The sequence below is a fragment of the Nicotiana sylvestris genome, chromosome 1, assembly GCF_000393655.2.
Source record: "Nicotiana sylvestris chromosome 1, ASM39365v2, whole genome shotgun sequence".
In the NCBI taxonomy this organism is placed as follows: domain Eukaryota; kingdom Viridiplantae; phylum Streptophyta; class Magnoliopsida; order Solanales; family Solanaceae; genus Nicotiana; species Nicotiana sylvestris.
In genome coordinates this window covers 134,376,535-134,520,713 of record NC_091057.1, presented here as the reverse complement: position 1 = coordinate 134,520,713, position 144,179 = coordinate 134,376,535, and the positions used below count along the sequence as shown (strand labels likewise).

Here is a 144,179-nt window from a genome sequence, read left to right as displayed (position 1 = left end):
ACACATGCCATATGGCCTTCCACAACCCTACTACCCACCATCAGAGCCACTATTTTCCGCCCATAACGCCCAAACCTGTCCCCGAGCTCCACATAACCCACCTCAGTATTATCCTCCGAACAATGTCCGATCATATGTCCAACCACCAGGTCACTCCCTATGGCGAGCGCCAGCACCACATAATGCATTCTTGCCTTCACAACATTTTCGAGCACCCAACGACCCTAGAAAACAGGGGCAGGGAGGGGAACAAAGGCAAAGAAATAGTTTCACGCCAATTGGGGAGTCCTACACAAGCTTGTTTGAAAAGTTAAAGCATTCTGGCCTGATTGAGCCGCTCCTCGGCTATACTCCAGACCCATATGCAAAAGGCTTTGATCCTACTGTACGATGCATGTACCACTCTAATGTCCAAGGGCATAACATTGAAGATTGTCGTTCTTTGAAAAGGGAAATAGAAAGAATGATTCAAGAAGGGGTAATTGTAATCAATGACAGTGACAAGGAGCATGCGAATCCTCTTGGGAATTTGCGGACTGAAGTTAATGATATTGAAGTTGTTAATGGTTTTGGCAATATTGTTGGGGAACCCAGTGGTTAAGATGTCGTTCTTGGTAATTGGAAAGACGTTTCATCTCTTGGCTAGCTGGAGAGGAGTCTTGGTGGTTTATTTTGTTGTCATTTCTGTTGTCCGGGTTATTTTCAGGGTTGTAATCCAGATATTGTCTTGTGATTCAAACCCTTCTATCCTTTTATTTTGCCTAGTTTATTTTTCGTAGTAAACTCGTTTAGTGTTGTCCGGATTATTTGCAGGGTTGTAATCCAGATATTGTCTTGTGTCAAACCCTCTTATCCTTCCATTTTTGTCATAGTGGTTTGTTTAGTGTTGTCTAGGTTCGTTTTAGGTTTGTTCCTAGGTTGTACCCCAGTTGTTTTGCTTGTTTTGTTATACGAACCGTTTCACCGCTTGTCTAATGCAAATTCCGGTCTTTTGTTACCTCCAGTCATCTTCTTTGTTTAGTTCTTTTTATCCTTTTGTTTTGTCCTTGTTCAAACGCCGATTCTAGTGACATAACATGCATGCACAGTTTGGGCCTAATCTTAAGAGTTAATTATAAAGCCATTGGGGGATGATCGGGACACTTAAGGGAAATAGGAATAGCTTGAGATCCTTTGAAACCCGAGCCACGTGAAACTGGGGCAAGTAAAACATAAAGAAAACCATAAAAGCAAGTTAGCCATATTGACAAGGGGGGCGTTCATGGTAACGAAACTGAGAGTATTGCCCAACGGTGCTTTAAAAATGACAGATGAAAAGGCAAATGTATGGATATGCTTATCAAGTCCGGCACAATCAGAAGATGTGGCGAATATTTAATGGTGTTGTTTGTGCTTGGCATGTTTTGAAGATTGGAATGACGAAGGCATTTTATTCTGCCATCTAAATACTTTATCCTTCGTTAACCCTTTTGAGCCTTATTGGTTTTCTTTCGTACCCCTCGTTCGGAATCAGTAGCAAAGACTAGAAAACACAACCATGGAAGATTAAAGAAGAAGAAAAAGAAAACAACAGAAACAACAAAACAACAAATGAGAAAGGAGAAAGGAGAAATGAGAAAGAAAAAAGAAAAGAAAAGAAAATAATAAATAAGATGGGAACTACGTTTGACCTGATTCCTCAAAGAGGATACGTAGGTGCTTCACGGCTCAGTCATAGTGTAACAAAAAATCAAAAATCCCCAAGCAAGAAACTGGGGCAGAAGTCGTATTTGATGTAAAGAAATCTGGTTCCGAAGGTTGTAAATTTTGAACCCAAATTGATTCGTTTGAGCCGCTAATACCCTTTCTTTCTAGCCCTATCCAAAACCCCACGTTACGGTCCAAAGAAAGACCTTTTGATCAGTCTTCGAAAGATGCCAAGTCATGAAAATGGAAGTCGGGAATAACACTCTGATCCTCAACAGAAAAGTAATAAAATGAGAGAGTCTTATTGGTGAAAACCTTCACAGGGCACCTTGAGGCAGCTATAAGTTGGGAGAAAAACCTAAATGAGAGAGGCTTGATAGTGAAAACCCTTCGGGCACTACAAGTCAAATAAAGATTGAGAATCATACTGGAAATCACCAGACGAAGATTGTGAAAGGCGATTAATGACGGAGGATAGGTCACCTGTGCATGTCATGGCCAATAGAGTTGGTATCCACATCTGATAGGTTTTACTTTGTAGTTTTCTTGTTGGGAGTCAGCTCTTTCTTTTGCCTTTTACTCTGTTCCTTTTACCTTTGTCATTTTCTCTTCTTGAGTCTCTTTGGTCAGAACAAGTGACAAATGATTTCAAAATTTGCCATCAGCTTTCCAATTATGCAAGACGAGATCTGACTAGTACATCAAAGCGGTATAAGTCAGGAAAGAACAAGCGCAATGAGCTGGTAATAGTCAAAGTTCTTTGAGGTTCGCACGAAATACCCAAGATTGGTCCATATCAATTCAGGGACAGTGCAACAAAAAGAGGGCCGGGGGGATTGAACCGAGGGTATATTCGATGATGAGATTGACAAAAGGATGGACCAATGTCAAGAAGGATATCCCCAGCAGAAATCGAGGGTTATAAGGCCAAGGCCAGCGGAAAATCAAGAAAGAACAATGTGGAAAGCAATGGACATAATTGGGAAATTCAGATGGGACTGAAAGGTTGGGGCAATGCCAGTTCACGGACAGTACCGCAAAAGAAGATATGGGGTCTGCACCGGGAAAAGGTATTTCAGTAACACAGATGATGGAGGGAGTGGTTAATCAATGAACATGCAAGATCTTCAAGTGGAATCGGCTGTCATGAAAATACATGAGGTCAGATAAGGAGAATGGTTAAGAGGTTTGTGAATGAGGAATCTCCAAAAAGGGCAGAAGGTATCAGCCAAGCTTCAAGATGGTCAGACAACGCACAGATGGGAAAATGGTTGATAACATCCCCAGCAGGAGTATCACAACCAACCACCACATTTTAAACTGACCAAATTTTCTTTGATTTGAAGCAGGGACAGGGAATGTTACTGATGACGGAAAGATGCACCACAAGAAAGATTGTCAAAGTGGGGCAGAAAATTTTCGTTCATTTCGAAAATTTTCGGGAAGTCTAACACAAGTTTGGTGAAAAGCGGTATCCCCAGCAGTTTTTCGGGAGAAGGCAAAACAAGTTTTAAAGCGAGCAATGTCTTTCAAGGTGAAATCAAAGTTATCATGGCAAGTGAAGGAGCAGCCGCCGCAAAGTCAAGGCCACAAACCAACCACCATGTATAAACTCACAAGTTTTCTTTGTCTGAAACAGGGACGAAAGCTATGTTCATATCAAAGCTTGGAAGGTTGAAATTTTCAGGTGTAATGCCCCAACTCTGCTTACGCAAAGGCTATTGAGAAGATCACACATCACCACTAGGAAAAGCATTTCCTAGTCTGGGTCTTTCGGGTTATATTTTTGCTTTAGGAAATGCACTTCCTAAATTGAGATTTTACCACTAAGAGACGTACTTCCTAGTCTCAGTCATTTAAATTCATTCGTAGGAGACGCACTTCCTAGTTTGAATCACTGAAGTTTCACCCCTAGGAGACGCACTTCCTAGTCTGGGTCTTTCGGGTTATATTTTTGTTGTAGGAGACGCACTTCCTAAATTAAGTTCATTCGTAGGAGACGCACTTCCTAGTTTGAATCACTGAAGTTTCACCCCTAGGAGACGCACTTCCTAGTCTGGATCTTTCGGGTTATATTTTTGCTCTAGGAGACGCACTTCCTAGTTTGAGTCATTGAAGTTACACTTGTAGAAGACGTACTTCCTAAATTGAGAGTTCATTCATAGGAGACGCACTTCCTAGCTCGAGTCATTGATGTTTCACCCCTAGGAGACGCACTTCCTAGTCTGGGTCTTTCGGGTTATATTTTTGCTTTAGGAGACGCACTTCCTAAATTGAGATTTTCTCCTAGGAGACGCACTTCCTAGTCTGGTTCATTTAAGTTCATTCGTAGGAGACGCACTTCCTAGTTTGAATCATTGAAGTTGTTGTTGAGGTCAGGAGCCCCGCCTGAAGAACGGAATGGCGATTTATTTTTCAAAGTTGTTGTTGAGGTCAGGAGCCCCCCTGAAGAACGGAATGGCGATTTATTTTTCGAAGTTGTTGTTGAAGTCTCGCCCGCCTGAAGAAAGGAATGGCGATTTATTTTTCGAGGTTGTTGTTGAGGTCAGGAGCCCCCTCTGAAGAACGGAATGGCGATTTATTTTTCGAAGTTGTTATTGAGGTCAGGAGCCTCCCCCCTGAATAACGGAATGGCGATTTATTTTTCGAAGTTGTTGTTGAAGTCTCGCCCGCCTGAAGAAAGGAATGGCGATTTATTTTTTGAGGTTGTTGTTGAGGTCAGGATCCCCCCCTGAAGAACAGAATGGCGATTTATTTTTCAAAGTTGTTGTTGAGGTCAGGAGCCCCCCTGAAGAACGGAATGGCGATTTATTTTTCGAAGTTGTTGTTGAAGTCTCGCCCGCCTGAAGAAAGGAATGGCGATTTATTTTTCGAAGTTGTTATTGAGGTCAGGAGCCCCCTCTGAAGAACGGAATGGCGATTTATTTTTCGAAGTTGTTGTTGAGGTCAGGAGCCCCCCCTGAAGAACGAAATGGCGATTTATTTTTCGAAGTTGTTATTGAGGTCAGGAGCCCCCCCTGAAGAACGAAATGGCGATTTATTTTTCGAAGTTGTTGCTGAGGTCAGGAGCCCCCCCTGAAGAACGGAATGGCAATTTATTTTTCGAAGTTGTTGTTGAAGTCTCGCCCGCCTGAAGAAAGGAATGGCGATTTATTTTTCGAGGTTGTTGTTGAGGTCAGGAGCCCCCTCCTGAAGAACGGAATGATGCTTTATTTTCGAAGTTGTTATTGAGGTCAGGAGCCCCCTTGAAGAACGGAATGGCGATTTATTTTTCGAAGTTGTTGAGGTCAGGAGCCCCGCCTGGAGAATAAAGGTTTTATATTCTAAGAAGTAATTGGGGTTTGAAGTCAGTAAAGCAGCGGGAATACAACCGAAATCCCCAGCGGGAAACAACAAAAATCCCCAGCAGAGGAAGGCAGTTCAAAATTCGATGGAAAAATAATGTGAAGCTCCCGAGAAGGAACTAAGCAGTTCGAGATCGACAGTCAAGGGAGAATACAAGACAGATCAGAAGTAAGAAATACCAGAGGAGTCACCGAGACATCAAAGCAACAAGAGATACAAGAGCATGACTGAAGATTTAGATAAGATTTTGTAATTCATAGACTATAGTTTAGTCTAGCTTCTTGTTTTCTTTCAACATGATGTAATAAGGAGGTCGGCAAGCAGTAATAACAGCATGCAACAGCAGTAACATTGCAGTCCCATGGTAGGCCCAGCTACCAAAACTTCCCGAACTACATTAACATGATTCCCCTTTAGCCAGGGATATGTAGGAAACCTTTGAAGCAAAGGTTCGGTTAAATCTTTTTCAAAAAATGCTTCACACGGAGTACTCCAACGGGCAAAAATCGCTCGTATCCGCTCACTTTATATTTGCACGAAAACTCTTTGTATTTTCGGACAAAGAGGGGCAGCTGTGAGCACGTGATTTTTGCTTCACGGAAATTACTCCAAAAGAAATCGAGAAATAAAGCAAGTTGCTTTCGGGTACAATTTTGAGAATTTGCGTGACATTTTTGGTAATTATTTTGTCCGTAAATATTTACCTTGTTGTAGTTAATTGAAAAATACAAAATACATGTTGCATGTATATTTAGGATTTAATTATGCGTTTAGGAATTAATTAAACCATCATTTGGCTCTAAAAGGAAAATCACAAAAATATGCATTTTATTCTATTTGTTGTCATTGTGTGATTTTATTTTAAGGTTTTAATTTGTGTGTTAATTGTTGTAAGTGTTAATTAATATTTGTGTAGTTTTATTTTTGATTTTACAATTTAATTAGGAATTGTGTTTAAATTAAAAATTAAAGAAGGAAAAGAAAAAGAGTTCAAAAAATGAAGGAATTCAGATGTGGGCTTAAAATTGAGACCAAAAACCAGGCCCAAATCAACTCATTTGACCCACCTCAATTGCTTCACCGAGTCTTTTTCAGCTTCTTTGTCTGCTGGCTCAGCTCCTTAAGTTTTTTTCCTTGAACTGCAAGAGTATCCATAATAAACTTTTGGTTCTCCAAGAGCTTCTTCTGGTTGTCCAGAAGCTCCTTGAGAGACTCCTCTACTGAAGCTGAGACTTGTGGCTGTGCAGGAACTGACTGGGCTTCCACTGAACTTGGATAGCATAGACAGCTTAGAAGTTGTTGCATGCATCTAGTTGTTGATACTAGAGAGTGTTTGGCTCAACCTGTTAGTAGTCAATGGGTATGCTGAGGAGGATGGAACTGAGGAAGGCATGGAAGTAGATGGTCCGGAGGCAAGATCCGGTATGGCAGTGGGAGGCTGTGAAGTAGCGACTACCACTACTGGCTCTTCAGACTGGCCAGTAGATGTAGTAGCTTTGCCCTTGGATTCCTTAGATTTGGGGTTGCCTGGACCCTTAAGGCTTGACATCGAAATTTCTTTTCTCCACCTCCTGATCCTCCAAGTACAATGTGAGGAAGTTCGGGAAGGGGTAAGATCTATTACCCTCGTTGACCACTCTGGTGATCATCCTAGACATGATATTCCCGACATTGATCGGGAACCGCGCTATGATAGCCACCACTATAATCGCCCGGGATATTGGTAAGGTATTGTCGTGAGTAGTGGGGTCTAGTTTGCTGCACACAAAAGTCTCCTAACCCTTTGCCTCAAAGATCAAGGTGTTCCTCAAGATAGCAACCCCTACTGTCAACCATGCTGGAGTGGTATCCGGGAGAGCCAGAAGTGATGCCAACCACAGACGGGATGCCTCATCCATCACCACCTTCTCTAAGTACAATGTCTCATTTTCATCATTGAAGCCTAGGTAATCGTTAATCGTTTTCCCATCAAACTTGACCTTCAGGTTCCTTACCTTAGTTACTTTTGGATCCTTCTTGATGTGGGAGACATTGACATAGAATTCCTTGACTAGGTACTCATTAGCCTCCGACACCTTGCTAGTGAAGTACTCCCATCCCACTCGTTTATTGAAGTGTTGCTTCACATTAGGGTTGTGAGGAAGAAGATCATGCTCTATGAATTGACGCTCATGAATTAGGGACTTCTGAGGACACCAATCCCTGAATTTATGGCATTCCAGCTCACTGACAAATCTCTGTTGCCAAACCTCTAGGTTTCTTGTCCTTTCTATACCTCCGATTTAGGTGGCACCCCCTCTCTCTTCATCCGGTACCTCGACATCTAAATCTATGGGGTCCTGTGCCGGTGATGGAGCTATATGTGAGGCTGAAGTTGAGGACTCACTGTAAGCACGTGATTTTTGCTTCACGGACAGTCACTCCAAAAGAAAAATAGTGACAAAGGACCTCGCTGTACAATTTTCAATTTTCCGTAACGTGTGCTGCTAGTCATGTGTGGTTCTGTCCATTTTTGCTATTTTTTACATTATTAAACAAAATACAAAATGTGTATGTCATGGTAATTAGACCATAATTCGTTCAGTAAAAGAAAATTCACAAAAAATATTCTAGGGTGCGATTTAACCTATTTAAATATTTTGATAATTATGTTAGGTGTTAAATTAATGTTTGTTTGAACTTCATTATTATTTTTATTTTTAAAAAATTAGAAGAAAAAAAAAGAAAAAGAAAAAAAAAGAGAAGAAAAGAATGAAGAAAACGGTTTGGGCCAAGAAAATAAACCAAAAATAGGCCCAAACCAATTCGATCTAACCCAGTCCAAACCAGGCCTCAGGCAAACCCCCCAAACGACGTCGTATAAAGGCGTTTGATCTGAGTCGTCCGTCTAGGCCGATCTAACGGCTCAGGACCTCTTTCAGCAACCCGTTTCCAAACCCGACCTAATAACCGGTCTGACCCAACCCCTCACTTAAACCAAACGACCCCGTTTAACTACCAAACGACCCCGTCTCATTTCTCACCATCAGATCCAAGCCGTTGAGATCATCTGATCTAACGGCTCAGATCCAATCCCCTACTCCGTATATAAACCCTCTATCACTCCCGACGCCCCCTATCCGAACCCCCCCTTCATCGTCCCCAAGCTCAAACCTGAAACCCCAAACCCTAGCAAGCCGCCCTAGCTTCCCTTTCACCAGAACCCGGCGGCACGAACACCGGTGACCACCTCCTGAACACCCTAAGTCCCCCGCACTCTCCTGAACATGGATCTGCTATCCATTTGCCTCGAATCACTTTCCTTCGTCTCGAATCTTCATTTGAAGATTTGAGTCGAACCCGGACCTATGCCAAATTACCCCATCTTCATACCAGACACTCCCCTGACCCTCCTCGTGACCAAACCAAGCTTGGTTTGGTCCGAATCTACCCACAACTCCTAAAAAACCAGATCTGAAAATCCGGACCTTAGAACACATGCACCTGGGGAATCCGGCCAGTCTTAACAGGGGTTTGAGGTCTAATAGACCTTAGTCAAGGTGTTCTCATGTGAGAACACCCTGATTAAAGTTTGTTCGGCCTCAAGAGTTCGAAGTTGAGTCAGATTTGGGTCGTTTTGATTTCAAACTTTTTCGGTAAGTTTTCTTTTCTCTTTGTTTAGTTCTAATTAAGTTGTCAGCATGCTTCGTTGTGTTTGTTTGTTATTTTGTTATTTTTCATTCGGATTTCTTCCATCTCTGTCAAAGGCCTCTTATTTGGTCAATTGTTTTCTGTTTGTGTTCTGAATGTACCCCATGATAAACGTGATCGTCAATTAGATTAGTCGTCAAATGAGTTAATTCATATAGGCCCCCAGTAATTGAACAAAAGTTGTCTGATGCCCTTTAGGTCCCTGAACGTATTGTTTATATGAGCGACTGATTATTACCTGTTATAATTAGTATAGTCGACCTGATAAATGTCGTCGATTAATTTCCTACGACTGAATGTTCAAATATTCTAATATGTACAACCTCACTTGACTGAATGGACCTGTATTGTGATTTGAGTGTTGGACATTATTTATGAGTGCTAGTTTGTAACTACATTGTAAAAAACAATTAAAAGAATCAGGCTAGGGCAATACTGAAATTGAACTTTCAGAAGTTCAAAATGCCCTGATACTGCAATGGGCAGGGCAGTAATAATCAAGGGCCAACAAGGGTATTCTGGGGTGTTGAAAAGGACAAAACGATTAGTTTAAATGAGCTGACAAGTAGGGTACTAATTTAGGATTAAACTAATGCTCAATGGGGAACAAGACACAAGGGTATGGGGCTTAAAATGAATAGTAAAATGAGCCCATAACTCTTGATTAAACAAAAATCAGGCGTGGGGAACAAAGGGCTGGCACCAAAAGATGCTTAGGCATGGGCTTAAAAGAGTATGGGCAGTCTGCAAGTAGGGGGGAGGCAGCTTAGCTGCACTGGGTCATTTGGCTTATAAATAGGCCATTTGAGAACTTAAAGAGGGTTGGACTTTTAGTGTTCAGAGAAGAGAAAAACAAAAAGTGAAATTTCCAGAACACTCTAACTAAACACTGCCCAAACTGCACAAGGAACTAAGTTGATTGAGCTGTTCTGGCCAAGTCAGTCAGTCTAGCTAGGGTCATTACTGTTCCATTAAGAGAAGGCTGTGTGTTTTCTGCTGTGATTGTTACTGCACTGAGTTTTCTGTATGCTCTGGATTGAGTTTTAGCCTTCCTGATTGTTGGAACTGTACTGGATATTTGCTGAACTTTGTGGTTGTTGGGTCTTCTGTTGCTGTTACATTTGGTATCTTAGGCTTTCTGCTGGTTTATTACTCTGTGTCTGGGAGGGTTTGTTTGGTGCTCGACCACTTTGGGTTTTCCTTGCTCTGGAAATTGTTGTTGGTTGTCTATGGACTGTGCAAAGCACTTGTGATTTGTTGATTTGTTGCTGTTTGTTGTTGTATATCTGCTGTTGTTGTGCTTACTGCATACTACTCAGCTGATCATTCCCTTCTTCTTTCGCTTGGCTATACCAGGTACACGATTAGAACATTGTCAATGTAACTTGAAGGCTAAGCATGAATACAAAAGAGAAGATCTGAAGATTTTTTATGGACTGTTATGTTAAACCTCATGAAATGCATGATAGTTTGTAGTGTTGTTTGGATACTGAAGATAATTTGCATGCCTGGTAGATATCAATTGTAGGGCAATTTGACATCCAATTGGAAATGCAGGCTGGTAGATAGAAACATGCCCAATACAATAGGTTGCATCTTAGATTTAGTTTAATGGTGTAATATAATTCTGTAATGTATGCCAAGCATAACAATCGTACTCTATTAGTTAAGCTCTTTCCTTTCCGATAAATTGTTTCATATAATCGGTAAACCATGATTAAGACAAAGAACACATAGCTTGCAATCTCAACCTCGCGAAGGTCGAGCTCAGGTCGAAACGGACCCAGCAGGCCCGCAACGAACAAACCAGGGCCCAGGTCTGGCCCATCTCGCATGGGCTGTATTTGGGGCCTGTGCTTATTTAATCGGCTGACTGTGCATGCAGCCTCGTTCCTGATTCTTAAGCATTTTCAAATGTTGTTATAGATAACTGGCAAGTACGCAATTAATTAGGACTATCTATTTTTTATTTAGTAGAGACAAACACGACAAGAAACGTAATTGCTATAGGATATCCTTTAAAAATAAGAACGAGATGAGCCTCGACAAAAATAAATAAATTTGCACAAAGCTGCGGGGCCCTCGTTAAGTGTATATTATCGAAGCATTCAGTTTCCCGGATGGGCCGTTTAGCAAATCTCACAGCCCTCCCAGAATAATAACGCGATAGTCTCTTTAAGCGCGTACTTAATAAAGTTACCTCCTTAAATTCGGGTGCACATTTATGTGACCCAAATCCCAATCTCAACGGAGTCGAAATGTGTCTCTAATCGCGGGTACATTGATTGTGACGTGGTTTGAGATACATTTCCATGACGTTGCAAATCCCTTTTAAAAAAAATAGAACGAGATGAGCCTCGCCGAATAAAAATACAAAATTGCGGGGCCTTCAGTAAATACTTGTTTTAAATTTGCTTAGACTCGGGGATGGACCATTTAGCAAAATTCCACGGTCCTACCCAAAATAAATACGCTAGTCGCTTTAGGCGCGCCTTTAATAATTTAATTTCCTTAAACTCGGGTGCACATTGATGTGACTCAAATCCAAATCTCAACGGAGTCAAAGTGTGTCGACGACCACGGGTACATTGATTGTAACGTGGTTCGAGATACATTTTATAACGTTGCAATTCTTGATAAAAATAACAGTAAATGATAAAAGCGGCTGAAAGATAAAATTTGCACATAAGTTCATATTGTATGTAAAATCAGATAAATATGCTGAATATAACAGTTGAGCGACCGTGCTAGAACCACGGAACTCGGTAATGCCTAACACCTTCTCCCGTGTTAACAGAATTCCTTATCCGGATTTCTGGTACGCAGACTATAATATAGAGTCATTATTTTCCTCGATTCGGGAATTAAAATTGGTGACTTGGGACACCCTAAATCTCCCAAGTGGCGACTCTGAAATAAATAAATGAATCCCGTTTCGATTGTCCTTTAATTGGAAAAACTCCCTTGTACCCTCACGGGTGCGGAAAAAGGAGGTGTGACAACTCTGGCGACTCTGCTGGGGACTATCTAACCCAGAACCACTGGTTCAGGGTTAAGAATTCGAGCTTAGAATAATTGTTATTATTTGGCTTTATTTATTATCTGATTTTTACGTGTTTGAGCCTAATGTGCTAACTGCTGCTTTTACTGCTTTGATATTGTTTGAACTGTACATATAAACTGTGCCGAAACCCCTCTCTTCTCTCTCTTGAGGAGTGCACGCTGGTCGTGACTTCTTTCTGTTAGTGTCATATACCAAAATAGAACGAGGATTCGGAGGAGTTGCAAAATCGGATGGCCTTTTGGTTACCGGTACACAGCTCCCATCCTTGGCTCGAGTTGTCCGCTCGGGTAAGCCAGGTCTAGAACAAATACCCAGGTTATGAACTTAGTATAACAAAGCCACATGCCGGATCCCTAGTAGGAACGTTTATTTGCATCATGTGCATTTGACTTAGGGGACTCAACACAGGGGTTGGGTCCGTCTAGGACTAGCAACCTGATATGAAAAGACCATCCTGCTGCATCCTGCTTGCTTTATGCATTTACTTGTTTCAAGGCTTGCATGCTGACCGGTTTCTGAATAACGGATAAGGAGATAATTATTTTTGAAAGATCAATACCCAGAAAATGGTTAAAACTCTGCCAGAATTTTGAAAAAAAAAAAGAAAATGTGTGTCTTGTTAATTTGTTTTAGTAAGGGTCTTTGATTCATTTCTAAGAGAAAAATAGTGTGTCTCCAAAATTCAGCTTATGCCTGAACTACGTCAGTTTGATTCTCGCAGGGTGCAAGATACGTAGGCGACCCCCATCGGGCTCAACTTGTTTTTCGAAATATAGGTACAATCCAATAACGAAAGTTTTTAAGGTAACATCGTACTTTTCGGAAACAACCAAAATTTCGTTTTTCTAGAAAAAATAGTGTGTTAATTTGTGTATTTGAGTCCAATGAGTCTAGATCTTTGCTTAATCACCCCAATAAACATGCAGAATGAGCATGAGTCCAAGTTTGCCGGTAACAGTTAGAAGCAAAATCCCCCTGGAAGTGCGATTATGGTGGGAGGATTTGGAAAAGTCAGAGCAAGACAAGGTCAAACTGCACCTGGGAGGTTTGGTTGATTTGTTGAAAGTCAGGCCTCGGTGCGACATCATAAAGGCTTTGGTTACATTTTGGGATCCGGCCCACAACGTGTTCCGTTTCTCAGATTTTGAACTCACCCCAACCTTAGAAGAAATGGCGGGTTACATGGACGTCACTGAAGGTTTGAGACACAAATACCTGATCGCTCCAAGGGCTGTGAATTCACACAAATTCATGGATCTGTTGAAGATAAGCAAAGGAGTCCCATACGCTGAACTGGATAGAGGTTTTTCTACCCTACAATTCATATACCAGAGGTACGGGAGCAAAGGAGGATTTAATGATCCAAGAAAGTGGTATTTGCAGCAGGGGAAATCTGGTAAAATGGAATGAGCATAGGCGGTTCGCTTTTATGGTGGCATTTTTGGGCCTTGTGGTGTTTCCCCGAAAAGATAGAAATATCGACCTGAAGGTGGCTGGAATCGTCAAAATCCTGATTACCAACGATAAAAGCATCCTTGCTCCTATGATAATGTCAGAAATATACCGAGCCCTCACGGCTTGTAAGGCCGGAGCAGACTTCTTCGAAGGGTGCAACTTGTTGTTACAGATGTGGATGATCGAACACTTGTGTCACCATCCTCAGTATATGCGCTACATGTCTACAAATGGGGGCTGCATCGAGGGTTATAGCCTAAGGGTTTCAGGTTTCCGATCACCGGGAGGGTTTGAAGAATGGATATCCTATCTCCGGGTCATCACCGCAGACCAAATAAACTGGACTTTGGGTTGGCTTTCTGTGGAAGAAATCATATACATGCCCGCCACTGGTCCTCACTTCCTCTTGATGGGACTCAGGGGTATTCAACCTTATGCCCCTTACAGGGTAATGAGACAGTTGGGAAGATGTCAAGTACTACACCCGGACGAAGATCTCAGCACTTATGCAGTCGAGGTCAGCAGTGACGGCCAATTTCCTGAAAAGACAGTTCGTTGCATATGGAGTGAATGCCAGTACTTAACGGCAAATACCCGGGTAAATGATGTGTCTAGAGGTGAAGTCTCGCCGGCCTATCTCACTTGGCATAACAAGAAGAACATTGTGAAACGGCCAACCAAACGGCCTCACCTCCAAGAATTTGTCGAGTCATCGCAAGAACAATGGGACTGGCTCGCAAAAGAAGAAGGTTACCTGGTTGAAATCAGGAAGCTGAAGCGACAAGTTGAAAGGATTGTATTCGAAAACAACGTGCAAGTCGCCCAAGAGCAGGCTGAAAAAGACAAGCTAGCCCAAGAGAACCAAACCCTGAGGGCCCGCCTTCGCCAAGCCAGTAAGAATAACATCGACCGACAGAAGCGCTGCTCCGACGAAAGATTGATAGCCAGTTTGAGAAATCAGGTCATCCAGAGCCAAGAAGAATTAGACCAATCAGAGGCTTGCATAGCAAGGATGAGGGTCAAATGGGCAGAAGGTACAATGGCCCGGAGGAAGCGCCTACAGCAAGTCATGAAGAATTGTGAACTGAGCGTCAAAGCAGCAAAGGAAACAAATTCCGCCCTACAAGAGCGGATCTTCAAGCAAACACAAGATGCCCGAGCCGACAGGAGACGCTATTACAATGCAATGACAAGGATGGAAAGGCAAATGGATATGTTCCAGGATCAGCTCGCCACCAATGCACAAACGCTAGGATTAAAGAGCCGACAGATAAGGCAGTTGTTCGCAGAAAGGGACAACATTCGAGCAAGAATTGACGAAATCGGGCATTACATCTACCTAAAATGTTTGGCATGCGAGCAAACACCTCGGGAAACCCTCATTGCTTCCATCATGGGCTGCGTCCACCGGATTATGAACGAGTTGAAGAGCCTGCAAAGAGACCTTACACCTAGGGCCGCGAAAGGGCCGAAAGATGCCTCGTGGGTCCCTAAGTTGGAAAATTAGTTGTTGATCGAGTCCTGGTCATTTTGTTTGTTGTTTCCCCATATGTTGTTTTCTTTTCCTCAAACCAAGTTTAAAACCGTGGAGTCTGTACTGTGGCTATTTTGTTTAAAGCAATGTGTAATAGAAAATTTTGATAATGAAATTAAGCAACTCCGGAAGAACTTCTATGTGTCTTTACTTCGAGGCAGAACTACGCCTGGTCTGATTCACGCGGGGACGTGATACGTAGGCAATCCATATAAGATTCGACCGCTTCTAATAAAGAAAGAAAAGAAAATACGTAATAAAATAAAACACAGGGTTCCCCAAAATACTTAATAAAAAGGGGGACGAATGAGCAAACCGGGATGACGCATGTTGTTTGAAGCAAAGCATGTAGAAACGGTTAACTGCCTAGGTGCATTGCATCCTCTGTGTGTTATGATCAAATCTGTTAAACTCTAACGCTGACAAAGTTTGTTGCTGTCTGATCCAGACAAGTTAGTTGTTAAAGAACTCTGGCAACACACTCCTACCAAACCAGATCCAAAGGACCGATAGCAACAAGCATGACTACTTCAGAGAATAGTAATGAGGAAGAGAGGCCGATGAGCCAGTTGCTAAAAGAAGCGATGGAAAAGATTGAAAGGATGGGACTAGAGATGAATGCAATGCAGCTAGCCATAGCCAAAACACAAAAGAGCCCTGAAACACTGGGGCACATGCCAGAATACCCTCACTCTGGCCCTTCCACAAGCCGCCCAAATCCCCTCTATCATCAAGAAAGAAGCCCTCATGATTCCCAAGCTCCACCACCCCATCAACCTCTCCCAACACCCAATATTCCCATTTTTGTGGGACCAACCTCAGCCCCTTTGCAAAGAACGACCAGTGAGCCATTGTTTCAGGCTCACGATACACAATACTATACCCCCGAGCCTATGTTTCATGCACCCGAACCACAGGCTTACAATCCACATTTGGAAGTACCGGCAGAGGTTGAGAAGCCGGTTAAGGCCCCTGAACAGGATGAAGTGTTGAGAAAGTTCAAAAGCCTGGAGCAGTCTTTCAGGAACTTGCACGGGCTGGGCAATCAAGTCAGCGTGGCATACAAAGATCTGTGCCCTTTCCCAGACGTCCAACTCCCGGCTGGGTTCAAGATGCCCAAGTTTGATTTATATGAAGGGCACGGTGATCCCATGGCACATTTGCGGGGATTCTGTAGCAAAATGAGAGGGGCAGGAGGCAAGGATGAGCTTTTGATAGCTTATTTCGGCCAAAGTCTGAGCGGATCTGCACTGGAATGGTATACCAGGCAGGATTTCAGCAGGTGGTACACGTGGGATGATCTGGCGCAGGCTTTTGCAGGTCATTTCCAGTACAATCTAGAGATAGTCCCTGACCGTCTCACGTTATTGAGAACTGGGAAGAAACCCGGGGAAAGTTTTCGCGAGTTCGGGTTCCGCTGGAGAGAACAAGCAGCTAGAGTCGATCCTCCCATGAGAGAGGGAGAGATGGTGGACTATTTTTTGCAGACATTGGATCCAACCTACTTTGGTCACTTGGTGACAACGGTTGGAAAATCTTTCAACGAGGTGGTCAAGATAGGGGTCATGATAGAAGAGGGTTTGAGGTCTGACAAGATCTTGAACTATTCGGCACTCAAGGCCACAACCCAGGCCATTCAAAACGGCACGGGAGGTGCGTTGAGAAGAAAGAAAGAAGAGGTTGCCACGATCGAGGCAGGCAGTTGGTCCAGGGCTGGCAGGCCACACTACAACCAACCCAGACCTCACAGGTCAGAATACCCATACAGCCCACCACAAAATTTCTATCCACCTCGAGAACCACATTGTTCCGTACACCAAGCCCAGGCATACACTCAGCCTCCGGTTCGCCCACAATGGCGCGCACTGTCCCCCCACAACACATACCCAGCTCCACATAATAACTACCCACCGCAAAACACCTACCCTCCACCAAGGGCATATAGAAACCCTTCAGGGATAGGCTTTCGGGGAAATCCAGATGCTAGGAATGACAGGTTGCGGAAGCAGAGAACCTTCACGGAGCTGGGAGAAACCTACACCGCTTTGTTCCACAAGCTGCGGCAATTGGGTTTGGTTAGTCCTGTCCAGACTCGAGAACCAAATCCCCCACCTCAGAATTTGGATCGATCAATCAGTTGTGAATACTGTTCAGGGATGCTCGGGCACGATACCGAGAAGTGCTGGAAGTTAAGGCATGCCATACAGGATCTTATTGACACCAATAAGATCGAGGTCCAGACACCGGAGGCTCCTAACATCAACCAAAACCCACTGCCAGCGCACCACGAAACTCACATGATTGAGTTGGTGTGTGAGGGAGGAGAATTGAGAAAACCCTCACAAACAGTGATGATGATCCAAGCCGCCCCGAAAGAAGTCTCAACCAGTGGAGGAACGAGTGTACAGTCGCAGGGAGAAGGCGTCAAGCCGGTAGTGATATTGGGAAAGAGCCCGTCCGCCATAACAAGCAAACCCGAGCCAAGCAAGTTGGTAATACCAGGGATCCCGCCCACACCGGCGGTCGTGTTGAAAGGGGTATGTAGAGAACGGGTGACCATAAAGCCTGTGGTCCAGCTGCCGATGATTGACAGCAGGGCTGTGCCTTGGAAATATGAAAAGGCGGTGGTGATGTACAAAGGAAAACAGGTGGAAGAAGTCAGTTGTGAAGCGCAAGGGCTGACTCGATCAGGTCGATGTTTTGCTCCGGTGGAGCTAAGAAGAACCAACCCAGTTGCAACCAAGAAACCTGTGTCCGAAGAAGAGGCTGAAGAGTTCCTGAGGAAGATGAAAGTACAAGACTATTCTGTGGTCGAACAGCTGAGAAAAACACCGGCCCGGATCTCACTGTTGTCATTACTGATCCATTCTGAGGAGCATCGTCGGGCCCTGTTGAAGATATTGAACGAGGCTCATGTACCCAGTGAGATTTCTGTAAACCACCTGGAAACCATTGCCAGCAAGATTTTCGAGGTGAACAGGGTAACATTCTCAGATGATAACCTGCCGATGGAAGGTACAGAGCATAATAAAGCTCTCTACCTAACTGTCAAATGTGAAAACTCGGTAGTTACTCGGGTATTGGTGGATAATGGTTCAAGTGCCAATATCTGCCCATTATCCACTTTGAACCAGTTAAAGATCGACCGCGGAAGAATCCGGAAGAATAGCATCTGTGTCCGGGGGTTTGACGGAAACGGAACAGCCACTGTGGGGGATGTTGTACTTGAACTGACCATTGGTCCAGTCCTGTTTACCATGGAATTCCAGGTGTTAGATGCCACAGTTTCTTATAACCTGCTGTTAGGACGACCCTGGATTCATGCAGCCAAAGCGGTGCCTTCCACCCTACATCAGACGGTGAAGTTCGAGTGGGAAAGACAAGAGGTCGTGTTACACGGCGAGGATACAACATGCACCATGGGCGGAACCATTGTACCTTTCATAGAGACCGCTGATGACAAAGGTCCTTGGGTCTACCAGATTTTCGATACAGGGTCGGCCAACAAAATTTCTGAAGGAGAAATCATCCCGCACCCTAGGGTAGCTGCCGCGACAGTCATGATGGTCTCGGAAATGCTGGGTAATGGATTTGTGCCAGGAAAAGGCCTGGGAGTCGAGCTTCAAGGGATTGTCCAACCTGTCTCCCTTCCTAAAAATCTGGAAACTTTCGGATTGGGGTTCAAACCAACCGCAGCAGACAGGAAGCAAGCGCGAAAAATGAAGAAGAGGGTCTGGTTTCTGCCTAAACCAGTGCCACGCCTCTCAAGGTCTTTTGTTAAAGCAAGTGCCAAGGGGTCAGCGATCCCAAAGATTCGAGGACCTTTGATCGGTATAAATGAAGACCTGAATCAGAGTTTTGAGAGGCTATTCGCGGATGTCAGTATGGTGGAAGCTGGAGAAGGTTCCAGCAGAGCAGAGATACAGTTTGTGGGGCCTGAGGCCAAGACCAACAATTGGACGGTTACTCCTCTTCCTGTCCGAGGGGAGTCTTGGTAGTAGGCTTTGATTTATGTTTTGTGTGTTTTGTTTTGTCCGGATTATTCAAGGGTGTAATCCAAATTTTACTTTCGTTTTTGTAAAAGTGTGAACCCTTTTATCCCGCAAGTTTAATAAAGTTCTTTTCTTTTGTCCCATTTTAATTTTGTTTTGTTCTTTTTCTTTCTGAACAGTTCTCTTTTTACTGGTTCTAATGACATGGCATGCACAGCGGATCTTCGACCTAGTCTAATAAATCAATCTGAAACCGACTCAATGATGCAAAAGGTTGTTTGTGACGATGAATCTGAATGTGACGAAGGTGAAGCCTTCGAAGAGATAAACCGAGAATTGTGCCAATTTGAAGAGAAACCCAAGCCTAACCTAAATGACACTGAGGCTGTGAATTTAGGGGACGCTGATAACGTCCAAGAGACCAAAATTAGCATCCACATTGAGCCGAATGTCAGAGCAGAATTGATCAAAACTCTCATGGAATTCAAAGATGTTTTTGCATGGTCATATGATGATATGCCTGGATTAAGCACCAATTTAGTGGTTCACAAATTGCCCACTGACCCGGCATACCCTCCGGTCAAGCAAAAACTAAGGAAATTTAAAACAGAAATGAGTGTAAAGATCAAAGAAGAAGTGATTAAGCAGTTGCAATCGAAGGTCATTCGGGTCACTCGATATCCCGAGTGGTTGGCCAATGTGGTACCAGTCCCAAAGAAGGATGGAAAAATCAGGGTGTGCGTTGACTACCGCAACCTCAACAAAGCAAGTCCCAAGGACAATTTTCCGCTACCCAACATTCATATCCTGATCGATAATTGCGCTGGGCGCGAGATCGGATCCTTTGTGGATTGCTATGCGGGTTATCATCAGATCCTAATGGACGAAGAGGATGCTGAGAAGACAGCGTTTATTACGCCATGGGGAACCTACTGCTATCGGGTAATGCCGTTCGGGTTAAAGAACGCCGGGGCAACGTACATGCGAGCAATGACTGCTGTGTTTCATGACATGATACACAAAGAAATAGAGGTGTACGTCGATGATGTGATCATCAAATCTTGGCGTCAGGAGGACCATGTGGCAGACCTAAGGAGATTTTTCCAAAGACTCCGAAGGTATGATATCAAGCTTAACCCGGCCAAATGCGCATTCGGGGTTCCATCAGGAAAGTTGCTAGGATTCATCGTCAGTCGACGGGGGATTGAGTTAGACCCATCCAAAATTGAATCCATCCGAGATTTGCCACCGCCAAGGAACAAAACAGAGGTAATGAGTTTGCTGGGTAGACTCAATTACATCAGCAGGTTCATCGCTCAACTCACAGCAACTTGTGAGCCCATATTTCGGCTACTGAGAAAGGATGCTGCAGTAGGTTGGACGACAGAGTGTCAGGAGGCTTTCGACCAAATCAAAGGGTATCTGTCTAATCCACCCGTATTGGTCCCGCCTAAGCCCGGGAAGCCCCTAATCCTTTACCTGACGGTCTTGGAAAATTCATTTGGTTGTGTACTGGGGCAACATGATGACACAGGAAGGAAAGAGCAGGCCATCTACTATCTTAGCAAGAAATTCACAGTGCATGAGGTCAAGTACACTCAACTCGAGAAAACATGTTGCGCCCTAACTTGGGTAGCTCAGAAGTTGAAGCACTACCTGTCTTCATATACTACTTATCTCATATCCCGTTTGGACCCATTGAAATATGTTTTTCAGAAACCTATGCCCACGGGAAGGTTGGCAAAATGGCAAATTCTACTCACAGAGTTTGATATCGTCTATGTGACGAGGACAGCCATGAAAGCCCAGGCGCTGGCAGACCATTTGGCAGAGAATCCCGTTGATGAAAAATACGAGCCCTTAAGAACGTATTTTCCTGACGAAGAGGTAATGCATACAAATGAGTTGGAATTGCCTGAGGAACCGGGTTGGAAGCTTTTCTTCGATGGAGCTGCAAACGCGAAAGGGGTTGGAATAGGAGCAGTACTCATTTCTGAAACAGGACGGCATTATCCTGTTACGGCTCAACTACGCTTCTATTGCACCAACAATATGGCCGAGTATGAGGCTTGCATTCTGGGTTTGCGCTTGGCTGCTGACATGGATGTCCAAGACGTCTTGGTCTTGGGAGACTCGGACCTCTTGGTACATCAAATTCAGGGTGAATGGGAAACACGAGATCTAAAGCTCATACCATACCGACAATGCTTGCATGATCTGAGCAAGCAATTTCGATCGGTGAAGTTCAAACACATCCCGAGAGTTCACAATGAGGTTGCGGATGCCTTGGCCACCTTAGCATCAATGCTGCACCACCCTGACAAAATGTATGTTGATCCTCTACACATCCAGGTCCGTGATCAGCACGCCTACTGCAATGCCATAGAAGAAGAAGCAGATGGCGAACCCTGGTTTCATGATATCAAGGAATACCTCAGAATGGGGATATATCCAGAACATGCCTCTGGAGACCAAAAAAGAGCCCTTCGGCGTTTGTCGAATGGTTTCTTCCTCAGTGGAGGAGTATTGTACAAAAGAACCCCGGATTTGGGATTGTTGAGATGCATAGATGCCAGTCAAGCAACGACGGTTATGGCAGAGGTACATGCTGGAGTTTGTGGGCCACACATGAGCGGATATGTATTGGCAAGAAAGATCCTTCGAACAGGGTGTTATTGGCTCACCATGGAACACGACTGTATCACTTTCGTGAGGAAATGCCATCAGTGCCAGATACATGGAGATTTGATTCATTCTCCGCCAACAGAGTTACATACGATGTCAGCACCCTGGCCGTTTGTAGCATGGGGCATGGATGTCATTGGGCCCATCGAGCCAGCAGCGTCCAACGGTCACAGGTTCATTCTAGTGACCATTGATTACTTCACCAAATGGGTTGAGGCTAAAACCTTCAAATCAGTAACCAAGAAGGCAGTGGTGGACTTTGTTCACTCCCATATCATCTGCAGATTTGGGATCCCAAAAGTGATCATCACGGATAACGGTGCGAATCTTAATAGCAGCTTGATGAGAGAGGTATGCCAACAATTCAAGATTACACACCGCAATTCCACCCCATATCGTCCCAAGGCGAATGGAGCAGTCGAAGCAGCCAATAAGAATATCAAGAAGATACTGCGAAAGATGGTGGAAGGTTCCAGACAATGGCACGAGAGATTACCCTTTGCTTTGTTGGGTTACCGCACTACCGTCCGAACTTCCATAGGCACAACTCCTTATTTGTTGGTGTATGGAACTGAGGCCGTAATACCAGCGGAGGTCGAAATTCCGTCCGTCCGAATTGTCGCTGAAGCCGGGATTAATGATGATGAATGGGTCAAAGCTCGATTGGAATAGTTGAGCCTGATAGATGAGAAAAGATTGGCAGCAGTATGCCATGGTCAGCTGTACCAGAAGAGAATGGCAAGAACATATAATAAGAAGGTGCGCCCCAGGAAGTTTGAAGTAGGACAGCAAGTATTGAAGAAGATCCTCCCACATCAGGTCGAGGCAAAAGGCAAATTCGCCCCAAATTGGCAAGGGCCTTATATCGTGACCAGAGTATTGTTCAACGGTGCTTTGTATTTGACAGATGTCGAAGGTAGATGTGTCGACATGGCTATCAATTCAGATGCAGTCAAGAGATATTATGCGTAATTTCTTTAATTATGGCAATTTTGGTTTACTTGTTTGTATTTGGCATTTATTGGATAATGAGATAACGGAGGCAATTCTTTCTTCTATCTGAACACTTTTTAACCCTTGCTTCCCCCTTTGAGCCTTAAGTTATTCTTTCATACCCCTCTTTTGGAATCACTAATGGAAAAGACAAAAAAAAAGAGAAAAGAAAGGAAAAGAAAAAGAAAAAGAAAAAGAAAATGAAAAAAAGGAAAAAAAAAATCATAAGGAATATAAAACCGCGGGAACTACGTTTGACCTGATTCCTCAAAGAGGATACGTAGGCGCCTCACGGCTCGGTCATAGTATGCATCAAAGTGAATATAGGATGCATAATGTACATAGTGTGCATAATAGGCACAGTGTGCGTAACGCACATAGCGCAACATAAGTGTAAAAAAAAAATAATAGATTCCCCAAGCAAGAAAACTGGGGCAGAGGTTATGTTTTAAGTCCCAACAAAGGTTTGATTCCAAAAGTTGTAGCACATCACCCATCAAGTTATTTTCATTTTTATAGCCCTTCTTTAACTCCCCACCAAAACCAACATCAACGTCCAGAAGACCTCCCGATCAATGTTCAAGAGATGTCGAGTCAGGCAAATAAGGTCGAGAATAATACACTGATCCCCAGCAAAGAAGAGGATCGTAAGACTGGGAGCGAATCGATGGTCAAAGGAATCACCAGAAGAGAGGGTCGTATCTACAACGCCCCGATTCCTCGAAAGAAATAAAATGAGAGAGTCTTATCGGTGAAAACCTTCATAGGCACCGAGAGGCGATGTGAGATGAGGGATATGAAATGAGAGAGTCTTATTGGTAAAAACCTTCACAGGCACCATAAGGCGCCCGGAGATGAAAGAAAGGAGAGAGTCTCATTAGTGAAAACCCCTCGAAGGGCACTATGAGGCGGCAAGACAGATCAACAAAAGCGACCACATGGACAGTCAGTCATCATCCCCAGCAAGTCAGACCATCGGACAAATCGATTGATACAAATAGACTGGGTCGGGAATCTATGGTGCACGTCATGATCACGGGGACCAGTCATATCCTCCAGATAAGTTCTTTTGGGTTTCTTCCCCACCAAAATATTGGTTCAGAAAGACTTTCTCCTTTTTCTATCTTTTATTTCTTTTCCTAAGATGTGTCTTGAAAGGATTTTTCAAAGCTTACTACCAGAAACAGGAGGGGAATTCATCCAATGCAGGATAATACAAACAGTCCTAAAGGCCAATCCCAGGCAATACATTGATCATGCCCGACAATGTCGGAGGAAGTAAGCTCATAAAGGGAGTGGTTTCGGGAGTTAAAAGCAGACTCCCACAGCACGTGTTTAAAGAGAAAGCAGAAAAGGGGATTAATTGAAGGCCAATCCCCAGCAGACTAGAGACCCCCAGCAGGCAGCTTTGCCCACTAATCAATTACGGGACATAGAGCAAGAAAAGAGAAGAAAGGAAAAATCATCTGCCAGAAAGGCACCCTCTGCCACCACGATGAAAACTAATTAAATCCCTTTATCTGCTGCAGGAAAACAAAGGATTGATGATGGCATCAAGATGCAACGCCAGGGAAGTCACCAAAAACCGGGGCAGAAAATTTTCTGCCGATTGTCGAAAATTTTCTCGGAAGAACGGGGAAGCAATTTCAATACATTTAAGTTCTAGGTCGCCCACCAGTATAATGCGGGAATACATTTAAGTTCTAGGTCGCCCACCAGTATAATGCGGGAATACATTTAAGTTCTAGGTCACCCACCAGTATAATGCGGGAATACTTTTAAGTTCTAGGTCGCCCACCAGTATAATGCGGGAATACTTTTATGTTCTAGGTCGCCCACCAGTATAATGCGGGAATACATTTAAGTTCTAGGTCGCCCACCAGTATAATGCGGGAATACTTTTAAGTTCTAGGTCGCCCACCAGTATAATGCGGGAATACTTTTAAGTTCTAGGTCGCCCACCAGTATAATGCGGGAATACTTTTAAGTTCTAGGTCGCCCACCAGTATAATGCGGGAATACTTTTAAGTTCTAGGTCGCCCACCAGTATAATGCGGGAATACATTTAAGTTCTAGGTCGCCCACCAGTATAATACGGGAATACATTTAAGTTCTAGGTCGCCCACCAGTATAATGCGGGAATACTTTTAAGTTCTAGGTCGCCCACCAGTATAATGCGGGAATACTTTTAAGTTCTAGGTCGCCCACCAGTATAATGCGGGAATACATTTAAGTTCTAGGTCGCCCACCAGTATAATGCGGGAATACATTTAAGTTCTAGGTCGCCCACCAGTATAATGCGGGAATACATTTAAGTTCTAGGTCGCCCACCAGTATAATGCGGGAATACATTCAAGTTCTAGGTCTCCCACCAGTATAATGCGGGAATACATTTAAGTTCTAGGTCGCCCACCAGTATAATGCAAGAATACTTTTAAGTTCTAGGTCGCCCACCAGTATAATGCGGGAATACATTTAAGTTCTAGGTCGCCCACCAGTATAATGCGGGAATACATTTAAGTTCTAGGTCGCCCACCAGTATAATGCAGGAATACATTTAAGTTCTAGGTCGCCCACCAGTATAATGCGGGAATATATTTAGCTCTAGATTTTGGAATCAGTAGCCCCGCCTGAAGATGGAAGGTTACAACAGAGATCCCCAAGCAGGAAACAATAAAATCCCCAGCGCCAAGAAGCAGAAGGCTGCCAAAGCAAGCGCGCATTCAAAAGGAAGAAGGAACGCGTCTCAGAAGAAGCAGTTCGGAAACATTGTAGCATGCCCAGTATAACAATGTTGATGAAGAAACATACCACTGAAGAAACCATTGAAAGATTTAAAGAAGAAATCCATGTTCCCAGCAAATCAAACAAAGTGATGAAAACTGGCATTCAGAAAAGGTGAAGGACCATCATAATCTGCCAAGTTCACAAAATAAAGGTGTCAGAGGAAAGCGTTAGCCGACAAGAAAGCAAGACAACAAGAACAAGTTGGAGATAGATGAGATCTCATACTCTAGCTTAGCTTCTTGTTTTTCCTTTCAAGATCAATGTAACAAGGAGATCAGTGAGCGGTAGCATCCTACAGCAGCATGCAACAGCGCACAACAGCAGCAAGCACTACAGTCACACGGTAGTCCCAGCTACCAAAATTTCCCGAACTACATTGGCCTGATTCCTGTTCAGCCCAGGATATGTAGGAAACCTTTGAAGCAAAGGTTCGGTCAAATCTTTTTCAAAAAATGCTTCACACGGAGTACTCAGACGAGCAAAAATCGCCCGCTTTATCTTTGCGCGAAAACCCTTCGTGTCTTCGGGCAAAGAGGGGCAGCTGTAAGCACGTGATTTTTGCTTCACGGACAGTCACTCCAAAAGAAAAATAGTGACAAAGGACCTCGCTGTACAATTTTCAATTTTCCGTAACGTGTGCTGCTAGTCATGTGTGGTTCTGTCCATTTTTGCTATTTTTTACATTATTAAACAAAATACAAAATGTGTATGTAATGGTAATTAGACCATAATTTGGGGCTTGTGCTTATTTAATCGGCTGACTGTGCACGCAGCCTCGTTCCTGATTCTTAAGCATTTTCGAATGTTGTTATAGATAACTGGCAAGTACGCAATTAATTAGGACTATCTATTTTTTATTTAGTAGAGACAAACACGACAAGAAACGTAATTGCTATAGGATATCCTTTAAAAATAAGAACGAGATGAGCCTCGACAAAAATAAATAAATTTGCACAAAGCTGCGGGGCCCTCGTTAAGTGTATATTATCGAAGCATTCAGTTTCCCGGATGGGCCGTTTAGCAAATCTCACAGCCCTCCCAGAATAATAACGCGATAGTCTCTTTAAGCGCGTACTTAATAAAGTTACCTCCTTAAACTCGGGTGCACATTTATGTGACCCAAATCCCAATCTCAACGGAGTCGAAATATGTCTCTAATCGCGGGTACATTGATTGTGACGTGGTTTGAGATACATTTCCATGACGTTGCAAATCCCTTTTAAAACAATAGAACGAGATGAGCCTCGCCGAATAAAAATTCAAAATTGCGGGGCCTTCAGTAAATACTTGTTTTAAATTTGCTTAGACTCGGGGATGGACCGTTTAGCAAAATTCCACGGTCCTACCCAAAATAAATACGCTAGTCGCTTTAGGCGCGCCTTTAATAATTTAATTTCCTTAAACTCGGGTGCACATTGATGTGACCCAAATCCAAATCTCAACGGAGTCAAAGTGTGTCGACGACCATGGGTACATTGATTGTAACGTGGTTCGAGATACATTTTATAACGTTGCAATTCTTGATAAAAATAACAGTAAATGATAAAAGCGGCTGAAAGATAAAATTTGCACATAAGTTCATATTGTATGTAAAATCAGATAAATATGCCGAATATAACAGTTGAGCGACCGTGCTAGAACCACGGAACTCGGGAATGCCTAACACCTTCTCCCGTGTTAACAGAATTCCTTATCCAGATTTCTGGTACGTAAACTGTAATATAGAGTCACTATTTTCCTCGATTCGGGAATTAAAATTGGTGACTTGGGACACCCTAAATCTCCCAAGTGGCGACTCTGAAATAAATAAATGAATCCCGTTTCGATTGTTCTTTAATTGGAAAAACTCCCTTGTACCCTCACGGGTGCGGAAAAAGGAGGTGTGACACTCACCACTCTCCGGTGAGCCATCAAACGACTCAGAAGAAGCAGGAGAAGTGGGAGAGGCTGGAGTTGTAGGCTCATCTCTCAACCCAAGTCTCTCCGGGAAGTCTGGCACATATACTGGCACTGAGTCAGTCTCTAATGCCTCCCAGGAGGGCACATACTCACCCCCTCCCCCTGAGTGAGAAACAACTCTATTTGCAGCTCTGATGGTCTTCCTCATTTCCCCAATTGATTTCCGAATTGTTGGGGTCAACTTAATTTGTCCTTGTCCCCTACCCCGGGAGGACTCTACTTTCCCTTTTTGCTTCCCATTGCCGCCTCTAGATTTAACCATTTTCTTCAAACATGATCAGTGAAAAATTGTTAGTACTAATGCTAGAAGAAGCAATGCAGAAAAACCAAAGAACAATTTACAATGCATGAACAAAATTTCAGACCGCAGACCACGGAAAAAGGAGCGCAACCGCAGAGGCAATACCGCAGACCACAAAAAATGCATCGCGGCTGCGGAGGTGTGGGGATTAGACTACCCACCCTCTGATTCTATTGATCCACTCAGAGTGGTAAGTTAAGTGTGGCCGTGGTAGTTGCACCTCTGTCCGCGAAAAATCAACCGCGGCCGCAGACCCTTGTCTAGACCTCTCTGAACTTGAGCACTGCGGACCGCGAGAAAAGCATTGTGGCCATGGAGAGGCACTGCTGTTAGCAGAATTTTCCACTGCTGACCGCAGTTATCAGGACTTCCAATCTCAGATAAAACTTATGAACGCAGACCACAGAAGTCAAAAAAGGGCTCAGCAAACCTAGGGTTTCATTTGTTCATGCATTTAGCAATCTCCCTACATTTTTAAATGCCACTAGGTATTCATTAACAACTCCTAACTATTTTAAGCCTAACCTAATTAACATTAAACAGCCCTAGATCAAAATTAAAAGAAAAGAAAAGAAGAAGAAGTAAAAACAAATGTGATTTTTAGTGTTGTGTTTGTATTTGTGCGATGAAAATGGACTCTAAGTCTTGTGTTTGTGCAGCTTAGGGCGTGGATGAACAGTAGTGATTTTATTTTGAAAGTGAAATGGGCAAAAAGAGTAAAAGTTCCTATGACCGCCTATTTATAGAAAATACCCAGGGGCCCACTAAAACTTACCTAGCGCGGCCGTGGTAAATCACTGCGGTTCGCGCTTGTGAAGAACTAAAAGGGCTGCTATTCTGAGACTACTGCTAAGAGCGGAAAATATTCCGCGATTGAGCACCACTGACCGTGAAGAATGCACCGTAGACGCGGTAGAAACTTCAGAGAATTCTCATTTTGGGCTTTTAATCCTGCGTCCGCCACCAATTTTCGCCTCCGCAATAAGGCCACCACTGACCGCAAAAAAATGGAGCATTGTCAGAGGTCCAACTTCAGAGAGTGCCAAATTTTTCCAGCTTAGTCCTGTATTGCATCAAACATCCTTACACATATCTCACAATCAATTAGTTCAAAAACAAATCCTACACTAAGAATAAAATCAAAAAGAAGAAAAACACATGGGTTGCCTCCCAAAAAGTGCCTGATTTAATATTGCGGCCCGATGCAGGTTACCATCAATCACTTAAGATGGATCATTGCCACCATGTGGCTACCATCAAACTTGCCAAGATAGTGCCTCACTCTGTGCCCATTAACTCTGAAGATTTCACCATTTTTGTTTTTCAAATCAAGAGCACCAAACAGAGTCATAAGCACCACCTCAAAAGATCCACTCCATTTTGACTTAAGTTTTCCCGAAAACAGTCGTAACCGGGAGTTGAATAAAAGAACCAAGTCACCTTCTTTGAACTCCTTGATATGGGCATACTTGTCATGTAAGTACTTCATCTTGTCCTTATACAAGAACGATCTGGAATAGGCATGAAACCGGAACTCATCAAGCTCATTGAGTTGCTCCACCCAGAGATTTGCTGCAACATCCCATTCAAGATTCAGCTTTCTCAAGGCCCATATGGCCCTGTGCTCTAACTCAACCGGGAGATGGAAAGCTTTCCCAAACACCAACCGGTATGGAAACATACCAATCGGAGTCTTATAAGCAGTCTTGTAAACCACAAAGCATCATCCAGTTTCTTTGACCAGTCAATCCTATTTGCATTACCGTCTTTGATAATATGCTCTTGATCTCCTTGTTGGAGACCTCAACTTGCCCACTAACCTGAGGATGGTAAGGGGTTGAAACCTTGTGATTAACACCGTACTTTGCAATCAAAGTGTCAAATGCCTTATTGCAGAAATGAGAACCCTCATCACTGATGATTGCTCTAGGAGTGCCAAACCGAGTAAAGATATTCTTCTTGAGAAAATCCACCACACTCCGGGCCTCATTGTTGGGTAAAACCACAGCTTCAACCCATTTGAAAACATAATCAATGGCCACTAGAATGTATGTGTTGCCACATGAACTCACAAAGGGTCCCATGAAGTCAATGCCCCGCACATCAAATATGTAAACCTCAAGAATAGTAGTAAGAGGCATTTCATCCTTCTTTAAAATTCCACCTGCACTTTGACACTCATCGCATCTCTTCACAAGCTCACTCGCATTCTTGTATAATGTAGGCCAATAAAAACCATAGCTAAGTACCTTTGAATCTATCCTCGCTCCACCATGGTGACCACTGTAGGGAGAAGAATGACAAGCATCCAGAATACTCATTTACTCATCTTCCGGAACACATCTTCGGATCACACCATCATTATAGATTTTGAACAAGTAAGGCTCATCCCAGTAGTAGTCCAAGCTATCCCGTTTAAGATTCTTCCTTTGGTTAGAAGAGAGCTCACGCGAAACAATACCTATCACGAGAAAGTTGGCAACATCCGCGAACCAAGGCATGCTATTCATAAATACGAAGAGGAGTTTCTCATCAGGGAATGAATCATTAATTTCGAGGCCATCACGGGGCCTCCCCTCCTCCTCCAAGCAGGACAAGTGGTCCGCCACTTGATTTTTATTCCCTTTCCGATCAACAATCTCAAGGTCAAACTCTTGAAGCAATAGAACCCATCTCATCAACCGAGCCTTAGAATCCTTCTTTGTCATCAAGTAGTGGAGTGATGCATGGTCAGTATGAACTATCACCTTGGCACCCATGAGATAAGGCCTAAACTTCTCCATTTCAAACACAATTGCTAACAACTCTTTTTCTGTTACTATGTAATTCACTTAAGCATCATTCATTTTTTTGCTTGCATAATACACCGAGTGAAACATTTTGTTTACTCTTTTACCCAAGACCACTCCTACCGCAACATCGCTTGCGTCACACATGAGCTCAAAAGGTAAGCTCCAATTGGATGCGGTAATAATGGGAGTGGTTGTCAATTTGTACTTGAGAAGTTCAAAAGCTTTCATACATTCCTCAGTAAACACGAACTTGGCATCATTTTCCAATAATTTGCACAAAGGATTCACTACCTTAGAAAAGTCTTTGATGAATCTTCGGTAGAACCCCGCATGCCCAAGAAAACTCCTAACCCCCTTGACTGAAGTAGGAGGAGGAAGCTTTGAGATCACTTCAATTTTAGCCTTGTCCACCTCTATACCGTTCTTTGAGATTTTATGGCTGAGGACTATGCCCTCCTCGACCATAAAGTGGCATTTTTTCCAGTTAAGCACAAGATTTGTCTCTTCACACCAGGCTAACACCTTGTCAAGATTCTTCAAACATTCATGAAAAGAGTCACCCACAACACTGAAACCATCTATGAACACTTCAAAGAAGTCCTCCACCATGTCAGTAAATATAACCATCATACACCGCTGGAAGGAAGTCGGTGCATTACACAAGCCAAAAGGCATCCTAGAAAATGCAAAGGTGACATACGGACACGTGAAGGTGGTTTTCTCCTGATCTTTCGAAGCAATCAAAATCTGGTTGTAACCTGAGTACCCATCCAGAAAATAGTAGAAGGCACACTCAGCAAGTCTATCTAGTATTTGGTCAAGAAAAGGTAAAGGAAAATGATCCTTGCGAGTCACTTTATTTATCTTGTGGTAGTCCATGCATACCCTCCATCCAGTGACAATCCTGGTGGGAATCAACTCATTTTTCTCATTGGTAACCATAGTCATACCACCCTTTTTCGGCACACACTACACCGGCAAAGTTCAAGAACTATCCGAGATGGGGTACACAACCCCTGCATCAAACTACTTGATCACCTCCTTTTTGACAACCTCTTGCATAGCCTTGTTCAACCTCCTTTGATATTCCACGGAGGGCTTGGCATCATCTTCAAGTATAATCTTGTGCATGCAAAAGGTGGGGCTTATTCCTCGAATATCAGCAAGAGTCCATCCAATTACCTTATTTCTTCTTTGGAGCACATCTAGTATTGCATCTACCTGCACATTAGTAAGACAAGACGAAAGAATAATAGGTAAAGTTGAACTAGGGCCTAAGAATTCATACCTGAGATGTGAGGGCAAAGGCTTCAACTCCAAAACGGGAGGTTCTTCAATTGAAGGCTTTGTTGGTGGAGTCTTTCTATTTTTAAGATCCAAAGAGAGCTTTTGAGGCTCATAAGAGTAAGAGCCCATTCTATGCAAAGCATTGACACACTCCACCCGACCTTCATCCTCATTTACATCTAAGTTCAACAGTACCACTTCTAGAGGATCCTTCATATTGATCATTGCACTAGTATCATCAATTATCACCTCCGTGACAAGATCCATAAAAGAGCACACTTCAGTACTATTTGACTGCTTCATTGATTTGCACACATAAAAAACCACTTTTTCATTACCCATCCGGAAGGTGAGCTCCCCTGCTTCCACATCAACCAATGCCTTCCCAGTTGCAAGGAAAGGCCTTCCCAATATTATCGAAACCTCATAGTCGACCTTGCAGTCCAAAATCACAAAGTCAATAGGCAAAATAAACTTGTCCACCCGAATAAGAACATCATCAATAATACCAAGCGGCCTCTTCATTGTTCTATCTGCCATTTGCAACCTCATTGAAGTATCTCTCGGTTGACCAATACCCAAAGTTTTGAACACGGAGTAAGGCATCAAATTGATACTTGCTCCCAAATCACACAATACCTTTGCAAAATCCGCACTCCCAATGGTACATGGAATGGTGAAAGTGCCTGGATTTTCAAGCTTTGGAGCCATTGAGTGCACAATTGCACTTACTTGATGAGTCATTTTGATGGTCTTACAATCCATGGAACTCTTTTTAGTCACCAAGTCTTTCATGAACTTGGTGTAACCCGGCATTTGCTCAAGAGCTTCCCTCAAAGGAACATTGATTGAGAAGTTTTTCATCATCTCAATAAACTTATTAAATTGGTTTTCATTATTTTGCTTCACAAGCCTTTGAGGGTAAGGTGGAGGAGGCCTTGACAAAGGAGCCTTATCCTTGGGCACTACTGTTTTCGGTATGTCTATTACGTGTTCCCTAGATGAATTCACATCATATTGAGTCTCCACCTCATTATCATGAATATCAATTCTCACTTCCGCATTCAAATTCTCTTCACTCACTTGCTCATCAACTATAGGAACACCATCATCTTGTATTTTAACCTCATCACTCACAACTTCCTTTTTCTTGGAGGCATTCACATCACCACCTCGACCGCTTCTAGTAATTACCACCATTGCATGCTCGGTATTGTTCCCACCCTTCGGGTTTACTACCATATCACTAGGTAGAGCCCCCGTAGGGCGAGTATTCAAAGATTGCAAAATCTAGCCAAGTTGAACCTCCACATTTTGGATTGAAGTATTGTGGGATGTCAACTGGGCATCAGAGTCGACGTTCTTCTTCATCATTTATTCAAACATCATCTCGATCCTTCCCATCTCATTGTTTGATGAGCTAGGACCTTGGGACGGAAATGGAGGTGGGTTGTTTGGTTGTTGATACATCGGAGGCCTTTGAAAGCCTTGCCCCCAATTCCTTTGATTGCCATTATTCCAACCCTCTTGGTTGTTGTTTCCTCCCCAATTATTGTTGTTGCCACTCCAGTTTCCCTGGGTTTTCTGATTGCCCTAATTCTGATTGTTGTTCCCCCATTTGTTATTGCCTTGTTGGTTTTGATTCCCCCAATTTCCTTGGGATATCCACTGTTGTTATTGGTTAGGATCATTGCCCCTTATCCTTGGTAATTGTTCGCGTATTGCACTTCTTCACTTTGCTCATCATAGCCATCATCTTGATTGAAACCACCACTACCTTGCTCATATTGATCCGGACTACCTTGACCTTGTTGACTTCTTTGTCGCCTCTTGTTGACCAACATGTTGACACCTTCCATAGCATTTACTTGTCTTGGTGCTTGAACTTGTTGCAATTGAGCTTTCGCCAACTGGTACATTATTGTAGTTAACTCTTCTATTGCATGGACATGATCATGGAGCTCTTTGTGCAAGTGAATGACAATAGGGTCACCCTACGGCACATTAGCTCGACTTTGCCAAGCTGAGGAAGTATCCACCATCTCATCCAACATCTCACACGCCTTAGCATAAGGTGTGTTCATAAAATTTCCCCTTGCTAGCTGGTTCACTACTCACTGATTGGCCGTGTTAATGCCACAGTAGAATGTTTGTTGAATCATTGCTTCGATCATGTCATTGTTCAGACATTCTTTCACCATTATCTGATATCTCTCCCAGATCTTATGAAGTGGTTCATTAGGTTCCTGTTTGAAGGCCAAAATCTCATCTCTCAAAGTCGCCATATGGCCTGGCGAGAAAAACTTAGCTATAAACTTGTTCGCCAACTCATCCCACATAGTGATGGAATGATTGGGAAGCCTTTCGAGCCAGTCCAAAGCTTTCCCTCTGAGTGAAAAAAGGAATAATCTCAATCTCAATGCATCCGCCGACACATTGGTCTGTTTGCTTCCCCAGCAGGTATCTACAAAGCCCTTAAGATGTTTATATGCATTCTGATGGGGATCACCTGTGACATACCCTCGCTGCTCCAATAAAGTCAATATCACATTAGTAATTTGGAATTTCCTGCCCGGATACGGGGTGGGACAATTGCACTAGCGTATCCTTCATTTGGAAGCACCTGAGGAGCGACTCTTGGAGGAGGCGGGGGATGGTCTGGAACATTGTCATTGGCCTGGCGGCCTCGTCTTTGACCTTGAGGTACTAGAGGCACCCCATCCTCACAATTATCATCTACCTCCTCCCCCGGCAGAACATTTCCAAGAGGATCATTGTTTGCTATTTTGTACCTGAATTGATGTCACACACAAGTTAGTAACACAGAAGGAAAGAAAAACAAGATACAAAACTAGTCAGATATATAGCCAAAACCATTTAGCTCCCCGGCAATGGCGTCAAAAAGTGATCGGTTCCAACCCTACACCACTATGGAGTGGCAAGAACGGTCGATGCAGCTTTTATCCAAAAAGGTCGGGATCGAATCCACGAGGAGTTAAGATATGTTTGGAGTTGGATTACTATCTAATCTAGCAATGTGCAGTGTTCTTGATTGCACTTCCAACCATTCTTTGTTTGTTCACTATTCTACTTTAAGACTAATGATGCATAAAAATAAGCTAAGTATGATGTTTTTGTATGGGGTTTTCTTAATTGGTCTAAAGGCACTAGGGAAGTGACTTGAACCTAGGTGGGTATCTAACGGAATCTAAAACTTAGGGCAAATTTGTTATAGTTGGGATCATTATATAGCCATTGCACGTAACTACTCACTCTATACCTATCGGTAGTTTAAGTGGCATTGCCCTAATTGGCTTTCTCAAGCCTAATTGGGTGTTCAAACAATACAAGCAAAATTGGCTCAAGTCGGGTATTACTATCTCTAAGTTTAACCCTTTAATTGGGACTATCAATCTCTTGAATGCACCCCAATTCCTTGTTGGCCTGAATTCCCTAAACTTAGTTTCTCTTTCTCAAGAAGATCCTAAGTCAAAAAAGGTACAAATTAGTGTTTGCAACCATCAATTTAACATTTAAAGCATAAATTATACCAAATATCAATCACCCATAAATATTTAAGCCCTGAAATAGAAGACCCATTAAATACCCATACTATAGTTGAGCCACAAACTTAGCTAATGGGTTTAGCTACTCATAATCAAAGAAGAAATCATAGATTGAGATGAAATAGAAGCCATAAAAATTAATTAAAGATAAGAATCTAAGATTAATTGTTAAACAAGCTCTAAAATTACTCAAAAAGGTAAAAGAGGCAGTTCAGATGCTCATCTAAACAACTGATGACCTAAAAATCTGGAAAAAAAAAGTATTTATACACATCTAAATTTTTTAGACAAAAATGCCCCTATGGAGGTACCGCTGACAGCGAAAAATGGACCGATGCAGTGTTGAGCCTACCGCGGCCACATAAAATCAAGTGCGGACCGCGATCTTCAACTTTTAGCTCCATTCTTGGTCCTCTTAATCTAGCTTCCACCGAGGGCGGTAAATGCATCACGGTCGCACTGAAGCCACCGCTGTCGCGCAAAATTACCGCGGGCAGCGGTGACTTGTTAAGCCCCAAATTGTAGCCCTCTGAACCTTGCCACCGCGGACCGCGAGATCAAGATTGCCTCAGCTGTGGAACCTCCGCATCCACGGTTGATTTTTCATTGTCAGCGCTCATTTGACCCAGCTTTGACTTGTGCAGGTTTTATCCTTTTTGAGTTGGTTTTGACTTTCTTGTCTCTTTTTTTATCAAACACTGTAAACAAGCACAATAAGTTAGCTTTTGGGAATACTTGTACACACTTTTAATCCAAAACTTAAGCAAAAAGGAGCATAAAGTAGACTAGAATCCCTAGTTATCAATCACTTACAACATCATTATTAAATTGGCTCTCTTGGCCATACATATGATTCTTCTTTAATGGCACAATGGACACATTTTGTATTCCACACTTTCATACCTTTCCTATCATGGATCATCATTATAAATATCAACATATAAAATATTCCGGAATTTACGACTTTAAGTTCATTAGACATAAAGACTTTAAACCCATTGAATTTCTTTCCAAGAAATGAACTAAAATAATTGGCAATCGAAGCACAAGCTAAATAAACGAGTAACACACCATTTATTGTTGAAATAGTTTTTCCCAAGAAGGGCAATACAGGATCTTAACTCATGAATATGTAAGAACTCAAAACACATTGGACATACTTACAAAGAATAGCATTAGTTAAAACAGGCACATTTGGGCATGACTTGAGTACGTAAGCTTTCAGGCAAATCTATTTTCTAAGTCATTTTAGAACATTTTATTCAAGATTTATTTCATAACCTTTCTCACATCATTTCATTTCATTGGCCACAAGTATAACTTTCATTATCGGTACAGTGACCATGTTTTGTATAGTCAACCCATTTCTTCACTTCCAAGCATCTTTATAGATTGTCAATAATATGACATTTCAAATCAAGACCGTAGGTACGCATATGAGCAATTAAGGGTCTTAAAAACATCGAGTTTTTCTCATACAATTTGGCATAATAACTTTCATTTGAAACACTTCTCAAAGCAATAACATTTTAACACACATATCATTATCGAACACATTTCTGAAGGATAACGTAATGAGATACGAACATTCAAGACACGTTTTGAATACATAACTCTTAACATTTTTCTTACTTGGAACCATCGAAGTCATTGGGAACAACTTGGAATAAGCCCTAAGGGGTTTTAATCAAATGAGCCCTAAGGGGTTTTAATCATTTGGCATCCATTAAAAAATGAGCCCTAAGGGGTTTTAATCAAAATAGGGTCGGGTTATAACAATACAAGAATTGGCCCTCTAAATTTCGGACCGGACTACAGACCAAGCTAGGCACGCTCTGTAGCGGGCTATAGACCAGGCTTTGCGAGTTTTGTAGCGAGCTATAGACCAGGCTTCGCAAGGTCTGTAGCGAGGTCTAGCATGCTACAAACCTGTCTTTGCGAGGGATATAGCACGGTCTAGCACACTACAGATCTAGCTTCGCGAGCGATATAACACGGTCTAGCACGCTACAGACCTGGATTCGTGAGGGATATAGCACGATCTAGCATGCTATAAGATGGGTGATGCGAGAGTCAAAAATTTTAACTCCCCAACACAATGTTTAACCCAAAACTCCAAAAATACAATACATTAGCCTACCTTGGCACCACGAAATCTTAAATTACTTAGCAAAATTTTTCGGAGCCTTACATGCATGCACAGACAATGTGCGTGCACAGATCATGATGATGCCAACGGCATCGCACGCACAGACAATGCCGCATGCGCAGATCCCGATGCCTTGCAAGCGCCCAACCGTAGGCAGATTCCAACAACGTCGCTTGCACCAACAATGCCGCGTGCGCAGATATTGATGCCAAGTGCCAACGCCCAACTGCAGGCCGATGCAAATAGTGTCGCGCGCGCCGATAGCACTGTGCACGCAGACCCTGGTGCGAAAGACAAAGTTGATGCCCACAAACTTGTTTCTACCTTGTAGAAAACTAAGTCCTTTTTATTGTAAATATTAAGTAGTTTCATTTCATTTACTTTCAGTGTGCTTCTACAGCTTAGATAGGTCAAGTCATATAACTTTGGTTTATTTTTTAAAAGTTATTAGGGGGAATCAAGAACCAAACATTCAAGCAAGCAAATATTTCTCTATACTGGTGTCTCTCCGCCTTGATGTCGCGTAACTTTTTGTAATAGCTTTCATTCATTAATGCAATCAAGATTTCATTCTCAATTCTCATTTAGCTTATGTAATTGCTCTTAATATTGGTTTTCCCATACGACACTAATAATCTCGTCTAGCATATGGAGGGGATCTCAGCTGACGAACAACAACCGCACTAACATCGGTTGCTTAACCTTACGCCGCCCTTCAAGGAATCTCAAGAAGGCGCCACGTAACAGATCTTATGATTTTTTGTAAAGGAGACAAAAGATCAATACAAAGAGTAATGAAAGCATTAGACCATTTTAGTAGTGTGATAGGTCTGGAAGCTAACGTTGAGAAATCAAATATTTTCTTGGTTGGGGTAACTGATAAGGTGCAGGAGGAAATATTAGGCATGACAGGATTCACTATTGAGACTCTACCTATGAGATACCTTGGGTTGCCTCTATCATAAAAAATAAAAAAGTGGAGTAAATTAGAGTGTCACCAGTTGGTGGACAAGATCACAGACAGAATCACAAAGGCATACTCTAGGCAACTATCTTATGCCGGAAGATTGCAGGTAATCAATGCAGTGTTATTTTTCATTTATAACTTTTGGGGAGCTATCTTTATACTGCCCCAAAGTATTTTTAAGGAGGTAGATAAGAGATGCAGAGATTACCTATGAGGAAATTCAGATGAGGAGAGGAAAATAATACTAGTAGCATGGGAAAAGATGAGCAAGCCAAAGAAGTTTGGTGGCCTTAACATCAAGGGATGCAGGAAATGGAATGAAGCTTCAGTAGGTAAGCTGTTGTGGCAATTTAATGACAAAAAAGACTTGTTATGGGTGAAATAGGTGCATGGGAATTATATAAAACAAGACGGAACCATATGGGGACATACTCCACCACAAGACATCAGCTGGTATTGGAGGAAGCTAAATGCACTAAAAGGCAATATGGCAGAGTGGTATCATAATGGTAGGTATACACTAACTACCATTGGAGAATATTCTGTGACAAGGAGCTATAATGCAATGTTAACAGACTTAACCAAATTACAAAAAGCTAACTTGATATGGACCAAGGCAATGATGCTAAAGCGTAGATTTATAGTATGGCTTGCATACCAAGACATAGTACTTACGAAGGAAAGATTACAAAGGCTGTATATTCAAGTTGATGATGGCACTTGTCAAGCATGTGATATTGCAGCAAAAGAAACACAAAAATACTTATTCATCGAGTGTTCTTGGGTTACAACAGTGAGGGATCAACTTAGCACATGGTCGGGTATACAATTAGGGAGCAGAGGGGTGATCCAAACACTACAATAGTTGAAAAATAGGAAGTGGAAGCATGTGAAAAAGGAAGTGACCTCAGCTATATGGGGAGCACTGATATACCATACATGGAAAGCAAGGAATTGAAATTTTTTTAGAGGTACAAATGTAAATACAGATCTTGTGGCAGCACAGATACAAAGGGAGATCAAAGCAATTCTAGAAGATTTACAAATAAGAAAGAAGGCGCGGAAATGTGTCTCTTTGATTCAACATATTTGTAGATAGCATAGGGGACAAAATTTCGTTAGTTTTTTCTGATGGAATGTATTAGAAGGAGGAGAAAGTAGTCTTGGAATGTATTAGATGATAGGGGAGGATGCTCGTATGCTGTATTAGACGGTTGGTTTGTTATGATAATATATTCACATTTATTACCAAAAAAAACATTTCAAACTTATTGACAAATTCAATTTATTAATCTGTAGAGGTGATAATAAACTTATTTCAAACTTATTGACATATTCAATTTATTAACCTGCGGAGGTGATAATAAACTTAGTTAAAAAAACTTAGGGTCGTTTGGTATGAGGTATAAGAAGGTATAAGGGTGGTATAAAAATATAATACCATCTTAATACTTTGTTTGGTTGGCAAATCATGTATAAGTTATCCCGGTGTTAATTTTAACACCGGGGATAACTTATACCTTATAGAATGTGGGGTATTTAGTGTAAGCACGTGATTTTTGCCCTATATGAGAATTACTCCCAAAAATTCAAAAATAAAATAATTTTTCTTGGTGTGCAATTTTTGTGATATTTTATGATATTTTGAATAATTATTTGTATTTGTTTGTGCATGTTTATTTGCTAAATTAATTAAAATACAAAAATATGTCGCATTTCGCATGTAGGATTTAATTATACAATTGTTAGTAACTAAGTTTGTTTTACAAAAAATAAAAATTACAAAAATAGGCATCGTTTGCATGTTTTAGCATTTAATGTCCAAATATACAATTTTATGCTTAATTATTACTTAATTGTGCGTTAATTGTTATTTGGAGTTAATTTGCGCTTTTATAACTTAATTTAGTTCTTAATAATAGTTTAAGTATTTTTATAATTTAGTTTTAAAAAAATAAAAGAAGAAAAGAGAGCGAAAATATAAAGAAAGTCAGAATTGGGCCTCTTCTTCGATTTCAAGCCACAGACCCAAAAATGGCCCAATCTTCCCAAACGACCCAGTCCATTTCGAACTGGGTCGACCCAGTCCAGTACCAACAACCCAACTCCCCCTCTTCATTTTCATTTTTTTACAAAACAAAAACAAAACAAAAAAAAAAAAATAATAACACAAAAAAAAACCCTAAAAACTATCTGCCCGCCCCCACCCTCTCTTCTTCTTCTCCATCACCAAAATGAAGACCTCCCATGGCTGCCCTCAACCGCACGTCCAAATAGAACAGTTGTTCAAGCTTTACCTTCTCCGACCATGGATGACCCAGCTGCGTCTTCATCTCCTTCGTCAAGCTCAAAACTTGCTTGACATCCATGGTTGCCAACGCTGCGTCGACTGCTTCTTCAGTTGGTGTTGCTGCTTCATCTTCTTCGTCCAAACGACCATCGTCGTCTTATTTCCAAGCTTCTCACCCTCGCCATGGCCAGTCGCCATTGTTGCTCACGCAGCTGCTACTGTGCTGCCTTCTGCTTCATCAACCTCGTCCTGGCGCCGCCTGCTGCCTCGTCCAGTCCCCCTCCCCCCCCCCCCCCGTTGCTGCGTCTTCACGATTCCAACAGAACCAGTCGACCAAACGACCACAATCCCGTCCAAACACCCAGCTCCACCATGTCGATGAACAGTTCGTCGACCACTGCTCCGACACGTCGCTACTGCTGCCCGTGTCCAGCTGCAACGAGCAGCCATGGCTTCTCCAAATGGATGTTGTTGCTCCAGCTTCGGCGTGGACATGGCTACCATTGCATCAATGTCGAGCAGCTGTCCGTCGACCTCCCCGTCGGCTTTGTCGCTGTTGTTTCTCCTTTTCCTCCATTGATGCTGCGTCGAACCTCCATTGCTACTGCTTCGACGTTGCTTCAGTCAACTTCTTAAATTCGAGTTCGTCGTTGGTTAGTCGTTCGTCGTTTCAGTCCGGTTAGTAGTTTTTGAATTTTATTTTGTCCGTAATTCGTTTTGATATTTCTCGAATCTAAAATCGATAGATATTTGATTTTTGGTTTTGTTCATGTATTTTAATTGAATTAATTTTCAGATTTCAAATGGAAAGTTAATTAGTGGCTTTTCATGTTTATTTCATGTTTGTTTTATTGTTTAGGTAAGAATTTGTTAGTTTGATGTTTGTTAGATTCAAATTGAAATTTAATTAACTGTTTCTTCAATTTGTTTCATGTGTTTATGTATTGTTAGAAATTGTTAATATTGTTAAAGTTCATGCTTAAGTTCATAATTGTTTCTTCGTTGATCTTGTTATTTGTCTAAAAAAAATTAGTTGTGTTAAAGGAAATATATTGATTTAATCGTTTGAATCCGTCATGCTTGTTGTTTAATATAGATTTCATTCATGTTCATACTTTGTTTGTTTGATCTTGAATCCGAAATTTGTATAGCTTGATTTCTTGTTTACCATTTATGATTATTTCTTGAATTTGTCTCATAAAGTTTAATATAGGAATTGTTGGTTGTAATGTTGTTAGAGTTAATTTTAAGTTCAATATTATTGAATTTAGAAATCTAAATATACTTGTTTGATTGTTGTTGTTGTTGAATCCGAAAATAGGCTTGTTGTTGCTAAAAATATTGTTCAATCAAATTTTAGTTGTTCTTTGTTGTTCAATTTGTGTTCATGTGATATTGTTGTTATGATGTTCATCCGTGTTCATATTGTTGTTCGAACATTGTTAGAAATTGATCATATTGTCTATATTTTGGTTAAGTTTGATTAATTGATTGTTATAGCTGATGGGGTAGTTTGGTAATTTGTAGTACGTTCAGGGTTAAAATGGTAATTGCAATAAGGTCAGAGGGGTAGTTTAGGAATTGTATATTTTGTAATTTTTTATGTGAAGCATGGGGGACAAAATGAAATGGGGTGGGTTGTGATATAGTTATTTAATATAAAGGGGGACAAGACAAATTTTAGTGTGGGGGAATCTTGTATTTGTTTATGTTAGGCATGGGGGACAAAATATAATGGGGTGGTGTGATATGTTTATTTAATGTAATGGGGATGAGTGGGAAGATAATGGGTTTGGTAGAGAAAAAGTATTGATTTTAATTGATTGAAAGATTTATGGGATGGGTTATATATAGGAAGTCTTGAAACAAGATTATGGACAGAAAATAGAACATAGATAAAGAGAAAAAACGAGAGAGAGAAACAAATCTGAAAATAAGAGAGAGAAAAGGGCTGAACATTTAAGAGAGAGAAAATTCCGAAAAATATTCAAACCTTCAAATAAAAAAAAAACTAAAAATCTTCTGCTTTCTTTCATTGTTTGAATCAGCATTAATTGTTGTTGTTTCATAAAAGTTGGAAGCATTTGTTTTGGGATTACTATTCCACCGGTCTGTTACTGGGTTGTTACTATTGCTGGGTTGTTGCTGTGTTGTACTGTTATTACTGCTGTTGATTCTCATCTTCATTTTCTTTTGCTTCCAATATCAGGTACACAACTGAAAAGCTGGTTATTGTAATCCGAATATGAAGCATGAATACGAAAAATGAAGAGTTGAAATTCTGAATTAGCTTTAATTATATTCTGATTTTTATTTGTATGTACAAATTATTTAGCTTGCAAAAAATCAGAATCATGTAGCTATTTAATACACATAGTGGAACATTCGACGATAGCTTAACAGTTGAACTATCTGCATATATTGCCTAAATAAATAAATGGTGTAGTAACTTCGTCGAGTCAAAAATCAAACGAATAGGCCATCTAGTAGGAACTTGGTAGAAATATTGTTTAGAGTAAATATTATTGGTTAATTTCAGCATGTAAATAAATTAAGACATTTTTTTTATTTTATTTTGTAGAGACAGATTTAATAGAAAATAATGTAGGCATTTTAGGATTGTCTTTTAAAAATAAATGAGATGAGCCTCGCCCAATAAAATGCACCAATTGCGGGGCCCTCAATAAATGTTTAATTGAGTATTTAGAATTCGGGTTTGGCCGTCTAGTAAAATTTTACGGCCTTTCCCAAAACAACAATACGCTAGTCGCTCTAGGCGCGTCTTTAACAAATTATTTTCTTAAATATGGGTATGCATTTATGTAACCCAAATCCAAATCTCAACAGAGTTGAAATATGCCGATAACCACGGGTACATTGATGTGACGTGGTTCGAGATATATTTTCACGATGTTGCAATTCTCTATAAAAATAATAAAAACAATAAAAGCGGTTAAAAGTTAAAATTACACTATAGTTTTTGAACATGTATTAAAATCAGATATTTTAGCCATTACAACAGTTTAAGCGACCGTGCTAGAACCACGGGATTCGGGGGTGCCTAACACCTTCCCTCGGGTCAATAGAATTCCTTACTTAGAATTTCTGGTTCGCAGACTTCATTTGGAAAGTCGAATATTTTCCTCAATTCGGGATTAAATTGGTGACTTGGGACACCCTAAATCTCCCAAGTGGCGACTCTGAAATAAATAAATAATCCCGTTTCGATTGTCCTTTAATTGGAAAAAACTCCCTGTACCCCCGCGGGCGCGGAAAAAGGAGGTGTGACAGCTCTAGCGACTCTGCTGGGGATGATATAACCCAGAACCACTAGTTCAGGGTTAGAAATTCGAGCTTAAAATAACTGTTATAGTTGGCTTTATTTATTATCTGATTTTTACATGTTTATGCTTAATGTGCTAAATGATGCTTTTACCGCTTTAATATTATCTAAATTGTGTATATAAAACTGCTACGAAACCCTTCTTCTTTCTGAGTCTTCTGAATTTATGGTGTACACGTGCGCGTGGCCCACCTTTCTGTTAGAAGTCATACCAAATAAAACGAAGTTGGGACAAGTAACTAGGCCGGGTAGACTTTCGTGCTCCCGGTACGTTGCCCCCACTTCGGCTCAAGCTGTCCACTTGGGTAAGCCAGGGCTAGAACAATATGCCTCAGGTTTTTCACTTAGAATAACTCAGCTTCATGCTGGATCCCTAGTAGGAACGTTTGTTTGCATCACGTGCATTTGACTTTGGAGGCTCAACACAGGGGTTGGGTCTGTCTAGGACAGGTGTACCAAAAAATAAAAATGACCATCCTCATGCATCTTACTTGTTACTACTTGCGCATTTATTTGATCCGGATTTGTGTGTTGACTGACTTTTGAATATCAAGAATAATATTTTGAAATTGAAAAAAAAATAGCGGTTAGGGAATTGATTGTTTATTTTTGAAAAAAAAACAATGCCCAAATACTGTCAAAACTCTGCCGAAATTTTGAAAAAAAAAATATTTTATTAGTTTGTTTTACTAAAAGCAAAGGAAAAATAGAAGGAAAATAAAAAAGTCGTTGTTCTGTCTTTTTTTTTCAAAAAAAAAATAGAAAAAATATATAGTTTGTCTTGCCATGAAAATGAAAATAAAAAAGAGTCTTATTTTTTAAAAATGTTTTTTTTATTTATTTGTTTATGAAAATACAAAAAAAAAAAAGAGTCTTTCATTATTTGTCACAAATATATATATATATATATATATATATATATATAAGTCCAAAAAGTTTTTCTTTATTTCCAAAATATATATGTATATCTTTATTAGTTACAAAAAAATATTTGTCTTGCCAAAAGTCTAGAAAAGTTTTTTTAGACCCCCAATTTTCAAAACAAAAAATCCAAAAATATTTTCCATTATTGAATTCTTTAGAAAGTTTTTTTTAATTATTTTAAAAAAATATAATAAAATAAAAAATCCGAAAATATTTTGATTCTTCTTTCAAAATTGAAAAGAAAATTCAAAATTCAAAAAAAAATATTTTTAGAAGCATTTCTTTGATTAAAGGTAAAATTCCGAAAAATATTTTCTTTTTTCTTTAGAATAAGAAAAAAAAACAAATGAAAATTCAGAAAAAATATCTTAGAAGTCTTCTTTTAAAAATAAAAAAAACTTCCTTTCTTCTTTTAAAGTAGTTCTTTCACAAATTCAAAAAAAAAAAGTTAGTTCATTTATTTATTCTTGATCAGCCCGAACTACGCGGGTTTGATTCTCACCGGATGTGAGATACGTGGGCAACCCTCATCGGGTCCAACCCCCTTTTTTGCTAAAATAGTCAAAAACCAAAAAAATAAATAAAAAACGTGTCAAAATTTTTTATTTTGTCATAAATAAGTCTAGTGGTGTCCAACCTCCCCTTTTGCTAAAAATAGCCAATAAAAAAACATGTCAAATTTTAATTTTGTCATAAAGAAGTCGGGTGACGCTGTTTTATCAAGACATAGCCGAATGTTCCCGAAAGGGACGCCGGAAGGCTGACTTTGCATAAACAGCCACCTTTGGGTCATTTTTTAAGATTTGGTCCAGTTGACCCACACAGCCTTAAAAATTTTCGTCCCCGAGACGTTGAAAGGCCGTGTTTGCAATATTGAGTTTTCTAATTTGAAAAATGATAAAAAGAGTCGTAAATAAGTCAGGTGATGTTGTTTTGTCATAAATAGCCGAATGTTCCCGAAAGGAACGCCTGAAGGCTGACTTTGCATAAACAGACACCTTTTGGGTCACGTTTAGGATTTTTGGTCCAGTTGACCCACACAGCCTTAAATAATCTTCACCTCCGAGGTGCTGAAGGGCCGTGTTTGCAACACCTGGTTTTTATTGCAATTTGAAAAAAAAAGAGTCAACGGTCAGGTGAATACTGTTTGTTTTTTTTAGTCAAAATAAGTCGAGCCAGCTTCGGTCGCGTCTTAAACCGTTCTTGCCAAAATAGCCTTAGAGTATCTTTCAGTTGTCGAAAGGCTATTTTCGTAAAAGAACGGACAAGTGTGTAAAGTGTCATAAAATAATCCTCTCCGGCCTCAAAATTTGGAAGGGGCCACGTTTGCAAAAATAACCGTTCGGTTGCATTTGTCAAACGGAGAAAGGAAGCTGGCCGTTTGTTTTTGGAGTTTGTAAATCTTTTAATTAGAATATGTGGGTTGTTTGATTTTCGAGTTTGTAGGTCATCTTCAAACTTTTGAAACCCAGTTTATTTTAATATGAAAATTGAAAAAAAATGATTAGTATTGTTTATCTTTTATTGGTCCGAACTACGCGAGGTCTGATTCATGCGGGGTCATGATACGTAGGCAATCTCCATAAGATTCGACCACAACAAAATAAAAAGGGTGGAATGGAGGGTTTCCGAAACACTTGAAAAGGCACGAGTAAAAAACCAGCCGGGAGGATGCACGCGGTAGAAAAAAAACATGTTAGAAATGGTTAACTGCCTAAGAATATTACGTTCCCCAATATGCAATTGCAATATCTGTTAAAACTCTAACGCTAACAAGTTTGTTATTTGTCCAATTCCAAACAGTTAGTTGTTAAAGCGTATTGGCACCATACCATTATCAAACAAGATCAAAAGGGATTATACCAGAAAGCATGACTGGCTCAGAAAATAGTGTTGAGTCGGAAAGGACGGCACATCAGATGCTGAAGGAGGCGATGGCCAATATAGAAAAAATGAGATTGGAAATGAATGAAATGCAGCTAGCCATGGCTAAGGCGCAAAAGGGGCCCGAACCACTCGTCACTCCTACTTCCCCACCGGGACACACACCGGAATACCCTTCACCCGGTCCTTCAACGAGCTTCCCCGTTGCCCAATACTACCAAGGGGAAACTTCCTATAATCCCCAAGCTCCACCACCCAAACAAAACCCTCCTCCGCCAATCGTCCCCGTCTTCGGGGCACCTCCGCCAGCCACGCTGCAAAGATCCTCCAGCGAGCCGGTGTTTCAGGCTCACGATACGCAATACTATCCCCCTGAGCCTACATTCCATGCACCAGAACCCCATACCTACAACCCGCACTTAGAGGTACCGGCAGAGATCGAAAAGCCGGTTAAAGTCCCAGAACAAGATGAGGTGATGAGGAAGTTCAAAAGCCTGGAGCAGTCCTTCAGGAACCTGCACGGATTAGGCAACCAGGTCAGCGTGGCCTACAAGGATCTATGCCCTTTCCCGGACGTCCAACTCCCAGTTGGGTTCAAGATGCCCAAGTTTGATTTATATAAAGGGAACGGTGATCCCATGGCGCATTTGTGGGGCTTTTGTAGCAAAATGAGAGGGGCGGGCGGCAAAGATGAGATACAGATAGCTTTTTTCGGTCAAAGCTTAACTGGATCGGCACTGGAATGGTATACCCGGCAAGATTCCAGCAGATGGTACACTTGGGATGATCTGGCGCAAGCTTTCGCGGGTCATTTTCAATACAATCTCGAGATAGTCCCTGACCGTCTCACATTGCTGAGGACTGGGAAGAAGCCCGGGGAAAGTTTTCGCGAGTTCGGGTTCCGCTGGAGAGAGAAAGCGGCCAGAGTTGATCCTCTCATGAGAGAGGGAGAAATGGTGGACTACTTCTTGCAAACAATGGATCCAACTTACTTTGGTCACTTGGTGACGACGGTTGGGAAATCCTTCAATGAAGTAGTAAAGATAGGGGTCATGATAGAGGAGGGTCTGAGGTCTGACAAAATCCTGAATTACTCGGCACTCAAGGCAACGACCCAGTCTATTCAGAGCGGCACGAGAGGTGCGCTGGGAAGAAAGAAGAAATTGTCATGATTGAGGCAAGCAGTTGGTCCAGGTCTGGTAAACCATACTACAACCAACCCAGACCTCACAGACCAAACTACTCATACAGCCCACCACAGCACTACTATCCACCTCAAGAACCACACTTCTCCGTGCACCAAGCCCAAACATACACTCAGCCTCCGGTTCGCTCGCAATGGCGTGCGCCGGCTCCCCAGAACACACATACACCACCGCAAAACACCTATCCACCACCAAGAGCCTACAAGAACCCTCCAGGGGTAGGTTTCCGGGGAAATCAGGCTTTCAGAAATGAAAGAATACAAAGAACATTCACTGAGTTGGGGGAAACCTATACTGCCGTGTTCCACAAATTAAGGCAGTTAGGCTTGTTGAGTCCTGTTGAGCCCAGATTGCCAAATCCCCTTCCCAAAAATATGGACCACTCGGTAAGCTGTGAGTATTGTTCGGGGGCTCCCGGACATGATACCGAGAAGTGTTGGAAGTTGAAACATGCAGTACAAAATCTTATTGACACCAACAAGATTGAGGTTCAGACACCAGAGGCACCCTACATCAATCAGAACTCGTTGCCGGCACACCTTGAAACCCACATGATTGAGCTAGTGCACGAAGGAGGGAAGCTAAAGAAACCCTCACAAACAGTGATGATGATCCGTGTCGGTTCAAAAGAAATGTTAACCAGTGGAAAAGCGGTGGTATAGTTGGAAAAGGTGGATGACAAGCCAGTTATGGTGTTGGAAAAGGGTCCAACGAGGCAGATGTGCAGTTTGTGGGGTTGAAAGCAAAAATCAACAATTGAACGGCTACTCCTCTTCCTATACGAAGGGAGTCTTGGTAGTGGGCTCTGATTTTCTTTTTTTGTTGTCTGGATTATTCCAGGGTTGTAATCTAGATCTTTCTTGTGCTCGCCAAAGTGTGAAACCTTGCTATCCCGTATTTTAATAAAGTGAAAGTTTTTTTTCCTCATTCCTTATTTTGTTTTAATTTTTCTTCTTATTTTTCTCTTCTGAACAGTTCTCTTTCTACTGGTTCTAATGACATGGCATGCACGACGGATCTTCAACCTAGTCTAAAAAAAATCAATCTGATTTCGAACTTATAGTACAAGATTGTGATGATAAGTCGGAATACGATAAGGATGAAGCCTTCGAAGAAATTAACAGAGAGTTGAGCCAATTTGAAAAAAAGAGCCCAACTCAAATGACACGGAAGCCGTCAATCTAGGGGATGCGGATGACATCAGGGAAGCTAAGATAAGCGTCCACATGGAACCAAACATCAGGGAAGAACTAATCAAAGCACTTACTGAATTCAAAATATTTTGCATGGTCATACGACGACATGCCGGGCTTAAGCACCAATCTAGTGGTTCAAAAATTGCCCACTGACCCGGCATTACCCCCCGTCCAGCAAAATTGAGGAAGTTCAAAACCAACGTGAGTGGGAAGATTAAGGAAGAAGTGACCAAACAGCTGAATACTAAGGTTATTCGGGCCGCTCGATATCCTGATTGGTGGGCTAATGTGGTGCCAGTGTAAAAAAAAAAAAAAGACGGAAAATCCGAGGTGTGTGTTGATTATCGCAATCTAAACAGAGCAAGCCCGATGACGCTTTATGATCAACAGATATCGAAGGGAAATGCGTCGACATGGCTATCAATTCTGACGCAGTTAAGAGATATTATGATTTCTTGTAATTGTAATTGTTGTTTGTTTGTACTTAGCATTTATCAGAGAATGAAATGACGAAGGCAATTCTTTCTTCTATCCCAAACACTTTGACATTTGCTTCCCCTTTTGAGCCTTATTTACTCTTTCATACCCCTCTTTTGGAATCAGTAATGAAAATGAAAAAAAAAAGTAATGATAATAACAACAAAAGAAAAGTCACAAAAAAAACAAAGGAATTGGGAACTACGTTTGACCTGATTCCTCAAAGAAGGATATGTAGGTGCCTCACGGCTCGGTCATAGTGTAACATAGTGTGCATAAGGTAACATAGTGTGACAAAATAAAAATTCCCGAGCAAGAAAAACTGGGGCCGAAGTTGGCGCTTGTAATTTTGGCAAGAAAGTTTGATTCCAAGAGTTGTACTATTTTACCCCTAAAAATTATTTTTGAACTTTGGATACCCCCTTCTCCTTTCAGCCATACACAAAAACCCCTATTGATGTCCAAAAAAGACCTCTCGATCAGTATCTGAGAAGTGCTAAGTCAATTCAAATGGAAGTCGGGAATAACACTCTGATCCCCAGCAAAGAAGAAAATCATAAGCTGGAAATGAATTGATAGCCGAAAGAATCCCCAACAGAGAGAGTCATATCGGCAGCACTCCAATCCCAAGCTGAAAAATAAAATAAAATGAGAAAGTCTTATCGGTGAAAACCTTCAGAGGCACCATAAGGCGGCGGGAGTTGAGAGAAATGAGAGAGTCTTATTAGTGAAAACCCCTCGAAGGGCACTATGAGGCGACAAGACAAGATTGGCAGGAAGGATCCGCATTTGTCAAAGTGATGAGTGCCTGTTTATCCCCAGCAACATGAGGCCGTCTGAAGGGTTGATTGATACAAATAGACTGGGTTGATTAATCCGGAATGCGTGACATGATCGTTGGGATCGGTTATATCATTCAAATAAGTACTTTTCTTTCCTTTTCCCCAACATTTGTTCAGAAAGACTTCTTCTTTTTCTATTTTTGAGATCATCACTTTTTATTTTTTGGTTTAAAGATTTTACCTCCCCAGCAGTTTGTTTTTGAAAAGGATTTTCAGAGTTTACTACCAGTTGCCAAAATAAGGCAAAGCAAAAGGCGAATACGATAGGCCAAAGATAAGGCGATAAAGTGAAAAGAAGTTGGTTTCAAACACCAAATGATGAATGGGTCTAGATCCCCAGAGGACCAAATTTTCAAGGGAAGTTGGAGAAAAAAAAATTGAGAAAATTGTGGACCTAATGCCAAGAGGGCCCCCAGCAGATCATCGAGACGTAGTAGCATCCCCGACAAATTTTCGACCAAGTTCCAATAGGGTCGGACAGCACAGGGTGGGGAAGGAAGAAAAGGAATCCCCAGCAAAATAAACCCCAACAAGTTTTGGAACGCAGAGCAAGGAAGGAGAAAGGGAAAAGTCATCCCAGTGGAGTATCACAACCAAATACCATGCTTTAAACTAACAAATTTTGTTTGATTTGAAACAGGTAAAAGAAATGGCATTTATAACGGAAATGCATGCCACAAGAAAGATTGTTAAACTGGGGGCAGAAAATTTTCTTTTCAGTTAGAAAATTTTCTAGAAATCAGGTACCCATTTGGGGAAGAATAAATATAACACCAGTCTCAAGAGAAGTGGTCTTTGAACCAGTGTTGCCCCCGACATAATAAGTTTCCAATGAAGGAAGTTGATCCCCAGCAGACAGAACAAAGGGATGACATTTGTGCTCAGAAAAGCAAAGAGTCATTATCCTCCCCAGCAGCTTCCAGAAGAATGAAGCATCGATTTGAAGGGATAAAATTCCCCAGCAGCGTTATCCTCAACAACGTTATCCCAAGAAAATAACACTTTTATCCCCAGCAGTGTTAAGAAAAAAAATTGAATTTGAAGGAGGGGAAGAAAGAAGACTCCCCTAGTGGTATTATCCCCAGCAATCAGGCGTCCACCTGGAGAACAAGGAAGAGCAACGGAAGTATTAGAAATCAGGCATCCACCTGGAGAACAAGGAAGAGCAACGGAAGTATTAGAAGTCAGGCGTCCACCTGGAGAACAAGGATGAGTAATGGAAGTATTAGCAATCAGGCGTCCACCTGGAGAACAAGGAAGAGAAATGGAAGTATTAGCAGTCAGGCGTCCACCTGGAGAACAAGGAAGAACAGTTGAAGTATCAGCAATCAGGCATCCACCTGGAGAACAAGGAAGAACAGTTGAAATATCAGAAGTCAGGCGTCCACCTGGAGAACAAGGAAAAGCACCAAAACTGGGGCAGAAGATTTTCTGCCATTGTCGAAAATTTTCTCGGAGGAACGAGGAAATCAATTCAAGTTTTAAGAGATAGCAAGACAACACGATTCGAAGAAAAACAGTCGGAGGTAAGACAATTCCAAGATTTTGAAAATGGGATCATCCGCCCTCGAATAGGATATTTGGGTTCATCCGCCCTCGAATAGGATATTTTGGGTTCATCCGCCCTCGAATAGGATATTTTGGGTTCATCCGCCCTCGAATAGGATATTTTGGGTTCATCCGCCCTCGAATAGGATATTTTGGGTTCATCCGCCCTCGAATAGGATATTTTGGGTTCATCCGCCCTCGAATAGGATTTTTGGGTTCATCCGCCCTCGAATAGGATATTTTGGGTTCATCCGCCCTCGAATAGGATATTTTGGGTTCATCCGCCCTCGAATAGGATATTTGGGTTCATCCGCCCTCGAATAGGATATTTTGGGTTCATCCGCCCTCGAATAGGATATTTTGGGTTCATCCGCCCTCGAATAGGATATTTTGGGTTCATCCGCCCTCGAATAGGATATTTTGGGTTCGTCCGCCCTCGAATAGGATACTTTGGGTTTGTCCGCCCTCGAATAGGATATTTTGGGTTCGTCCGCCCTCGAATAGGATATTTTGGGTTCGTCCGCCCTCGAATAGGATATTTTGGGTTCGTCCGCCCTCGAATAGGATATTTTTGGTTCGTCCGCCCTCGAATAGGATATTTTGGGTTCATCCGCCCTCGAATAGGATATTTTGGGTTCATCCGCCCTCAAATAGGATATTTTGGGTTCATCCGCCCTCGAATAGGATATTTTGGGTTCATCCGCCCTCGAATAGGATATTTTGGGTTCGTCCACCCTCGAATAGGATATTTTGGGTTCGTCCGCCCTCGAATAGGATATTTCGGGTTCATCCGCCCTCGAATAGGATTTTATTTTTCAAAGTTGTTGAAGTCAGGAGCCCCCCTGAAGAATAGAATGGCGATTTATTGGTTGAAGTCAGGAGCCCCCCTGAAGAATAGAATGGCGATGTATTGGTTGAAGTCAGGAGCCCCCCTGAAGAACAGAATGGCGATTTATTGGTTGAAATCAGGAGCCCGCCTGAAGAAAGGAAAGGCGTTTTTAAAAAAAGGGTTGTTGAAATCTCGCCATCCAAAGAAAGGAATGGCATTTTTTGAAAAGTTGTTGAAGTCAGGAGCCCCCCTGAAGAACAGAATGGCGATTTATTTTCCAAGTTGTTTATTGAAGTCAGGAGCCCGCCTGAAGAGAGGAAAGGTGTTTTATTTTAAAAGTTGTTGATGAAGTCAGGAGCCCGCCTGAAGAGAGGAATGGCGATTATTTTCAAAGTTGTTGTTGAAATCAGGAGCCCGCCTGAAGAGAGGAATGGTGTTTATTTTTAAAAGTTATTGTTGAAGTTGGGAGCCCGCCCATAGAACAGAGGCATACATTTCAGTCTTTACATTTCAAGCATTGAAGTTGGGAGCCCGCCCAGATAACAGAGGCATACATTTCAGTCTTTACATTTCAAGCGTTGAAGTTGGGAGCCCGCCCAGATAACAGAGGCATACATTTCAGTCTTTATATTTCAAGCATTGAAGTTGGGAGCCCGCCCAGATAACAGAGGCATACATTTCAGTCTTTACATTTCAAGCGTTGAAGTTGGGAGCCCGCCCAGATAACAGAGGCATACATTTCAGTCTTTATATTTCAAGCATTGAAGTTGGGAGCCCGCCCAGATAACAGAGGCATACATTTCAGTCTTTTCATTTCAAGTGTTGAAGTTGGGAGCCCGCCCATATAACAGAGGAATACATTCAGCATTAATTTTCAAGTATTGAAGTTGGGAGCCCGCCCATACAACAGAGGCATACATTTTAAGATCAAGTCAGAGGACAATAAAACAAAGGGTTACAATAGGAATCCACAGCATGAAACAATAAAATTCCCCGGCACCGGGAAGCAGAAGGTTGCAACAAGAGGTCCCAGCACAAACTCAAGTGCATGTGTCAAAAAGAAGAAAAGCACTGGAAAAAAAAATGCAAGCAAACAAGAAAGTAAGGCAACAAGAAAAATTGCAGTCTAGCCTAGCTTCTTGTTTTCTTTTAAACATGGTGTAACAAGGAGATCGGTAAGCAGTGGTAATAGCATGCAACAACAGTAACATTACAGTCCAACGGTAGTCCCAGCTACCAAAGCTTCCCGAACTACATTGACCTGATTCCTGTTTAGCCCAGGATATGTAGGAAACCTTTGAAGCAAAGGTTCGGTCAAATCTTTTTCAAAAAAATGCTTCATACGGAGTACTCGGATGGGCAAAAATCGCTCGCTTTATCTTTGCACGAAAACCCTTCGTGTCTTCGGGCAAAGAGGGGCAGCTTTAAGCACGTGATTTTTGAGAATTACTCCCAAAAATTAAATCCTACATGCTTTATCTATATGAGAATTACTCCCAAAAATTCAAAAATAAAATAATTTTTCTTGGTGTGCAATTTTTGTGATATTTTATGATATTTTGAATAATTATTTGTATTTGTTTGTGCATGTTTATTTGCTAAATTAATTAAAATACAAAAATATGTCGCATTTCGCATGTAGGATTTAATTATACAATTGTTAGTAACTAAGTTTGTTTTACAAAAAATAAAAATTACAAAAATAGGCATCGTTTGCATGTTTTAGCATTTAATGTCCAAATATACAATTTTATGCTTAATTATTACTTAATTGTGCATTAATTGATATTTGGAGTTAATTTGCACTTTTATAACTTAATTTAGTTCTTAATAATAGTTTAAGTATTTTTATAATTTAGTTTTTTTAAAATAAAAAAAAAGAGCGAAAATATAAAGAAAGTCAGAATTGGGCCTCTTCTTCGATTTCAGACCACAGCCCAATCTTCCCAAACGACCCAGTCCATTTCGAACTGGGTCGACCCAGTCCAGTACCAACAACCCAACTCCCCCTCTTCATTTTCATTTTTTTACAAAATAAAAACAAAACAAAAAAAAGAGAAAAACAACACAAAAAAAAACCTAAAAACTATCTGCCCGCCCCCACCCTCTCTTCTTCTTCTCCATCACCAAAATGAAGACCTCCCATGGCTGCCCTCAACCGCACGTCCAAATAGAACAGTTGTTCAAGCTTTACCTTCTCCGACCATGGATGACCCAGCTGCGTCTTCATCTCCTTCGTCAAGCTCAAAACTTGCTTGACATCCATGGTTGCCAACGCTGCGTCGACTGCTTCTTCAGTTGGTGCTGCTGCTTCATCTTCTTCGTCCAAACGACCATCGTCGTCTTATTTCCAAGCTGCTCACCCTCGCCATGGCCAGTCGCCATTGTTGCTCACGCAGCTGCTACTGCGATGCCTTCTGCTTCATCAACCCTGTCCCGGCGCCGCTTGCTGCCTCGTCCAGTCCCCCCCCCCCCCCCCCCGTTGTTGCGTCTTCACGATTCCAACAGAACCAGTCGACCAAACGACCACAATCCCGTCCAAACAACCAGCTCCACCATGTCAATGAACAGTTCGTCGACCACTGCTCCGACACGTCGCTACTGCTGCCCATGTCCAGCTGCGACTGTAAGCACGTGATTTTTGTTTCACGGACAATCACTCCAAAAAGAAATCAAAAATAATGGCAAATGGCCTCACTGTACAATTTTTCGATTTTCACGTGACACGTGTTGGTAGTCATTTGTGGTTCTGTCCATTTTTCGTTTAATCTTATCAAACAAAATACAAAATATGTATGTCATTAAACCATAATTCGATCATTAAAAGAAAATTCAAAAAATATATATGCATCTTTTATTCTAGGTTGAGATTTAACATACTTAAATATTTCCATATGTGTGTGATAATTATGTTAAAGTGTTACAATATTGGTTGTTTTAATTTCATTTTTTTAGTAATTTTTTTTATTTTTATTTTAGTTCATTTAGTTTAAAACTAGAAAACAAAAGAAAGAGTGCTGAAATCGTTTTGGGCCAAAAACAAATAGGCCCAAGTCCAGGACACCGATCCAGCCCAAACACAGGCTGCCCGGACACGGTCCAAACGGCGTTGTTTCTGTCCTGTCTAAGCTGGGCCGTTGATCTCAAACGAATCAACGGCCAGGATCACATCCCCTAGACCCGTTAAACTGGTCCGACCCATTTCCTTACCCGGTCCAACCCACCACACGCCTAAACAACTTCGTCCTTCCTAAGACAATAGATCCTGGCCATAGATCTCACTTGATCCAACGGCCAGGATCTATACCCTCAATGCATATATAAACTTAACCCTTTTACCCCGCCCCTATCCAAACACCCATCCCCCGTTCCTTCGTCTCTCTCAGAAGGGACCCCCGAAACCCTAGCAGCCGCCCTGGTGCCCTTTCAGCATAAGTCCGGCGGCCAGGATGCCGGTGGCTACCATAGTTACACCCTTGAACCACCATGACCCCCCCTCTCCAAATCCACACTCAGCTTGCCTCGAATCTTCCCCGAACGTCTCGAATCTTCATTCGAAGGTCCGAGACCAAACCTGGATCTACACCAAACCACCCCATATTCACCCTAGTCACTCCCCTAACATCCCTCAGGCCTTAATCAGCTTTGGTTCCGGTCAAATACAAGCATAACTTGTCAAATCCCAAATCTGAGTTCAAGAACCCTAAAAAACCAAACCTGTTTTCGTTTGAGGTAACTTTCCGATGTAATCGTCCTTTCTTGCTTTTTATTTAGGTGTTATGCATATGTTTATGGTTTTGTTTAGTTTGTTTTTGATTATTCTCTGTCCGTCTCCAAAGACCCTTTTGTTTGGTCGATTTCTTTTCTAGAATGTTAGTTAAGTGTTATAAGATGTTTAGTTGTTTCGATTGATATTGTCGGTTAGTTAAATTTCACAAACTGCATAATTAAATGGCCCGAGTTTTGAAATAAATTGGTACCCTGTTTAGTCTATGTTGTTAGTCGTTTAATTGTTACGTATGATAGTTCGTATAGTCGACCTGAGTAACGTCGTCAAATAATTAAGTTTGTAAAGTTCCATTGTTGTCCGAAAAAGGCCTGAAACACTCAGTTTGTTTCTGTTTTAAGTTTAGTTGATTAGCGACTAATTAGTATACGTTATAACTCGCGAAGTCGACTCATCACATGTTTGACGTTAGTTTCACAGTATTAAACAACAAACGACCTAACTGAGTGATTTAGGATAGTTTCACATCCAGTTACTGGCTGATTTTTGTGAAGGTTTGTTTTGGACTGATTATAGTTTGGTTTGTTAGCTGTGGGAGGGGGGATTCGAACTGGAAAATCTGACTAAGTGTTCAGGATTGAAAGAAGCTGTCAAGTGTCAATTAAAATACTATTAATGGGGAACAAAACACAAGAGCATGGGAATTAAATGAATACTTAACTAAGCACATAACCCTTGATTAGAGTAATGAGACAGAGCATGGGGGGTTGATTAAGGATTCCAAGAAAAGGCCTTTAGGCATGGGATGCTAAGGGGTATGGGCAGACTGTAATTGGCAGAATCCAGGCAGCTTAGCTGCACTGGGTTGTTCGCTTATAAATAAGCTGTTTCAGAACTTAAAAGGGGCTGGACTTTTAGTCTTCAGAAAAAAAAAACAGAAAGAAATTTCAGAATACTGTGAATAAGTATCATCTGAAAACTGTGTAAGAGTTGAAGTTGGTCAAGCTGTCTTTGTTGATTGCCGTTGGTTGTTTGCTGAGTTTTTGTGTTTATTGATTTTTTGCTGCTACTGCATTGAACATTCTGGTTTTCTTGGTCGCATCTTATTACACTGTGTCTGGGAGTGTTTTGTTTGGTGCTCGACCACCTGTTGGGTTTCCTCGTTGTGGAAACTGTTGTTGGCTGTCTGTGGACTGTTGGTGACACTTGTGGCTGGTTGTTTGTTGCTGTGTTGTTGCTGTCTGTTACTGCTGTGACTGCTGCTTGGTTGCTTGTTGCTGACATCCTTCCTTTTCTTTTGTTTGGTTATCTGAATCCAGGTACACATACTAAGTCGATGTAATTCCATGTTTGAAGTTGACATTTGAAGCATGAATACACACATGAAGAAGTTGAAGTTATAAACTGAATTTAGTTTTTTCTGCTGATTGTACTTAAACCATTTTGTGTATCAATGATATGTAATCTCCTTCCATGGAACTGTATAATTAGCTTACTGCTTCATTGCCTCGCTTAAGATCTGAAATAGTCAGAACCTTCCTGCCTTTTACTTCTTCACTATACTTGGAGTCGTTTATAGTCTCCTGGGTTTTCTGCTATTCCTACTGTACTGGTTTGCGATGTTGCTGAATCTGCTGTTGCTGTGTTATTACTGCTGCTGACTTCTCCTTCTTTTGTTCTTGTACTGCTGTTTCCAGGTACACATTTGTACAATCTCGGCTTGAAGCAAAAAATGAAATATTAATCAGGCTTTGTTCCTGTTGAATTCCTCCTGTTTAGATTTGTGGTTGAATATAATTTTTCTTTCTTCGTATAAAGATGTAGTTGAATGATTAATGAATAATGAGGTTGCATATGTATACTTTCTTCATCTAATAATGTTAGTTTAAATTACGGAGAATAATTAATCTGTTTTGATATTATGGTCAATCTCATGTTCTAGTATTATTGAATAACAGAATATAAAATGAAAGCAGTTTTTCTTTGTACAAACTCGATCGCAATTTTCCATTCGCATTAGCCGTAAACTAATAACTAATAAGTTACGTTTTTCAGCATGTAAATAATTAAGAGATTTTCTTTTATTTTAGAGACGAACTTAATAGAAAATATAGTCATTGTAGGTTTATCCTTTAAAAATAAAAATGAGACGAGCCTCGCCAAATAAAACGTATAGATTGCGGGGCCCTCACAAAATGTATGGTTTAATTAGAATTCGGAAGGACCGTTTAGCGAATTTCACGGTCTTCCCCAAAATAATAACGCGATAGTCTCTTTAGGCGCGTGTTTAATATTTTACTTTCTTAAGCCTGGGTGTGCATTTCATGTGACCCGAATCCAAATCCCAAAACATCAAATAAAACGTGTTCCGGATTGTGGGTGCATTTCATGTAACGCAGTCCAAAGACGTGTTTTAAGCGATGTTCATATTTCTTTTAAAAACAATAATAATAAAGCGGTTAAAAGATAAAATTTGCACATAAGTTCATATTTGTATAAAATCAGATAATCAAGCCGAATATAACAGTTGAGCGACCGTGCTAGAACCACGGAACTCGGGAATGCCTAACACCTTCTCCCGGGTTAACAGAATTCCTTATCCAGATTTCTGGTACGCAGACTGTAATATAGAGTCATTCTTTTCCTCGATTCGGGATTAAAATTGGTGACTTGGGACACCCTAAATCTCCCAAGTGGCGACTCTGAAATAATTAAACCAATCCCGTTTCGACTGTCCTTTAATTGGAAAAAACTCCCTACGCACCTCGCGGTGCCGGAAAAAGGAGGTGTGACAGCTCTGGCGACTCTGCTGGGGACTTAACCCAGAACCAGTGGTTCAGGGTTAGAAATTCGAGCTCATATAAATTGTTATATTTGGTTTTATCTGATTTTTACATGTTTGAGCCTAATGTGCTAAATGCTGCTTTTACCGCTTTGATATTACGTGAACTGTGTATAAACTGTGCCGAAACCCATCTCCTCTCTGAGTCTTCTAAATCATGAAGAAGGGTGTACTTCGTACGACTTCTTTTCTGTATAGTGTCAAATCCCAATTTAGAACGAGGTTCGGACAAGTTGCTAAGCCGGTGAAGCTTCTGTATTCCCGGTACGCTGCCCCCCCTCGGCTCGAGCTGTCCGCTCGGGTAAGCCAGGTCTAGAACAAGTACCCAGGTTTTAAACTTAGCATAACAAAGCCTCATGCTGGATCCCTAGTAGGAACGCTTATTTGCATCATGCGCATTTGACTTAGGGGACTCAACACAGGGGTTGGGTCCGTCTAGGGCTAGCAACCTAAAATGAAAGACCATCCTGCTACATCATGTTTTGCTTTATGCATTTACTTGTTTCAAACTTGCATGCTGACCGGCTTTTGAATATCGGGAATGTGGTGGAAAAGAAAAAAAAAGAGGAAATAACGGTTAGGGAATTAATTATTTTCGGAAAAAACCAATACCCAAAAATGGTTGAAACTCTGCCGGAATTTTGAGAAAATAAACAAAATGTGTCTTATTAATTTGTTTTATTAAAGACCAAAGAAAATAGAAAATAGAAAAAATGGATTTTGCTTCATTTTGAACAAAAATGGAAAAATAGTTTGTCATGAGAAACATGGTTTCCAAAATTTGGTTTATGTTTTCCGCCCGAACTACGTCAGTTTGATTCTCGCAGGGTGTGAGATACGTAGGCAACCCCCATCGGGCCCAACTTACTTTTTCAAAAAATGGGTACAGTCCAAAAGAACAAAAGTTTTGAAATAGTCAAGGTGACATCATGCTTTTCAGAAACAACCAAATTTCGTTTTTCTAGAGGTGTGTCAATTTGGTATTCGAGTCAAATAAGTCTGGATCTTTGCTTAATCACCAATAATAAACATGCAGAATGAGCATAAGTCCAAGTTTGCCAGTAACAGTTAGGAGCAAAATCCCTCTGGAGGTGCGATTATGGTGGGAGGATTTGGAAAAGTCAGAGCAAGACAAGATCAAACTGCACCTGGGAGGTCTGGCTAATCTGTTGAATGTCAGGCCCCGATGCGACGTCATAAAGACTTTGGTTACATTTTGGGACCCGGCCCACAACGTATTCCGCTTCTCGGATTTTGAACTCACCCCAACCTTAGAAGAAGTGGCAGGTTACATGGACGTCACTGAAGGTTTGAGACACAAATACCTGATCGCTCCAAGAGCTGTGAATTCACACAAATTCATGGATCTGTTGAAGATAAGCAAGGGAGTCCCATACGCTGAACTGGATAGAGGTTTTTCTACCCTATAATTCATATACCAGAGGTACGGGCACATAGGAGGATTCAATGATCCAGAAAGTGGTGTCTGCAGTAGAGGAAATCTGGCAAAGTGGAATGAGCATAGGCGGTTCGCTTTCATGGTGGCATTCTTGGGCATTGTGGTGTTTCCCCGAAAAGATAGAAATATCGATCTGAAGGTGGCTGGAATCGTCAAAATCCTGATTACCAACGATAAAAGCATCCTTGCTCCTATGGTAATGTCGGAAATATACCGAGCCCTCACGGCTTGTAAGGCCGGGACAGACTTCTTCGAAGGGTGCAACTTGTTATTACAGATGTGGATGATCGAACACTTGTGTCGCCATCCTCAGTGTATGCGCTACATGTCCACAAAGGAGGACTGCATCGAAGGTTATAACCTGCGGGTTTCAGGTTCCCGATTACCAGAAGGGTTTGAAGAATGGATATCCTATCTCCGGGCCATCACTGCAGAACAAATAAACTGGACTTTGGGTTGGCTTCCTGTGGAAGAAATTGTATACATTCCCGCCACTGGTCCTCACTTCCTCTTAATGGGACTCAGAGGTATTCAACCTTATGCCCCTTACAGGGTGATGAGGCAGTTAGGAAGGTGTCAGGTAGTACACCCGGACAAAGATCTCAGCACTTAAGCAGTCGAGGTCAGCAGTGACAGCCAATTCCCTAAAAAGACAGTTCGTTACATATGGAGTGAATGCCAGTACCTGACGGTAAATACTCGGGTAGGTGATGTGTCTAGGGGTGAAGTCTCGCCGGCCTATCTCGCTTGGCTTAATAAGAAGAACATTGCAGAGCGGCCAACCAAACGGCCTCACCTCCAAGATTTTGTTGAGTCATCAGAAGAACAATGGGGCTGGCTCGCAAAAGAGGAAGGTTACCGGGTTGAAATCAGGAAGCTAAAGCAACAAGTTGAAAGGCTTGTATTTGAAAACAACGTGCAAGTCGCCTCGGAGCAGGCTGAAAGAAACAAGCTAGCCCAAGAGAACCAGACCCTGAAGGCCCGCCTTCGCTAAGCCAGTAAGAGTAACATTGACCGACAGAAGTGTCGCTCCAACGAAAGATTGATAGCAAGTTTGAGAAATCAGGTCATCCAAAGCCAAGAAGAATTAGAACAATCAGAAGCTTGCATAGCAAGGATGAAGGTCAAATGGGCAAAAGGTACAATGGCCCGGAGGCAGCGTCTGCAACAGGTCATAAGGGATTATGAAATGAGCATCAGGATTTTAAGGGAAACGAACTCCACTCTACATGATCGGATCATCAAACAAGCACGAGACGCTCAGGCCGACAGGAGATATTGTTACGATGCAATGGCCTGCATGGAAAGGCAAATGGAGCTGCTCCAAGATCGACTTGCCGACAATGCTCAGGCACTGGGAGTAAAAAACCGACAAATCAGGCAATTGTTCATTGAAAGGGACGACTTTCGAGGAAGGATCGACGAAATTGGGCATTACATCTACATGAAATGCCTAGCATGTGAGCAAATACCGCGGAAGACCCTCCTTGTTTCCATCATGGGCTGCGTCCACCGGGTCATGAATGAATTGAGAAGCTTGCAGAGAGACCTTACACCTAGGGCCGCGAAAGGGCCGAATGATGCCTCGTGGGTCCCTAAGTTGGAAAATTAATCTTTGGTCAAAGTCCTGTTACTTGGCTTTGTTACACTCCCATATGTTTTTTTCTTTTTCTTTTAATCAAATAGGGTTAAGAACTTTGGAATCTTTACTATTGCTGTTCTTGGCTTAAGTCTGTAATAGCAAAATTTTGATAATGAAATTAAGTGATTCCAGAAGAATTTTTATGTGTCTTTACTTTGTGGCAGAACTACGCCTGGTCTGATTCGCGCGGGGATGTGATACGTAGGCAATCCCCATAAGATTCGACCGCTTTAATAAAGAAAGAAGAGAAAAATACAATGATAAAATAAAAGGGTTTCCCAAAGTGTTTTAAAAGGGGGAACAAATGAGCAAGCCGGGATGACGTATGTTGTTTGAAACGAAGCACGTAGAAACGGTTAACTGCCTAGGAGCATTGCCTCCTCTATGTGTTGTGCTCAAATTTGTTAAACTCTAACGCTAACAAAGTTTGTTGTTGTCTGAATCCAGACAAGTTAGTTGTTAAAGAACTCTGGCAACACATTCTTACCAAACCAGATCCAAAGGACCGGTAGCAACAAGCATGACTACTTCAGAGAATAGTAATGAGGAAGAAAGGCCGATGAGCCAGTTGTTAAAAGAAGCGATGGAAAATATTGAAAGGATGGGACTAGAGATGAATGCGATGCAGCTAGCTCTAGCCAAAGCACAAAAGAGCCCTGAGCCACTGGGGCACATGCCGGAATACCCTCACTCCGGCCCTTCCACAAGCCTCCCAAATCCCTGTTATCATCAAGAAAGGAGCCCTCATGATTCCCAAGCTCCACCACCCCATCAACCTCTCCCAACGCCAAATATTCCCACTTTTGTGGGACCCACATCAGCCACCTTGCAAAGAACGACCAGTGAGCCATTGTTTCAGGCCCACGATACGCAGTACTACCCCCCTGAGCCTACATTCCATGCCCCCGAACCACAGGCCTACAATCCGCACTTGGAGGCACCGGCAGAGATTGAAAAGCCGGTTAAAGCCCCTGAACAGGATGAGGTATTGAAAAAGTTCAAAAGCCTGGAGCAGTCCTTCAGGAACCTGCACGGATTGGGCAACCAAGTCAGCGTAGCTTACAAAGATCTATGCCCTTTCCCGGACGTCCAACTCCCGGCTGGGTTCAAGATGCCTAAGTTTGATTTATATGAAGGGCACGGTGATCCCATGGCACATTTGCGGGGATTCTGTAGCAAAATGAGAGGGGCAGGCGGCAAAGATGAGCTGCTAATTGCTTATTTCGGCCAAAGTCTGAGCGGATCTGCACTAGAATGGTATACCAGGTAGGATTCCAGTAGGTGGTACACTTGGGATGATCTGGCGCAGGCTTTCGCAGGTCATTTCCAGTACAATCTCGAGATAGTCCCTGACCGTCTCACATTATTGAGAACTGGGAAGAAACCCGGGGAAAGCTTTCGCGAGTTCGGGTTCCGCTGGAGAGAGCAAGCGGCCAGAGTCGATCCTCCCATGAGAGAGGGAGAGATGGTGGACTATTTCTTACAAACATTGGATCCAACCTACTTTGGTCACTTGGTGACAACGGTTGGAAAATCCTTCAACGAGGTGGTCAAGATAGGGGTCATGATAGAAGAGGGTCTGAGGTCTGACAAAATCCTGAACTACTCGGCACTCAAGGCCACGACCCAGGCTATTCAGAACGGCATGGGATGTGCGTTGAGAAGAAAGAAAGAAGAAGTTGTTGCGATCGAGGCAGGCAGTTGGTCCGGATCTGGCAGGCCATACTACAACCAACCCAGACCTCACAGGACAAACTACCCATACAACCCGCCACATCACTACTATCCACCCCAAGAACCGCATTTCACTGTCCATCAAGCCCAGACATACGCCCAACTTCCGGTTCGCCCACAATGGCGTGCGCCGGCTCCCCACAATACATACCCAGCTCCACATAATACCTACCCACCACCACAAAATACCTACCCCCCACCCAGAGCATACAGGAACCCTCCAGGGACAGGTTTTCGAGGGAGTCAAGCTGCTAAAAATGATAGGCTACAGAAACATAGAGCCTTTACTGAGCTGGGAGAGTCCTATACCGCCGTATTCCACAAATTGAGACGGTTGGGTTTGGTAAGTCCTGTCGAACCCAGAGAGCAAAACCCCTCGCCTCCAAATGTAAACAGGACGATAAGCTGTGAATATTGCTCAGGGATGCTGGGACATGAAACTGAAAAATGTTGGAGACTGAAGCAGGCAATACAAGACCTCATTGATACTAACAAAATCGAGGTCCAGACACCGGAGGCTCCTAACATCAATCAGAACCCACTGCCAGCACACCACGAGACTCACATGATCGAGTTGGTGGATGAGGGAGGAGAGTTGAGAAAACCCTCACAGACGGTGATGATGATCCAGGCCGCTCCAAAAGAAGGGTCGACCAGTGGAGGAACGGGGGTACAGTTGCACGGAGGAGGCGTCAAGCCGGTAGTGATATTGGGAAAGAGCCCATCTGCCATAACAAGCGGACCCGAGCCAAACAAATTGGCAATATCAGGGACTCCACCCGCACCCGCAGTTGTGTTGAAGGGGGTATACAAAGAATTGGTCACCATAAAGCCTGTAGTCCAGCTGCCTATGATTGATAGCAAGTCCGTGCCTTGGAAATACGAGAAGGTTGTGGTGATGTACAAAGGAAAACAGGTGGAGGAAGTTAGTTGCGAAGCACAAGGGCTGACTCGATCAGGTCGGTGTTTTGCTCCGGTGGAGTTAAGGAAAACCAACCCAGTTGCAACCAAGAAACTTGTATCTGAAGAAGAGGCTGAGGAGTTCCTAAGAAAGATGAAAGTGCAGGACTACTCCGTGGTCGAACAGTTGAGGAAGACACCGGCCCAGATCTCGCTGCTGTCATTACTGATCCATTCTGAGGAGCATCATCGGGCCTTGATGAAGATATTGAACGAAGCTCATGTGCCCAACGAGATTTCTGTGAACCACCTGGAAACCATTGCCAACAAGATTTTCGAGGTGAACAGGGTAACATTCTCAGATGATGACCTGCCGATGGAAGGTACAGAGCATAATAAAGCTCTCTACCTAACTGTCAAATGTGAAAACTCGGTAGTTACTCGGGTATTGGTGGATAACGGTTCAAGTGCCAATATCTGCCCATTATCCACTCTGAACCAGTTAAAGATCGACCACAGAAAGATCCGCAAGAATAGCATCTGTGTCCGTGGATTTGACGGAAATGGAACAGCCACTGTAGGGGATGTTGTACTTGAATTGACCATCGGTCCAGTCCTGTTCACCATGGAGTTCCAGGTGCTAGACGCCACAGTATCTTATAACCTTCTGTTAGGACGACCATGGATTCATGCAGCCAAAGCAGTGCCCTCCACCCTACATCAGATGGTGAAGTTCGAGTGGGAAAGACAAGAGGTCGTGCTACACGGCGAGGACACGGCGTGCACCATGGGTGGCGCCATTGTACCTTTCATAGAGACCGATGATGACAAAGGTCCCTGGGTCTACCAGATTTTCGATACAGTGTCGACAAACAAAATTTCTGAAGGAGAAATCATCCCGCACCCTAGGGTAGCTGCCGCGACAGTCATGATGGTTTCGGAAATGCTGGGTAACGGATTTGTGCCGGGAAAGGGCCTGGGAGTCGAGCTTCAGGGGATTTTCCAACCTGTTTCCCTGCCTAAAAATCTGGAAACTTTCGGATTGGGGTTCAAACCAACCGCAACAGATGTAAAGCAAGCGCGGAAAATTAAGAAGAAAGTCTGGTATCTTCCCAAATCTGTGTCACGTCTCTCAAGATCTTTTGTCAGAGCAAGCGCCAAAGGGCCACTGGTCCCAAAGATTCTAGGACCATTGATTGGTATGGATGGAGACCTGAATCAGAGTTTCGAGAGGCTATTCGCTGATGTCAGTGTGGTAGAAGCTGGAGAAGGTTCCAGCAGAACAGAGATACAGTTTGTGGGGCCGGAGGCCAAAACTAACAATTGGACAGTTACTCCTCTTCCTGTCCGAGGGGAGTCTTGGTAGTAGGCTTTGATTTATGTTTTTGTTTGTTTTGATTTGTTCGGATTATTCCAGGGTGTAATCCAAATTTTACTTTTGTTTTGTAAAAGTGTGAACCTTTTTTTTCCGCAAGTTTAATAAAGTTCTCTTCTTTTGTCCCATTTTAATTTTTGTTTTGTTCTTTTTTCTCTCTGAACAGTTCTCTTTTTACTGGTTCTAATGACATGGCATGCACAGCGGATCTTCGACCTAGTCTAATAAATCAGTTTGAATCCGACTTAATGATACAAGAGGTCGTTTGCAACGATGACTCTGAATGTGACGAAGATGAAGCCTTCGAAGAGATAAACCGAGAACTGTGCCAATTTGAAGAAAAACCCAAACCTAACCTAAATGACACTGAGGCTGTGAATCTAGGAGACGCTGATAATGTCCGAGAAACCAAGATCAGCATCCATATTGAGCCGAATGTCAGGGAAGAATTGATCAAAACCCTCGTGGAATTCAAAGATGTTTTTGCATGGTCATATGATGATATGCCGGGATTAAGCACCAATTTAGTGGTTCACAAGTTGCCCACTGACCCGGCATACCCTCCGGTCAAGCAAAAATTAAGGAAATTTAAAACAGAAATGAGTGTAAATATCAAAGAAGAGGTGATTAAACAGTTGCAGGCGAAGGTCATTCGGGTCACTCGATATCCCGAGTGGTTGGCCAATGTGGTGCCAGTTCCAAAGAAGGATGGGAAAATCAGGGTGTGCGTCGACTACCGCAACATCAACAAAGCAAGTCCCAAGGACAATTTTCCATTGCCCAACATCCATATCTTGATCGATAATTGCGCCGGGCGTGAGATTGGATCCTTCGTGGATTGCTATGCGGGTTATCATCAGATCCTAATGGACGAGGAAGATGCGGAAAAGACAGCTTTTATTATGCCATGGGGAACTTACTGCTATCGGGTGATGCCGTTCGGATTGAAGAACGCCGGGGCAACGTACATGCGAGCAATGACTACTGTGTTTCACGACATGATACACAAAGAAATTGAAGTGTACGTAGATGATGTGATCATAAAGTCTTGGCGTCAAGAGGACCATGTAGCAGACCTAAGGAGATTCTTCCAAAGACTCTGAAGGTATGATATCAAGCTCAACCCGGCCAAATGCGCATTCGGGGTTCCATCAGGAAAGCTGTTAGGATTCATCGTCAGTCGACGGGGGATTGAGTTAGACCCATCCAAGATCGAATCCATCCGAGATTTGCCACCGCCAAAGAACAAAACAGAGGTAATGAGTTTGCTGGGTAGACTCAATTACATCAGCAGGTTCATCGCTCAACTCACAGCAACTTGTGAGCCCATATTTCGGCTGCTGAAAAAGGATGCTGCGGTAAGTTGGACGGCAGAGTGTCAAGAGGCTTTCGACCAAATCAAAGGGTATCTGTCTAATCCACCCGTGTTGGTCCCGCCTAAGCCGGGGAGGCCTTTGATCCTTTATCTGACGGTACTGGAAAACTCATTTGGTTGTGTGCTGGGTCAACATGATGACACAGGAAGGAAGGAGCAGGCTATCTACTATCTTAGCAAGAAATTCACAGTATATGAGGTCAAGTACACTCAACTCGAGAAAACATGTTGCGCCCTAACTTGGGTAGCTCAGAAGTTGAAACACTACCTGTCCTCGTATACTACTTATCTCATATCTCGATTGGACCCGTTGAAGTATATCTTTCAGAAACCTATGCCCACAGGAAGGTTGGCCAAATGGCAAATTCTGCTCACAGAGTTTGATATCGTCTATGTGACGAGGACGGCCATGAAAGCCCAGGCGCTGGCCGACCATTTGGCAGAGAATCCCGTTGAGGAAAAATACGAGCCTTTAAGAACATATTTTCCCGACGAAGAGGTGATGCATACAAACGAGCTGGAGTTACCCGAGGAACCGGGTTGGAAGCTTTTCTTCGATGGAGCTGCAAACGCGAAAGGGGTTGGAATAGGAGCAGTACTAATTTCTGAAACAGGACGCCATTACCCCGTTACGGCTCAACTACGCTTCTATTACACCAACAATATGGCCGAGTATGAAGCTTGCATTTTGGGTCTACGATTGGCTGCGGACATGGATGTCCAAGACGTCTTGGTCTTGGGAGACTCGGACCTCTTGGTACATCAGATTCAGGGTGAATGGGAAACGCGGGATCTAAAACTCATACCATATCAACAATGCTTGCATGATCTGAGCAAATGATATCAATCAGTAAAGTTCAAACATATCCCGAGAGCTCATAACGAGGTTGCGGATGCATTGGCCACCTTAGCATCAATGTTGCACCACCCTAACAAAATGTATGTTGACCCTCTGCACATCCAGGTCCGTGATCAGCACGCTTATTGCAACGCCGTAGAGGAGGAAGCAGATGGCGAACCATGGTTTCATGATATCAAGGAATACCTCAGAATGGGGATATATCCGGAACAGGCCACTGGAGACCAAAAAAGGGCCCTTCGGCGTTTGTCGAATGGTTTCTTCCTCAGCGGAGGAGTTTTGTACAAAAGAACCCCGGATTTGGGATTGTTAAGATGTATAGATGCCGGTCAAGCCACGACGGTTATGGCAGAGGTACATGCTGGAGTTTGCGGGCCACATATGAGCGGATATGTGTTGGCAAGGAAGATCCTTAGGGCAGGGTATTATTGGCTCACCATGGAACACGACTGTATCACTTTCGTGAGGAAATGCCATCAGTGCCAGATACATGGAGATCTGATTCATTCTCCGCCAATAGAGTTACATACGATGTCAGCACCCTGGCCGTTTGTTGCATGGGGCATGGATGTCATTGGACCTATCGAGCCAGCAGCATCCAACGGTCATAGGTTCATTCTAGTAACCATTGACTACTTCACCAAATGGGTTGAGGCTAAAACCTTCAAGTCGGTAACTAAAAAGGCGGTGGTGGATTTTGTGCACTCCCATATCATCTGCAGATTTGGGATCCCAAAAGTAATCATCACGGATAACGGTGCGAATCTTAACAGCAGCCTGATGAGAGAGGTATGCCAACAATTCAAGATTACACACCGCAATTCCACCCCATATCGTCCCAAGGCGAATGGAGCGGTCGAGGCAGCCAATAAGAACATCAAGAAAATACTGCGAAAGATGGTGGAAGGGTCCAGACAATGGCACGAGAGATTACCCTTTGCTCTGTTGGGTTATCGCACTACCGTCCGGACTTCCATAGGTGCAACTCCTTATTTGTTGGTGTACGGAACTGAGGCCGTAATACCAGCGGAGGTCGAAATTCCATCCCTCCAGATTGTCGCTGAAGCCGAAATTGATGATGTTGAATGGGTCAAAGCTCGACTAGAACAGTTGAGCTTGATAGACGAGAAAAGATTGGCAGCAGTGTGCCATGGTCAGCTGTATCAGAAGAGAATGGCGAGAACATATAATAAGAAGGTACGCCCCAGGAAGTTTGAAGTAGGGCAGCAGGTATTGAAGAAGATCTTCCCACATCAGGTCGAGGCAAAAGGCAAGTTCGCCCCAAATTGGCAAGGGCCTTATATCGTGACCAGAGTATTGTCCAATGGAGCTCTGTGTTTGACGGATATCGAGGGAAGATGTGTTGGCATGGCTATCAATTTGGATGCAGTCAAGAGATATTATGCGTAATTTCTTTGATTATGGCAATTATTGGTTCGTTTGTTTGTACTTGGTACTTATTGGATAATGAAATGACGGAGGCAATTCTTTCTTCTATCCAAACACTTTTTACCCTTGTTTCCCCCTTTTGAGCCTTAAGTTATTCTTTCATACCCCTCTTTTGGAATCACTAACGGAAAAGATATGAAAAGAGAAAGAAGAAGAAAAGAAAATTTTGAAGAAAAAAAAAAGAAGAAGAAGATAAATATCACAAACTGTGGGAACTACATTTGACCTGATTCCTCAAAAAGGATACGTAGGCGCCTCACGGCTCGGTCATAGTATGCATAATATCCATAAGTGTGCATAATAGGCATAGTGTGCATAACGCATATAGCTCAACATAGTGTAAAAATAAAAAACCCCAAGCAAGAAAACTGGGGCAGAGGTTATGTTTTAAGGTTCCAACAAATGTTTGATTCCAAAAGTTGTAGCATATCACCCATCAAGTTATTTTATTTTGATAGACTTTCTTTTAGCCCCACACCGAAACCGACATCGACGTCCAAAAGACCTCCCGATCAATATCCAAGAGGTGCCAAGTCAGGCAAATAAAGCCGAGAGTAATACACTGATCCCCGGCAAAGAAGAGGAGCAATAAAACGGGAAATGAATTGATATTCCGAAGGAATCTCCAGAAGAGAGGGTCATATCGACAGCACTCCAATCCTCCGTTGAAAAATAAAATGGGAGAGTCTTGTCGGTGAAAACCTTCGCAGGCACCACAAGGCGACGAAAGATGAGGGATATAAAACGAGAGAGTCTTATTGGTGAAAACCTTCACAGGCACCATAAGGCACCGGGAGCTGAGAGAAAAGAGAGAGTCTCATTAGTGAAAACCTCTCGAACGGCACTATGAGGCGACAAACAGATCAACAAAAGGATCCACGTTCACAAAGAAATGGACGCCCATTTATCCCCAGCAAGTAAGGTCATCTGGCAAGTTGATTGATACAAATAGACTGGGTCGGGAATCTATGGTGCACGTCATGATCACAAGGACCAGTCATGTTATCCAGATAAGTTCTTCTCTTTTCCTTTTTCCACCAAGTATTGGTTCAGAAAGGTTCTCCTCCTTTTCTATCTTTTTCATTTTTCTTTCTAAGAATTCGTTTTGGAAAAGATTTTTCAAAGTTCACTACCAGAGGCCGAAGGGGTACGAAAGCAAAATACGAAAAGGGTAGAGAGCCGAGGCAATAAGACAAAAGGCATCGGCTGTGAAACCAAAGGACGAATTGTGTAGAAAGAAAGGTGACATAAAGAGAGCGGAAAATGACGGGTGAAGGACTTTTGGACCAAGTTCCGAAAAGGTTTCCCCGCAGAATGTTGATAAATCCCGGACCCGAATCTGAAGTGGTCAGATGCCACAAGAAAGGGAAATCAGTCCGGTGCAAGATATCCCCGGCATGTCCTGATTAAAAGCAGACTCCCACAGCATGTCCTGAAAAGAGAAAGCAGAAAGGGGGATAAAGGGAAAACCACCCCCAGCAAGCAGCGTCGTCCACCAATCAGTTGTTGGAGCATAGAGCAAGGAAAAGAAAAGGGAAAAATCATCTCCCATCGGAAAGGTCACGTTGCCCCACCATGATTAAAACTAACTAAATCCTTTTGTCTGCTGCAAGAAAATAAAGGTTGATGATGGCAGACGGACGCGATACCAGAAAGGCCACCAAAACCGGGGCAGAAAATTTTCTGCCGTGGCTAAATATTTTTCGGAGGAACGAGAAAACAAAATCAAATGTGTCTTAGTTTAAATAGGCGCCCACCTATATAACGAGAGGAATAATTTTCATGTCTTAGTTTAAATAGGCGCCCACCTGTATAACGAGAGGAATAATTTTCAGTCTTAGTTTAAATAGGCGCCCACCTGTATAACGAGAGGAATAATTTTCATGTCTTAGTTTAAATAGGCGCCCACCTGTATAACGAGAGGAATAATTTTCATGTCTTAGTTTAAATAGGTGCCCACCTGTATAACGAGAGGAATACTTTTCAGTCTTAGTTTAAATAGGCGCCCACCTGTATAACGAGAGGAATAATTTTCATGTCTTAGTTTAAATAGGCGCCCACCTGTATAACGAGAGGAATAATTTTCATGTCTTAGTTTAAATAGGCGTCCACTTGTATAACGAGAGGAATAATTTTCAGTCTTAGTTTAAATAGGCGCCCACCTGTATAACGAGAGGAATACTTTTCAGTCTTAGTTTAAATAGGCGCCCACCTGTATAACGAGAGGAATAATTTTCATGTCTTAGTTTAAATAGGCGCCCACCTGTATAACGAGAGGAATACTTTTCAGTCTTAGTTTAAATAGGCGCCCACCTGTATAACGAGAGGAATAATTTTCATGTCTTAGTTTAAATAGGCGCCCACCTGTATAACGAGAGGAATAATTTTCATGTCTTAGTTTAAATAGGCGCCCACCTGTATAACGAGAGGAATAATTTTCAGTCTTAGTTTAAATAGGCGCCCACCTGTATAACGAGAGGAATAATTTTCATGTCTTAGTTTAAATAGGCGCCCACCTGTATAACGAGAGGAATACTTTTCAGTCTTAGTTTAAATAGGCGCCCACCTGTATAACGAGAGGAATAATTTTCATGTCTTAGTTTAAATAGGCGCCCACCTGTATAACGAGAGGAATAATTTTCATGTCTTAGTTTAAATAGGCGTCCACCTGTATAACGAGAGGAATAATTTTCAGTCTTAGTTTAAATAGGCGCCCACCTGTATAAAGAGAGGAATAATTTTCATGTCTTAGTTTAAATAGGCGCCCACCTGTATAACGAGAGGAATAATTTTCATGTCTTAGTTTAAATAGGCTCCCACCTGTATAACGAGAGGAATAATTTTCAGTCTTAGTTTAAATAGGCGCCCACCTGTATAACGAGAGGAATAATTTTCAGTCTTAGTTTAAATAGGCGCCCACCTGTATAACGAGAGGAATAATTTTCATGTCTTAGCTTAAATAGGCGCCCACCTGTATAACGAGAGGAATAATTTTCATGTCTTAGTTTAAATAGGCGCCCACCTGTATAACGAGAGGAATACTTTTCATGTTTTAGTTTAAATATTTCAGATTTTGAGAGCAGTAACCCCACCGGAAGGCCGAAGGTTACAGCAGGAATACCCAGCAGGAAACAACAAAAATCCCCCGCACCGGAAAGCAGAAGGTTGCAAACTCAGGCGCACGAGTCAAAAGGACGCGTGTTGAAAGAAGCGGCTTGTGAACATTAGACCATGCCCAGCACAACAAATCTGATGAAGAAAGCTTTACCACCGAAGGAATCATTGAAAAGCTTAATGAAGAAGGCCATATCCCCAGCGGACCAAGAAAAATGATGAAAACTGGTACTCGGAAGAGCAAAAGGCCAGTACCATCCCTCAAGTTCACAAAATAAAAGCATCGGAGGAAAACGCAAGCCGACAAGAAAGCAAGGCGACAAGAACAAGTTGAATATAGAGGAGATCTTATGATCCACAGTCTAGCCTAGCTTTTTGTTTTTCCTTTTAGAATAATGTAACAAGGAGATCGGTAAGCGGTAACATCCTACAGCAGCATGTAAGTAGCACACAACAGCGGCAAACACTACAGTCACACGGTAGTCCCAGCTACCCAAAATTTCCCGAACTACATTGACCTGATTCCTGTTCAGCCCCAGGATATGTAGGAAACCTCGGAAGCAAAGGTTCGGTCAAATCTTTTTTCAAAAAATGTTTCACACGGAGTACTCGGACGAGCAAAAATCGCTCACTTTATCTTTGCGCGAAAACCCTTCGTGTCTTCGAGCAAAGAGGGGCAGCTGTAAGCACGTGATTTTTGCTTCACGGACAATCACTCCAAAAAGAAATAAAAAATAATGGCAAATGGCCTCGCTGTACAATTTTTCGATTTTCACGTGACACGTGTTGGTAGTCATTTGTGGTTCTGTCCATTTTTTCGTTTAATCTTATCAAACAAAATACAAAATATGTATGTCATTAAACCATAATTCGGTCATTAAAAGAAAATTCAAAAAATATATATGCATCTTTTATTCTAGGTTGGGATTTAACCTACTTAAATATTTCCATATGTGTGTGATAATTATGCTAAAGTGTTACAATATTGGTTGTTTTAATTTCATTTTTTTAGTTATTTTTTTTTTATTTTAGTTCATTTAGTTTAAAACTAGAAAACAAAAGAAAGAGTGCTGAAATCGTTTTGGGCCAAAAAAAAATAGGACCAAGTCCAGGACACCGATCCAGCCCAAACACAGGCTGCTCGGACACGGTACAAACGGCGTCGTTTCTGTCCCGTCTAAGCTGGGCCGTTGATCTCAAACGAATCAACGGCCAGGATCACATCCCCTAGACCCATTAAACTGGTCCGACCCATTTCTTTACCCGGTCCAACCCACCACACGCCTAAACGACGTCGTCCTTCCTAAGAGAATAGATCCTGGCCATAGATCTCACTTGATCCAACGGCCAGGATCTATACCCTCAATGCATATATAAACTTAACCCTTTTACCCCGCCCCCTATCCAAACACCCACCCCTGTTCCTTCGTCTCTCTCAGAAGGGACCCCCAAACCCCCGAAACCCTAACAGCCGCCCTGGTGCCCTTTCAGCATAAGTCCGGCGGCCAGGATGTCGATGGTTACCATAGTTACACCCCTGAACCACCATGACCCCCCCTCTCCAAATCCACACTCAGCTTGCCTCGAATCTTCCCCGAACGTCTCGAATCTTCATTCGAAGGTCCGAGACCAAACCTGGATCTACACCAAACCACCCCATATTCACCCTAGTCACTCCCCTAACGTCCCTCAGGCCTTAATCAGCTTTGGTTCCGGTCAAATACAAGCATAACTTGTCAAATCCCAAATCTGAGTTCAAGAACCCTAAAAAACCAAACCTGTTTTCGTTTGAGGTAAGTTTCCGATGTAATCGTCCTTTCTTGCTTTTTGTTTAGGTGTTATGCATATGTTTATGGTTTTGTTTAGTTTGTTTTTGATTATTCTCTGTCCGTCTCCAAAGACCCTTTTGTTTGGTCGATTTCTTTTCTCGAATGTTAGTTAAGTGTTATAAGATGTTTAGTTGCTTCGATTGATATTGTCGATTAGTTAAATTTCACAAACTGCATAATTAAATGGCCCAAGTTTTGAAATAAATTGGTACCCTGTTTAGTCTATATTGTTAGTCGTTTAATTGTTACGTATGATAGTTCGTATAGTCGACCTGAGTAACGTCGTCAAATAATTAAGTTTGTAAAGTTCCATTGTTGTCCGAAAAAGGACTGAAACACTCAGTTTGTTTCTGTTTTAAGTTTAGTTGATTAGCGACTAATTAGTATACGTTATAACTCGCGAAGTCGACTCGTCACATGTTTGACGTTAGTTTCACAGTATTAAATAACAAACGACCTAACTGAGTGATTTAGGATAGTTTCACATCCAGTTACTGGCTGATTTTTGTGAAGGTTTGTTTTGGACTGATTATAGTTTGGTTTGTTAGCTGTGGGAGGGGGGAATCGAACTGGAAAATCTAACTAAGTGTTCAGGATTGAAAGAAGTTGTCAAGTGTCAATTAAAATACTATTAATGGGGAACAAAACACAAGAGCATGGGAATTAAATGAATACTTAACTAAGCACATAATCCTTGATTAGAGTAATGAGACAGAGCATAGGGGGGTTGATTAAGGATTCCAAGAAAAGGCCTTTAGGCATGGGAAGCTAAGGGGTATGGGCAGACTGTAATTGGCAGAATCCAGGCAGCTTAGCTGCACTGGGTTGTTGGCTTATAAATAAGCTATTTCAGAACTTAAAAGGGGCTGGACTTTTAGTCTTCAGAAAAAAAAAACAGAAAGAAATTTCAGAATACTGTGAATAAGTATCAACTGAAAACTGTGTAAGAGTTGAAGTTGGTCAAGCTGTCTTTGCTGATTGCCGTTGGTTGTTTCCTGAGTTTTTGTGTTTATTGATTTTCTGCTGCTACTGCATTGAACATTCTGGTTTTCTTGGTCGCATCTTATTACACTGTGTCTGGGAGTGTTTTGTTTGGTGCTCGACCACCTGTTGGGTTTCCTCGTTGTGGAAACTGTTGTTGGCTGTCTGTGGACTGTTGGTGACACTTGTGGCTGGTTGTTTGTTGCTGTGTTGTTGCTGTCTGTGACTGCTGCTTGGTTGCTTGCTGCTGACATCCTTCCTTTTCTTTTGTTTGGTTATCTGAATCCAGGTACACATACTAAGTCGATGTAATTCCATGTTTGAAGTTGACATTTGAAGCATGAATACACACATAAAGAAGTTGAAGTTATAAACTGAATTTAGTTTTTTCTGTTGATTGTACTTAAACCATTTTGTGTATCAATGATATGTAATCTCCTTCCATGGAACTGTATAATTAGCTTATGAACTCTCTAGATAAGTCCTTAGAGGGATATGAGGCTAGAAATCATCCTGCTTATTTCATGACATTTGTAAAGATGCATGTTAGACTTGAATCAAGTAAATGGACTTCTAATTGTCGTAATAGTCTAATCTCAGTATACCAAATGGTTCGAATCAGGACTAAAGCTTGATCTTAAAGTCCTTTCATGACAACAGATTAGCCTATTTTAAACTTACAATAGACTGTTAAAGGAAATAGTATCATTTTATCTTCCAGTTTGCAAACTCACGAATTGGCATAAGAACAAGCAGTTAGGCTAATATCGGAATAAGGACAGCCAAGTCCAGTGTAATACCATATGCGTTGGACCCAAGCCCACACGTGCTTTTGTATTTGGAAACTCATAAATTTTATCTCTTGTTTGGGGTTCGACTACAAATACTTTAAGTATGAAATGGGGCTAGGATCTTTTGCTCTCTGTCATTTTAGAGACGAACAAAGTACAAAATTATAGTCATGCTAAGATTATCCTTTTAATTAAATGAGATGAGCCTCGCTGGATAGATACATAAATGGCGGGGCCCTCGTTAAATGTATGTATTAAATGCTTAGAATTCGGGACAGGCCGTTTAGCAAATTTCACGGCCCTACCCAAAACAATGATACGCTAGTCGCTTTAGGCGCGTATTTAATAATGTTATCTCCCTAAACTCGGGTGCACATTTATGTGACCCAAATCCAAATCTCAACGAAATCGAAATGTGTCTCTAATCACGGGTATATTGATTGTGGCGTGGTTTGAGATGCATTTCCATGACGTTGCAAATTCCTTTTAAAAATAATGAATGAGACGAGCCTCGACAAACAAAAAATGCACAAGCTGCGGGGCCCTCCAAATGTATATATTAAAATACTTAGAATTCGGGACAGGCCGTCTAGCGAACTTTACGGCCTTCCCCAAAATAACACTACGTTAGTTGCTTTAGGCGCGTCTTAATAATTTATTTTTCTTAATTCGGGTGCACATTTATGTGACCCAAATCCAATTCTCGACCGAGTCGAGATATGTCAATAATCACGGGTGCATTGATGTAACGTGGTTCGAGATATATTTTCACGACGTTGCAATTCTCGTAAAAAATAATAATAAAAGCGGCCAAGAGTTAAAATTGGCACATAAGTTCATATTTGTATAAAATCAGATAATCAAGCCGAATATAACAGTTGAGCGACCGTGCTAGAACCACGGAACTCGGGAATGCCTAACACCTTCTCCCGGGTTAACAGAATTCCTTATCCAGATTTCTGGTACGCAGACTGTAATATGGAGTCATTCTTTTCCTCGATTCGGGATTAAAATTGGTGACTTGGGACACCCTAAATCTCCCAAGTGGCGACTCTGAAATAAATAAATAAATCCCGTTTCGATTGTCCTTTAATTGGAAAAAACTCCCTTGTGCCCTATTGGGTGCGGAAAAAGGAGGTGTGACAGCGACGAGCAGCCATGGCTTCTCCAAACGGATGTTGTTGCTCCAGCTTCGGCGTGGACATGGCTACCATTGCATCAATGTCGAGCAGTTGTCCGTCGACCTCCCCGTCGGCTTTGTCGCCGCTGTTTCTCCTTTTCCTCCATTGATGCTGCGTCGAACCTCCATTGCTACTGCTTCGACGTTGCTTCAGTCAACTTCTTAAATTCGAGTTCGTTGTTGGTTAGTCGTTCGTCGTTTCAGTCCGGTTAGTAGTTTTTGAATTTTATTTTGTCCGTAATTCGTTTTGATATTTCTCGAATCTAAAATCGATAGATATTTGATTTTTGGTTTTGTTCATGTATTTTGATTGAATTAATTTTCAGATTTCAAATGGAAAGTTAATTAGTGGCTTTTCATGTTTATTTCATGTTTGTTTTATTGTTTAGGTAAGAATTTGTTAGTTTGATGTTTGTTAGATTCAAATTAAAATTTAATTAACTGTTTCTTCAATTTGTTTCATGTGTTTATGTATTGTTAGAAATTGTTAATATTGTTAAGTTCAAGCTTAAGTTCATAATTGTTTCTTCGTTGATCTTGTTATTTGTCTAAAAAAAATTTAGTTGTGTTAAAGGAAATATTTTGATTTAATTGTTTGAATCCGTCATGCTTGTTGTTTAATATAGATTTCATTCATGTTCATACTTTGTTTGTTTGATCTTGAATCCGAAATTTGTATAGCTTGATTTCTTGTTTACCATTTATGATTATTTCTTGAATTTGTCTCATAAAGTTTAATATAGGAATTGTTGGTTGTAATGTTGTTAGAGTTAATTTTAAGTTCAATAATATTGAATTTAGAAATCTAAATATACTTGTTTGATTGTTGTTGTTGTTGAATCCGAAAATGGGCTTGTTGTTGCTAAAAATATTGTTCAATCAAATTTTAGTTGTTCTTTGTTGTTCAATTTGTGTTCATGTGATATTGTTGTTATGATGTCCATCCGTGTTCATATTGTTGTTCGAACATTGTTAGAAATTGATCATATTGTCTATATTTTGGTTAAGTTTGATTAATTGATTGTTATAGCTGATGGGGTAGTTTGGTAATTTGTAGTACGTTCAGGGTTAAATTGGTAATTGCAATAAGGTCAGAGGGGTAGTTTAGGAATTGTATATTTTGTAATTTTTTATGTGAAGCATGGGGGACAAAATGAAATGGGGTGGGTTGTGATATAGTTATTTAATATAAAGGGGGACAAGACAAATTTTAGTGTGAGGGAATCTTGTATTTGTTTATGTTAGGCATGGGGGACAAAATATAATGGGGTGGTGTGATATGTTAATTTAATGTAATGGGGATGAGTGGGAAGATAATGGGTTTGGTAGAGAAAAAGTATTGATTTTAATTGATTGAAAGATTTATGGGATGGGTTATATATAGGAAGTCTTGAAACAAGATTATGGACAGAAAATAGAACACAGATAAAAAGAACACAGAAATAAAGAGAAAAAACGAGAGAGAGAAACAAATCTGAAAATAAGAGAGAGAAAAGGGCTGAACATTTAAGAGAGAGAAAATTCCGAAAAATATTCAAACCTTCAAATAAAAAAAACTAAAAATCTTCTGCTTTCTTTCATTGTTTGAAATCAGCATTAATTGTTGTTGTTTCATAAAAGTTGGAAGCATTTGTTTTGGGATTATTATTCCACCGGTCTGTTACTGGGTTGTTACTATTGCTGGGTTGTTGCTGTGTTGTACTGTTATTACTGTTGTTGATTCTCATCTTCATTTTCTTTTGCTTCCAATATCAGGTACACAACTGAAAAGCTGGTTATTGTAATCCGAATATGAAGCATGAATACGAAAAATAAAGAGTTGAAATTCTGAATTAGCTTTAATTATATTCTGATTTTTTATTTGTATGTACAAATTATTTAGCTTGCAAAAAATCAGAATCATGTAGTTATTTAATACATATAGTGGAACATTCGACGATAGCTTAACAGTTGAACTATTTGCATATATTGCCTAAATAAATAAATGGTGTAGTAACTTCGTCGAGTCAAAAATCAAACGAATAGGCCATCTAGTAGGAACTTGGTAGAAATATTTTTTAGATTAAATATTATTGGTTAATTTCAGCATGTAAATAAATTAAGACATTTTTTTTATTTTATTTTGTAGAGACATATTTAATAGAAAATAATGTAGGTATTTTAGGATTGTCTTTTAAAAATAAATGAGATGAGCCTCGCCCAATAAAATGCACCAATTGCGGGACCCTCACAAATGTATGTATTAATTATTTAGAACATCGGGTTTGGCCGTCTAGTGAAATTTTACGGCCTTTCCCAAAACAACAATACGCTAGTCGCTCTAGGCGCGTCTTTAACAAATTATTTTCTTAAATATGGGTATGCATTTATGTAACCCAAATCCAAATCTCAACAGAGTTGAAATATGCCGATAACCACGGGTACATTGATGTGACGTGGTTCGAGATATATTTTCACGATGTTGCAATTCTCTATAAAAATAATAATAACAATAAAAGCGGTTAAAAGTTAAAATTACACTATAGTTTTTGAACATGTATTAAAATCAGATATTTTAGCCATTACAACAGTTTAAGCGACCGTGCTAGAACCACGGGATTCGGGGGTGCCTAACACCTTCCCTCGGGTCAACAGAATTCCTTACTTAGAATTTCTGGTTCGCAGACTTCATTTGGAAAGTCGAATATTTTCCTCGATTCGGGATTAAATTGGTGACTTGGGACACCCTAAATCTCCCAAGTGGCGACTCTGAAATAAATAAATAATCTTGTTTCGATTGTCCTTTAATTGGAAAAAACTCCATGTACCCCCGCGGGCGCGGAAAAAGGAGGTGTGACATTTAGCACCGGTATAACTTATACCTTCTTCTTAAAAATTATGCAATTGTCATTTTTAATACAACATACCAAACAATGAATAAACAATATCCCAGCATAACTAATCCCAACATAACTTATCCCAATATAAATTATACCGGCATAGCTTATACCGGTATAAATTGTATTCCAACCAAACGACCCCTTATAGTACCAAAATGAAATTACAACTAAAGCTAGGGACTAATAGCCTATTTGGCCAAGCTTATTTTTGGCCAAAAGTACTTTTTTTTTGTTTTGCCAAAAACACTTTTGGCCAAAAATTGAGGTGTTTGGCCAAGCTTCTGGAAGAAAAAAAAATGTATTTTTGAGGAGAAGCAGAAGCAGTTTTGGAGAAGCAGAAAAAAGTAGTTTCTTTTCAAAACCACTTTTTTGAGAAGCACTTTTGAGAAAAATACACTTAGAAACAGTTTTTTAAAGCTTGGCCAAACATTAATTGCTGCTTAAAAGTATTTTTCAAACTAATTAGTCAAACACAAACTGCTTCTCACCAAAAGTACTTTTGAGTAAATCACTTCTAAAAAAAATATAAGCTGATTTTTGCAGCTTGGCCAAACTAGCTATAACTCGGTGTTTTACTCTCTCTTTCTTTTCACACGAAACAAAATAAAGGAGAAAAAGAAAACATGAAACAAGAATTCGGAAAAAGGAAGAGACTTTGAGACGGCCAATAGCTGACGGACTGACAGAGGAGCTCTACCCACAACGGCTCCTGGGCCGGAGAGAAGCGGTAGCAACGGCGTCGTTCCACTCCATGCGACAGATAGTGGAGAAGAATAAGACTGTCTCTGCCAAAAGCAAGTTCGGATCCCAAAAGGTCAATTTCTCGATATTCTTTCAACAGTGTCTTATTTCCTCGAAATTGAATAATGAAATTAGCTTGAAATGATTGTGATATAGCTGGAAATGTGAATTGAACTGCTATGGCTGGTATATTTCTGTAATTGTTTTGTAGCACCTGATTTTAGTGATTTTAAATTCGTGTTATATTAGGAAATTTAGTTTTGTGCCTAATGCGAATTGATGCTGAGATAATGCTAAATGTTGGTGAAACTGGCAAAAAATAATGGTAATTCCTGCGAATACTTTTACTGGGATTTTCTAATGTATTCGTTACAAGTTCGGGAAATTTGTAGATTTTTGGTCGCTTTTGTAGGGACACATTGGTGAAAGATAGAGTAAGATGAGTTCAGTTGAAGAGGATTCTAGTTCTTGGTCTTATGTATTGTTCATGAACTGAGATTTCATAGTGCTAAATAATTAGTGTAAAACAGGTTTCACTTGCCTTCTCTTTGTTTTATTGTTGAAATGAGAACTTGTTTGACTTTTGTACAAGGTAGTCCATGAAATATATGAATTACTGCTATGAAGTAGAGGAAATATTTGATCGAAAGAGGTAGAACTATAGGAATTGGTATCAGACTCATCATGTGGAAAATGGGAATGTTCTGGATTTTTGTTTGGGCAAGTCCCGTCCTCTCTTGGTTTTGTTGTCATTTTACCTCAATTTTATCTCGAATTTGTTTTGATCGTTTACAGTTGACTATCTAGTTGAGATAAAAAAGCTTTCTAGTAAAGAATGATTAAGGCTTTACCTTTTCCTGATCGAAAGATCTTTTTTGACGTGCTATCGCTATAAAGGTTACAACCTAGGCATTCAAAAGGAATGTTACTACATAAGCGATTAGAGCGATGCCCCCTTAAATAATTAATCCGGCTTTATTAACCCAAATTGTTGACTTGGAAGATGAAATTCTATTAGATTGATTAATGCCTTCAAAGTGCATTTGAAAAGTTACCTAATAGCTTACACTGTCATAGTTTTTTGACTATCTTTGTGAAGATGAAGTCAAAATGCCACAAGAATTAGTAGAGGGCCAGAGTGCCAAAAGTTTAGGTGCCACTTTGACGGGGAGGGCTTCCCTCCATCGTTGTGATGTTCCTGATGACATATGATGATGCTGACTGTAGAAGATACTTGCTCTTCTTTGTAGTCCTAAGGTCTCAGATTTCTACATCAGATGTCTTATATTCACTGGCACCATCTGCTTGCTTTATTGCAAATCTTGTTACCTAAAATTATGTATTCCCTTGGGGTTGAAACTCTAAATTTGTAATGATTTAACGCTCCATTTTACTTAAAGCAGGTCATCTTCTTGTGCTGAGAGTGACTTAAAAGACCAAAGATTTCACTTCAAGGGCCCTAGTTCAAAACCAACATGCAAGCAGCTTCTCATTGTTATCCTCTTCACTTATCCGGAAGGTCTCTCTCTTTGCCTTTTGGTTTTGTGTTTATATGTGAAAGTGTATGTTTACTTTCTATAATGTGTCTGTAAATGTATAACATGCAATGTGATGTGTTTATGTTCAACTTCCATTTACCACACATGGATACTGATGTGGATTTTCAAAATAGACTGCATCAGTTAGATTGACTGACACTAGCTTTGTATGAATTGCAGAGGCAGCTATAATAAGGTGAGTCTTGTAAATGTAAAAGTTTTGAGCTTGAATTGGCTTCCTCGGAGATTTGACTTTAATCGAGGAGCTCAGATCCGTAAGGTTCTAAAACCTATCAAACTGAAAAGATTCTGTGTGATTCCTAACTCTAATGATGGTCATCCAAGTCTCTCTGTTCCTGAAGAGGACACAACTGCATCTAAAGAGGACACATCTACAGTGGAAGAATGGGAAGACGGAGGAGAAACGTTCTTGAGTAAGTGGTCACCTCCCAGGTACTTATGGAGGGGATTATCAGTTCCTATCTTGGCAGGGCAGGTTATTATTAGGATCATAAAGGGTAAAGTCCACTGGAAGAATACTCTTCAACAGTTGGAAAGAGTTGGACCTAAGTCGGTTGGTGTCTGTCTGTTAACAGCAGCTTTTGTTGGCATGGCCTTCACTATCCAATTTGTTAGAGAATTCACTAGATTAGGGTTAAATAGATCTGTTGGTGGGGTGTTGGCCCTTGCCTTTTCAAGAGAGCTAAGTCCAGTTGTCACATCAATTGTTGTTGCTGGGCGTATCGGTAGTGCATTTGCTGCGGAACTGGGCACTATGCAGGTATCTGAACAGACTGACACGTTGAGAGTTCTCGGTGCAAATCCTGTTGATTATTTGGTGACACCAAGAGTGATTGCGTCTTGCATAGCCTTACCTTTTTTAACCCTAATGTGCTTTACAGTTGGTATGGCATCCAGCGCCCTTTTGGCTGACGGCGTTTATGGAATTAGCATAAACATAATCTTGGATTCTGCTCTGAGAGCTCTTAGATCATGGGACCTTATTAGTGCGATGATTAAATCAGGGGTGTTTGGTGCTATTATATCCATCATAAGCTGTGCTTGGGGGGTCACCACACTGGGTGGTGCCAAAGGGGTTGGAGAGTCTACTACTTCAGCAGTAGTTTTATCTCTTGTTGGCATATTCATAGCTGACTTTGTTCTCTCTTGTTGTTTCTTCCAGGGTGCTGGCGATTCCCTGAAGAATTGTGTGTGACATTTCTAATGTTTTCCCAATTTTGAAGTTTCAAGATGTTAAATTTTGTAGCCATTATTTTATTGTTTCAAGAGAATCAGCACCCATGAATGAACAAAAAATGGATGTATGCTAGTATTGGAAGCCAATTCTGATGCAAATCGGGTTTTGTCACCCCTTTGGATTTTGGCTAAATTTCCCGTTGAGCTTCCTTCGACTCTCAATTGGGATCGGGGTTAATATTTACAAGGATTCGATATAGCATGTTAATATATTTGGGTAATTGCATCAGGTGTTTACACCAAACAATATGTACGGGGGCATTTGCATCTATACTCGCTTTTTGTGTCACGTTTTAACTTGTGTCTGCTTTGCAAAAAAAATTGCAAGCATACCCGTTTTTTCGCATAACTTCAGCATACGGGACTGAAGTAGCAAAGACAATCACGCAAAACTTCAACATTCTAGTAGACGGGCCTGAAGTTTTTGTTTTGTAACTGGTGAACTTCGGTTCTAGAGCTGAAGTTTTTGTTTTTGTAACCGGCGAAACTGAAGTTTTGTTTTGTAACTGGCGAAGTTTTTGTTTTTGTAACTGTCGAACTTCAGCTCTATTTAGTTCATTTGTAAGACTTCAGCACTATATAAAGAAGAAGGAGAAGGAGGAGGAGTAAAACCTATTCAATACTAGTCTAAAGATAATATGTTAAAGTTCTATTTTTACTCAGTTTAAGTTCCTAAGGGAAGTGTCATAGGATATTTACACCGGGGAAACATTGTTTTATCTTTAAAATGAGTTTATTATCATTCCAACAATTCAAAATCTCCATCTGAGCATTTTTAGAAAGAAAAAGCAAAATGGAGTACGGGTCGATGCATCTTTGATCCCAAATGAAACAGAAAAAGTTAGGAGGAATGGCTAGTTTTTGACCCGGCTCAAAGTTTAGCAACTGTTTTAAATGTAATTAGAAAGTAGTTTATATAACGAAAATATAATATCATAAAGAAATACAGCAAAGACGTATGACAATGACACATATGGCTCCTTCTTTAGTTCCATAGCAGCACCAGAAGAAGAAGAAGAAGAAGAAGAAGAAGAAGAAGAAGAAGAAGAAGAAGAAGAAGAAGAAGAAGAAGAAGAAGAAAACGAAGGAAGAGAAGGAGGATGAGAAAGGGGGTTGAAATTATTTAAAAAGTGGGTACAAGTTAAAAGTTTTTTAAAAAATGAGTATAGGTTAAATGGGGGCGACCAAATAGGACGCCCCGTGCAATTTTTATATATATACATGACACATGTTTTCATCGACATGGTTATCATTAAATCATGATTAACTAATACACATTTAACCATAGATAGATTTGGGTAAACGCTTGATGCGGATAAGTTTTTATCGCAATTTGCATGAGTTCTTAGTGAGAAGTTTTACTATTAAAAGTTGACACTTTGATATAAGAGAAAGTAAATGAGCTTGTGAACAACTTGAACTTAAAAAAGTTAAAATAGCACGGCTTAGTCAATTTTCAGACTGGTCATTCAAAAATAGTCAGCGTTTACCTAGTCAATCAAAATAGCCACTATTTTGCTGCAATAAAGACCGGTCCAGTATAATATATTGGAGTTCGGTGCACCTGTGTATGAACTTCCTGCATATTATGTTGGATCGGTATACTTTGCTGGCTCTAATATAATATATTGGAGACTGGAGCACCGGTGCTCCAAACTCCAATATATTATGCAGGACCGGTGTATTATACTGGAACTCCAGTATTTATGCTGGAGTATTTTTCCGGATTTTGAACAATGTTTTAGTTCAAATTTATCTTTACATGAAAAGTGGCTAAATTTCGATTACTTTTGAAACTGTGGCTATTTTTGAATGACCACCCGTAAATCTCGCTATTTTTTAATTTCTCCCCTTGAAAAATGACATTGCAGGAATCAATTTGGCTCACTCGGTTGCGCACGCTATCTTTGCCATTCTTCAAGTTTGTGTACAAAACAAGATTTTTACATGACGAGGTTGAAGATTTTCGTGCTTGTACCATAACCATTTCTTTAAATACTAGTTACGATTAGTCCGGGCTGTGCTCGGGCCCAACAACCATAGGCAAGTGTAAAATTTTTGGTCTATTCCAAAAAGAATAACCCCTTTCTAAATTTCAAAACAATTTAGCTTAAACTTACAATTCTACCCTTAATGGGAAGCTTTTATTAACATACAAATACTCTGGACCCCTTTTTACTTGTTTAGGACCACAAATTCCAAAAGTTTTCATTTTTCTCAAACGATCTTAGTTACAATTGTGAAAGATAAGTTGCTTTAATTGTATTACGAAGCTTTTAAAAATTTATAAAACAAAAACTGCTCTTTTTTGAATTGCAGTGAAACTACCTCACTAATTAAATTAATTTGAATTTGAAAAATGACTTTGAGCTAATAAATTTTAAGCATATCACTTAAGATTGAATAATGATTTTTTATGAAACATTGTATAGCTCATATAAGCAGCAACAACAATAAAAACTTATTATAATTCCATAAGTAGGGTTTGGGGAGAGATAGCTTATATAAGCCTTAAGTAAAAAAAACTTTGAGGGTCTAATTTGTGCAGATATTGGCAGAGAATTTTTGTAGGAATATGCTTCAGTTAATTCCTACATGCCAAAAATGATTTTAAAAAAACACAATATAGAACTTAACAACTATTAAATATTAAATTGATCTTCAAGAAAGTCAAGCTCTACGATATTATAAAATTTCATGTATCAACTCTGAGTTAATCGAATGTAACTCTTTTGCCGAGTAAGCTTTCAACTTTTTACCCTTGTGTTTGTTCCCGTTTGACTGCAGATTTTGACTTCATTTCTCCACAAAAAAAAATTGAAAATATTGTTTGTTTATGAAACATGATCATGTATTAAGAAAAAAAATTCAAAATTTTCAAGTTCCCAAAAACTGGTTTAGAGTAGTTTTTGGGTGAATTTTTTTTTTCACTCCCAAAACTTCAACTTTTCTTAAAATAAAATACATGTCCAAACACAACTTCAACTTTCAAAAATTATTTTTCGACACAACTTCAAAAACTCTTTTTTCTCGAATTTCAATCAAATCTATCTCTGAATACTAGCTTTATCCCATTAGATATCCTTACAGTGCCTTTTGGTAAATATAGCCAAGGTTGAGGCTTGTAGATAACCAAAAAATGTGATGATGTAGACTACAACAACAACGACCCAGTATAATCCCACAAGTGGGGTCTGGGGAGGGTAATATGTACGCAGACCTTACCTCTACCCCGAAGGGTAGAGAGGCTGTTTCCAGGAGACCCTCGGCTCAAAAAAGCAATAGGAGATGATATATTAGTACCATAAAAATGCGTAATAAAAATAACAACAATATATAAGAGATATGAAATATGAAATACAGAATACGAAATACGAAATATGAAATAGCTGGCTGGTATATTACAACTAGAAGGTAAAGCTCTGCATCAATAGACGACCAATGACATTCCTAGTCTAACTCCTAACTGGATAGTCTCACTCTATTGTGCTGTAGAAATATTCACACTCTCCCCTAACCTACAACCTTAATGCTCGACCTCCATACTTCCCTATCAAGAGCCATGTCCTCAGTAATCCTAAGTCGCGCCATGTCCTATCTGATCACCTCTCCCCAATACTTCTTAGGTCTTCCTCTACCTCTCCGCGTGCCCACTACAGCCAGTCGCTCACACCTCCTCACCGGTGCATCAGTGCTCCTCCTCTGAATGTGCCCGAACCATCTGAGTCTTACTTCCCGCATCTTGTCCTCCATGGGGGCCACACCCACCTTCTCTCGAATATCTTCATTCCTAATCTTATCCATCCTTGTATGCCCGCACATCCACCTCAACATCCTCATCTCTGCTACTTTCATCTTCTGGATGTGTGAGTTCTTTACCGGCCAACATTCAGTTCCATACAACATGGCAGGCCTAACCACTGCTCTATAAAACTTACCTTTTAGTAACGGTGTCACTTTCTTGTCACACAAGACTCCCGACGCTAACCTCCACTTCATCCACCCCACCCCTATACGGTGTGTGACATCCTCGTCAATTTCCCCGATCCCCTGAATAACCGATCCAAGGTACTTGAAACTACCTCTCTTGGGAATGACTTGAGAGTCAAGCCTCACTTCAACTCCCGCTTCCATCGGCTCAACTCCAAATTTGCACTCGAGGTATTCCGTCTTCGTCCTACTCAACTTGAAACCTTTAGACTCAAGAGCATGTCTCCAAATCTCTAGCCTCTCGTTGACGCCGCCTCTTGTCTCGTCAATTAGAATAATGTCATCAGCAAATAGCATGCACCATGGAACCTCCCCTTGAATATGATGAGTCAGTGCATCCATCACCAGGGCAAATAGGAATGGGCTGAGCGCAGACCCTTGGTGCAACCCCGTAATAACTGGAAAGTGTTCAGAGTCGCCTCCTACTGTCCTAACCCGAGTCTTAGCTCCATCATACATGTCTTTAATCACCCTAATATAGTTACTCGGGACCCATTTATCCTCTAAGCAGCTCCATAAGACCTTCCTAGGAACCTTATCGTACGCTTTCTCCAGATCAATAAGCACCATGTGGAAATCCTTCTTCTTATCTCTGTACTGTTCCACCATCCTCCTAATAAGGTGGATAGCTTCTGTGGTAGATCGTCCCGGCATGAACCCGAACTGGTTGTCTGAAATAGACACCGTCCTTCGCACTCTCATTTCTACCACTCTCTCCCAAACTTTCATGGTATGACTTAGTAATTTGATGCCCCTATAGTTGTTACAGCTCTGGACATCACCTTTGTTCTTATACAACGGGACCATTGTACTCCACCTCCACTCTTCAGGCATTCTATTAGTCTTGAATATAACACTAAACAATGCAGTAAGCCATTCCAAGCCTGCTCTACCCACACACCTCCACAGTTCAACCGGAATTTCGTCTGGCCCGGTAGCTCTGCCCCTTCTCATCTTACGCATTGCCTCCATGACTTCATCGATCTCAATGTCCCTACAATTACTTACTTCATTTACTTAATTCATGGTGACTGTCGGCATTCCTCGATTCCCCAAGTATAATATCTTGATCCCCTTCTTCACTTAGAAGTTTATGAAAGTAGGTCTGCCACCTCCTCTTAATCTGGTCATCTCCCATCAAAACTTTGCCGTCATCATCTTTTATGCACCTCACTTGGTCCAGATCCCGAGTTGTCCTCTCTCTCGCCTTAGCGAGTCGGAATAACTTCTTCTCCCCACCTTTGTTCCTTAGTTCCTCATACAGACGAGCAAAAGTTGTCGTCTTAGCCTCCGTCACTGTCATCTTCGCCTCCTTCCTAGCTACCTTATACCTTTGACTGTTCTCTCTCTTCTGCTCCTCGTCAGTGCTCCCTACTAACCTTAGGTAAGCTGCCTTCTTTGCTTCCACTTTACCTTGAACAACCTCATTCCACCACCAATCTCCTTTGTGTCCACCACAGTGGCCCGTAGATATCCCTAACTCCTCTCTCGCCGCCTTTCTTATACAGTCCGCCGTCGTCGACCACATTGTGTTTGCGTCCCCACTACTTCTCCGAGCTCCCATTGATGATGTAGACTCCTTTTGAGAAATTATTATTCTTTACAGGACTACGTATTAATTGAACAGGTGGACGCTAAGGGACCCACCATAATTGCAGGCGGTCTTTGCAGCTATTGATAATGTCCAAGTAATAAAATAGCATGTACAGCACTTTCAAGCAGCCTAACATCAAAATGTACTCAAATTAAGCAGGCATGTTGATGATAGAGGCAGGTCACTGTGGCTTCTTATATAAGAGAAAACAAAACAATAATGATACAAATAATTAAAAAAGAGGGATATATGCTTGAAAACTTAATAATAGGCGAGTTTTCATTTGTAATGTTACGAGGGGAAAGTAATGTTATACGTTGCTACTTCAGGATATTTTCAACAATAACAACAACCCAGTATAATTTTACTAGTGGGGTTTGGGAATGATAGTGTGGTAAAGAGGCTGTTTCGAAATAGACCCTCGGCATCCTTCCCTCTAAAAACTCCTCACCTTGCTCTTGGGATGATTCGAACTTACAATCTCTTGGTTGGAAGTGGAAGTTGCTTACCATCAGAGGAAAAAAAATACGAAAAGGAGAAAGATTTTTCTTTTTCCAACAAAAAGAAAGTCGGCTAGAGTATACTTTTGGCAATCTACTCTTCCTGACGGTGATCAAGCTTGACAAAGAGTCTTTTACTTTTGTAAGAATAAAATTAAGAGTAATAATCTTAAATTGGTCAAGTTTTGACTTCGGATAGTTTTTAAATTTACTTCTAAATATACCGTATATATTGAGATATAGTTAGTTAAGCAATTTTATTTTAGTTAGTTAAGTTAATTGTAATATGTTGAGTCAACAATTTTTACATTGTAGATAGATTTTATTTTCAGCTATACATGCTATACACGTGTACATATATACACATGGTAATAATGTAAAAAGAATGAGAGTCACATTTTACAATTTCTTCTCATTTGCTCTGCTCTCAGGTATTTCTCCTTACTCGGAATATTCTGGAACCTCCATTGGAGCTCTTCTACGATCTCCATTCCTCCTTCAATATGACAATCTCGATATGGTATCAAAGCCAGCAGAACACATTCGCTTGAAATCTGCCGGATTTTTTTTTACTCAAAACCTCTCTTTCTCCGTCATCTGCTAGGGTTTGCTTTCGCAACTCCGAACTGCAATTTCTATGCAAAGTGAAGGTATTTTCTACAAAATCGGTCAGTCTATTCACTATATCATTTAGGACATTCGTCAATTTCATTGTTTAGGGCTTTTCTCATGGCTATCTATCAAACCGAAGAACTCACCCCCAATACGAGCAGAAATGATCAACCAGTCATCGATGCGAGCAATCCTCTATACATTCATCCTTCGGATAGTCCCGGAATGACGCTAGTACCAGTTCCATTTGACGAAATTGGGTATAGATCATGGAGAAGGAGCGTATTGAAAGCCTTGTCAGTCAAAAATAAATTAGGGTTCGTAAAAGGAGATTGCAAGAAATCTGCCCCCAATTCACCTCAATTTCGTCAATAGGAGAAATGCGACGACATGGTAACTTCATGGATTCTTAATTCACTTGCGAAGGAAATTTTTGACAGTGTTGAGTATGTCAATGATTCAGTGGAATTATGGAGGGAATTGGAAGATCGATATGATCAAACAAATTGTGTGAAGCTGTATCATATTCAAAAGGAGATCAATGATCTCGTTCAAGGCTCTTTGGACATCACTGCCTATTACACACGAATGAAAAGGTTATGGGAAGAATTGAGCAATCTGAATGCCAAATCTCAGTGCACATGTGTTTGTACGTGTGGATCAAAGGAAACTATGCATAAGGCAGAACATGATAGATGACTTATTCAGTTTCTAATGGGTCTAAATGAAGCCTACACAACAATGCGAGGAAGCATCTTGATAATGAAACCTCTACCATCCTTGGCACAAGCCTTCTCCCTGTTAGTGCAATAGGAAAAGCAGAGGGAAGTCAAACTAAACAATCAATTGAACCTTGAGTCTACTTCACTGCAAGTGAATGCTGCACCTTCACCACATCAAAATCGTTTTGGAGCTTGGAATTTTAAAACACATTACATGCCAACAATAGGGGTCGACCATTTTGTGACTATTGTAAAAGGCCAGGCCATACAAAGGAAAAAATATTACAAGCTACATAGATATCCCCAGAATAACTCATACAAAAATCAGAACTTAAATCGCACCAACACTCAACAATTCAACCAAGGAAATAACTCAAGTCAAACTCAAGGTCACAAATTCAACAGAGGGAAAGGAGTTGTGGCAAATGTACATGGAGTCCCAGCTGATCTGCTCCATGAGAAGAAAGATGATCCAACCCTACATGGTGAGAATCAAAATGTCAGCTTGACAAAAGAGCAATACGGGCAGATAATGAATTTGCTGCAACAATTTCAGACAGGAGAAGGATCTCCCAGCAATGCCAATATCACCAGTTGTGTTGTTAACTTTGCAGGTATTGTGGTCTGCACTTCTTCTATTGACTTTGAGAAACCATCATGCAAATGTTTTGAATCTAAGACTGACTTTTAGATCATAGACTCAGGAGCCTCTAACCATATGACCTTCAATAAAATTGCACTTAGTAATATCACAACATTACCATACCCTGTATTGATAAGCTGGATTTAGGGTGAAAGTACTTGAATTTGGGGATGTGATACTCAATTCTGAAATTACTCTACACAAAGTCCTTTATGTTCCCCCCTTTAAGTACAACCTGATTTCTGTCAATTCTCTTGCAACACACCTCAAGTATATTTTATTCTTTACTGATGCACTATGTCTATTTCAGGCCCTTTCAGTGAAGAGGCCTCAAGTGATTGGTAGTAGCAAAGAAGGATTATACTACCTATGTTACATGTGTTTGAAGGGTAAAAGTACTGTTTCAAATACTAATGTGCCAATTTTTGTTGCAATTGTTCTATTTCTACTAGTGTAAATAGTGAAGTCTTCGGTAGTCCTCCTCATTTACATCCTCATTCAACAAATGTAAATACTTCCATTCACAATAATAAGAACGAGTCTTCAAATGTGTTAGATAAACATGATGTAAATTTCTTGTGGCAAAATAGGCTTAGCCATGTTCCCTTTGTTGAAATGAGAGTAATATCCTCTATACCAGCGAACTTCTCACCTAAACAACCATTTATTTGCTCCATTTGCCCCATGGCTAGACAAGCCAGACTTCCATTTCCACATAGAACCAATACCTCTACTCAAAATTTTCAATTACTACATGTTGATATATGTGGCCCCTACTATGTCACTACACATGATAATTATAAGTACTTCCTCACTTTAGTTGATGATTTTTAGTAGGTCCACTTGGACCCATTTGTTAAGCAACAAAAGCAATCCCTACAAACTCTTAAAGCCTTTGTAAACACGATTGAATATCAATTCAACACCTCTGTGAAAACCATCAGATCTGATAATGGACTGGAGTTTACCAATCATGAAGCCACCATATTTGATCAATCCAAAGACATTATTCACCAGAAAACCTGTCTTTATACTCTACAACAAAATGGGGTAGTGGAGAGGAAACACAAATATCTCCTTGAAACTACTAGGGCACTCATGTTTCAATCTAAATTACCAACTAAATATTGGGGAGAATGCATTTTGACAACCACTTACCTGATTAACAGATTGCCCACCACCTACCTAAACAACAAATGACATTTTGAGCCCCTATATGACAAGAAGCTCAATTATTCTCACTTGAGGAGCTTTGGTTGTCTTTGTTATCCTACTGTGCCTAAGGTGCACAGAGACAAGTTTGAGCCCAGGACAACTCCTCATGTTTTTGTAGACTATCCCTTTGGGACAAAGGGTTACAAAGTGTTAAGCCTAGCCACTAGAAAGATTCATGTTTCTAGAGGTGTAGTGTTTTATGAAAGTGTCTTTCCTTTCTCTCTAGGGTCTAAGAATGTCTCATTGTACAATGTCCTCAAATCAGGTTCCTTTCCTACTTGCATTGAAAGTAGCAGTCCACACTCTAATGTTCAAACTCCTACAAGTATCACATCTCCAGAAGTGCATCAATCCCCTGAATCTTCACCTGCTAATGATAATACAATGCATACATCAGACATCTCATCCTTTCATCATTCTCCTATCCCTGCAACTTCACATGAGACTACCAATCATCATTCACCAACACCTACCCAATCAGAAACACATATACTAAGAAAATCCAACATAACACATAAAACTCCTGCTTACCTCAAAGATTATATTTGTAACCTGCCTAACACATCTCATCCTAATGTTCTGCAAGGTTCACCTTCCTTAAGTGCACTTTTTTCCAATCACAGTCATGTTACCCCTGATGCCCTATGTTCTCAAAGTCAGCACTTAGTGACAAATATCTGTAAAGATAGTGAGCCATCCTCATATGGAGAGGCAACACTCAGTCTTGCATGACAAACAACCATGACATAGGAATTTGAGGCTCTTTATGCCAACCACACTTGGGACTTAATACCCTTGCTAGCTAGAAAGCAGGCAATAGGCTGCAAATGGGTCAATAAAATCAAACATAAAGCAAATGGTAGTATAGAGAATTTAAGGCTAGATTGGTGGTGAAAGAGTATACTCAACAAGTAGGGGTTGACTATACAGAAACCTTTTCCCCTATTGTAAGATGACAACAGTTAGAGTCTTAGTTACTGTTATTGTGAAGAAAGGCTGGGATATATTTCAACTTGATGTAAATAATTCATTCCTACATGGTGATCTATATGAAGAAGTGTACATGGAGGTGCCACCAGGTCTTCTGATTGATCTAACTTGTTCGCAAATTGTGGTTTGCAAACTAAAAAAATCTTTGTATGGGCTGAAACAAGCCAGCAGGCAATGGTATGCCAAGCTGACTGAAGCCTTGTCATCAATGGGGTACAAACACTCAAAAATGATTATTCACTCTTCTCCAAGAAAAATTCATCCTAGACTATCTTTGTAGTTGTGTATGTTGACGATGTTATCATCATTGGTACTATTCATAGAGATAGCCAATTTGAAGTCATTCCTTGACAAGCAGCTCAGTATCAAGGACTTGGGGAGACTTCACTACTTCTTAGGTCTGGAGGTCCTTTACAAGTCAGATGGTGTCATCATCTCTCAAAGGAAGTTCACCTTAGACTTGTTAAAGGAATATGACTGTTTTGATTACAGCAACTTGTCTTCTCCCCTTGATCCTGCTGTGAAATTGAAGGCTGATGAAGGCACTCTTTTCCCCTGACCCTACATATAACAGAAAATTAGTGGGCAAATTGAACTTCCTCACCAACACCAGACTGTATATAACCTACAGTGTGCAGCTCCTCATCCAGTTCATGCAGGCACCTAGAGATGCACACTTAACTTCAGCTTTCCATCTTCTTAGATACCTCAAGACAGATCCCACACTTGGGATATTTTTCTCCAATGATACTGATTGATCCATTCTGCTTACTGTGACTCTGACTGGGCATCATGCCCTAACTCTAGGAGGTCTGTTACTGGTTATATTGTTCTGGTTGGAGACAGTCCCATTAGCTGGAAATCCAAGAAACAAAAAACCATTTCCTTGTCCTCAGCTGAAGAAGTATAGGTCCCTCAGGAAATTAGTTGGGGAACTGGTATGGTTAATCAGATTGTTTGAAGAGTTTACGATCCCACAGTCTAGTCCCATTACTGTTTTTTGTGACAGTCAATCTGCTATCCACATTGCTCACAATCCTGTTTTTCATGAGCGGACAGAACACATTGAGGTCGACTGCCATTTTGTAATGAACAAACTTCAGGAAGGCCTGATCTCTCTTCAACATGTAGCCACTACTGACCAATTGGCTGACATTCTTACTAAAGCACTCACAGGAGTTAAACATAATGTTGTTCTTGGCAAGTTGGTTGTGAGATCCTCCCATCCAACTTGAGGGGGGGAGGGGGGTATTGAGATATAGTTAGTTAAGCAATTTTGTTTCAGTTAGTTAAGTTAATTGTAATATGTTGATTCATCAACTTTTACATTGTAGATTGATTTTATTTTCAGCTATATATGTTATACACGTGTACATATATACACATGGTAATAATGTGAATAGAATGAGAGTTACATTTTACAATTTCTTCTCATTTGCTCTGCTCTCAAATATTTCTCCTTGCTCAAAATATTTTGGAACCTCCATTGGAGCTCCTCTACGAGCTCCATTCCTCCTTCAATCTGACAATCTCGATAGTATAGTTAGAATATATTAAGTTTCTTTTCAATATCTAGTCAAAGTCATTTTTGTTCATGTGTTTCTAGAGTTCGATCTAGGAATACCACTTAAATAACTACAGTCAAAGAGTCAAGGAGGTCAGAAAGAAAAAGTCTGAGGTTAGACCAATACGACATATATCTTGGTTGGGATTGACATAATCTTGTATATACTCTTTCTTTTCTCAGAAGAATTCTTATTGTACTCTATATAAATTAGGGTATTACTACTATCTATTTTCTTCAATTTACTTTTTGTTTGTTCGTCAAGTCAAGTCGTTGTTAAGGGTGTGTTTGGCATAAATGTGATGTATAAGTGGCATACACAAGAGGCATTAGTCGGTTCAATGAATGCGTCTTATAAGTTGCATATATTAACGCGATTTATAATTCGAGTCATCTAATGCAATTATAAGTCGCATACACAGTGTGCAATTAACAAGTCGCACCAGCCAAATAATTTATGCGGGATTTATATGCGGGAAAAGCAAGCTATCAGAAAGGAAAAAAGCGATAGCTAAACAGAGGAACAATTGGCACACTTCAGTCGACGCCGGAATAAATGTCGGCCAATCTCCCAATTCTTCCCAACACCACCTCAATTCCCGCCACCAGAGATAACCTCTTCGCCGCCGTAGACCTCGGCACCAACTCCTTCAAGCTCCTCATAGTTTGCGCCGACCCTTCCACCGGCCGTTTCCTCACCCTCGATCGGTTTAAGGAAAGAGTACTCCTCGGCCTTGATACTACCACCACCACTACCTCCGCCACTATCTCCACTGCCTCCCAGCTACGCGCCACGACAGCACTTCGAAAATTCCAGAATCTTCTTCAGTCCCATCGCGTTCCTCCCTCCCATTCCCGCCTCGTAGCCACTTCAGCTGTTCGAGAAGCTTCCAATCAATCGCAATTCCTTACCACGATTCATGAAACCCTAGGCCTTCAAGTTGACGTACTCTCCGGTTTCGAAGAGGCCCGCCTTATATACCAAGGTATACTTCAATTCCACCCCGTTCATGACCGTACAGTTCTTACAATTGACATAGGAGGTGGCTCTACTGAGTTCGTAATTGGAAAAGAGGGCAACATTCTGTTCTCCATTTCACTAGCGTTGGGGCATGTCACTTTAACTCAAAAATTTCCTGAAATTACAGTAATGCGGGAACATATTAAGGGAATAATCCGAGCCTCGGGTTTGAACGGGAAGGCTAAGCATTACGATATTGATAAAGTGATTGGTTCATCAGGGACGATTAGGAATATTGAGAAGGCGATTTTCCATGGCTATGCAAGTAATATGGAGGGAAATGTCGGCATATTTGAGGAAAGCAGGAGGGATTGGAGTTTTACAATGGAAGAATTGAGGGGCTTAGTGGAGAGGTTGAGCGAGGAAGAGAGAAGAGTTGGGGGGAAGGTTCAAAGGCAGGGCTTTTTCAAGAAGAGGTCAGAATTTATTGTGGCAGGGGCAGTTTTATTGGAGGAGATATTTAAGGAACTTAAGATTGAGGAGATGGAGGTTTCTGGATATGCATTAGGGGAGGGTGTGATTGCGGAGAAGTTAGGGGAGGTTTTTAATCACTATGATCCGAGGGCGAATGCGAGGTGGAGGTCTGTAGTGAGGCTCGCGACAAGGTTTAATAACAAACAGCGCATGAAATCTGCTGCGTTGTGCTATAGTGCTGCGAAGGTATTTGATAATTCGGAATTGGAAACAATAAGAAGTTCACCATCTCTGGTTCCATATTTAGGGGGGAAATATTGTTTTTGAGATGATTTTCTTAATGTTCTTGATGTAGGAGATGTTAGATGGTTTGAGGAAATGGTATGAAACAGGCAATGGTTCTGATGGGTTCGTTGTATCCTTGGAGGATAAAGATCTTGAGTATCTCGAGGCAGCTTGTTTGCTTCACAAAATCGGTCTTTATGTTGGTAAAAAGGGCTACCATAAGCAGTCTTACCATATTATAATGGTATGTGTTTATTTCTCTACTCATAAGATTCAGATAAATTTCTGTGCCATTGCATGTGAAGGAGTTTAGGTAATTTTTGTGCATGTAATGTTGCGAGCATAAAGTGACAAAAAGATTTGATTGGTGTATTTGCGTGTAAGAGTTTCAAATGAGTAGCATTGCATAATTATAGCTGTGTCATGGCCTGTTTGGTTTATATTTTTGAAACTGATTTTGATGTGGAATAGTGATAGCTAGATAATTTAATAAATAACTTTCACTAAGATGATAGTCATTTTTGAGAAAGGCGGTTTTTTAAACAGTAACGAAACATTAATTGATTATAAAAAAAGAATTAATTAGACATACTGATTAAATCGGCTGAACTAATCCAAACCAAACAGGCCATAGTTTCTCATATGAAAGATAGAGATATAGAGGGATAGATATTCTGAGGCCTCTGTCATTGATTGATGATTAAGTTATCTGGATTCAGCTGATTCAGTCCCTCTTATCTACCTTGAGAAATAGTTATTCGGAGTGCCATGTAATTTATTATGACAAGCTTAACTACTGTGCAGAATGGCGACCATCTGCATGGTTATAATGATGAAGAGGTTAAGGTATGGTGTCTCCCTTATTTACTCGGAATAAGATTCAGATTGAAAACTGATGGCATTTTCGTCAGTTTCCAGTTAATAGCTCTACTTGTGCGGCGCCATAGAAAGAAACTTCTCAAGTGTGATCATGTTGTGCTTGAGGAATTAACAGAAGAGGTATCATATTGTGTTTTGACCAAGAGCTATCTTAACTTTTTTGTGCTATAGAGACATACACTCTCTAACTCCATTATGGGTGTGTATCTGGTATGCATACGTTCAGTTTTTAGCAAGTTTTGTTAACTTTGAAGAATCTGCTCTAAGTACCAACTCCCCTAACGGATATGTCAAACTTTTAGCAATTTTTTGAATATATTTTGTAGATATGCACCAAGTACCGACACCCATATCAGTAAATTGACATGAATAAGACAAATGCAGATACCATGTTAGCATAGATGGAAGCTCTTTTGTTTGTTTGACCCTTATCTTTCTACCTTAGATGAGAGGGAAATTCAGAATTCTTTGTGCAATTCTACGTGTATCTGCTTCAATAGAACAACTTCAGCTGGTCAACATCGACAATGTGGAATTCTCACATACCTGTGAAGGATTTAAATTGGTATATAACCTTTACAGTCATCCTTATGTTTCTCTTCCTTATATCTTCTAGGAACCCATGTGATTCTGTTCAGTTGATCTCTTGTGATATAACTTCTTAATGCTATAGAAGGAGGCGAAAATGCCTCTGACATTTTATCATGTGTTATATCTTCTGTCGATCTGATATTTTCCTCTCAGTGGCAACAAGTCTTGTCATCTGAAGGTACATGATATGTTTGGGTCATTGAATCACATTTGCTGCTTTTATTCTTGATCCAAACTTTTAATTGTTAGACAACAATCTCAATTCTCAAAAGTTACTTGAGGTGGAATTTACCTTTTGAAGGCTAATTTTTATTTTATTATCGAGTGATGCATAACTGTTGTTGAGGACATAGTGGTTCAGACGAGTGGACCATTTGACACATTTGCTCTACTTTATTTTGGTAAACTATATTATAAAGAAACGACGAAGAGAACATCATCATCAACATCCTGGTTACAAATATTGGCACAAAATAAATTCTATATACCTAGATGCTACTAATCAATTGGACTCAAAAACACTAATATTGACGAACTCCAGTTTGTCTAGGATGAAAAGTGTGACCTACTCCGAAGCACCTCTGATTTTAGCTAATTAAAGACACAGGTTTAACCTCAGCAATCTAAGAATTAGCTTAGCTGCATGGAAGTTTTTCTCCATGTGCTACAACCCTTATGTATTCATGTAAATAAATTTGAGCTGGGACCAATATTAGATAATTAAAATTGTTTGTAGAAGTAAATGCATACTTATTTTCCTGACAATGCTTCCTTATAAGTTTAAGCATTTGCATTGTCACGTAATTTACACCACAAATGCTGTAGGTGCTTGAAGCAGGAAATTTGCCCTCCCCTGATAATGTGCTGCCATCAGTGAAAGACTTTGAGGCAGAGCTTGGTAAAGAGTTGGAGCACTTCAGAATGGTAATGAGCAGTGGCCAGCATTCTTTTTCTGCAGCCTATACCAGAATTTTTTGATGGAATCTTGGCATATATTCCTTATTCTTTTTTCCAGTTTTCCATAGATTATCATGCCATATATTCATTTATATCACATGTTATACATTTTATTAGGTGTTCCAGGAAAGATTGTCAATTGCTGTCACTTCAAGCACTTTACCATAATCTGGAAGAGATGTTAGGAATGGTGAGATGCTTTTCTAGTTACTAATAAATCTCTAATGTATGTTATATGCACACTCATACACACATAATATACACATAGATATAGACATAGACACAGACACATACACGGATACTTCAACTGTTACAAGCAACAGTTAGTTACAGTATTCTAGTGAATAGTTGCTGGATGGAGAGAGCAAAAATTGTTGCCTACTTCCGAGCAAGGGAGTTGGAATATAATGTACTTTATCTTTTATTTTTGTAATTCTTTTACTTAAGTGTAATTTTCTTATGTAATCTTAGAAAATCTATGGTCTGGTTATTATCAGCTTTAAGTCTTTAACTGAAGCAGTATACATATAGAATAGCACGTCTCTCCTCCCGTGTTCTTGCTTTTGTTATGGCAGTTAAATTATGTTGATTATAAAGTGGAGAACAATGGGTTGTTTAGAACAAGAGCTTGGTCTGATTTCCTTTCTGGCAGTAAGTTTGTTTTATATTTTTTTCCTTTTCCTTTCGATAAGCTTGATTTGACTCTAAAACAGCAACATCAATTTGCTGATGCATTTGTCCCTAACTCAAGGGCTGATGTGTTAAGTTTGTTTTATGGATTCTCAAATATTGTGCTTCACAGTAGCAGAACTAAAAACGAAAAAAAAAAACTGAGTTTTTTCGGTTTATCAGTATTTTATTTTCTGCTCTGCGTTACATTGGAATACATGAAGAGGATAGCAATCTCAAAATATGAAATATAGCCTCCACTGACTTTCTATTGTCTGTTGATTTGGGAATATGCCGAACGAGTGAAATCTGGATAAAGGGTAAGTGAAACTGTGAAGTTAGTCAAAAGTAACAGGAAATGTAAATATAAAGACAGGAAAGGGAAAGGGTCTTAGGACCATCCAAAATAATCAAATCCTGATAGGACGTTCCGAGTATTGGAATGCTGAGCTTGGCCTTGGCTAAACTTTGAAATCTTAGTGTCATAATGCTTTTTGAATCTTCCTAGCCATTATGTTAATGCAATGATTCTTTTCAAGAAAAATGTACTTGTTGAATGGCTTCATCTTGACGAATAAAAGGATTCAACTATTTAGTAGAATCATGTTTAATTTTAAAGAATATGTGTTTATGGTTAACTTCATAACATAATAGAACATACAATTTTTCGTAATTATGCTAAGATGGTATTTAGGCTTATAAGTTGGTTTAGCTAGCTTATAAGTTATTTTTGGCTTATCTTCGTGTTAGGTAAAATCAAACATGCTTATAAGCTAAGATAGGCCAAAAATCATAAGTTGGTCATCCCACTTATCATTCTTAAGCTTATAACCACTTAAAGTTTGACCAAAACTGTTACTAACCTAGTCCATATACTAGTCTGAAAATCTGAGAAGTATTAAATCTTTCTACTATTATTCCTTATACTATAAAAATTGACATTCATTTACTTGTTCAATTCAAGAATATACTCTCCAAATTAACAAATGCATATTTCACTAATAAACTTCAAAATTCAAACAATTATTTCAACGTTTATTTTAAGTTTCAATTAATATTTCATCGTCAACTTGTTTCTTGTGAAAAATATAATAACAGAAAAGGGCATCAACCTCAATAGCATTTCCTTTGAGACAAAAAGGCTCTTGACTTTACGTGATTGTGAAAGCCATCTCTTTTGTCTGAATTCTTCTAGCTGTGTCTCATGCAATATACGACTATAATTAGTTAAAATGTCACATCAACAATACTATTAATGACATAAAATATTAATTCTGGAATATACCCTCAAAATTCTTTGTGAAATAATGAAGAGCTTGAAAGTAATGGATAGAAAAAAGCAGCCTTTCTAATTGTGGTAAGGGCAAAATGTAGTGTCCTCCTCTTTCCATGCATGAATAATGACTATGATGAATGATGATCAAACAATTTTGTCCGCAGCCTCCAAAGTCACTATCCAGAAAATTGTTTCAGTTTACTATATTTGTACATTTGGCATGAAAAGACTACGAGAAAGACGCCTGGAATTAACACTAATTAAACCATTTGATTTGGAAGCCTCTCAACCGAGTACAATATGGGCTAAAGGCTTGTTTGTTACCTTCGGTAAAAAGGGATATTCTTGAAAGAAAGTTTTGTATTAAATCTCCCGGAATATTAGTCAAATTATCTAACAAAGAGTTAGAAAATCTTGAATTTACAGAATATTAGTCAAAATATCTAACAAAGAGTTAGTAAACTCTGGAATTTACATATATTTCTTTTTTTGAAAAAGTACACATTAATGTCAAGAAAATAAAAAAGAAATCCCTAACTTTATCTTTCAAATTAATCACTCCATACCAATTCAGGTGACGTTATTTCTATCTTGGTAGGGGTGTACATGGATCGGGTTGGTTCGATTTTTACCAAAATCAAGCCAAACCAACTATATCGATTTGGATTGGTTCGATTTTGTCGGGTTTTTCGGAAATTTTGTTACTTAAATATTTTTTCAATCTTACTTTGTTAAATAATTTATAAGTAAATATATGTTTAGTAAAATTTTAAAAATTACAAACATATTATCTATTATAATATTCTTATGGGAGAATTTTTTTAGTAACACATGAAATTATTTTTTTAGTCGTCTCATAATAATGTTTCGTTGATGTACATTTTCAAGGTTAACCGAATTTAGTAATTAAACATAAAAATTATTATGATACCTAAATAATAATAACCACTTCAAATTCGAAAAAAGATATACGAATTTAATATTTCTTGATATATGAATATGGAAGAACAAAGAGATTGATGCATTTCGGTAACACTTGATAAAAAAGTGATCATATAACCCATTATTTAATAAATATGGAGTACTTCATATGCTATTAAATATTATATCTCATAAGAGAATCCCAAAAATTTCTAGATATTTTTTTAAAGAAAATTCTATATAAAATCTTAAAAGTATATATAAATTATATATTTATATGTCTGTTTGGTTCGGATTTTTTTACTCAATACCAAATCAAATCAAACCAAATCTAGTTGAGGTTTTTAATCGGTTTGATTTGACTTTTCGGTTTGGTGCGATTTTCCATTTCGGTTGGTACACTCCTATATCTTGGGACGGCCACTAATATTTGATACTACTCCAACAAATACTATTGTTTTAAAATTTTTATGAGTTTTAAAAATTTAATATTCCTTATGATCTAAAACAGTGTAGTGGTTTTATCCTCAGATAATTGTCACCCACCCAAAGACTTTTAATGAGATTTAAGAAATATTTCAAATTTTCTTTGAAAGATTTGAAAAATGAGTGAATTTTTTGTTTGAAAAATATTCAAAGAGCGAAATCAAAAAAACTGTGTAAAAATATATACTACAATTACTTAAATACGTTTGTATCGCAAGAAAAGCCAACGGGTCAACATGTCAGATTTTACTATAATTACTTGAAATACATTTGGATAACATCCTTTTTTGATTGGGTATGACTTCAACTATTCCGCAGCCCGTCAATTAGTTAACCATCAACATATTTTAGCTAATGGTTTTATAGTAAATATACCGAGTTATCGCTACAAATCTCGAGATATTAATACAGCAAAGAATGAACAAAAATCTAGAGCTATGATTCAAAATTTTCTCGATTCATCCCCTCGTGAGTAAAGCTGTCAAAACGGACCAGCCCAGCCCAATCCAAGTCTCGTGGGCTTTTAAATTTGGCGGGCTAGGACGAGCCGGCCTGCCATTTGAATGGGCTTTAAAATGGCCAGCCCCAGCCCAAGTCTCGTGGGCTTTTAAATTTGGCGGGCTAGGACGGGCCTGCCAGCCATTTGAATGGGCCTTAAAATGACCAGCCCAACGAAGCCCTAAGAGGGCCGCGGTGTTAGGGCGGGCCGGCCCTTCAATTTTTTTAACAAAAAAAAGAATTCTTTAAATCCTTAAATATTTTTCGTGACATAGTCGATTAATCAGGTAAACAACTTCTATTTGCTTAGAGCGTACAAAAATGTTAATATTTGATGAGTAATTTCGTAATTGAAATGCAAATTCTCTATATCTCTTGTTTTTTTTTTAAAGTTACATAAATATTTTCTCAATACCTTTCTTTCATTTTCCTCATACTCAGAGATTATTTTAATAAGTTTATATGCTGAGGTTTTTTAATGTAGGATTAACATCATTTGTTGATTTCATCATTATAGTCCATAAAATTTTAAGATTCTTGAAATTTGCTAGTGGTCAATTTTTTATTTTTTTTGTATTAAAACTGATCTTTATCTATACTGAAGAGTAGTTTAAATATTAATAATATATTAAAGTAATCCAAACTGATCATTGGACACTTAAAGTAATATTTTCTTTTGAGAAAAGATTTTATTGGCTACCTATGACTTTTCGAGTTCGTTATTAATTAAGCAAAGGAAAAACTAATTTTGTCATATTACATGCATGTCAAAAATCTAAATTCTAATTGATATGGAAAGGTAAATGAGCAATTTAGGGCTGGGGAATGAGGATTATAGTTAATAATTTTTTTTTACTTTTTACTTTTTTTAAATATTAAATATTTAATAATAATTAATTTGAATTTAATTAATTTTTGACCCACGGGCCGGCCCAGACCCAGCCTTGGTCAAGCCTCAAGGGCCAGCGAGCTGACTTGGGTCGGGCTTATAAGCCTCAATTTTAAATGGACTAAAAAAATTATAGCCCAATCCTACCGTAAAAATTGCACGAGGCGTCCTATTTGGTTGCCCCTATTTAACCTATATCCATTTTAAAAAAAAGTTTTACCTGTACCCAATTTTTAAACAATTTCAACCCCTTTCTCTTCCTCCTCCTCTTTTTCTACTTCTATTAACAACTAAAACACACTATTATTATTTCTCTAATACTACAACCATTCTCAAGCAATGGCTTAAAGAAGAAGAATTCATCCTCAACAGAATCGCCGCCAAAGAAACCCAAATCGATTCGGTCCGCAACGAAATCACCCAGCTCTACTGCATCTTTTTTCTCTTCCACTCCATTTCACTTATGCTTTTATTTAGTGCCTCCTCGAAATGGGCTTCTAAAACTGGGCTCTGCCACCGTTCTTGGATTCCATCTTCGTGTGTCTCTGCTCTATTCTCTGGGTATCATTTGGGTTGTTCGGTACAAGACAGATACGGAGAGTCACTTAGAGAAACTGTTGGAGAGAGAGAAAGAGGACGGGAAACTATAGGCGGTGGAGGAATTGAAGAGAAAAGGAGTGGAGTTCGCCGGTTACAAACAAAACCTTCAGCTCTGAAGTTCGTCAGTTACAAATAAAAACTTCAGAGCTGAAGTTTGCCAGTTATAAAACAAAAATTTCGCAAGTTACAAAAATAAAAACTTCAGCCCCGTCTACTAGAATGCTGAAGTTTTGCGTGATTGTCTTTGCTACTTCAGCCTCGTATGCTAAAGTTACGCGAAAAAATGGGTACGTTTGCAATTTTTTTGCAAAGCGGACACAAATTAAAACGTGACTCAAAAACGAGCATATATGCAAATGTCCCAATACTACCTAAATAGCGGGATAAGTTGGACCGGCCTCACCGGCCAAACCCATTTTGATGGCTCTATATTACCAAACCATTTGACCCTTCACCCATCCCTAACGGTCGACGATCCGGTTGGCTTCGGACCGATATAACACGTCACTAAGAAAGACACGTAGACCTTATCGGGACGAGAGCAGGTAAAAAGTCCAAAATAACCCTCCCTTTCATCCTTGCCTATTTGTTGTACCTCTCGTTCAGTACAATCACGTACCCTGCGCATAATAGCTCGCAGCAGTCAGAGACAGACTGAAACAAAAACTAACAATAAACCACAGATGGAAGAAAGAGAGTAAACACACACATTTGTCCTCTCCCATTTTTAGCAAACAAAATCTTTTCCTTTCTTCTCTTCCATTCTATTTATCTTCATTGCGCCTTTTTCCTAGGGCTTTTTTCTGATATTTATTCCCTAGCAAGTACTTTATACCATTCAATTCCATTGAAGAAAAGTTACAAAACCTTAAATTGACTTTTTTTTTTTGGGAAAAATACACCGACATTGTTCTTATTATGTGGCTGTGGCCGTAGAAAGAAAGAGAAATCACGGTAAAGTTACTGGACTTTTTTTGTTGCTTGTTATTGAGTACTCTATGAGACAGTGCAACTTTCGTATTTATACTAATAATTTTGGCCGCAGTGGAGATTGCTATTGAAGCATTGCTGAGACGAACAACAAAAAGCTCGTTTTGGTGAGTGTGTAGGTTCGTTTTCTGCTTGTTCGTTAAACGAAAATTCAAGAACCGGTGAGTCATGATTAGTTTCATTGATGTGATTGCTTTTAAAAGAAAAAAAATAGATGTTGGAATTGTGGCTGTTGTTTTTATTTATTTCTTTTTCTTTTGTTCGATTTTTGGTTCGTATAGAGAGATTTTCCTTAGAACTGTTTCATTGATTGACTTGTATAGTACAAAAAAAGTTAAGCTCTGCTTTAATGCTTGTTTAGCATGTGCAAACTCTCTCGTGCGATGATTAATTATGTGTTTGAGTTTTACCTCGATGGATGTTGTTAACTGATAGTTTAATTTTTGTTCTTTATTGATCCAAGTTTGGATCCTAAAACTGTTAGAAAAAGAGAAGTCAGAAGAAAAGAAAAATAATTTATTGGAAATGGTTTCCACTGTAGGATGATTTGGGGAAACAACTAGTGGAAGTGCCTCGCTAGACCAGTTCCAGAAAATGAGCTTATCTAGATAAATTTAATTGAATTTAATGTTAAATTTCTACTTGTCTGCTTGGTTAGCTTCTCCAGTTCAAGAGAGGTAAAGGAGGCAAAGAAGAGAGAGTCAAGGAAAAAAGAAAAACTAAAACAAAAAGCAAAATAGAACTCTCTAGACGTTAGGTACCAACTGGGAATTTAAGGAAAGAATGTTAAGGTACACCTTCTTTATGCTATGAATAGATATTGGATGAGGTATGATGAAGAGAAAAAAATGGAGTTATAACTTGCTTAATCTTTATTATAATTGGCTAAATTGTAGGTAATAAGAGATGAAGAGTGAAGAAAACTCTATGTAAAACTGTCCAAATTTTGAGCACCAACTGGGAGGTGAAAGAAAGAGAAGGAGAGCGACGGGATCAATTTTGTCCAATATCCTCACCCTAGTCCGAACATTGTCTCCAAACATAACTAGAACCTCCCCTACCATTATCTCGCATATTCTTTTCTTGCATATTTTCTTCCACTTCCAGACATAATAAAAGCAATTTTTCATGGAGATGTGTCTCTTTGCTTTAGTGAAATCTTGGTTCCATAGTAGGTCTAATGGTTTTACTGCACCACCTTGAAGTTCAAATAATACTAATCCTTACCTCCTTAGTTCCATGTCTCTTGTTATGCTGCTCTTTATCACATTCCAGTTTCATGCTTTCCTTTGGCAGTGTAATATTGTTGCTCATGCTGTTACCTTCTGTGATATCTTGAGCGGTGGCAAAGGTTCCCTTGTTTTTTTTTGGGGGTGGGGTGGGGGTGGGATGGGTGGGGGGTGGGGTGGGGAGAGTGGGGGAGTGGAAACTAATATTTAGGTTAACACCACTAAAGTACAGATGATTTTATATCTTTGTAACATTTTAATAAGTGTTAGTTAGTTATGTCTATGAGTTTGTTTATTCCCACATTGGAATAGGAGTAATATGTACTATGTAGAGTATAGCTATGAAATAGGACTTCTTGTGTTATATTGTGAATATAATATCAATAATATTCTTTTCCCGTGTTAGTTCTCACATTAAGGATCCCCCTCTTTATTGTTGAAGAGTCAATTTAAACAAAAGCATTGAAGCATAGTTTTAAATTTTGAAGTCTTTAAGTTTGATCTTGAAGCATCTTTTCTGGCTGCCCTTTGATGAAACTTGTGAATAAAGGAGCATCTTGATCTCTTACATTTAATTTAACTAATTCCTAATTAAGATTTCTGAATCAGGGAGCATTACTACTGATAGGTTCTGTCTAACTTGGGAAAACTTCTTTTACTACCACTTATTTCATTTTTGTCGATTTGAAGAAGCAAATTTATCTTGAGCGGGTGATGTGCCCTGTAATCATGCTTTAATAAATCCTATATCCTGGTACATACAATGGTTTGCAGAATTTCTTGCTGAGGTATTGTTGCAAACGATAGGCTGGTTGCTAGAATAATAATGCTTATGATGGTGAAACTTTCTCCTTCATATATAAGATCTTCGAATTCCTATGTGTTTTTAAGAATGGTAAGAAAGGTTTTTCTTCATTGGATGCGTCAGGTAGGAGGTCAGCATGAATCTGTTTAAACTGATCTAAAGCATCTTGTAATTGAGCAAGGGTACATTCTATTAGATTACCAAAACACTGATAACTTAGGGTCTTTTTCACCTAAAGAGGCTGTTACTTGTAAATAAAAGAAAATTAAAAAGGCAGTTACTTAGTTCTGCAAAACTTGACATCTATGATATTTGTCAATTTCACCTAATATTTATCATTAGGTTTGAGTGAATTCTTTCATGTAAGCATGAAGAGAAAAGGTCAATGTAGTGCATACTATGTACTTTCAACAACTTCGTCTTATAGAACCAAAGCAAGGGTATCCAGAATCATTGTTCCCTTAGATCCTTATATCTATGTTCTTAAATCTAATATCCATATTCTTAAGTTACCAAATGTATATTTCTTATATACACCGAAATATGAAATTAACTTGCCACTAGACATGAAAGGGTTGGAAGAGAAACGCAATGAACTTCTAGGTGTGGTTTGTTACAGCATGATGTAATCGTTTGTAAAGAAAAACACTCCGCCATGTTTTTCCCCACTCAGTACTCAGTGCACTGTAATTATTAAAAAACAAAAAGGAAAAAAGAAAATAGAAGAAAATACAGTCAAATGGCTCCTCTTATTGAATTTTTCGGTAGGATAAAACTTTAAAGACAGAACTATCTTTCCTCCTTTTTATTTTTGTATATGGGGCACAACACTAAGTTTGTCTAGCATTAAAAATTTGAATATGCTGCACAGCACTAAATTTATCTAGAGTTAAAATTTGGGAGATGCAGCACTTAATTCAGAAAATTCCAGTCATTTTCTTTATGCAACAAACACTAAAATTTCCGTTAAACTTTGTAAAGATGCACAAGGTTCACTATTCATGGGTTTTGGCATGGAAGGATGATGAAGTGTCTTCTTTGGTCCATTCCGTGTGCTTTCTTGCCTTGCAAAATGTATCCTCACCATGATGCTTCTAGAAAGCATAGCAAGGTTGGTGTCTTTCCCTTTTTACATATGTTGAAGCATAAAATGCATTGAAACTCCTTAAGTGGTTTCTACCCTTTAAGGTTGGTTTCTTTCTCTACCAAGCACTTCCTCTCAAAATCTTTTCTAACCACCTTCCTCTTTGACTAATTTGTCCAAGAGGCCCTTTTATGAATTTTATCACTAAAGAGTAAACAAACCACAACATAAAGGAAAATGTAAAAGCCTAAAGAACAAAAGAAGGAGAAAGAAAATTTGTGCTCCCATCTCCAAAGTCACTTTCTCTTACTCAAATTCATGCTCTCCACCCCAACTACCCAACGACCTTCCCATAAGATGAAGGAAGCCATTTAAATTCTACCTTATCAAAAAAAAAAAGATGAAGGAAGCCAAATGAACAAATATGGACAATGGAAGAGCCATGCTTCCACCTTTAGTATTGCTCTCACCCTAACAACCTAGCTACCTTCCGTCCAACCATTTTTTTAATAAACATATGATGTGGTTTAACGATTGTCACTCTCTAGCCGAGGGTCTATTGGAAACAGCCTCTATATTCCCAGGGTAGGGTTAAAGTTTGCGTACACACTACTCTCCCCAGACTCCACTTGTCGGAACTCACTTGGTTTGTTGTTGTTGTTGTTGTGGTTTATCGAATGTGTGTGGGTTAGATGCACATCATGGGTTGGAACTTTGTCGCAGACAAAAGCCTAGTATTCAAGTGAAAAACGTAGAGCAGACCCATCATCTACCGTGTTTCAACTGCGTGCCATTGGCCCTCGGGGATTTCTCAGTTATAAAAAGAATATAATGTGGTTTCTAGGGCAAGATATGTTGAACCTCTAACTAATCCATCGAGCACTTGCTAGTTGCTACCTCCCATCGACACAGGAATCGACAACCCTGCTCATCATAACTTATGCAGATGAGAAGAATTTACTTAGTGTTACCTTCTGTTGAGATTCAAACCTTGCTTTTCATTGTTGTCATTCCACCTCTTTGACCATTAGGTCACCCTCTTGTTCTTCCTAGACTTATTTGAGAAAGGTACCTTAGAAATAGAAGATTGCTCTTGATTGGTTTGAGGCGCACCAAAAAGGGAATTTTTTTTTAATAAAGTAAAAATAAGTTTCATTGATACATGCATCAAGGGGATACAATATTACAAAGTCAGGTTTAACTCCTATAAAAAACTTAAAGAGCCAACAAAGTCAAAAAATTGATTTACATCTTTTACATCACAATGACTGCTCCAACTAAACAAGTTCATTAAACATCTAGTTTTTATGGAAGGAATAGCAACTGAAACTCCCTCAAAGCATATTCGTTTCCTTTTCCTCCATAAATTCCAAATAATGCAGCCTGGTTTAGATTACCATAGTCGTCTTTGTGATTTCTGCACTTTCTGACACCAGCTGACAATGGCATCCTTCAAGCTGTGTGGCATTACCCACAGCAAACCAAAAAGAATCATGAACATGTCCTGGACTTCTCTAGCAACTTGACAGTGTAGGATCCGGTGTTTGGATTCCTCCATGGCTACCGTCATAAAAAACATCTATTGCAAAGCTTGGACCCCCAATTAGCTCATTTGGTGAGCTCCCTGCCTTCCACATTTGAGGTGGAGGGTTCAAACCCCATCATTAGTGTAAAATCCCTTCCTCTTTCCCGCGCTCTTTTCCCTAATATAATAATAAAATAAGCCCCTCGTCATCAGATTTTCTTGAGTAAGACACGCTTCGTCATCAATATCCAGCTAAAACAGGCTCCATATCAACTTCCGTGGCCACATTTCAATTATATAACCAGTTTTCACCAACGCGTCGTATCCTGTCTTGACTGGGAACACTCCTCTGCAGTCAATTGCCCATCTTATTTTTATCTGTCTTTGAGAATTGATATTAGCTTGTTCCAGCATGCTCATTAAGGCCATTAGAGACTCTAAGCCCTAGTCTTGATAATTTCTTCTGAGTTGTATGTTTCAATAGTTATTACTTCTATGTTCTGCAATCATGGCATCTGGAAATAAGGCAATCTGATAGATACTTGGAAGTTCTTCTCTAAGGGTATCAGTACCAAACCAGAGGTCTAGTGATGATCTCATTGTTTCATCATTCTCCATCTCAAACCTAATTTTGGCACTCACAACAATTAGAGAAAAGGAGAAAGATAAAGATGGGTAATTGCGGAAGAGACCAAATAAAGACAATGTGATGCAAGTAAAAACAAAGGGGTTTCCTTAAAGGTCAAGCGTCCCTTCAATATTTTTTTACCCTAGGTTCAGAGAGCAAACTACAGTTCCCTCCCCTAGGGCCAAAGCTTTACTCCGCGAAAAGTCAATGTTAGAAGTAGGTATAATGAGAAATCAATGAGGCAAAATATTGATTGGTTAGCTTTTAAAATAATAATAATAATAATTCATTGATGTGGTGCAAATATTCTGGTATACACAGAAAAGTGGAGAACATATAATAAAACATAGTTCTCTACAAAAAAATGCCCAGTCAGTCATGGTAACTAGAACCTCGTGGGTACACCAAAAGCTTAATAAAGAAAAAGTTTGCTCATAGTTTGTGCAAAAGTATTTTCCACTTACTCAAAAGCTCTCCTATATCTTTCTCCTCATAGTATCCACATTGGTGCCAAGGAGCTATATCCATACTCTTACTTATTAACCCCAAAAAGTGGCTTGATAATTTTTGTTCATGAGTAGTGTAATTCTGCTACGTGACTGACAGTTTATTATTCTCATCCTCTTTGTTTCCCATGAAATGCTTTGTTGATTTGATAATATAGCTCTCGAACTCAAGGCTTGCAAATCCACTGCTCCAGCTACTATGCCCAAGTCCAGGTACTCAGTTAACAAATAAAGCCCCTAACCATACACTGTAAAGTCGTACCTGAGTTCATTGAATATGTTCTTCCTTTATTTTTACCCATATACTGTAATTATATTGAAGCTTTTACTCTGATTCTTAATAAAGTCTAGGCTCAATAGAATTAGGAGAAATTACTGCATGCTCCTAGTGGATCAATTATGAGTATGACAGATTTATTGTTTGTCTTGTTTGTCAAAACTTGTGCTTGTTGTTGTCTTTCTTACAGGGGTTCATGCAAGAATTTAGTTTAATTTGAGCTAGAGCTATAAACTATTGACAGTCTTGGTTTTAACTCAAAAAAGAAAAGGAATAATAAAAGAAGAGGGTGTGTATATATGACTTTAGTTTGGCGATGTTGCTGCTAAATTGACTAGCATTTTGGAAAATGATTTTAGTACAGATAGGGCCTGTTAGTTAATTTCTTATGAATCCATGATTAGGTTATATTTATAGAGAATCATATATGTTGTACTTATTTTCTAAGTGTACCAGGAACTTTCCTGCCAAACTAATAAAAATGTTGCTTTACCAAAAAGAGAAATGCCATTAGGTTGCCTAAATTTTCTTGTACAGCAAGGTCGAATGTATTGCTTGTTATGTACTACAATATATATATATATATAAAAATGATTTTAGTACAGATAGGGCCTGTTAGTTAATTTCTTATGAATCCATGATTAGGTTATATTTATAGAGAATCATATATGTTGTACTTATTTTCTAAGTGTACCAGGAACTTTCCTGCCAAACTAATAAAAATGTTGCTTTACCAAAAAGAGAAATGCCATTAGGTTGCCTAAATTTTCTTGTACAGCAAGGTCGAATGTATTGCTTGTTATGTACTACAATATATATATATATATATATATATATATATATATATATATATTATTTTGATTGTTTACCCTTCCTCAGTGTCCACAATTATTTGAAGAGTTGGTCTCTTGCCGTAAGGTCATTCTTCATAAGATTGCCAGTTTCTTTTGGATTGCATTTTGTTTGTTCCTGTCTCGTCCATTATCTTTGACTGATAGCTTTACAAGACTTTCTTTAATGCAAAAGTCATCTTCTTGCAAAAAAGCAATTATGTTCATAGGAATTGGGACATTGTGGCATCTAGCTTATAGCATGCAATGGTATTTGAGAATGTTTATTCTGCCCTTTCATATTAAAAAATGCAGGTTTTTTCTACTTCTGGTTTCTTCAACTTTCTACCATGGGTCTGAATGGAAAACCTTTACACCTACATAGTCGAAATAAAGTTCAACATCCCTTGGCTGTATCCAGGCATGCTTTCGGTGATCTATCCAATGTTTCTCCAGTGGTTTTTCTCTACCTCTTAAAGGAATGCTATGTCTATGGTAAAGTTCTTCCCCACAATGTCTCTTTTATAAAAGATGCTGTTTGCTCCAAGTTATCATTCCATCAGTTTTAGGAACTCTTTTCTTTGAATACTTTGTTTGCAATTAAATATCTGATCATTCTTTTGGTTATTTCTTTGTTTTCTTACCCAAATGACAATTGAACCTTTTTCAACGTAATTATCAATTAATTTAGGATTTGACAAATCATTTGTTGGCTGCTTCATATAATTTTTTTCCTTTGAGACGACTTTCTTCTTTCAAGAAATTGAATCATAACAAGGAGGGGCATGAGCGACAATCTGATATGATAAAGAATAGTGTTGAATTGTCATCCTACCTCTGCTCCTCTTGTCAATGACAATTTTTCTATGCCTGAATAACTACACAGTCTCAAAGACCATTTAAATCTTTCAGACTCCAAAATGGAAGAAGAAGAAGCGAGCTTGACCCATGAGTTTTTGTCATCATTCTCTGAAGTTGTAGTCAAAAACACCATGTGAGATATGCTTATCAGCAACTGGTCCACCTTGTAGATTTAACCTCCCTAATGATGTGGATTAGTAATAATTAGTTAAAACTTGGATTGGTATTAACTAGTTAGAATTGCATTTGGGGTTGAAGTGATGCAATAGGCACTTCATATCAGCAAAATGACTGTGCCAGACCACTGTGTTACATTGTGTTTTGCTTTCGATGTCATGAATGATTGAGGCTTGATGCGAAGTGCCATAGACACATGCGTAAAGAACATTGGGGATATCATGCATATGACATGGAAAATGACAGATGGGGAGAAGTTGTGGATACATAAAAGGAGATAGATAGAAGCAGCTGTATATATTGAATTAACCATTTCCACTCCAGTGGCATTCGAGCCAATGATGATTTTAAGTGGACTATACAAGATAATGTAACTGTAGAACTTGATAATCAACAAAAAAATTATTTATTCTTCAACATCTTTGGCTATATGAAGTATGAAGATCTAGGTAAGATATTTGTGTTCCCACATATCAAAAAGACTTCTATGTACTCCTTCCATTCATGCAAAAAGGAGTCGATGAGTACTATTACTATCTTCTGTGCGTAGGAAGTTCATGAGAATAGTTTTTGAGATGAAATAGCAGGTTTATCCAGACCCTACTTGTGGGATTTTACTGGGTCGTTGTTGTTGAAATAGCAGGTTTATGTTGCAAGAGAACAAAACCTACACGCAAGTCAGTTTTTTTTTTTTGACAAGGTAAAAGTTTATTGATATGGTACCAATATGGTGCAAAACAGACATGCCAGTCAACATATTAAGTGATATTTCATGGGATGTCTTTGGTGGGTACTGGGTAGAGACATTGGCTTAATTCTTTCATTAATAACCATTGACTAGTCATTCGTTGCCAAATTGTTAGAAATATCTTAAGCTTTATTTCCTAAACCCAAAGCAAGATTTTAGGGAAGTAAAAGGAGCAATATCTCGAAATCATATTTGTTTTCTTCTATGGATGATTACAGTGTAGCTCAATTTGATAATATTTGATCATGATATTTTTTCTCACATAAGTTATTGTTTTACATAGGAACCTGCAAGGCGACTGCTAAGTTTCGTGTTCTGCAACAGCAAGTGTTTGAATCTCTGTGCAATGATCCTCGACCCGGAGCAGCCATCTTTGTTGCTCAGTGCCTGTACGTGTTGCCTATATTTGAGTCACACTGTGATGGATTCAGTCATTTGATAATATCTGCTCTTCGTCGTTTCCTGAAAGTGGGAAATGGCATGAAAGGTATATTGAAAGCTAAACTATTGGCTGCCAAATTGTTTCTGGCTATTGTTGATGGAACTCTGGTTCATGAAGAAAGAATCCTAGTCAAAATCCTTGAACTTTTTGACGTCAGTCTGTCAAACATAGAAAAAGCTATGTTTGATACAGATGAGAAGGATCAAACATGCCAGGAGATGGCTAAGGTGTTGGTTGAACAATATATTCTTAGGTTAGTAGAATCCCAGTCATACATGACCGCAGTTTCTTTGTTGGAACACTTTTCTATCCGGGAGTCTGGGGAATCGTTTCTGCTTAAAATGATGGAAAGCCAACAATACAGAGCGGCAGAAAAGTGGGCAACTTTTATGGGGAAGCCAATCTTGTGTACCCTTGTCCAAGAATATGTTGACAGAAAACTGCCAAAGCATGCTTTTGATGTTATAAGGCAACACAATCTTCGGAAGGAGTTCCCAGAAATATATCATCAATACAAAGAGAGGCAAGTGGATTCGTCCACTTTTGTGTGGCTTAGCATTTCAGCTATATATATATATAAATTTTTTTCCTATGAATAGTGCTGACTGTGACAGTATTAATTTACAGCAAACTGAAGAAACTAGCAGAACAGGGTTGCTGGGATGTTGCAGAGGCGAGAGTGAAGGATGATCCTCAACTTCTTGAGTACTTGGCAAGTACATAGCTACAATGACTCTTGTCGATTTCTAATTCATTTTAGTGCTATTAAATTTGTTATCAATTGTGCATATTCTTGTGTTGTTGAATTTGTTGTCCAGATATGAGTTGTTACTTGTTAGTAGTCTTGAGAAGTGCTACACATAGAGCCTGACATATAAGCTTCAGATTCATCTCATAAGTATATTAGTCCTCATCAGTTTATTGTAATCTGATGAAAAAGAGGTGGATTTTGAATTAGAGCAAGGGCATGCTAAGACATTTCTTTTCGTGCTTTCGATCTGCTTAGTTTAAGTAAAGATTAAAAAAATAACAGATAGGCAAAAAGGCTTTACAGAAGACCGGAGGGAGGGAGGTTGGGAGCGGGCTTACCTGCTTAACCGCACCCTCCTATCGTACCTATATAGCCTTTAGATGTTGAACTTATTCCTTAGAATTTGAATTCTTTTGTTTTTGGGCTGACACTCGGAGACTAATGTTCATGAGAGACCAGTTAAAAGTAGCTCGTAACTTTGCAATATGTGAACGTGCAATATCACTTGAGTAAAAACTTATATGTGTTGGCTTTGTATCGTTTTTAATAAATTTTTCATGAAAAAGGTTTATTTGGCTATGGAAGCTGGTTACATGGAGAAGGTTGAGGAACTCTGTGAACGGTATTCCCTTGAAGGTTTCATAAATGCCAAAGGTACACTGGATCCCTCTATTTCTTGTTAAGTAACCAGTCTAAGCACTTTAAGTTTTTAAATTTAAGCACTAATGAGCTGTATTTGCTGACCTCTCCAAAAAGTATTAATCTGCATAAATGTTGAATCAATATGAACTAGAGCAAATTTGAGTCTGTTAAGGTTGCCTTTGACTATGCTTTCTTCTGCTGCAACCCTTGCATTAGATCTTTGCTGGGATTCTCTTGGTACAAAGTCTATGCTTTTGTTATCGACTATGTTGAGGAGGTCCACCCGACTATGGTTATTCTGAAATGATGCGACTTTAAATGACACGGGAAATTTACTAGCTGTTCAACCAAGAAAGTGATTTAAGAGGTTGCAGATCCATGAATACTCGTTCAAATGTACAACTAAGTGATTTCATTTTATTGTTGTTTGAGAAGTCATTCTGGTTGATTCTAGAAATATTTGACTTTGCATGTGGATCTATCAGTTTCATATCCACAATGGATTTAAACCTTTTAACTTTTCACTTCATAACTAGGCAGAACCAATTGATTGTGAAGGACCTGATATCCATGAATCTGAGAAACCTTTCGCCAAGAGGATAGATAATCAATTGGAAGTGGTTTTTCAGACCTAGAGAAGTGGGGCTAAGATTTGAAAGGTGTAGTAGTTCCGGCTAAGCAAAAGAATTATTCTAACTTATATTCATGCCTTTTAATTTCACAAAAGAGATGGAGCCCGAGATATATCCACTAGTAGCTGAGACATGTGCGACAAGAATGAATGTCTAACATGTTCTCTATGAAGATGTTATGTCTCCGAGTTTAAGAACCTTTCATATATTCATATGCACTATTTCTGAGTTCTTCGGAGTTGTTTCCAGTATAATTTTCTTAGGCTTTCATTTAATAAAATGCTGCCTATTATGTTTCTGGACCTGGTTGATTACTTTTTTTCTTCTAATTATTTCTGGATGCTGGCTTGTGGTTTATTTCAAAGTTGCCAGTTCCGAGTAAATTATTGTTTTGTCTAACTCCTACTTTATTCTTACTTGTACAGCGCTTGAGGCAAATTTTCCGAAAGACCGATACTTGCAGCTTGATGAATTGTCAATAAAGGAAGTAGTCTGGGTAGATGAAGTGAATGGCTTGCATGATGCTACATGCCACATTGAAGAATGTAAAGTTGTGGGCATTGATTGTGAGTGGAAGCCTAATTACGAAAAGGGAAGCTCATCTAACAAGGTGATTGTGGATCAAAGCTGAGTACTTTTTTTAAGTAGTGGTCCTTCCCACCTCAATATCAAAGCTATTTTATTTTTAAAAGGGTGGTGGTAAAAAAATTTGATTCCTCATTTCTCACAATCTAAAAAGGGTGGGGCAGCCCGGTGCACTAAGCTCCCGCTATGCACGGGGTCGGGAGAAAGGCTGGACCACAAGGTTCCCCTTCTTTCTCACAATCTAAAGAGGGATCTTGGACTATACCAGAGTCAGCTTAATCTACCCAGGCAAAGTGAAGATATTTATGTTGATACATATCTTCCTAACTAAAGTACCACAACAAAGTAGTTACTTCTTCCCTGAAACATAATGGACTTTGCTTCTCTGTCCTCTTCCTCCCTCGGGGCTGATAAGAAAATGAGCCTAGAAGTTCAAAGACCAATTCATAATAAGTTGCGTTTCATGGGTTCGCTCATGTGACAAAAGAAGTATGCATGTGAGTAAATCCCGTTTTCTTCTCTTTTCTTTTGTTCTAATCTATTATTAACTCATAAGGCTCTGATGTCATTATTAATTATGGGTCATGAATAAGTTCTGGGCTATGTTTCCTGGTTCCTTTTTTGTTTAATTTTTCTCCCTCTGGAATCAGGCACAGTACATAATTTGGTGATTCATCCATCTCTTTATTTTGTCTAGGTAAAAGAAGGTTCCGAGTTTTCCATTGAACTGATTTAACAACCCCTAGCTAATATGGAAATATGAGTGAAAGTTCCAATGTTTTGAGTCTCTCGTGATGAATAAAAGGGTCTGTCTAGTGAGTACGCTTCAATGCTTTTCTGTGCATTGTATCTGCTTTTTTTGTTTTTTAAATTTGATGGTGAGAATTTTGGAGCTAATAGGATATTCGCCTTTTGTAATGGCTGAGTAAAGATATGATGTTCTCCATCAATGTCTTCTCAGTCTAGTCTGGTTTATTGCGTTCTTTCCCTTCATTTAGAAACGAAAGCTTTATAATCTTTAACTTGAGTGTCCTTGTTGTTAGGCATGATAGAGAATATGTTAAATATGACCGACTCCTTTGGAGTGAAGAAAATGCACGTTCAACAGTATAATAGCTTTTCTATTTCCCCCTGCAACAGGTTTCTATCATGCAGATTGCTTCTGACAACAAGGTTTATATACTTGATCTGATAAAGTTATATGAAGATGCTCCGGATGTATTGGATGACTGCTTAACCCGCATATTGCATTCAACAAGAGTACTGAAGCTTGGTAAGAGAGAACATTGTCTTTTAGAAGATAACAACAACATTCTTTTAATTTGCTTAAGCATTTTCCTGCTTAAAGGTTCATTACACCTTTTATGCTCCAAGAAAGAAAACTCATTGATTCTCATGGCTTCTTTTCAATTTTTGCACTACTTATATCGAACAGTATGCATTCATTAAGGGGGAACGCTGATATAACAATATATTTGTATGGAACACATTCCTGCTTTTCTTTGGTCTACCAGTATATTTTCAATCTGTAAACTCTTGCAGAGAAATTTCTGCAGTCATAATTGGGTATTTTCCAGGTTACAACTTCCAGTGTGACATGAAGCAGCTTGCTGGGTCTTATGGACAGTTGCAATGCTTCAAGCACTACGACATGCTACTTGATATCCAGAATGTGTTCAAAGAACCAAGGGGTGGTCTCTCTGGTCTGGCAAAGGTAATTGATACATGGTTTCTGCATTCTTGCATTGTCACATCACACACATGTGTGAGTGTGTGTGTGTATATATATGTGTGTGTGTGTATATATATATATATATGTATATATATGCAAGATACAAATTCTTGTTTGTTCTTTAGTCAAAAGAGATGCAATTTTTATAAGGAAAACGATGAATAATTCTACTCCATGTTTTTTTTTTGGTTTCTTTCTGGATACAGAAAATCTTGGGCACTGGATTGAACAAAACAAGAAGGAATAGCAACTGGGAGAAACGGCCTTTAACTCAGTTTCAGGTTTATATGATATATGTTTATACGTTTTATTCTATCATGGATAAACAGGAAGTGCTAGTGTGTGGAAAAGCTTCCAGCAAATGAAATGTATTTATTTTAATCGTCTATTTTGCTGTATTTTCTAAAGAAATGAGATTAAGAAGCTGGTGACTTTGTCCTTGTGAACTGATAAAATCTGATGTTACCATTCTCCAAACAAAAAGGTGAATGATAAGATCTGATCCTTGTGCAGGTAAATAGTGATTTTGGCTTATGGTTCTGTATTATTTGATAGTAATACCTCTTATTTCTACGGTTGTACAGCTAGAATATGCTGCTCTTGATGCTGCTGTTCTTATTCACATATTTCGTCATGTTCGAGACTATACACAACCTGCTGGTGACCGTTGTGGGCTTTCCAAATTTGAGTGGAAGTCTCACATTGTACGAATAGAGTACCTCTTCCCTCTTCTCTGTTTTTTTTTACTCTTAAGACATCTATTCTCATCAGGCTCAGTAGGCATTCACTGTATATTACTACTACTATTCACGTTAACTTGTGCTTAATATTTTTGCAGGTTTCTCATATTGATAATTCAAAGATTTCAAAAAAGGAAGCTAAAAGACAAAAGGCCAAAACTGCTAAAGCTCCACAAAGCATCAAATCTAAGGAGCTTTTTGAACAAACTTAAACTTAAAGCTAGGAAATATAGTTATGATACACCTCAATTTTACTCTGTAAGTATTTTTCTTCTGAGGACATGTTAACAGCTTAAACTCTTGCTGGTTTGTGTGTATATAGAGCAGCATAGCATTAGTAGAAAAATGCTACTTGGTAAAGCTTAAGTTGCTAATTTTTGGTACTTATTACTAGCTTCTGTGCGTATACTTTAAAAAGGGAATCTAACCATGATATTTACTCGAGGCAAAAGTAGGTTGATTTTATGAATGAGATATGCTAAAGAATAAGCTTAGACTTCAGTTGGTAGTAACGTTTTTGGTCCGAGCCATTTTTCATGTCTTTCAAGTTTTCGAGTTTGTTAGATGGCTTATTTAGAGGATCTTTTGTGAATCAACCGATCTTTGCATTTGTGGTAATGACGCAGTTACTGTCTATTGAGAACCATTTTGTTGCTGGTTGAAAACTATTTCCAATGGTGTACACGGACTGTTGCACAGACAGCGTCAACATATTGTTGCAATTCGTCTTAAAAATTTGTTTATACAATCTTAGAATTTGTCTCTAATAACACCTATAAGTCTCCCAATTAACGCACCAGCGGCGGCTGGAGCTTTTTAGCTTGCCGAATTCAGTATGTTGTCGAATGGGGGGCGTGTGAGAGAGAGAGAAAGCCATTGAATTTTAATAAATATTATATTTTGAATATACAATTTCAAATATTCAATAAGTTTAGTGTTAGTAACTTGAAATATTGAACTTATTTCGTTCATTGTTGCTATATGTGGAATAGTCTAAGAGCATAACAAAACTTGCCAAAAACTATCATCTCTTTATTCCCCTAAAAATTGATGGATTGAGTTGTTTACGAGTTAAGACCTACGGTATTCCGGAGGTCAAAAGGTCAAATTTCCGATAAATCCCTGAAGTCAAAACCTTATAGTATGAGTACTTTTTTTTGTGGTTTCCAGCCAATCTCTTGTGTTTGTTACTTTCTGTCTATCGATGGTTAATGTGACCCATTTTCACCATTGAATCAGACTAATTTAATTTAATTTTTAAGTTAAAATTTAAATATTCATATATTTCATGACATATTACTACTAGTCATGATTTTTAATATTAACATTTTGGAATAGAGGATAAATATCTTTATAGTATGACTATAGTATCACTTTAGCCCGCGCCAGAAACTATTTATATCTGGTAACCGAAAAAGTGTATAAAACTTGTAGTATAATTTTTGTATATAACATACAAAATGTAAAAATATACAAAAAATATATAAATTTTATACCTTTTTCGGAGTGTCATTATTCCTATTTTTGTACACTTTTAGTTAGCCCAACCAATGTTTTATGAACCTCTAGCCCGAGTCATCGTCTATATATTAGCAGTCCAACATTTCTAAAGCCTTAATCTTCTCTCCTTCATTCCTCTCTGTCGCTCTAACCACAAAACCATCACAAAAGACTCAAGAGAGAGAGACAGAGAGAAAGAGGAAAGAAGAAAAAAAAAATGGAAGATTTCGCTTTAGCTCATCGGAGATATGTGAACAGCGGCCAAAGGATAGGAATTATCGATGACAAAGCCTATGCAGTTAATAACATTTACGTTGTCCGAGCACATCATCATTTTCCGACGACAACATCAACGGATATGATGCCTTCTCATAAATACCAAACCTCAAAATCCAGTAACTATCAATTACCAGAGAATCGGCCATGGTATTCAACGCCGGAGCTTAAAAGGAAGAAAAGGGTGGCCAAATATAAGATATATTCCATGGAAGGAAAAGTTAAGAAATCTTTCAAAAATGGTTATCGTTGGTTCAAACATACTTGCTCTAGAATTATTCATGGGTTTTAATTTAACTTCTTCGTCTAGGCATGTAATTTGTTTGTTATCGTTTATGTAATATTCGTGCATGTTTACATGCATGGTGTTATGACAATTACGTTATTGTATTTCTTCAGCAGCTTCTTTCCTTCGTTATTTGTATTTTTTTCTCTTTTGGTTAATTTCCTCGAAAACGTAATGGATTGATTGTGCAATTCTAGTGGCTCTCTTTCACATTTACTTCTTTGTCGTTTTATGTTTGAATTTTAGTTTTAGAACTTCTATTAGTTTCACAATTAGAAATTTTTAGAATTTTCGTGTTCGAGCTATGGAATCAATCATTGATGTCTGCGTCAAAGGTAGTTGCCTATATTATATTCCTTGGAATGAGACTTTTCCTCGGACCCTGCATGAATACAGAATGGTTTATGCATCAAGATGCCCGTGAGAGGTTCAGGAAATGAAAGAGAGATGGTGAGAAAAGAACTCACACCTATTATGTTGGACATTTTTCGTTGTACCATAACCATTAAACTGGAAGTCTTGATAGTGCATTATGTGAGTTATTGTGTATGTCGAAGAAGCAAGAATCGGGTGTTATTCGGTTTGTGTTTTAGATAGGATCCTTTTTGTCTTTATTTAAAGACGAGTAATATTTCAACAAATCTTCCTTACTCCTTCTTTTGACGTTTTCTTTTCTGAATGCTGAGATTAATCTTAATGAGGAGGTCTGTTTTGATAGAGGTTGATCATCTCATAATGGAAGTGTCAGAGCTATTAGTAAATGGATTTTAAATCTTTAAGGAGGTTAGAAGTAGAAAAAGTAGTTAATATTTGGTAACATAATGTCTCTTGCAACTAGGATTTCAAGGGTCAATTTAGACATTAATTGTCATTTAGAATGACATTAGTTGTTGATCCATTTAGATAATTAAGATTTTAAGTTTTAAAAGCTACATCTCAATAAAGTTATTACAAAATATACAAATCCTAAGATAATCCTAACAATGATTTTTTTTGTCGGAATGGGAGTGATTATTTGGTTTCTATACATGATTCATCATTTTGTATAATTGTTGATGTATTTATGCAAAAACAATTAATAAATAGTAGCTGGTAGTTACATGAATTGAAGTCATTAGCAAAGGTCTCTTTACATCGATCATTGGTAAACCCTCACCTTTTAGAGTAGATAACTGTTTGATTAGTTTAGTAACGGTTGGTATAACAAATGAAACTGCTTAAGGACTGGATTATATATTCTCTTATGGTCACATCATAATTAACTATAAACTTTAGTGTATCTTGAACATATATGAAAATGAAAGTATACGCACATGAAGTGAAGAAAAAACTTACCCGCACTGAATGTTTAAATTAAACCATATAATTTATATAGCGATGATGATAACTAAGAGTCCATTAAAGTGTATAGAGAACTTGGTTCTCTATCAGTTTTCGCAGAACACACACAGCAGTAAGTAAATGAGACAGCAGAGTTTTACGTAGAAAACTTCCAGCTCACAGGATTAAAATCACGACCTACACTCGTAGGATTTCAACTTCACTAACTGAGCAAACTTTAGATTACAACCTATTGTAACCAAGGAATTAAACTCTTAATCTCTCTCACCTACTTGTAATAACTCTATTACAAAGTTCACACTTTGACTAACTCTAGCCAAAACACAAACACAAGGTTTATGGTTTTACAAACAATCTCCTAAAAATGTTTCTAAGTAAGCTGGATAGGAGTTACAAGTAGATAGCACTAACAAGGGCAGAACAATACTAAGGACATATGATAACACAGTGTTGGGATCTGGTCCTTCGTCCTTTTATTACTTTGTTGTCGGCAGCACACCTGAGAGAAAGACTTGATGATTTAGGGTGTTCAAGTGTATGTGTTTCACTTGCCTCAATTTGATAATATGTAAGTGAGGTCATTGGGATGATGTAAGCAATTATCAGGTACAAGGCATGCTTTAGAAAGTGATTGATGCACTGTTGTGTGTACAGAGAAACAATGCAACGCCTTTACAGCCGTAGAGAGTTGACTTGTATTGTCACCGGAGGAACTGATAGCCATTTGTTCCCCCTGCCATTTCTTTGACTCAAGTTGTTGGGAGTTGTGCCAGACATGAGTCTTGTTGTTCTTGAACACTTTGAAGATGTGTAACAGGTTCCCAATCTGGTTCTAATAGAAAGTTTGTTAGATCATCAAAATACACAAAGGTACCTAACTTAACAATTTGCCCCTTTTTGATGATGACAAACTTATAATTGAAGTTCTCCCTAAGAACCAGATCTCTATACGATTTTTCCTGTAAAATGATTTTATGACCCTAAGAACCTGTCCCCCTAAATTTTCTTCCCTCTTTTGGCATCATAAAAAGATTATACACAAGCAAGTGCAAAAATAAGTCTAGCAAAATTAACTCATGCCACATGTGTGCACACAACATGGTTAAAAACAGAACGCAAGAGTATAACATGCATAGCAAAAGATGAGATGCTCATTAATTTAAAAGAGAAGAAACCAGAGATAGTAACAACATTGTTACAAATAGATCCACATAAAATAACTTAAAGTACCAGTCATAAGAACAACAACCAAAAAAGGACACTAGGGTAGGGCATACATCATTCAAACAGGACACTGGGAAGAACGTTGTTTAAGGGGCACTAAAAGAGGGAGGGAAGGATGAGGAGGCAAGAGTTCTGAGATGAATATCCATTCGACCATTTGCAGACAGTTGCTCGTTGATCAGTTGTGCTTTCAGGTCCTCGGCCTATTTTCTCAGGACTGCATTTTTAGTGGTCAAGCGGGCAACCTTTATACCTTGGTCACTGCTGGAACTAGGTGCCTCCTTGGCTTGACTAAGCTGCTCTTCAAGAATGGCATTCTTGGCCTTTAGCCTCCTTATTTTCTCATTTGCAGCATTCTGAGCATTAATCAATTGGAAAATAGTTGAATTACTGCCAATACCCCCTTTCTTATCAATACACTCACACTCCTCCAAGGCTGTCTTGGAGAAAGTTTGCTTGCGAGTTCCTACTGGTGCTTTTCCCAAAGGGACTTTGAAGAATTCAAATACCTTAGTGAGCAAAACCCCATAAGGCAAACCATGGTTCCCGTCCTTGAAGTCTGCCACCTTCTTAATATGTTCGATCATAATACTAGGCATATTAATGGTGGTGTATGCATCCAGAGCTTCCATGAGGAATAAGTCTGCTTTGGAGGTAATTGAGCGCCTTTCTGTGTGTGGAAGCAAGAACATGTTCACCATCTCAAACATAAGTTGATACCCTGGAAGGAGGGCCTTCTTGTGCACCCATTCCCCTGCTGCACAACCTGATCCTTCAAAAAAACTCTTCTAAAGTTAGGGAAACAGGTCCCTTTAATAGATGAGAGTCCTTCAGTAGGCACTCCCAAAATACTCCCTAGAACAGCGTCTTCCATCACAAAATCTACTCCATTTACCGTCAAGCAAATGTTATCATCTTCCACTGTAAACATATCCGCGTAGAAACTACAAACCTCCTCGTCATAAACCTTGGAACTCTGATTGGTAAACAAATGAGTCCACATCTGAAATTCGCAGATGTCAACCAGTTGCCTCATATGCCTGACATTTCGAGAATGTCAGCTTCAAATGTTCTGCCCCATAGCACCCTTTGTTTCTTAAGGTTTTCTCTGCTTTTAACCTTTGACACAGCTACTTTGGCTTTCTTGGAGGAACCAGATCCCTCTTTGTCACTAGCCTTCCTCTTCATAGACTTCTTCACACTTTTCTCCTTCTATTTAGACTTCTTACTAGACTTCTCTCCTTCAATAACCTTTACTTCATCAAACACCACAACTTTCATAGATGAACCTCTCCTAGACTTGTGAATTAAAGAAGCAGGTTCCTCATTCACCCTTTTATCATCAACATTCACGACATGTGTTGAAGGCACGTCCCTTTCATTCACTAGTTTTTACCCTTTTACCAACCTCAGTCTTTTCTTTTTCTAGTTTGTTTCTCTTCAGAGCACTCTCAACTGTTTCTTTATTTTGCTGCCTGGTGTTGGGTCTTTTAAAAATGGGCTCTTTGGGAATTGCCCTACTACTTCTAGCAGCGATGAAACTAGCCGCAGTCACATTATCATAGTATTCATCACTTTTTCATTTTCCTCTTCAGATAAGGGTCTCATTTCAGGAATTATAAAGTCCAATGATACTGTATCAAAGTGAGGAGAAGGAGCAGGGTCAATACTGACCTGGGGCTCTTTTGAGGAGCATGGGGTTTCATCCCAAGTAAGAGTAGAGTGCTCTTCTTGGGCATAGTGAACGGGTCCCTCTATTATTTTCCCAGTAGTACTTACTGGTGCCAAGTTTTCAAGAGGCATCATTTCCCCACCTTCAATTCCATATCCTTGTTCTTCCCCATGAGACCCAGTAGTAGCATCACAACACTCATACACTCCAACCAGTTCTCCCTCTATAGTAATTAGTAGCATACTCTTAATAGCTTCTCTCTCATTCACCCCCAAAATAGAATTAGAAGATGTATGAGGGATATTATCTGTCGGAGTGGCAATATTCAGATCAAAACTTGGAGCAGGCACTTCTGATGCTTCACCATTGCCAACAACATCTTGTTAGGCTGCAGAGATTTCCCCACCCCACTGATTGGAGACCTCCTGTCCCTCTTCTCCATCCACTATGTCGTCCTCTACCATTTTTTCTGGCGAGGCAGGGGGAGAGGTTGTAGCAACAAATCTTTTGGGGGTTTGAGTCTTATAACTATGGTAATAACCAAAACTCGATGGGGTTGGAGAAGAACCAGTAGGTAGTTATTGGTATGGTATGGGGTTTTGACTGGTGGTGGTAGGGACTCAGACTCACGCTCCAGTGCTTCGTGAGATGACAACACAGTAGGACTGACACTGGGAGCATTTGAAACCTCAAGATTCTGAGACATAGTGAGTTTTGGAAGTGGAGACACGAAAAAGAGAGGGATTTTGAGAGACAAAGGAAATTTTATGGCTTTGATGTGGATATGTGTAAGAGAGACGTCTTTTTGGGTTATTTAGAGGAGGTTGGGGACTGGTTACAAACGGGTGTAATTTATTGGGTAGACAGGTCGATTTGCAACGGGTATGACTTTTGGGTTTTAAAGAAAGGATGAGAGAGAGGCGAAAACATTTAATGACGTGGAACTTTTATAGCCGTTAAAGATGTGAATGACTATAACAGGAACTACTAACCTGAGTCAAAGGAACCAGGTTCCCTGACTAAGTTTTGTAAATGTGAGCCTCGTCCTTTTACCAAGATGCAATGTTATTGGCTGCTTGTTTGCTCTATAGTTGACATGATTGTTTACTTATGATATGCTACAATTGCATATTTTAGTCGCTTATTACACTCAAATTTACTGCACTTTAATTGAGTTTGAGCTTTAATCGCTAGTGTCTTGCACTAATTGTGTGTTTTATGCCTTGTAGGATTGATTCCGAGCTATGTAGATGTTATGGAATGAATTTAAGTGATTTGGAGCTTTGAAGTCTGAGTAAAAGCCCAAGGAATTAAGCCGGGATCGTATTCGGGGATCAACGAATGATAGAGAAACAAAACAAAGAATTGAGTAGGTATATTGTGCACTGTCTAGTAAAATATACATAACTTTTTGCTCAGAACTCCATTTGAGCCTCACAATATATTGTTGGAAATCTAACGCAACGAGCTACAACTTTCGTGTTTTATATTTTTCCAAATTCCAAACAGGCCAGGGTGAAATATGCGGTCGAAACTGTGACCGCAGACCTGACGCGACAGAAATAGTATACCTGCCATATACCGCGGTTGACCGCGGCCGCGACAGTCCAGACGTGAAATATTGTCAATTTCCGCGTAGGAGAAGGTATAATTGTTTGGACCCGACCCTACTTGGTATATATACATGGAAAAATGGTATTTTTAGGAGTTGGACACACTTTTGACAAAAAAAAATTAGACCTAAGGAGGCTAAGGAGACTGAGGATTCGACCTAAGGAGTCAAGAACACAATAGGAGCAAGGCGGGGAATTCTTCAACGAGTTTTTCCTTCCTCTTCCTATTTTTCATTGTTGGTTATGATTTTTAGTATTGTAGTTTTACATACTATTATGAATAGCTAAATTGTTATCTAGGGTTTTGATAGAACGTTTTGTAGGATAAATTCTTGTTATGTTTTTATATAATTGAGTCGTTGGATTTCTCTACTTGTTCAACTACGTGTTTATTGTTGTTGATTGAATGGCCATCGATTGACTGTGCCTATTTATTATGTATTGTTTGAGAAAGGATACATATTTAGGTGATTGTTGAACAACGTCACTCCTAACGTATGTGAGAAATAAATACAGCGGGTTTAAAGGTAGGTTTAGAAATAACAAAGTCTTGACGTGGTCATAATGAGCGGTTAGATAAATCCAACTAGCGTAGTTCAAGAGAATATGTCTAGTAAATTGTTGTAGTTGCTCGAGAGACAATTACGGCACCTAAAGTGCTCACGATCAGTAGATAATACATTGGCAAAATTGTAGGGAATATAGCTAGAAGGATTCCGACAATTGGGGAAAATCATAACTCTAGACCTCTTTAATTTAGTCTCCAACCCTTTGTCTCGTTAGTTGATAATTTTACCGTTTTCTAGTATTTGCTAGTTAATTAGTTAGAAATATAAATCTCAATCTTTATAATTTAGAAAATTGTTCAAACTTGTCTTTTTAGTGATATTAAACAGATATATCTAAGCCTTAGTTCCTTGTGGGATTCGACTCCGGACTTTTTAGACCGGATTATATTTGCAGCGACCGCTTATCCTTTTTAGGACTAGAGTTGGGCGTGATCAAATTTTGGCGCCGTTGCCGGGGAACTAACGGTGTAGTTGTAACTGTATATATTGCTAGGTTTCGAGTTTGAACTTTTATTTTGTTTTCTTTTCTTTTGTTTTTTTGTATTTTTTTATAACTATTGATTTGAGAAACATGATATCTCGGAATTATGGGAATTTAGATGTAGATAATTCCACTATTGATCTACATACATATTGTGAAGGAAACCACCCGTGGCAAAATTTTCAAAATGTTCCTGAGAGCGAGTTATGTGCACCAACTCAATCTTATTTGTGGAATGTGTGTGATGTGTATGGTGGTAAAAATGGTCACTTTTATGGTTGTGCTTATATTTCTTATCTTCCCCCAACCCCTTATTATGATGGTTCTACCTTTTCTTGTGAAGTTAGCAGGAATAAAGAGCATGGGGATGCAGACCTGAAGGAGATCAAGGATATGTTAAAGTGCCTTCTAGAAAAAAATAATGAGAAACAACTACAGATAGAGAGGCAAGAGGCAACTATTCGCAACTTGGAGGCTCAATTGAGTCAAGTGGTTGGAGCTGTTAATGCTCAACAAGTCAATATTGGGTATAGTAGCCAAGAAGAGCATGAATTTGATGTGTTAATTGGGGAGGCCAGAGTAGAACATCAACAACCTAGCCAACTACAATTTGAGGATGTCAATGTTGAAAAAGTGGGACTAGAGTCAGCCTAGGACATTGAGGATACAAATTTTGTTGACTCTAGTATCATTGATGTTGAGGATGCTGAAAGTCATGAAGTTTATGTGTTTGAGCGCATTGGTCCTCACTCCAAATATTTTTCCACATTGGGCTTGAATGATGATATGGAAATAGAGTCATCCGAGTCGATTGAGGAGTCAAGGAATGAGGAACAAGGTGCCTACAGTCTGGAATTTTTCTTGCCAGAAAGACAGGACTACATACCTCATCTAAAAGCCAAGAAGTGTAGAATAGTACAATGATTGCTTGGGCCAATTAGATTTGTTCCTCCACCCCTAGATCATAGCCGAAAACTTGATGCCAAATTGGGGGTTCAATTTATAAGCTCAAGGTGGAGGCAAAAAGTGATTCGCGTCGTGTCGCGACGTTAAATCAAGCGCTTGTTGGGAGGCAACCCAACTTTATTGCTTTCTTTTATTTTTTTATTTTTTTTAATTGAATTATTTTTGTAGTGTCAATTTTTTATTTTCTAGGAGCATGGAAAGCAAAGGTATTGGAAAGATGCAACAACAAACCAAATGGTTGGAACTAAGTGTGAAGTACCCGCACGAAGGACCAAGCTTGGGAAAAGTCTGAGTACCCCATGAGCTGTTAGTGCTTCGACCTTTGGCCTACCAGGGAGTCTCTTTTATCCTTTTGTTAGTTATGGTGTGCATTGGGGACAATGCACAATTTTAAGTGTGGGGTGAGGAGATTGTCTGGGTGACTTTCTATGCTATTTTAGTTATGTTAGTTTAATTGAATATTTTTTTAAATAGAAAAGATTGGACTTTTCCCAACGATGGATCTATTAGAAAATTTTATTTAGGGATTTAAGTCTAAAAAAAAGATTTTCTTTTGTTATGTAGTGTAGCAATTACTCCTTGGTTTTTCTTTAAACCACGGTTCTTTTCCAAGGGTTTTGTTTGAACCGGGTGTAGTTATTTTTTTTTGGAGTATGAGGTATTGTGTTGTGTTTTGAATTAAAGCAATATCTCTTGACTTTGTTATGCCTTGAGAATAGTGAGTACTTTGGTTGTGACGCTTAGGCTCAATTTTTGGCTCTTGTATAAGTACCATAAATTGTATGATCTTAACTTTGCTTAACTGCTTTGACTAGAGTGTCTATGAATCCAATCCTGAGTGAGTTATGTGCCATGTGTGTGCAAGGTTTTGTGTCATTCTGTGCATTGCATTTGATGCTTAGAACTTGCCCCGTGTGTTTGCAAAGCGAAATAGTAGTTTTATTCAGTCTTGGAAGTGATATAGGCGTTTCTTTATTGAGCCAGATATGTATATTTTACCCACCTAATTGTTATGTATCATAATTAACCTCTTTGAGCCTGTAATCTTGTTTTTTTGGCAACCACATTACAAGCCTTACCCATTTGTTTGAATTAATCATCTATTTGAACTTTTTAACCTCTCATGAGCACTTGAATTATTATGAACTATGTAAAAGTTAAAGTGTGGGGTGGTTAGTTTGGCTTTTGAGTGGAACTAATGAAATAAGGAGAAAGGTGCACTGTTTTGAAAAAAAAGTAGGAGCCACTTGAATTTAAAAAAAGAAAAAAAATAGTTGGATTGTTGTGAAAAAAATAATTCCTTGATAAGTGGTGGCTCTTTATGTAAGTGTGCTTAAATAAGAATGGGGTAATATACATTGATGTGAAGGTGGAGCTTTGGTTTGACATAAGTATGTGGTTTGAATGTTAAAGTATGTGTATTAAAGTGCTTAGGGAGGTGTAGTCACTCTTATATCTAAATGTATTCTACCCCTCCCGTAACTTACGTTACAACCAAATAAAGTCCTAATTGATCCTAGATTGAATGAGCTCGATGAGTGGAGTAGTACACTACGGACAAGTTTATGGTGCATCTTTTGTGGCATATGAATGTTATTTCTGAGAGTGAGTGAATTCTTTCTATCTTGACTTCCTAAGTGTTCTTAAATTTTATTGTGTGGAACTACTCTCTTTTGTTGTGTGAGGGCACTTGATTCATGAAGGAAAGATAATGCCAGTGACCTCTATGTTAGAGTAAGTGGGTGAGCTGTGAATAATGCATGGTGTGAGCACGTGATTTTTGCCCTATGAGAACTACTCCCAAAAATTCAAAATAAAATGGTTTTGTGTTGTTTGTGATTTATTTGTATTTTTGTCTATGCATGTTTATTTCTACTTTAATTAAGAAAAATAGAAAAATATGTGTTGCATGTGCATTTAGGATTTAATTTACAATTTAGAACTTAATTAAACAATCAAGTTTGTTTTACAAAAAAAAAAGTCACAAAAATATGTACTTTGCATTTTTAGCATTTAATGTCCAAATTGTGTGGTTGTCTTTGTATTTAATTTTGGGAGATAATTATTAAGGGTTAATTAGTATTCTTTAAAGTTAATTTTGAGTTTTGGTAATTAGAATTAAAGAAAGTAAAAGGGAAAAGAAGAAACAAGAGAAGAAAGGGCAAAAACTCGAACTGGGCCAGTAAAAAGGGAAAAGTTCAGGCCCAAATGTCACCCCCCAAGTCAGCCCATACGCACCCCAAATCCAGTCCACCTGTGACCAGTCCAGAACGACGTCGTTCGGGCATGAAAAATCTGGGTTGTTGATCTCACTCGATCGAACGGTCCAGTCAATCTCCAGATATATCCAAACGACGTCGTATATAGCCAATAGATCCAGGCCATTCATTTCATTTGATCCAACACCTCAGAACAATCCCCACAACCCGACCCACTTGCCCCCGGATCGACCCCGCCCCAATACTACTCCAAACGACACCGTTTCCTTTAAATAAATTGATCTAGGCCATTGATCATGCTTGATCCAACGACCAGGATTAAACCACCCTCTCCGTATATAAGCCCAACCTCTCACCTCACACCCCCTCTAAGCCATACCCCTGTTCATCGTCTCTTTTGGAGACAAACCAAACGACCCTAGAAGCCCTAGCCGCCCTGAAACCCTTTCGCCTGAAAGCCGGCGGCAACAACGCCGATGACCATGAAACCAACACCCCTAGAGCACCTAACCACCCTCTCCACGAATCCCTTACCCGTTTTGCTCGAATCAGCCTGTAGCTTCTCGAATCTTCAATCGAAGATTCGAGAAAAACTTGAAACCCACCCCAACCAGTCCCAAACTCACACCAAGGCACCCTCTGACCACCCTCGTTACGGATCAGTTAACTGTTTGCCTCGAATCAACCTCCAGCTTCTCGAATCTTCAATCGAAGATTCGAACAGAACATAAACCTACCCCAACCAGTCCCAAACTCTTACCAGACATCTCCCTAACCTCCCTCGTCACCAAACCACCGTTTGTTTGGTTCGAATCAGACCAGAACCGTTCGAACCCCAAATCAAACCCCAAGAACCCTAGAAAACCAAAGGCTGAGTTGGTCCAAATTAGAGGAATTTGGGTGTCCAATGGACCTTAGTCAAAGTGTTCTCAGTTGAGAACACTCGATTAAGGTCCGTTCGACCTCAAAAAAGTTCGAGTCAAGGGTTCTACCTGGGTTCGTCTAGTTTCTGTTTTGTTTAAGGTACCCTTTTTCTCCTTTCTTGTTCTATTTTGGTTATGGTTAATTGTGTTTAGTAGTTATAATCCAGTCTTGTTCATTGTTCTTTCTTCTTCTCCCTCGGACCTTTTATTTGGTCCAATTTTATCATTTCTTATGTTTGTTGTCGATTGTTATATGTTATAATTTGTGTAATCAATTGAATAAGTGTCATCGATTAGTCTGGTATGCTTGAATGTTAGATTAGCATGATAATAGTCTAATTTGTGGTTCATTCTTGTCTATTTCCCTCCTGCCTCGTTTGTGTTCTAAAGTTTGTATTAAAATGAGCTCGTGGTTATATTTGAACTTAGAACTGAGCCTGTTGGTATATTCAGTTCATTGAACTGAATTTATGGGTCAGTTGTTATCCTAAATCATTGTTCTTCTGTTGATGCCATTTGATCTGATTTAAATTTTAGTTTGAATGGTCATTTGAATTCGAATTGAATTGGTTATAGCTGAAAGATGTAGTGTAGATTAAAGGGTTTAAGGTAGGACATTAAATCATAGGAGTTTTCAGGGGTATTTTGGGGTTTTAAAAAGTTTGAAATGTTTAGTGTTAGTGGTCTGACCGTAAGGGTACTTAATTGACCATTAAACTAATACTTTGTCTAGTAGTAGTGGTTTGGGAAACATAATAGCATGGAGAATTAATTGAATATTATAATCTGCCCATGCCTTTGGACACAAGACACTGGATAATGGGCTGTAAGGGAATATCATGGGGAGAAAATCTGATAAGGTAGAGGGGGCAGGCTGTTTTGGGGGGTTATAAATGGGGAGTTTTACACAGTTTAGAGGAGTTTTTTTGAACATAGGATAGGGGCTGGTTTTTGGAGCAGAAAATCAGTTCTTTTCAAGATTTTGAGTCTGGTCTGGGCTTTCTTTTGAGGGTCAGTGTTATAAAAATAGAGAGAGTTCTTGGGAGTTTCACTAGTCCTGAAGAAATCAGTTGATTGCTAGCTACTGGGATCAGTAGTGTTTTCTATTTAGTTTTCCAGTAGACTTTTGGTTTCAGTCGAGACCTTCTCGGATCAATTTGAGTGTTCCTTCGATGTGGTATGTTTCTAGGGTCAGTTTGAAGGTCATTTGGGTTTATTTGAATCGGTTTTGGATTAATCTATTCATCTTGTTGGTTCAAAACATTTCTGAACTCTTCCCGGATTGATAAATATATTTCTGGGCTGAACTGGTTCTATTTGTGGTTGTTTGGAATTTCAAATTGCTGTTGTGAACTGTTGTTGTATTGTTGCTAGCATTTCTGGCTACTACTGATTGCTCCTTCTTCATTGTTGTAAACCCCAGGTACACATTCTTGAGATTGACTTGATGTAGCTTATGAATTGGACTGCTGAAATAAAAGGCTCACTTATTCACCTTTTGAAGTGTGCACGTTAAGTTGTTATACAAGAATAGATGCTAGAAGTAATTGTCTAGATTCACTTCTGATTTGTGTTGTATAATTGGACTGACTGAACCATTAATTTGTAATGAATCGTACTGGAATGATGAACTATTAAGTGTGGGGATATTCATATTGAACCGTTAGCGGTGTATGTTTGTGTACTTAGAAATGCACACGAGTTTTTTTTGTTGAGCACTAATTAAACGAAACAGTTCCTATTAGTTTAGTTGATTTATTGTGTTTCTTAAATTTGTCTAAAAACGTTTCAAGCTGTGATTGAGTATGGTTATGCTAAACTACTTAGAACTGATTTGAATTCCGGCAGGGCGAGGTCTTAGCATGACAACTAGTTGTTTGTCTGTGAACATTCGGATTGCATAAGTGTCCTCCCGGACAGTTTTGGGCATCAATTAAGCAGAACATAAGCGTTAACTAGACAATTCAAAAATGGCGGTAGCATATTGATTAAATTCAATTTTGACTCTAGCATTAATATTACATCTTGCTTCAATTCAATCTTTGATTCTGGGCTCAGAAGTGAGGCCCAGATAGCTTTGGTTCAGCTGCACAACTGAACTTGAATAATGTCTCTTGGGCTTAGTCCGAAACAACAGGCCCAAACTATCCAAGTCTTCATGTCTTAAATAATTTGTTACATGCTTCGTCTTTAATTGATTTGAAAGCGAATCATAAGGATTTGGCCTTTTATCAATATCAATCAATTAGGATTTCTTCTCTTTTATTTTAGAGACGAACTTAATAGAAAAAATGTAGTCACTTTAGGATTGTCCTTTTAAAATAAACGGGATGAGCCTCGCCTAGTAAAACGCATAGATTGCGGGGCCCTCACAATGGTATATATTAATTACTTAGAACTCGGGATCGGCCGCTTAGCGAATTTCATGGCCTTTTTCCCAAAATAACAACGCGTTAGTCTCTTTAGGCGCGTACTTTAAATAATACTACCTTCTTAAACCCGGGTGCACATTTATGTGACCCAAATTCAAATCTCAACGAAGTCAAAAATATGTTGATAATCACGGGTGCATTGATGTGACGTGGTTCGAGATACATTTCCATGACGTTGCAATTCTTTTTTTACATAATGAACGAAACGAGCCTCGACAAACAAAAATACATAAGCTGTGGGCCCCCCTATAAGTGTTTGTAAAATTCCTTAGACTTCGGGATAAGCCGTTTAGCAAAAGTTCACGGCTTTCCCCGAAATGATAATACGCTAGTCGCTTTAGGCGCGCCTTTAATAATTTACTTTCTTAAACTCGGGTGCACATTTATGTGACCCAAATCCAAATCTCAACGGAGTCGAAATGTGTCGATAACCACGGGTACATTGATATGACGTGGTTCGAGATATGTTTTCACAACGTTGAAATTCTCTGTTAAAATAATAATGATAATAATAAAAGCAGTTAAAAGTTAAAATTTGCACATAGGTTCATAATTGTATAAAAATCAGATAAATAAGCCGAATATGACAGTTGAGCGACCGTGCTAGAACCACAGAACTTGAGAATGCCGAACACCTTCTCCCGGGTTAACAGAATTCCTTACTTAGATTTCTGGTTCGCGGACTGTAATACAGAGTCAATCTTTTCCTCGATTCGGGATTCAACCGGTGACTTGGAACGCCATAAATCTCCCAAGTGGTGACTCTGAATTAAATAATAAATCCTGTTTCGATTGTCCTTTAATTGGAAAAACTCCCTCTGCACCTTTGCGGTGGCGCGGGTGAAAAAGGAGGTGTGATAGCTCTGGCGACTCTGCTGGGGAGGTAACCCAGAATCTATGGTTCAGGGTTCAGATTTCGAGCTTAGATAAATTGTTATATTTGGCTTTATCTGATTTTGTTACATGTTTGGGCCTAATGTGCTAAATGCTGCTTTTACCGCTTTGATATTATCTGAACTGTATATAAACTATGTTGAAACCCTTCTCTTCTTACCTTCGGGGATGTGCTTGCTGGTTGAGACTCCCTATTCTATTAGTGTCGTACCTGAAATAAGAAAGAGGCCGGACAAGTTACTAAGCCGGATGGCCTTTTGGTTCCCGGTACGTAGCCCCCTCCTCGACTCGAGTTGTCCGCTCGGGTAACAGTCTAGAACAAATACCCAGGTTATGAACCTAGAATAACTCAGCTTCATGCCGGATCCCTAGTAGGAAAGTTTGTTTGCATCATGTGCATTTAACTTTGGAGGCTCAACACAGGGGTTGGGTCTGTCTAGGACAGGTGTACCAAAACAACAAAAGACCATCCTGATGCATCCAACTTGCTACCTGTGCATTTGTTGTTTCGGACTTGCATGCTGATCGGCTCTTGAATACTTTGAGGAAAGAGAGATAGAGGTAGCTAATCGCCTGTTTTGAAAAAAATCATCAATGTCCAAATAGCGTCGAAACTCTGTCGAATTTTTGAGAAAATGAAAAAAAGAAAGGGGTTTTGTTTATGAAAAATGGTTTTATTTGCCATTAAAAAGAGTCTTGATTTCAAAAGAAGTTTGTTTTATCTACCCGAACTACGCCGGTTTGATTCTCACTAGGTGCGGGATACGTAGGCAACCTTCATCGGGTCCAACCTCCCATTTTCCAAAAAATGTCAAATTTTAATTGTCAACATAAATAAGTCGGATGACGCCGTTTTTGGCAAAAATAGCTGAATGTTCCCGAAAGGGACACCGGAAGTCTGACTTTGCATAAACAACCACTTGTAGTCATTTTTGGATTTTTGATTGGTTGACTCACCCAGCTTTAAAATATTCATTCCCGAAGTGCTGAAAAGCCGTGTGCAGAACCGGATCTTCCTTTTAAGCTGTGAAAAATTAAAAAATAGTCAATTTGTTGAGTCAAATAAATTTTATTTCTTAATCACCTTAATAAATGTGCAGGATGAGCACGATGCAAAATGAACCTTTTTCAATAATGACTAAAATATCTTTCAAGTTACGGCTATGGTGGGATGATATAGGTGGTGAAGGTCAAGATGAGGTCAAGAAATATCTAAAAGGTCTTACGGGTTTATTAGAAATCCAGCCTCGGGGGGTTATCATAAGAGCTTTGGTCACCTGCTGGGACCCGGCACACAATGTCTTCCACTTCTCCGATTTCGAACTCACTCCGACTTTGGAGGAAATAGCTGGGTACATCGGAAATGCTGAAGTTCTGTTGAGGCAAAAATACCTGGTTGCTCCAAGAGCTGTCACTGTGCATCGGTTTTTAGATTCGTTAAAGATACCCAGGACGGTCCATAACCCAGATTTGGTCGCAGGTTTTTGTAAACTGCGCTTCATATACGACAGATACGGTCATGTCGAAGGATTCAACAACCTGGGTAACAAGTTATGCAGCAAAAGTAACCGTCAGAAATGGGACGAGCATAGACGAGTGGCTTTTATGATAACCTTTTTGGGCCTTTTGGTATTTCCAAGGAAAGACGGAAACATTGATCTGAAAATAGCCGGGGTCATCAGTACCTTGCTCATTCAAGATGAAAGCACTCTTGCGCCAATAATAGTATCTGATATCTTTCGATCTCTCACAACCTGCAAAGCCAGAGGGAACTTTTTTGAGGGGTGTAACTTGTTGCTACAAATATGGATGATTGAGCATCTCTGCCACCGTTCCCAGCTCTTGAGTTATGGTTCCTCGAAGAAAACTTGCATAGAAGAGCTCTACACCAGAATCAAGGGGGTCGGTCTACCCGAGGGAGTTACGGCGTGGACATCATTCTTTCGAACCCTCACCACCAGCCAAATCCAGTGGACACTAGGATGGTTGCCTGTGGATGAAATCATATATATGCTAGCCACTGGACCCCATTTCCTTTTGTTGGGACTCCGGAGTATTCAGCCCTATGCCCCGTATCGAGTCTTGAGACAGTTGGGGAGATGCTAAATAGTTCCGAAAGACAAAGATCTTAGTGGCCAAGTAGTCGAGATCGGACCCAACGGACATTTTCCAGAAGCAGCAGTCCGACAAATTTGGAGCGAGTGTCAATACTTAACAGCCAATACATGTGTACGTGATCGATCCAAGGGTAAAGTTTTGTCGGGATACCTTGCTTGGTTTGGGAAAGAAATCGAGTTCGGGAGACCGGCCAAAAGGCCCCATCTCCAGGAGTTCGTCCAGGCGTCACAAGAATAGTGGGATTGGTTGGCTAAATAAGAGAGTTACAGGGCAGAAATAGGCAGGCTGAGGCAACAGATTAGAAACCTAGAATTTGAAAATAGTCTGCAAGTTGATGCCGATCGGGGAGAAAAGAGCAAATTGGCCCAAGAAAACGATGCGTTGAAAGCCCAAATCCGACAGATGAGGAAAGATGCTGACAAACAACAAAGGCGTCGGTCGGATGAGCGGTTAATAAATGGGTTAAAAAAGGAAATTGGTGAGTGCTAGGATGATTTGAAGAAATTTGAGGACACCATAGCACAACTCCAGGCACAATGGGCAAATAGAATGAAAGAGCGCACACAATACTTACAGCAGGCAAGGAAAGATTTGGAAAAGACCATTGTCAGTCTAAAAAGGAAGGTGACCACCCTAGAGATCAAGGCGGCTCAATAAGCCCAGGCTTTTGAAACCGAGAGTAAACACTGCTGTAATTTGATGGCCTCGATGGAAGATGAAATACAGCAGTTACAGAGACAACATCAGCATGATTTTCGGGTTTTGAAGGCTAGAGGGGATCAGATAGAACGCCTACTCCTAGAGAAAGACCGAACCAGGAACAAGATTCTGACTATTGCTCGTGCTATCACCAGGAATTAGTAGTTATAATCCAGTCTTGTTCATTGTTCTTTCTTCTTCTCCCTCAGACCTTTTATTTGGTCCAATGTGTTAGTGGTCTGACCGTAAGGGTACTTAATTGACCATTAAACTAATACTTTGTCTAGTAGTAGTGGCTTGGGAAACATAATAGCATGGGGGATTAATTGAATATTATAAGCTGCCCATACCTTTGGACACAAGACACTGGATAATGGGCTGTAAGGGAATATCATAGGGAGAAAATCTGATAAGGTAGAGGGGGCAGGCCTGTTTTGGGGGATTATAAATGGGGAGTTTTACACAGTTTAGAGGAGGTTTTTTGAACAGAGGATATAGGGCTGGTTTTTGGAGCAGAAAATAAGTTATTTTCAAGCTTTTGAGTCTGGTCTGGGCTTTCTTTTGAGGGTCAGTGTTATAAAAATAGAGAGAGTTCTTGGGAGTTTCACTAGTCCTAAAGAAATCAGTTGATTGCTAGCTACTGGAATCAATAGTGTTTTCTATTTAGTTTTCCAGTAGACTTTTGGTTTCAGTCGAGACCTTCTCGGATCAGTTTGAGTGTTTTGTCATTGTGGTATGTTTCTAGGGTCAGTTTGAAGGTCATTTGGGTTTATTCGAATCGGTTTTGGGTTAATCTATTCATCTTGTTGGTTCAAAACATTTTTGAACTCTTCCCGGATTCATAAATATATTTCTGGGCTGAACTGGTTCTATTTGTGGCTGTTTGGAATTTCAAATTGCTGTTGTGAACTACTGTTGTATTGCTGCTCGCATTTCTGGCTACTACTGATTGCTCCTTCTTCATTGTTGTAAACCCCAGGTACACATTCTTGAGATTGACTTGATGTAGCTTATGAATTGAACTTCTGAAATAAAAGGCTCACCTATTCACCTTTTGAAGTGTGCACGTTAAGTTGTTATACGAGAATAAATGCTAGAAGTAATTGTCTAGATTCACTTCTGATTTGTGTTGTATAATTGGACTAACCGAACCATTAATTTGTAATGAACCGTACTGGAATAATGAACTATTAAGCGTGAGGATATTCATATTGAACCGTTAGCTGTGTATGTTTGTGTACTTAGAAATGCACACGATTTTTTTTTGTTGAGCACTAATTAAACGAAACAGTTCCTATTAGTTTAGTTGATTTATTGTGTTTCTTAAATCTGTCTAAAAACGTTTCAAGCTGTGATTGAGTAGGGCTGTGCTGAACTACTTAGAACTGATTTGAATTCCGGCAGGGCGAGGTCTCAGCATGACAACTAGTTGTTTGTTTGTGAAAACTCGAATTTCATAAGTGTCCTCCCGGACAGTTTTGGGCATCAATTAAGCAGAACATAAGCGTTAACTAGACAATTCAAAAATGGTGGTAGCATATTGATTAAATTCAATTTTGACTCTAGCATCAATATTACATCTTGCTTCAATTCAACCTTTGATTCTGGGCTCAGAAGTGAGGCCCAGATAGCTTTGGTTCAGCTGCACAACTGAACTTGAATAATGTCTCTTGGGCCTGGTCCGCAACAACAGGCCCAAACTATCCAAGTCTTCATGTCTTAAACAATTTGTTAAGCATGCTTCGTCTTTAATTGATTTGAAAGCGAATCATAAGGATTCGGCCTTTTATCAATATCAATCAATTAGGATTTCTTCTCTTTTATTTTAGAGACGAACTTAATAGAAAAAATGTAGTCACTTTAGGATTGTCCTTTTAAAATAAACGGGATGAGCCTCGCCTAGTAAAACGCATAGATTGCAGGGCCCTCACAATGGTATATATTAATTACTTAGAACTCGGGATCAGCCGCTTAGCGAATTTCACGGCCTTTTTCCCAAAATAACAACGCGTTAGTCTCTTTAGGCGCGTACTTTAATAATACTACCTTCTTAAACCCGGGTGCACATTTATGTGACCCAAATCCAAATCTCAACGAAGTCAAAATATGTCGATAATCACGGGTGCATTGATGTGACGTGGTTCGAGATACATTTCTATTGACGTTGCAATTATTTTTTTACATAATGAACGAGACGAGCCTCAACAAACAAAAATACATAAGTTGCGGGGCCCCCTATAAGTGTTTGTAAAATTCCTTAGACTTCGGGATGAGCCATTTAGCAAACGTTCACGGCCTTCCCCAAAATGATAATACGTTAGTCGCTTTAGGCGCGCCTTTAATAATTTACTTTCTTAAACTCGGGCACATTTATGTGACCCAATTCCAAATCTCAACGGAGTCAAAATGTGTCGATAATCACAGGTACATTGATGTGACGTGGTTCGAGATACGTTTTCACAACGTTGCAATTCTCTGTTAAAATAATAATGATAATAATAAAAGCGGTTAAAAGTTAAAATTTGCACATAGGTTCATAACTGTATAAAAATCAGATAAATAAGCCGAATATGATAATTGAGCGACCGTGCTAGAACCACGGAACTCGGGAATGCCTAACACCTTCTCCCGGGTTAACAGAATTCCTTACTTAGATATCTGGTTCGCGGACTGTAATACAGAGTCAATATTTTCCTCGATTCGGGATTCAACTGGTGACTTAGGACGTCATAAATCTCCCAAGCGGCAACTCTGAATTAAATAATAAATCCCGTTTCAATTGTCCTTTAATTGGAAAAACTCCCTCTGTACCTTTGCGGTGACGCAGGTGAAAAAAGAGGTGTAACACATGGTACTTGAGAGTCAAATCTTGAGGTGAAGATGTTACGTTTTTGTGCTTAGTCTATTTTAAATACTCTTGGTGTGATGAGCTAGGATAATTGTTTAAAAGGTCGTGTCTACAAAAAAAAGTGCAGTTTGATTGCTCGAGGACGAGCAATAGTTTAAGTGTGGGGTGTTGATGATAGGCTATAATTTCGTATTTTAGTCGCTTATTACACTCAAATTTGCTGCACTTTAATTGAGTTTGAGCTTTAGTCGCTAGTGTCTTACACTAATTGTGTGTTTTATGCCTTGTAGGATTGATTCCGAGCTATGTAGATATTATGGAATGAATTTAAGTGATTTGGAGCTTTGAAGTCTGAGTAAAAGCCCAAGGAATTAAGCCGGGATCGTATTCGGGGATCAACGAATGATAGAGCAACAAAACAAAGAATCGAGTAGGCATATTATGCACTGTCTAGTAAAATACACATAACTTTTTGCTCAGAACTCCATTTGAGCCTCACAATATATGGTTGGAAATCTAACGCAACGAGATACAACTTTTGTGTTTTATATTTTTCCAAATCCAAACAGAATAGGGTGAAAAACGCAGTCGAAACTGTGACCACAGACCTGATGTGGCAGAAACAGTATACTTGCCATATACCGTGGTTGACCGCAGCCACGACAGTCCAGACGTGAAATATTGTCGTTTTTCGCATAGGAGAAGGTATAATTGTTTGGGCCCGACCCTACTTGGTATATATACATGGAAAATGGTATTTTTAGGAGTTGGACACACTTTTGACAAAACAATTAGACCTAAGGAGGCTAAGGAGACTGAGGATTCGACCTAAGGAGTCAAGAACACAATAGGAGCAAGGCGGGGAATTCTTCAACGAGTTTTTCCTTCCTCTTCCTATTTTTCATTGTTGGTTATGATTTTTAGTATTGTAGTTTTACATACTATTATGAATAACTAAATTGTTATCTATGATTTTGATAGAACCTTTTGTAGGATAAATTCTTGTTATGTTTTTATATAATTGAGCCGTTAGATTTCTCTACTTGTTCAACTACATGTTTATTGTTGTTGATTGAATGACCATCGATTGACTGTGCCTATTTATTATGTGTTGCTTGAGAAAGGATACATATTTAGGTGATTGTTGAACAACATC

General features: G+C 39.7%; 5 protein-coding genes across 15 annotated transcripts; 4 read left to right on the top strand and 1 right to left on the bottom strand.

The window, feature by feature from the left end:
- Positions 1-28,710: 28,710 nt before the first annotated feature.
- On the bottom strand, positions 28,711-29,632 carry LOC138874685 (uncharacterized). The gene is made up of 3 exons (XM_070153464.1): positions 29,564-29,632; positions 29,312-29,377; positions 28,711-29,196 (listed from the first exon to the last, which is right to left on the bottom strand). Exons 1-3 carry the CDS (start codon positions 29,630-29,632, stop codon positions 28,711-28,713), a joined length of 621 nt encoding a protein of 206 aa, XP_070009565.1.
- Positions 29,633-81,507: 51,875 nt separating this feature from the next.
- Positions 81,508-84,561, top strand: LOC104231691 (protein TRIGALACTOSYLDIACYLGLYCEROL 1, chloroplastic). The gene is made up of 3 exons (XM_009784731.2): positions 81,508-81,740; positions 83,071-83,186; positions 83,386-84,561. Exons 2-3 carry the CDS (start codon positions 83,143-83,145, stop codon positions 84,419-84,421), a joined length of 1,080 nt encoding a protein of 359 aa, XP_009783033.1. The 5' UTR covers positions 81,508-81,740; positions 83,071-83,142; the 3' UTR covers positions 84,422-84,561.
- Positions 84,562-96,739: 12,178 nt separating this feature from the next.
- On the top strand, positions 96,740-101,049 carry LOC104231693 (uncharacterized). The gene is given in 9 exon segments (XM_009784732.2): positions 96,740-97,537; positions 97,539-97,579; positions 97,582-97,973; positions 98,083-98,256; positions 98,817-98,858; positions 98,931-99,011; positions 99,337-99,456; positions 100,308-100,406; positions 100,557-101,049. Coding segments are annotated over 9 exon segments (1,689 nt in total). The 5' UTR covers positions 96,740-96,848; the 3' UTR covers positions 100,608-101,049.
- A 5,344-nt stretch (positions 101,050-106,393) lies between these two features.
- On the top strand, positions 106,394-121,355 carry LOC104231694 (uncharacterized). 11 transcript variants are annotated; one of them, XM_009784734.2, is made up of 14 exons: positions 106,394-106,732; positions 106,824-106,875; positions 109,784-109,913; positions 112,704-112,758; positions 113,968-114,147; positions 115,722-116,403; positions 116,508-116,592; positions 117,198-117,285; positions 118,331-118,515; positions 119,631-119,763; positions 120,068-120,204; positions 120,429-120,503; positions 120,807-120,926; positions 121,061-121,355. In XM_009784734.2, the coding sequence occupies exons 3-14, from the start codon at positions 109,824-109,826 to the stop codon at positions 121,172-121,174; spliced, it is 1,944 nt and encodes a 647-aa protein (XP_009783036.1). In that variant the 5' UTR covers positions 106,394-106,732; positions 106,824-106,875; positions 109,784-109,823; the 3' UTR covers positions 121,175-121,355. The 11 variants fall into 11 exon arrangements, with proteins under 11 accessions (XP_009783036.1, XP_070024240.1, XP_070024261.1 ...); XM_070168139.1 differs by having other exon boundaries at positions 106,824-106,887; XM_070168160.1 differs by having other exon boundaries at positions 106,824-106,929; positions 114,074-114,147.
- Positions 121,356-122,679: 1,324 nt separating this feature from the next.
- On the top strand, positions 122,680-123,030 carry LOC138874666 (uncharacterized). The gene has a single exon (XM_070153443.1). The coding sequence runs from the start codon at positions 122,680-122,682 to the stop codon at positions 123,028-123,030; it is 351 nt and encodes a 116-aa protein (XP_070009544.1).
- Positions 123,031-144,179: the final 21,149 nt, after the last annotated feature.

What these genes read in the sequence shown, in the direction of transcription:
- LOC138874685 (XM_070153464.1), bottom strand. Translation starts at nt 29,632, where the DNA reads ATGCCTCTTACTACTATTCTTGAGGTTTACATATTTGATGTGCGGGGC. An exon ending in TTGACTTCATGGGACCCTTT is followed by an intron (nt 29,378 to 29,563) that starts GTGAGTTCATGT and finishes TTCTGCAATAAG; the next exon opens with GCATTTGACACTTTGATTGC. An exon ending in CAACCCCTTACCATCCTCAG is followed by an intron (nt 29,197 to 29,311) that starts GTTAGTGGGCAA and finishes GTGGTTTACAAG; the next exon opens with ACTGCTTATAAGACTCCGAT.
- LOC104231691 (XM_009784731.2), top strand. Translation starts at nt 83,143, where the DNA reads ATGCAAGCAGCTTCTCATTGTTATCCTCTTCACTTATCCGGAAG. An exon ending in CCTCTTCACTTATCCGGAAG is followed by an intron (nt 83,187 to 83,385) that starts GTCTCTCTCTTT and finishes TATGAATTGCAG; the next exon opens with AGGCAGCTATAATAAGGTGA.
- LOC104231694 (XM_009784734.2), top strand. Translation starts at nt 109,824, where the DNA reads ATGATGAAGTGTCTTCTTTGGTCCATTCCGTGTGCTTTCTTGCCTTGC. An exon ending in AAAGGAATGCTATGTCTATG is followed by an intron (nt 114,148 to 115,721) that starts GTAAAGTTCTTC and finishes TGTTTTACATAG; the next exon opens with GAACCTGCAAGGCGACTGCT. An exon ending in TATCATCAATACAAAGAGAG is followed by an intron (nt 116,404 to 116,507) that starts GCAAGTGGATTC and finishes ATTAATTTACAG; the next exon opens with CAAACTGAAGAAACTAGCAG.
- LOC138874666 (XM_070153443.1), top strand. Translation starts at nt 122,680, where the DNA reads ATGGAAGATTTCGCTTTAGCTCATCGGAGATATGTGAACAGCGGCCAA.